At 41.5% G+C, this 138,740-nt stretch overlaps 1 protein-coding gene across 2 annotated transcripts; it reads right to left on the minus strand.

Moving 5' to 3' along the window:
- Positions 1-6,937: 6,937 nt before the first annotated feature.
- Positions 6,938-79,220, minus strand: PPM1H (protein phosphatase, Mg2+/Mn2+ dependent 1H). 2 transcript variants are annotated; one of them, XM_031553490.1, is made up of 9 exons: positions 78,834-79,220; positions 68,031-68,375; positions 60,207-60,319; positions 45,714-45,798; positions 39,187-39,305; positions 26,127-26,190; positions 24,239-24,346; positions 17,606-17,757; positions 6,938-11,871 (listed from the first exon to the last, which is right to left on the minus strand). In XM_031553490.1, the coding sequence occupies exons 1-9, from the start codon at positions 79,203-79,205 to the stop codon at positions 11,724-11,726; spliced, it is 1,506 nt and encodes a 501-aa protein (XP_031409350.1). In that variant the 5' UTR covers positions 79,206-79,220; the 3' UTR covers positions 6,938-11,723. The 2 variants fall into 2 exon arrangements, with proteins under 2 accessions (XP_031409350.1, XP_031409354.1); XM_031553494.1 differs by lacking the exon at positions 6,938-11,871 and adding an exon at positions 11,878-14,027.
- Positions 79,221-138,740: the final 59,520 nt, after the last annotated feature.

Genomic DNA, 138,740 nt, shown 5'->3' on the forward strand with positions numbered 1-138,740 from the left:
TTTTTTCCAAAGGGGAAAAATGACTGAATGATTTGTTTTTACCTAGCGCACAAAATGGAATCCCTCAGTCTGTCCCTGCTAATTCGTGTTTCAATTGTACCCAGCTGTTTAAATTGCGCTGCGCAGAGATTGCCTTGATCCCCAGGTGCTGGTACTCCATCTGTGCTGCTCCGAGAGACTATTTACAGCAGAGGTTAGGCCAGCGATTGCTGGGATGGAAAACTCATTTCTCAGCCTGGCTTTTATTTACACTCTTATTAAAGATCCTTTCACTCACGTTGGAATGGCAGCTCGTGGCTGCACTGAGCGCTTGGCGTGGAGCCAAGCAGCAGAAATTACCATGTCGATGAAAGATAGCCTGCTTCCATTTTAACCTTTCCCTGCTCTCCCCTTTCCATCTATATTTGCATGAGGGAGGATGATTATTGAAAGAGATAGGGGGACAAAGGGATGAGAGAATCCTTGTCAGCCGAGCTTTTCAAGGGGTAAACCAATGGTTTGTGACCAATTTGGAAGAATCTTTACTGCCTTATTAATTTCCTACTCCTTTCCCTTAATTGCTATTAGGGTTTATTTTCGCACGAAGCAACAGAGCTGCTCGTGCTCTGCTCCCTTCCTTCCCCCACTGCTTCCTTGTGCCTTATGAACACAACCCTGGGATAAGTCTGCAATGCTGAGGTTTCTGCTTCATCCCAGCGTAGGTCACACAGAGCCACGGCAACACCTTCCAAATGTTTTCGCTATGCATCTGCCTCTTGGAAATGCATTGCCTTCCCAGGAGAGCAGCTCATTGCACACAGTGTGTTACTGCACTGGGAGAGAGCAGAGGGAGCACGAACAGTTGGTAGGGGAGCTGCCATGCACTCATTTCTACAGACCTGGCAGCACTGAATAAATAATTTAAGTATCTGCTTTTCCAGATACTTTTATTCTCTGTGGGGAGTAACACAGGATTGGTGCAAAGCAGCAAAATCCACCTCAGTTGTTGTTGTTGAGACAACAACTGCTGTTCAAGAGAGCACAACAAGGAGAGGAACTTCAGATCACAGAGTCACAGAACTGCAGGGGCTGCAAGGGACCTCTGGAGGTCATCTGGTCCAAACCCCTGCTAAAGCAGGTCCTCTACAGTGGGTTGCACAGGAAAGCATCCAGCCGGGTTTAGAATATCTCCAGAGAAGGAGGCTCCGCAACCTTGCTGAGCAACTTGTTTTAGTGCTCTGTCACCTTCAAAATATTTTTTTCCTCATGTTTACAGAGCATTAAATACTTAAATATTTATAAGCATTTATAAGATCCCTTCTCAGTCTTCTCCAGGCTGAACAGTCCCAGGTCTCTCTGCCTTTCTTCATAAGGTAGATGCTTCACATCCCAGTCATCTTTGCAGCCCTCCACTGGACTTCTCGAGTAGTTGCCTGTCTTTCCTGAACTGAGGAGCCCAGAACTGAACACAGTACTCCAGATATGTACTCACCAGGGCAGAGTAGAAGAGGAGGATCACCTCCCTCGACCTGCTGGCCATGCTCTTTTTAATGTACCACAGGATACATCAAGCATTGCTACCAAGCTCTATTTATGAGATAGCTGGACCATGCGCTTAAATGTAGCAGTGTTGCAGGTCCTTGACTGCTAGAAAAGCAGACTCTTCTTTCTCTCTATCTTGCAGGACAGAAGGAGAGGAGTCTGTCTGTTTTCCATTTTCCTGAGGAGCAGAGAAGTGACTATATGGACAAGTGTACAGGATTTGATATTCTTGCTCCTGATCCTAGCTTTGGATATTGTGCAAATAGTAGTTTACATGAAAGAAAGAAAGGGAAGGGAAGGGAAGGGAAGGGAGGGAAGGGAAGGGAAGGGAAGGGAAGGGAAGGGAGGGAAGGGAAGGGAAGGGAGGGAAGGGAGGGAAGGGAAGGGAAGGGGGAATGGAGAAGGGAGACTCCAAACCCCACAGTAAATCATAGATTCATATCATAGAATGGTTTGGGTTGGAAGGGACCTTAAAGCTCACCCATTTCCAACCCCACTGCCATGCACAGGGCTGCCACTCACCAGCTCGGGTTGCCCAGCATTCCATCAAATCTGTCCTTGAATGCCTCCAGATATGGGGCTTATCTTTAACCTTGAAGGTTCCCATGAAATCCGTCTCCACTCAAGCCCAGGAGGCTCAGAAGCCTGCTGCTGGCTGGGTGAAGAAGCCTTATGGGACCCAGCAGTATGATGGCTGCAGGCTGGTGCATTCCTCAGGCTTGTGGAAGCTCCTCATACTTTCAATGCAGAGAATGGTGAATCCTCCAAATAACAATAGAAAACGGAATAATTCCCAGTTCCATTTATAGAACAGTTTGATTTCCATTGAGAAATGAAACACCAAGAAAAGAGGTGTGTTGCTACCACTCCATAAGCGATAAAAGGAGGAGGGTTTGTTAACAGAAGCACAAAGTTATATTTGGTTGTATTGTGGGTAACTGACAGTTAAAAGCACTGTGTTTACAGACACTGTCTTCTTTCAGTGGAACAAGCACAAACAGAGCACATTTTCCTACGTCTCAGTTGCTGTTCAATGTTCCGTGCCATCTTTTTTTCATACATAGAACATTGAATTTATAATTCCTGTAAGCATTCGTATGTTAGTACTTGTTTATCAATGCTCAGTCTGTGCCGTTTAGCTAATGTCAGGGCATCAGGTTGGTTGGGTTTTGTCCTTCCAGTTCCCAACAGAGCACCCAGAGGCCTCTCCAGTGAAGCCACCAGCAGGGAAGCTCTGCAGGAGGAGCAGCAGAGAAGCATGACTCGGAAATTTTACATAACTGTAAATCTTTTTTTTATTATTATTATTTTTTTTTAGTGAACCAGACCGTCCCTAAAAGACCGTTCTCAGAAAAATGTAACCACAGAAAGATTTACTGTCTGAGCACTGCGTTTAATATTTTTCCCATTCACAAAATACTTGTATGTCTGGACACGAGACTTAGTTTGAAGGGTGTGTTTTGCTTCTTGTCTGGCTCATTTAAACTGCTTATATACAACTGCTCGGGCAGAGAAGGGTAAGAATGAGGTTTCATCTCTTTTGTTATGAAGTCCCAGATGCACAATGACTGCTGATGGAAAGCAAGTGGTAAAAGGGAGGGTGCAAAAACTATAAGGTAAACTTTTTTTTTATTTGGGAGCAACCCAAACTCCTTCCTCAGGAAAGGCAGCACAACAAGTTCGTATGAGGAGCTTGTACTTGGAGTACCCTGTTCTCTAGCTGAGATGCAGCTGACATTTGACTGCCAAGCTCTGGGGAAAACTGAGGGATGATAAGAAATGAGACATTTGGTGCAATTAGCTGTGGTACCAACCCAGGAGCAAAAGTAAACAAGCACAACGTGAAGAAGAGAGCATCTTTCAGATCAAGGTCTAAATTGCTTGTAGATGTAGCAGTTCCCCACTCTTCGTGTATTCTTTGGCAATTTCCTACTCAATCATTGTATTGTCTGCTTCCAGATCCTGGAGATCTGCAACTGGCTTTGGCTGCCTCTTGTCTCCTCCTATCCCACCCCAGGACGTGCCGTGATCCCGTGCTGTGCTGCAGAGCAGCTGCCGCAGCCCACATCCGCTGAGGCTCTCCAGCTGCAGAGGGGCTGGGGATTAAACATTAAACTAACACACGTTTAAGAGCTCTGGATGGGCAAACTCAGTCTAAATTTTTGAAAGGAGTACAAATGACTGCAGGTGTGCCAGTTGCTTTTACTTCCGTCTGTCACTGAATATAGTACTGTGCAGGGGAATGGTGGCTGGTTAGGAACAGTTTGTGCTGCATGATGAGGCACTGTTTTGCCATTTGTCTCCAGCAGTTACTTTCATGGGAAAACTGTCTTTTCTTGTAATTTTACATCAACTCTTGCAGAGTTGCCTTACATTTGTTTCTCATTCCTAAAGAAAAAGCAGAAATTCAGGATTTTTTGCATAGTCCCTGAAAAGTTTTGGCAACAACTGCAGGAAAAAAAAAAGTGACAACTGTCAAATCCAATGCTGCATCAAATCCAGTGCTGCATCTGAGCTTGTGGGTTCACTTTTCACTCTTCCAACCAGCTCTGCGGTTACTGAGCATGGAGAACTGGGCCAAGAACCGGGCCAACAAGGTTCAAAGGTAGAATCCTCTAAAATCTCTAAAAGCCATAGAATTTTCCCCTTTCAAATAGGAGAATTCACATATTACGTGTAGGTATGAGTTCATTCTGAAGTAAGGCGCCACATTGGATAAGAGTCATGAAAACATCATCTCCTTTTCTGCTTGTTCCCCTGGCATTGCTGGCGGTGCCATGCACGTTGGTGCCCAGCAGAGCTGAGATGTGGGGAGGGCTGAGTACCAGCAGGCTGCATGGAATTACTAAGCCAACACTGAGCCCCCATAGTGTGTGTTAAACCAAAGAGGAGAAGGGCAATGAGAAAGGAGGGAAAAATACCACCTGCAGGATGATAAATGAACCAGACAGTTGCTGTGCTGGGTACAGCCTGTTGGGAAGGGCTTTGATTTGCCCCAGACAGCAAAAAAGCCTCACTGACTGGTAATTCCAGGGAGAACTTAGATTCAGGGATGATATCAAATCATTGCAGCATGCTGTAGTGCTGTCTTTGCAGAAGAGCACATAAAGGATCGCCTCCTATTGCTTAAGGCAATAAATGCTCAGGAGTAAAGGTCAAGGACATTTTGACTTTTTAGAGCCTGCGAAATTATGCACTGAAATGTCCAAGAAAAATGATGTAATTCTGATCTTACGCAGCCTAAAATTCATGAAGATTCAGAGTTCTCATTTGTCAGTGCATCTAAACAATCTATCTCAAGTTAGCTGCAGCAAAGATCTAATTATCTTTTCTATTGCAGCTTCCTCCTCTCCCTTTGTATTACATGGCAGTGCTGCAGACCATTCCTGCAGCCTCAAATTTATGATTAATTGTTCGTAAATTATTAAACGGGGCTCTCTGAATCATCTGTTCTTTATCTACCTGCAGACACGTTTTGTCTGCCTCGATCGTACAGCTTTTATTAACCTTGTCCTCAAAGCAGAATTCCTCCTCAAATCATTCTTTGTCCCTAAAAAGTTATGGCATCCTTTGTTTTGCAAAGTGGAAAGACTTCAAAAAAGAAATCCCTCGTCTTTCCTCGTAACAAGAACAGGATGTGCAGTAACTCTGGTTTACATAAGCCTTCCTGGAAAGCAGAGCGTGACTCTGGAATCAATAAAAGCTGCAGCACAATACTATAAAGAAGTGAAGTTTTTGTGAAGGTGTGTTGCTGCACAAGTGGACATTAAGAAGACATCAGGTCTCCATTTTACAGTAACTATACAAAATATAAGAAATTACTGGGATTGCTCCTTTGTATAGCTTTAGTTAACCGAGTGTGTTCATATAAGAGCATGAACATGCCATCACACTTATTGCAACAGGAATTATAGGCTGATGTCCACATCTGAAGAATTTTATCTATTATCTAAAAAAAAAAGGAAACAAACCTTACTTGACCTACAACCATAGAGGATGTGGGGCATAAGAGAAGCAAAGCAATAGCGTGATGTGGACCGTGCTCTGTTAGGGTCTCCTGACACTGCTGGCACTGACTTGGTTAACTTACACTGAGGAGACAAAGTCATGCTGAAGAGTATTTGTGCTGTAATTTTAAACTTGGTCAGTGGCCTGACTGCAGCAATACACTGTAGGGCTTATGGGAGAGTAAGGAAAACCAGAATGCAGCAAATGGTTCATCTGTGCATGCTGCTGTGCTCAGAGAACGCCAGGGGCAAACACAGCATATACGAGCAGCGTAGAACAACTGTTCTCATTGTTTTTCTGTGGAATTTGAAGTAAAATAAGAATGGGGACAACTAGTTGTGCTATGACACGACATTTGAAGACAGTAGTAAGCACCTGGCTCTACTTTTGCCAGCCCCATGGCTGGTACTGCTGGGGTGTCAGGTCCTGTACCTGCAGTACCTACACTTGCCTCTTTGGTTACTGAACCAGCCATGACAACTTCTTTCAATATAATCAATCAATTCACCTTTGGTTTTACTCTAATATAAACCGAAAGGGGAATTTGAGACAGGAGTTCCTAAGAAACTGAGGAGGAGGGAAAGCATATTGCAGCTACACTGTGAACGCAAAATTTGCACCCAATTTTTCATACCACAGAGATGATGCCCGATCACTTTGCATAGCAATTTACTGAATCAGAACACAGCAGCTGGCAGCCTGAGCAGTGAAGTCTTACAGTAGGACACAGCTCAGAATTTTCCAGAAGCTCTTCCTGACTATCCTCTAAGCTACGACACCTCATGGGGACTCACTTTGCTGAATTAATTAAGTGTGAGACTTCCCCTCAGCATCTCACTGCGAGGAAGACATCAAGGCCCTGGAGCTTGTCTAGGGAAGGGCAGTGAAGCTGAGAAGGGTCTGGTACACAAGTCTTGTGGGGAGTGGGTGAGGAAACTGGGACTGTTCAGTCTGGAAAAGAGGAGGCTCAGGGGAGATCTTATCGCTCTCTGTAATTGCCTGGTGATGAGGTGGCGGCCAGCCTCTTCTCCTGCATAACCAGTGATAGGACAAAAGGGAATGACTTAAACTTGTGCCAGGGGAGGTTCAGATTGGATATTAAGAAAAAGTTTTTCTCAGAGTGGCACAGGCTGCCCAGGGAGGTGGTGGAGTTACCGTCCAGGGAAATAATCAATAAACGTGTAGGTGTGACACTGAGGGACATGGTTAGTGGGTGTGCTGGTGGTGGGTTGGTGGTTGGACTCAATGGTCTTAGTGGTCTCTTCCAACCTTAATGATTCTATGATTCTACGATCCTTCACTGGTAAAACAGTGTTCTGCTGATCTGTATTGCTCTATTAATACACAGAGACTCAGATAGTCTTCATGACGTAGTCAGAATAATAATGGTTATAGATGTAGATGTGTATATATATAATTTAAAATTTTATTTAAAATTTTGCGCATACACTTCTTCAGCATCCTCCTCTTTTTTTTTTTCATTGCACTGAAAAGTTTCAAAAAACACAAAATATATCCCTTTACCAAACATTTTTTTGTTCTTAGGTTACAAAAAGATTAACATTTCACAGTCACAAAACGTAAGTACATTGGTCCAAAACATCTTCCTCCAGAAGCTCCACTGTTCTTCAAGACATACAGAACCTGGACAGTTTTACGGGTCTCCAAATAAGATGACTTGTCCAATGAAGGAAAAAAAAAAGTGTCAGCTATTAAAAAACAAACCAAACCAAAATAAGATACCTATGAAACAACATCACCAGCAACAGTCAAAAAAAAAAGAAAGAAAAAAAAAGAAAGAAAAGAAAAAATAATAATGAGGGTGGAGGCGGACAAGGGCATCCTCCTTCAAGTACATCACAGGTAGAAATACAGCAGCACAGTTACAGCATTGTTTGGTCTCTCTGTCTATGGCAGCCACATCACTGTATCTTCGTCTCAGACACATGGAGGAAAACTATTTACACACCAAGAATGTTGGAAGGACAATTCCATATAGTTTGCAAACTTATGTTTGATACAAGTGTTGAAATCGTTTGCACAAAATGTTTCAAAAAATAAAAGGAAGTGGAATGCTGAGGCAGGAAGGAACGCAGCGGATTTGCTTGGAGCATGTAGTGTTCTTTAAAACCTAAAAGCTCAAAGTCAAAACATCAAGTGTAGTTCTTAGTTCTTCAAAACTATCCAGGAGGCACAGCACCTACCACACCTCAGAGACCTCCCTGTTGTACTTCAACATGGAAGCAACTCCAACATGGAAATTCACTGTTGATAGCAAACTGGGACTGCTTTTCTTTAGTTGTCAGCCCTGTCGCTCTTTCAAATTCCTTACATTAAAACCAGTTTCTCTCTCCAGCATGAGGACGTTGAAGATTAGCCCTCTTAGACAACAGACTTCTGTGTTCATAAAGGAAGCATCATTGCATTAATTTAGCAAGAGACAGTTGTGTGCCTCGCTTTAGATGTGGCTGAAATTTCGAACTACTGTCCTCATCAAGTTAAGCAAAGATGACTTCAGGCTGTAGTGTGAGACAGAAAGCTGTGACACAGCTGTACTTCCCTCTGCAACAGTATTCACAGGAGAATGGCAGAAGCTGCTCATAGAATTTTAAGGACTCTTCTAGAAATTGGACTGCATCAGGCACCAGAAGGCAGTGTTAACAGTACTGCCCACTGCTCTGAACTACAAGAGCTTCCTTTCCTTGCTCTTGTCCAAGAAATGATAACCTACCTACATTCTGGCATGGCGAGCACTACCTACTAAGACAGAGGTAACCAGGACTGAAGTTCCTTACTGCTAATGCTGAAACAACATTGGTTGCTAACAGAATTTCACTAGACAAAAAGCCACAGTGCCGCCAGGATCAGGCAGTGACTAAGGTAATGTGCCTGGGATCTAAACTTTGGAGTTGGTGCTGCTCCTAACTGAAGGGCTGCATGGAGCAGTGGAGGTGCTGCATCCATCCCACGCCCAACTGAAAGGTGTGCTGTGTACTGTGGGTCACAACTCCTCTCTTTCACCAGTGATTTCTAATGCTAAGACTCCTCAAATAATGCATATTATGAAGAGAATAGGAAATGCTTTGTTATCCTTGCTTCACACATGGTATCTCCCCAGCTCATGGCTCCTGCTTCCTATTTGTATGGCGCCTTGGTGCGTGTATGTACCATGCCGTGAAGCAGAGCACAGTGCAGGTATGTAAGAAGCCCCAAATGAAAGCGGACAGAAGTGACAGCCCAGGCACCAAAGCAGTGAATCACAGACGTACCAGAGCCACTCACAGTAGGTAAGCCTGTAAACGAGTAAATACTTTGTAAACAAGCAAAACAAAAAACATCACAGCACGGTTTCAGTCACATACAGCTGAGTAGGAAGCTTTTTATTACTCTTGAAAATGTTCAGAGTTGATACTAATTGATATTAATTGTTGATGCTGCACCTCTGCCCTTTCCAGAAGGGCTCACAGCTGACACAGCGTGACCTGGGTGGGCACAGCAGTTGCTGGGAAGCAGGCTGACTGATGGCAGCACCTCAGATGAACAACAGACACTGGAGGCTGATGCACAGAGCCGTACCACTGCCCGCCAGGTTTTGCTCTGACAACTTATCAGTGAGTTTGGTCCCACCAAGTTGCTCTGCTGCCCCATCACTCTCAGGGTGCGTTTAAAAACACCTCTGAAAGAGGATATTTCCATTGCCTTGAAATTTCACTTTTATATTTTGGCAAATATTGCACTGGAAATTCATTCAACCCCATTGTACTCAGTGGTTTCATAATGACTGGTATGTTTGTTGACCCCATGATACTAAATAACGAAGACTAACAATACATGGGCACAAAAATATTTGACTCAGGATTGAAGTTGGTCACAGCAAGCATCAGCTTCATTGCTGTTCATGTGACTTCAGAGGAATTGCCATCAGTTTCCCCATTAAAGAAAGAACTACACAAATGGATTTGCAAAGAGACAACAGGAGTTACACAGAGCACAAAAAGCATGTTGACAAGTTTATTAGGCAAAACAATAATAATAATTAAAAAAAAAAAGTAAGAAAAAAAGAGCACAAAAAGATCTCTTGGTTGAACTTTGAAACATATGTGGGACCATGAGAAAAATACTATAGACTTCAAACCTGCAAATCTCTCTTCACCTAGGTGCACAAAGAAGAAGAAGGAAAGGGAGAAAAACAAAAAGGAACAAACAGATAAAGCATGGCAACACCTAATCAGATGTATGACTGATCTGGAGCTCTAGAACATAAAACACCAGTGTTCTGCACTGCTTTATCACACGCAGGCAGTGGGGAACGCATGGAACAGTTCTCAGACTGAAATCACTCAGTTGGACGCATGTCTGAGCCATTACACACTCTGTGTTGGCTCATCTCAATCTGAAACTCCTACTGGGTCTAGAAATTAGAGAAAGGGCATTTTAAATCTACTGAGAATGTTGCACATGTACTTTGGATGCAATCAAATAAAGCATCTGGGCTGCTATACCAAACAGCACTGTACTTTGTTTATATAGCACGTTATAAATTACAGAACTGGCAAGCTCTAGGCCGCTCTTGTTCAGGAGAAAGTCTGCGCATCTCCAGGAACACCAAGGACACAGTATCCTGCCCTTAGAGCTGGCAGTTTCTCCTTTAGAAAGGATAAAACATCTTTGAGGTGCCTAGTCAGTGCTCCACAGTTAGCCCAGCTCCCTGTCTTCTGGCTATCCAAGAAGTAGTTTTTATGTACAAGTCAGATTAGCAGCTCCAAAAGAATGAGGTCTGGGACAATAGAGGCTGAATCTAACCTCCCAGCTGACACATCTGCCTATAAATGAGAACCTTTGGATTTATTTAATTTTTAATTGCGGCCAGTAAAGTGAAGAGCTGTCTGCCCACAGAACAGGCAGCCAAGTCAAGCTGCGGATTTGCTCAGTTGTTACTCTCTTGGACTATTGCTTGTACTCTGACAATGTCCTTGGATTTTCTTTGTTTAAACTGACTTAGCACTGCTAAGAAAAAGCTGATGAAGCTAGCCGTAACTATCACAGTGATCATCTGATCCTCAGCCACAGTCCTCAACAACCAAGAGGATGTGAAGTTATTAACTGTCACCTTCTCATCACCAAGTCAAGCAGGCAAAGGTATGCTGAACCAAAAGGTGAAATCATTCTTAAATAGATCACCATCTGAGTATCTTAACCGGTAACCAGAACAATATCATCACTTCAAGTAGAAATCCAGCTGAAAATACACTCAGGAGCCCAAATAAATGTAGAACTTTTCCTCAGTTGAGGTTCAGTGTGTTCAGGGATCCTTCCAACAGGACAAGGCAGACAGAACCATTCAAAGAATGAAAATCTCTGATCCCAAAGGAACCAGAACCTCCAGGTAGACATCACATAATGCCAAGCTTGCTCGCTCTGTATAAGCATGGTATACACACAACAGGGAGTCTTGACAAATAATTCTTCATACCTGAACAGATCTCATAATACAGGACTGTGACCTATTTCTCCTGGACAATTTTGTAGGTGGCTGTTTTAGCTGCAGTAAACAGGCATAGTCACACAAAAAACAATTTCAGTTTTCCTACTAAAATACAGGAATATAATCTACTGAAGAAGAGACCAGAGGGAAGAAATGGGGATTCAAAGGATTACATCAGTTTGCAGTTGTCCATAGGCAAGTCATGAAAGCAACTTTTCGGAAGAAGAAAACTCTTGAATCTCATTTATATGTATAAAAGTATTTTTAAATGAGATGTGATCCAAGTCACTGCTCTGAATATTTCAGGTTAGACTTCAGGAGCCTCCTTGGCTTCTGATACTCACTTCTACTTTCACAATTGAAATGGCTCTTCCAAGCTACATGGCAAACTGAAAAAAATTAATTCTTACTTCAGGTCTTTACCTGGAGGGATGACAGAATCCACAATATGCTAGCAGCATTTTGATCTCATTCCCATTAAGCACCAAAACCTTTACTACAGGGGAGTTGTAATCTTAAGGGTTATCTGTAATCATATATAGTCTATGTGCAGAGCCCTATCTTTCAGGCAGAAAAATACCCCTCCAGCATTAGCTATAAATAGACTACATCAATTGGAGACGTCCTGGTCAGATCATCCAAAACACATCGTCTCTTACAGGCCCTTCCCCAAAAGATCCCCTTTCCATAACCACTCTCGATGCTACTTTCACGACTGCTTGTTCCCATGTATTAAAGGAATGACGTAGACAGAAATGTCGTCTCCAGAGCCCAGCCTGTCGTTGGATATTCGCCAGCCCCGGTCCTTCAGCACTCCCCGGGCTCGCATCACCAGGTCCTGCGCCGCCAGCGTGTACCTGGGGGAAGGCAGAAGACAGCTGGTACCATGCGCTAGCCTTGTGAGGAAAGCCTGCGAGATGGACGTTTGTGAGGTACAAGGACAAGTCACTCAGCATTTGAGAAACACATAAATGTTAATGATCATCTTCCCACAAAGCAATTGTCTGTCATTCCCTAACAGCTTTTATCTCAGAATCTCGAGGTATTTCATAGCAATCGAATGTCAGAAGGTGACCAGTCATTTTGGGTGCTCAACTTTACCGGTTTTCAGAAAATATTAAAACACTTCCTTTAGCAAATTAAGTTTCTAGGAGTGGTTTGAAGAATCAAGGACACAAAATAACACCACTCATTTACTGAGCTCTATATGCCTGTAGGCTGGAACACTGAAGGTGAATACAGGCCTACTCACCTTGGAGGGACACTGTAACGAAGCAAGTGATTGGAAAACAAGCAGTAAGTCCTAATTGAGTAATCCTTCCAATCCCAATGCAATATTGATCAGATATGTTCTCCCATATCCCTTTGCCTGCTGTTACTAGATCAACACATCTGTGTGCCGATTCGGAAGTTTCTGCTGAAAGAAATCTCATTATGGATGAACAACTATTCCAGTCAATTCTCAACCCAACACCTGCCTGATATGTTTCGAATTTGGCTGGGTGGAGTACAGCTTTTTCACTAATAAAAATAATCAGTTAAGAGACTCACAAGGAAAATAAAACAACAGTTCAATATTGTACCTGCCTGTATTTTATTTAAAGCTTAATTATCAGCCTCTAATAGGATGAGGGGCTCTCTATAAAGCCCTCTATAAAGCCCAGATAATCAGAAGCAAAGGCACTTCTGTAATTCACAGAAAGCAGGCAGGACAAGAAAGGTTGGCATTTCAAGACCCCCTTTTCTATGGAGGATCCTGGGACAGAAGTGATCAGTCCAGATCTGCCTGAGGCACAGGACAGAACAGTATCTGCATTGATCAGAAGCAGTGGACAGAAAAAAAGGTGTGTATTAATTGAGATCCAAGGATTGTTCCAATCCCAGAAATCCCATTCTTTTCACCAAAGAATGAGTTATTAAATGTATCTGCTACCCATTTGCTCTCCTAGGTGAAAAATACCCAGTTTATTATGTTTTACTGCTACAATTTTGGTTCCTAAGCTTAAAAGTCTCCTTTGAATCAGGAACAGAGAAATTTATTTTCTCTACTAAGGAGTTATATTCACTGTAAATAAACCAACATTTCACTGCATAGAAGGTTTGATGTTAAGTCCAAATAACATTCTACAGAGGCAATGCACTACCTGCTTCCAATGGTACAGACAAGAGTGGTAAACTTTCCAGATCCTTCTAGCTTTGACATCAGATTTACTTTTAGCGGTTGGAGAAGGGTTTAAGGGTCATTCTGCACCACTCAAGGCGCAAACTTGCACACAGACACTTGTGCACATGTGTGCACGCACTCTCTGCAGGTTCCAAGATCATCCGCATCGAAGACCTTGAGATATAACAGCAGGAGGTGACAAGAAACCAATCATACTGTCCTAATAACAACAGAAAACTTTGTTTCCTAAGGGAAAAAAACAAACATACTTGCATTCCTCATTTCCCAAATCCCCAAATCAGATGCAGGGCTAAAGAATAGAAGGACTTCACATGGTAAGCGAGAAACTGAAGCATTCATTCACAGCATGAATGCTAAAAGAATTTTGGCTAAGAACATCTTTTTCAAGGGCTTCTCTGCTACTGTCAGAACTTAATAGAAGCAAACACCCACCATCCCGGCAGAGAACTTTGCATTGCTTCTTTTCTAATTAACAAGAGCTCCCCACATCTAAAGAGTACAAAGGCATGCGTATTGCTCTTTATTGCATAATGATTTGCTGCTTAATGTTTGGATAGGGCAAGATTAAAAAAAAAGTCTAATAAACCAGAAATCTCTCGTAGGCAGACTGAAATACACAAGAAAAGCAGCACACTGAAGCAGAGGAAAAGGAACAGGTGAAAGCAGCAGCAAGGTAACACGTTCCTTTCCTAGCACAGAGCTGAATTGGAGCAATGCTGTTCAACTTGGCACTGAGATGGGGTGAGTTTCGTGTACCTGGAGATGAACAGCAGCAGCAGTCCATTATCGAGTGCTTTTATTCTCCAGCGCTGTGAACTTGGGATTCAGCTGTCAAGACAGCATTAGAGAACTGCTGAAGTAGTTTTAAAGTACCCACTTCCTCCTAATGAACAGTCTTGCTGGAATACAACTTCTGTGTTTTAAGAATATATATCTATTTTCTCCTGCTCAAGCTTTCAGTATTGATCAGTGAAAGTACTGCAGGAGAAATGGTGACAGCAGGGGCAACTTGCTACTGTTTGAGCAGCTTTTCATCCCCTCACACTCAGCAGGGGCAAAGCAGCTTCCCAGCACCCTCGTAAATCTCCACAAGGGTGAAGGAGAGTGTGAGAGGGGATGAAAAAAGATGGGAGGGAGGAGGAGAAGCACAAGACTCCCAAGGTCAGTGTATAAGCAGGTGCAGCTGAAGGAAATGGTCAACATCCACGCTCTTCTTCATCTTCATACTTCTGCAGACAGATGTATGAAAAACATCTGTCATGTAATGTGTGTCATTACTCCGTTCTCTTTGCTCAGGGTCCCCTTCATGCTCCTGTCTGAACTGAGCTAGTAAAGAAATCCAACTCAAGCTCAGCTTCTTCACTCCATCAAAGAATTGCCCAGCCCTCACAGAGAAATCGCACTCTCATCATGTCTGTTCTTATCACTCATTGCCCAGATCCCCTGGGGTTGTGTCTGCATGGCTGGCTGAAGACAGAACCAGCTTCACTCCCTCTGCACTTGGAGATGCCCAGGCACATGTTACATCTGACAGGATTCAAAGATGTTTTTCTGTGGGTAACAAACACTCATAGTTCTGACAGTAAATATCAACAGGAAAGAGTCCCAGGGGCTTTCCCAAGGGCTATAAGCTGTTATCCATCAGGCTGTAAAACGACTCCTAATTCAAATGGGAGGGATGTTGTTCCCTCAAAGAGCTGATTACATAACAGATAAGTGCTCTGCAGCCCTAAAATCTTCCTTTTTTTTTTTTCCCCCCCAAGTATGCTGCTGTCAGGGAATAAGTAGGCTACTGGGTCAGATGGATGCAGGGTCCGCTCCAACAGGTAGGTTCTTCACAACTCTGCAGAAGCCCATGGGGCAACTCTCTTCCATTTTGACAAGTTTTCTACATCCCTAGAGATTTTACATTTCCAGCTGCTCACCTCATCACAGACTCCAGATGCACCCATCACAGAACTTGACATTCTGTGGGATAACATTTCCTCTAAATGCAACACTGATAACACTGCAAACACAATTCTCCTGTCACTGACTAGTGAGAGGAATTAACACAACTCCATAGTCTGAGGTGCAATGCTATTGTATAGTCATTAGTTATACCTTATTTGGACCACTGAAGTAATTATATAAGACCTCTCACATAGTACTTTAAACCCTTTAAATATTCTTTATAACCAAATAGCAATTTCACAAAGGTAATTTTCATAAATATCACTGTAAACTATACGAGGGACTGTTCTAATTACCTTTTGCAAGCTGGCATGCAAAATGTCTTGGTGCCACTATTTGTAAGCCTCTAAATGACCTGGGACAAAGTTACTTAAAAGAACAAATTAATTTTCAATTCAGATGTCCATTCACAGATCTGTAGGTCAAACACTAATAAATGTGTTTGCTCTAACTCATAATATAGCAGGCTCAATTCTAGAGTGCGTTACACTGCTACAAACAGGACTAATCTCCCACACTTACTGGGGCCAAACTAGCACAAATAAGTCTACATCTAAGAAAATATTTTTCTTTTAGTCTCTGATTTCTTGGTATTTTACTTATAATGGATGAAAGATCATTCACCCAGCAAGCAAAAAAGATTGAAAAAATAATTCCTATTTCTACTGCAACAATAGCATTGATTATCACCAGCGCTGGGAACACCAGAAGGAACAAGACCGACCCAGTGCATTCACACTGTATTCACAATGAACAGGTAGGACCAGGCCAGATGGTAGGATGAGCCAACCTTTCCCAATTACTAGATGAGAATGGAGACAGAGTGAGGCAGAGGCTTTACATTATACCAGCTGTCTTTGCAGGAGGACAGCCAGGGGTGCAGAAAAATCTCCCTACCACCTCTGAGTGGTACCAGGGTATAACGGGAAGTTGATTGGGTGGGTCCCCTCCTACTGAACAGCCTATCTGCACAGCACAGTGCCAGGTGCCCTGGAAGTGCCCCTTGCCTGATCTCCCTCAGATGGAGGGCAGAGGAACTTTCATGCCTTGCTGAATTAGAGAAGGCCTTGGTTGTCATTAGTGCCCAATCTCCTCTTCAGGGCAAGGAGGAAGGAAGGTCAAAGTACTGCAGTTTCAGCTTCATGCTCATCACCCATTCACCTGACAACTGAGTGCTTGCAGCAAAATGTTATTTTGCATTCCACGCTTCTAAGTGTCCGGATAAGAACATACTGCTTGTGATTTGCTTCGGAGTGCCTGTCACTGTAAATCCCAAGTGGCTGCCAGGGTGTCTGTATCCACTCGTTGTCTTCCTTGTTTGCTGATGGAGAACAGAGCTGACCTCATGAAAATGCCCTCTCAGAAATATTAAAAACACAAAGCATTTTGCGACTGGTTTACCCTCAGGAGCTGCAACATCTGAACAACTGAAACTGGAACATTAATTCAAGTGAGTGAAACAATCCTACATGTTCTACACTTGCCTGCTGAAATATCCCAGTGCTTATCTCCCAAACGCCGCTTTCTATAGGCCAACTGGGGTGATCCAAGGGCTCTCTTCCCCCACTCTCAGCCCAATGAGAGGGCAGAAGACAACCAAGGCCATCCAAACCTGCGTTCTGAAAGGCTTTTCCTTTTGGAACACTTTCTAGAGAAGGATAAAGCTATTTCCCTTTCATCATTCTCATTTTAGAAGTGAAAGACTTCTGATCTCTAGCATGATGCTTTAGTTCACAGTGACAAACAGGCACAGTGAACTCAGCAGCAGACAGGCAAACCAACCCACTGCGGTACACTAGTTAGTTGTTTGGGAAGATTTTGTTTCCTTGATGGTGTACTTTAAAGAGAGAAGCTGACCAAGTAAGAGGAGGTAAACATGGGAAAATGAAAAGGATCATTTTGAAATAAACAGAATCCAGCAACTTGAAACAGAATCAAACTCTGCACCCATTTTGTCACCACAGCCATTTGGCAGCTGGCAGGCACTGAGCATCCACTACTGCACATGGTTTCAAAGGCCACAGTGTGACTTGCAATGAGTAGCACCCACACTGTGTTGTATTTATCCATACACACAGAGGGAGAGAGATGCTGCTAAGGTCCCAGCAAGAAACAACTCTTTAGTGTTAAAAGACTATCCAAGGGAGAGCTAGGTGGAATCCTGTGACTGCTGGAGACCTGTTGTCATGTTCTTCTGTGTCTTCAATCTCCTATGGTTTCTACAGAATCTACTACAGCACACAAAATGGATCTTGTGCCAAGATACCATGATCCCACAACTTTCCTCTGAAGGCAGGTATATCTGAGTTATAACAGAAAAAAACACACTTGCTATACAGACTCTCTCTGCTGTATAAAAACATGCAAGTTTGCTGAATGTTACCCATATCATATGTTACCAAAAAGCATTCTTAATTTCAGAGAAGCTGGAAAGCCAAGGGATGAACACAAACCTGTGGGGATCATCAGGGTCACAGTTTGGCAGGAAGTTAGTGACAGCTTCTGCCACTTCTTCATTTAACAGCACATCCCAGAGTCCATCTGTAGCTAGGATCAGAACATCATCCGGCCCATGCTCATACTGCAGTAGGTCATACACTCTTACCTAAAACACACAAAAAAGCGTTCATGAAGGAGGAAACTGCCAAATCTGTTTGTGAATTGTTGCTGAGCTGGCTCTGAGATAGCAGATTGGTCAAGGCGCTGAAATCCATCTCCCGCAGCCCTGCTCTCCAGCCTGCAGCTCCTCCTGGCCCAGCTCAGCCCTGAACTGACCCACTCAGAATGGGTGTAAGCGTTGCTGAGCTGGGCTGCACGGCTCTGTGCTGCCAGCACTGATCAAAGCCAGCCTGGTTCTGTATGCAGAGCTCTTCCCTCTTGCTGGCAGGGCTAGTCAAATGGAGGCTGAATAATTTATTTGATAAATTTTTGATATTTTCTAATAAAGTATTCAAAAATAATTGTTTTCATCATTTGTCCAGATCCATTTAACTCTGCCAAATAAACTGTACACATTTGGAAATGTCTACATAAGAGAAGGCATCTCATTTGCCTCTCTAGACCCAAAGCATGCACTGCACTTAGGAATTATGCCTGAGCAAGCAAACAGTTCCACGAAATGAAGAGAAACTCTTTACCTGCTCAATTATGAGTATCTTTAAAGCGGGTAGAGACCTATTCTAGATTGGCACAGAAGAGAACCCCCAAGCATATTCTCACAATACTGTTTTCTTGCAATGCCTGCTGGCTTCACCACCACAGTCAGGTCGACCATGGCTGTCAGCATGGCGTGAGGCCCAGCCTGCAGTGCCACCCACGGCCCTGTCCCTGTGAGATGGAGAAAGCTGGCAGCAAAGGCCGATGACCCAGAAACTGCTAGCTGAGCCCAAACATGAGCATATGTCATCGGGAATGTTTTAAAGTGAGCCTTTTGGTGGACATAACTGTCCTTCCAGCACATGCTGCATTCCAGTGGACACACCACTAGCCCCTGCAGATCCCAGGCAGCAGCGGGGAGCCTTCACGCAGCCACCATGGAGCACTTTAACCACCACAGCAACAACACCAGATTGAAAGCAGCGTGGCAACCTTGGTGAGGCAGACAGGAGGAAAAGATCTGCATGGACCAGCCTTCACTGACTGCAAAAAATGTGTTTGGGACAAGCGCTCGGCACAGCGAGCAGACACCGAGCTGTTCTGTTCTCCCTCCTGGTGCACTCTCTCCTCAGGAGCAGGAAATGCACATAAAATGCCTGGACCTTTTAACATAATTATGATTTTAAGGGACTGCAAGCAGCTCTGAGGAAACAATCATCTCGACCTCACTGCTAATCCTCACTTGTTCGCCTTTCACTCAAAAGCACAAGAAGGTTATTTGTAAAATGTAACCTCACTTCATTATCTAAGGTAGCGGCTGAGAAAGGACTTTGGAGAAGATTAAAGTTAAGGCAAGATACTCTCTTAATTAGAGCACATCGCCTTATTCAGATTGAGAGGGAACAGGGATCCTTATATGCAGCACAGAACTCCTTTCAGGTCTGCTACACAAAAGGCAGAAGTTGCCACTGCTCCCATCTCCCAGAGTTCCGTTCTACTGTCAGAGCCCAGAATTCCACCTGGAAAATTAGTGTGCACAGGGGGCAAGCTGGCCACCACAGTGACCAGAAGTGCACTGCACACTCTGGTCAGCTCTCCTAGGTACAGGCAAGTATTTCAGATAGCATCACAGCTAAAGCTCAGGCATCTGCTCAGCAGCAAGCATCTCATACAAACAGGCTTCTAACACTGTCACTAGAAAAAATACACCCACAATGGCTCACCCACCCAGGCAAAGCATACGTTAAGCCACAAGAGCCTTCTCCTCAGCGCTGGTGTAGCACCACTCTAGGCCAACACCAGAAGCAGATTACGTTACCAAGAGTACATATTCTCCCCAAAAATCTGAAAACAACACAAAACAAAACCTGCATACTCCACAACTACTGTTCTTACAGGTAATTTGAGTACAAGCTAGGATTTCCTAATGGTGAAAGCTTTGTGAACTGAGCACATCCAGAAAGGAGCGCCAGTGAGAAAAAGGTAAAGCAGGGTGAGCTTTAATGGAAAACAGAATGCCAAGGTGACAGAAAACAATGTGGGTCAACTTCAGGCAAGATTCCTGCCTATTGAAGGCTCAGGTTAACTTGCAGGTGCAGAAGCAAGCCAGCTTCTACTCTTCACAAAGCTTTGCCACCAACTCCCTAGGATTCTCCCAGTTCCTTTCAAACCAATCCAGCAAACATCATTCTTTAACATCTGTGGAGCAACAGGACACCCACTGAAGGCTTCCAGTATGGTCACCATACTTGTACTACCATCTGACTTGATGTGGAGCAGCTGACCTGTTAACTCATTCATTCTGGTCTTGTATTAAATGTGGAGGTTGATGGCCCTGCCTATGGTGGGGAGGTTAGAGCTTGATGATCCTTGAGGTCCCTTCCAACACAGACCATTCTATGATTCTATGATTCTATGATTTGACGTCAGCAATCAGAATATAGGAAGCAGTACCACCTTGACAGCACAAACACCCATGACATTAAGAGTTGGGTTACACTAGATGTTTCTTGACTGGTACTAACAGATATCTCTGCTGAAATTTAGCACTGGATGCACACCACCAAGGCCCGCAGTCACCCATGACACCTTTCTGAACACACATCAAGCAGTTTGCCACTTAATGCCTTTCTTCATTCTGGATATTTCTTTCCAATATTGCCCACCTACATGAAATCAGAAGCACTGAGAAAATTGCTCTAGGCAAGCAGTGAAAGAGCAGGTGGGCAGGTTTTATATTCATATCTCAAAAACAGATCTACCCACTGGACAAAACCTGCATTTGGCTCAGGTCAAGGATGGCACCAGCTCTGCAAAGGCACTAAGACCTGCTTGCCAGCTTTGTTTCTAGGAGGCGGCCAATGTGAGTCCCTGTGGTGTGCAAACTATTCCCAGTGAACTGGCACAGGAGACTGCAGCCATCTGAGGTGCTCCCAAGCTGCCTGCCAGGCAGAATCCAAACCAAACAACAGTTCGCATTCAGTTGCCTGCACTGATCAACCCAGCCTCTTCAATAAATTAAACCCCTTCTTAATTGTATTGTCCCTTTTTATGTGCAGCGCTATCCAGAGCAGCTCCACTGGCAAATGACGAGATCTTTCAATACCACCCTCCAAGTAATTTATATGTAAATAATAAAAAGCGGGTCCCAACACTACTCCCTGCAGCACTCACCAATTAATCTCCTTTTAGCTTTTTACTGCCACCCTTTGTTTCCTGCCCTATAGCCAATTTCCAGTAGACTGTGCCAACTTTCCACTTAGTCTACAGCTTCATATCTTTTTATATTAATAACCTGTGATGCAGAACAGTTTCTCAAATGTTTTCTCTTTTTTGGAAATCAAAGTGCTCAGGCAAGATCATCTACTGCATTTTTATTTGTTTAATTCTCTAGTAGACATACCCCTGAAGGACTTGAATCTACTAAAGCGTGATGTTTGCTTCCTTGAACCACCTTGACTCCCTTTGATCAAATAGTACTTCTCGAAGTCCTTGCCTTGCTCATTCCTTTAAATGCTGTAATTCCCCAAGATTTCTCCAGAAGGCAGATGTGAATCTAAAACAGTCTCCTCTGACATATTTGTGAAGTTGTCAGAAAGATTTCACTAACGCATTTGAAAAGGGAAAAATTCTCCTTGGTTACTCTCTTATCATTTGCTCTGCCAGGTGACGTTGGGTTCATTGCCAGCAAAGACCAAGTACTTTGTCAGAGCCACACTGCTTCCACTGAATAGCTGAGCTGAGCTGAGCTGTTGCTTGAAAAATTTCAGGATGAAATTCTGCTTCACAGCTGCAACAAGAAGGCCCTTGCTGAGCCTTAAAACGCAGAATTTCCTGCTGAAAGCTTTCAAATGAGCTGTTCCATTATGAAAAATAAATATTTAATTCCATGCCAGAGAGCCTCAGCCATGGCTTGCCTGCTTTGTGCTTCTCCAGTTCATTATAAAAGGCTCAATTCTCTAGAGCTCACCAACCTGCAGAAGTCCTCCATATCTAATCTCAAAACAGCTGAGCCACTGAATCCTGATTACATTTGTCAGTCTTGGCTACATGACTTCTCCTCCCATAGCCTGGCACTCTATCAAAGTGTAAATTCACACCACTCCCAAATTACTTCTCTCTCTATTTTGGATGCAGTCGCAGGGACGCTTACCTTTCCTTCAGACAAATTTTGGTCGACAGACTATACCAGAATTTTGTCACACAGCAGTAAAAAAAAAACACCTTTCCCCCAGATTTGGAAAGGACACTGTCATTACAGCACGGAAACAGAAGCCAGGCTTGGATTCTCCCCATGTCACGACTCACTGTGTGCCTTCACTTCCTGTGCTTCCCCTTTTCTAGGTCTGGAAACCAGACATTGTGCTTCCCTACCTCTAGAAAGAGGATTCAAAATCCAATGCTGCACTAAAGGCTAAATGTAACTGCTGCCCGAGGCCACTGCGCTTGCTTCCAAGTGCCAGGTTTCCCAGATGGCAGCATAAAGACTTTTCTTAGTGCTGGTTTCTGCAAACGGTGTCCACATATGAACAGAAGAAGATGGAGAAAAATGTGAGGAGATAAAGTACTGGGGGCCTCTCTGGGAAGAGAAGGAAGAGATGGCTAAGAAAAAGAGGTTCAGTGGCAAGCAAGTCAGAGCATATGTTACTTCCTAATATAATTCAAGTTGTGTGGTTAGTTCTTTCTTCTTTCCTCTTTTCCGATGTCTCTAAATCAAGGTGGCTGGTGCTCTGTCTTTACTCCTGTTGCCCTAGTAGATTTTTGCTGAATTTAGCTGAATAGGGAACACGGAAACACAAACAATTTTGCTTCCCTTTAATAATGCAGTTAAGAGATCCAGAAACATGGATAGCATAGGAACTGAATGCCATATTCCGAATTTGAACGCGTGCACACACACACACACTACACACAAATTAGAAAAGCCCATGAGAGGCATTGGTTTATATGCACAGACAAATACAACAGCAGCAATTGGCAGAGATGATACTGCTGAGATACTGCGCTGCAGCTATTACATACCCCAGAAACAGTGCGTCTCAGCATGCCAGACAGAAAAATAAATAGGTAAAATTGCATCATTTCACTGGCGCTAAACAAAACCATCGAAGTGATGAGGGCAGAGCTGCTGCCTGCCTGGCAGAGAACAGCAGCAGGTCCCAAGTGATGGACTCCACACACTTGAAGGGGGGGAGGGAAGGGACCAGACTGATAGCAAGGAAAAGTGAAGAAGGGGCTATCTCTGGATTTCCTCCTTTTATCCAGGACCAGAAACTCTCAGCATTTCTTTCTAATTTTCAAGTCTCAAAGATGTTGTAAGCAAGGTCAATTAAATCATCTTCTTCCTTCCTAACAGTGTTATGTCATTTGTGTATTTTCATTCTCTTGCATTACAGAATCACAGAATCGCAGGGGCTGGAAGGGACCTCAAGAGATCATCGAGTCTGACTCCCCTGCTAAAGCAGCTACCCTACAGTAGGTCACAATGTGCTTTATTTATTGCTGTAGCAAGCAACAAATTCAAAGTCAGGTACTGGGTATGGTTAAAACAACAGAAAGCCAGCTGTCAATGGCAATTGGGCTATGGCAGTAAAGCCTCCTCTTTTCAGGATGGCATGCTTTTGCTTAATATTTTATATAGAATATGTATCTGTTCTCAGATGTAGGAAGACAAATAAAGCCACAGAGTAAAAAGTTTGCATGTTTCTTGATGCACAAAAAAACCTGCAACCCCCTTTAGAAGCCTATATATCTTTCTCTGCAAGTTCCATGGTGATTAAAACTTGGAATTGGTTGCAAGTCAAAATGATGGAAGCATTTAAAACCGGTTCCCAAACAGGTAAGTAGCAAGTTCACTACTCCCTCATAATAAATATCACACAATCTCCTCTTCATGCTATCATCTGGAAATGCGCAGTGCCACTTCTACCATTATTTGGGCTTTGCACAAAATCAGCATAAAAGATTAAGCACAAGATGTGAAGAGGCACCCAGACGGAAGCATAAAGCACTCTTCCAACGTGCTCTTGGCATTTTCCTACCTAGCAGTTAGATTTGGTACCCTCTGCCTAAAGCAGCATGCATGCTACTGTGGAAGACATCCAATGCCCCCTTTTGGAGAAGGCAGATTTATCTCTGCTTCTGTGAAGGCATGATCCAGGCCTCAAAGGGCACATGAAAATGGGGAGAGATGGTCACACTGAATGGTGAGGATATGTGGTAGCCAACGACTAGGGAAAGAAAACATCAATGCTCTGGCTGGGATAAGGATCAACTGGAGGAAGGCAAACAGCTGGGGAATTCATAACATTCCTATTCCAAGGATGTTACTAACTTCAGGTGTCACCCCACAAACACCTTTGGGAAGTGCAGCATGTTACCTGGATGGAGCCGCAATCAGAATGGAGTCAGATTTGGGAAGAACAAATAAGCACAATAAGTACATTTGTTTCTCTTCCACAAATGAGGTCGTTGAATCTTGGCAGTTTTACCTCAGGAGATGAGGATAGGAAAGGTTTGATGTAGATATTGGAGTCGTGAACCTTCAGGTCATGGTCTCCCAGTCCTCGAGTCACGCCAATTGTTGCCATAACCCGAGCCTAGAAATAAAGAGATGGGGTCAAAAACTGTTACAAACACTGTGTCAAGATGGAAAGAGATAACATTCCTATTTGACAGTTGGACTACATGATCTTAGAGGTCTTTTCCAATTTTAATTATTTTCTGATACTCTATAAACTGTTGCAGTTAGGGATGAATTTCCCTCATTCTCCCAGGAGCTTAAGATTTAACATAGCTAATCAACTTATAAAATTCACACTCACGGTATCTCCATTTCTTATTTTGTAATTGTTCAGATTTCAGTATGCATACGTTCACCTTAGAATATGACCACCTGTGAGGTATGAAACTATGTGGAACCGATATGTGACAGTCACCTGGCTGTTCCATATCAGTCAGTGAGAGCACTCCTTCAGCAAATTATACTATTTGTACAAAGTAAGTATTGTAAAAAGAACTAGAAGCCTAATTACTCACTTAAGAAACCTGAGGCTCCCTCCTTTTGACATATTGCCACATATTCTCTCCACCAAGGAAAAATGCCAAAGGTCAGCTGCTGAATACACAGAGCACAGGAACTGCAAGACCACACAGGTGATGGTGCCAGTGACCACTGACTCTGTGGCTCACTGCTATTACTTCAGTTCTAATGCTTTTTTCCTTAAACATCTTCCTCTGAGACAACGGCTGTTTCTCAAGAAGTGCCAGGCTCTTCTTGAGTAATGCTTTTCCAGAGACAGACCAGGCATTCTGCCTCATGGGGAACCTAGCTCTCTGCTACCTGCACCTCACTTCTGTAAAATTCTGGCTTTGCCACAGCAGTTTCTGAGCAGGAATGCTCACAGCAACAGTAACAGCGCGAGACTGACTCAAAATTATTTTGTCTCACTCACCCCTGGCTCCATAAGGCAATAAGAGAGTAAATTAAAAAGATGTGAATGAAACATTTTGCAAATAATTATAAAACTAACCAAATTCAGAGATAAGCTGCAGGTCTGAACCTTCAAAACTTGGGCTAATTTTGAACAGCGTGCATTTTTGCATTGAGATAAGAACCTAAAGCAGCTATAAAGGGGAGCACTATTTAGAAACACAGTGAGCATACCAATATCGGCAAACTGACACCACTGCACCCTTGTATTGATCCAGCTGCTGCATCCAGCTAAGCTTGCTGGGATCAGCACTAATGATCTCACTGTTCTTAATCAAGGAATTGGAAACAAATTTCGTCCAAATGGAAGGGTTCGTTTTTTCCTTTCAAGAAAAATTAACAGGAATCACATCAGAAAAATTCAAAGGTGAGTTCACATACACCAGCTGAAGAAGGTGTGGTTAAGGGCTGTTATAATTCCTAAATCCTGCCCTGATCCCTTTTCTTCTTAATTAGATTTTTTACATCTCAAAGCACTGTACATTGTTATTAAATAACTCCCTGCTTTGTTTTCAGCAAACAAGAGTTATTTTGCTGTCTTCATCCAGACTAGTTATATCTTACAATCAAACCAGGATCATTTAAAGTCATTTACTGAACAGGTCTTACTGCAGCCTGGTTATTTACAATGAAACAAAACCTAAATCAAACTGAACAACAAATGACTATGCTTGCTACAGAACTGCTTTTTAATGCTGAGCTCTTTTCTTTCCTCCATCCTAGACACGAGACTGATTTATGACAGAACCAAGATATTCTCTCAAGCTGTCAAAGTGATAAAATAAAGAGATACTGAGTGGAAAACATTGGACTGCCACAGGCTAAACTGAGTGGTAAACAGCACAGAATTCCTTCTTCTTTGCCCTGAGGAAAGCGCATGTGCCCACCTTCTTGCCTTCTCCATAGATAAGGGGAAACTTCAAGTCATCTTCCTCAATGGTTTTGTATGCCCTGTGGGGGGACAAACAACATTTATAAAGCTTGCACTCAATTAGTGACCCAGCGCCCTGAAACAAACAGCTGTGATTTCTTTATTGCTTTTCTTTTTTTTTTTTTTTTTTCTTTTGAATCATTATTTTTCTAGGGACTCTGTTTTTTATCCAAGATATACCTTCCTTGTCCTCTGGAAAGATATTTTTTTTTAATGAAGATTTAGTCAATTTCTCCAAAAGAGATCACAAAGAAGTACATAGCAAAACAACCTGCTCCTCTTGCCTGCAAGGAGAAAGAGGTAGACTGGTATAGTATCCTCATCAGGTAGGATATTGTTGGCTATGGCAACAGCTATACCATAATACAGTGCCATTAAAAAATATTAGCAAACAAACTAGCCAATGACTAGGTGCACACATTTACGGAGTGATGAGCAACAACTGAGTGCATACGTGGTCACGGTGTGAAACAGCTCTCCAACAGTGTTCTCACCTTTCAAGATTGCTTAAACCAAGCAGCATTCACATGCTCAAGAGTTTTAAAAGGCTATTTAGTGCTTATTTGACCTTGACTGCAACATTCAAGGTTGCCAGAAATTTTATATTTTGCAGCACTTTTCCAATGGACATGGGAAGTAAATGTTCATGCTCTGATTCTGCTTGCCATGTGCCTGTGTACTCTGCCTTTTACAGATCCAGCTGTTGACACTGATGAGGTGAGAAGGTGAGCAATTTTGCCAGTGAGAAATAAAATAAGATAGCTGCCACTCTGACAGCCACAGAGCTCCCTATTTTTTTTGCAACACAAACAACACTGGGCCAAAGAGCTGAGCAGACTTTGTGATCAGGGTATGTCACCCCACAACTTTCCATAGGGACATGCTTCCCCTCGTGCTACGAAACTGATCCTCCCCAGATTATTCCCTGCATGTTGTTCTTCCTCTATTCTATGCCTGCCTCAATCCTTGGAGTGATACCAAAACCATCATTGAAAGCACAAGTCAGCACTCCTCAATGAAGCAGAAGGGACAGGACCACAGCAGGGTCCTGCCAGCCCCTGCTGTGTGGTTCTCAAGCTGGGCTGGCTGCTTGAGCCTCAGGGAGATACATTCAATTTAAGCAATGTGACACAAAACAGCAGGAAATTAAAAATTAAGGGTGAGGTCCTAAACTGTAATTGAACTGTCCCCTGCTTCAGTAAAGTATGGCATAGATCTGGGATCAATAGTGCTGTTTTACATAGCTATGCATATTGCAGCAAACAGGCAAGCCTCGGACTTGAAGTAGTAGTGTAGATATTTAAGGCCCACCACTGGTTTTCTAGTAATCTCAGGTTCGGTCCTTTTTGGGATTTGGGTGGTAGGGTAGAAAAAAAAACAAAAATAAACCAAAACTAAAAGAAGAAACAGCAGTGGAAGTCTCCACACCCACACTACAAGATATCACTAAAAAGAACCAGGTAGGGTTTGCAAAACACAGTGGGCACTTCATGGGAGGCTCAGTAGTCAAGAGTATCTTGGATACCTGGGCATCTCAAGTTATGCTATGGAGAAAACATTTAAATAGCACAAATCAGTACTCATAGCCAGCACAATAAAATTTTACTGACATTCAAAACTTGGAATGGCATTTTCTTGGGAAGGATGAGTCAGTCAGTCATGGACTTTGCTCCTGTTCCTTTCTTTACATCCAGCAGGCAATAAATCAGAACTATGCCTCACTCACCAACTTGGGTATCTTGGTTTGAACAAAGAGGAAAATTTTACCATAGTTCTATTCACTGCCTGGCTGCTCACGAACACATCTCACAGCTTCCAGCTGGACCTACAATGCTGGAAGCCTTGGGAAAACCTCCTTGAGGAGAAGTCTGAATCCTTCTCATTCCTTTGCATAGAAGCAGTTGTGCTCCAACACCAAGACAAACGGTGTGTCAGCTTAGTCCATACTAGTCACTGGAGTCAAATGACTAATGCAAACCACAAGCTCAGCAATTCCTGTTGGATTTTTAAGTTGCTAGACATATTTGTTGCAAATAGCAAACATGAATAATTTGACATGACTTAACTACTTGTAACCTCCCTTTTTAAAGGAATAAGAAAATTCATTCTTTACCTACAGGTAACATTATTTGCAAGATAACTAAAGATACTGAAGACTGAAGCTCCCACTCCACATCATCTTCTAAGTAGCAAAAATAGGGACTGACTTTTCATACCACTTTCTCTTCCCTCTTTGATTTGCTTTTCAGCATCTCACACCAACTGTGGTTTAGGAAGAAGGGGAAAAAGGAAAGAGAGGTGAAGGGGAAAAAATTATCATTTGAGCCAGTGTTCTTCAAAAGAATGGTCTCAATGACCGAGTCCATCAATTCTTAAGGACTCATCATAAAGACCATCTTTTACTGTGACACAATAGTGCAAGGATGTTGGCAGAGGCTATGTTGCAAAGGCTGAAGCCTACTTGTTTCATAAAGAGATTAGGAAGGGCATCTGACTGGCCTATGACCTCCTGAAACTATGATACTCAATCAGTGAAGACCCCTAGGCCAACAATGATTTGTTTTTTGGTTTCTCACAGCAAATCACCTCCTGGACTCAGAACCTAGGTGTCAAGATTCATCTCACGCACTTCTTTTTTCTGTATCGATTTTGCTATTGCCTGAAAAATTATCAACCTTTGAGAAACAATGCGTAAGGACTGTGACCGCAGCAGTGGAGCTGGCATGGATACACTGAAAAGCAATCTGAGACACTCAAGAAAAGTACCTAAGTCCTGCACTACTAGTGAATCAGAATTAATAATATATGAGCTTGTGGTTTCCTGCAAAAGAATGATGAAGGACAGCTTTTCAGCTAGAAGCTCTGCAACTGCGCAGGGAAGAAGGAAGGAAGGAAGCTATGAAGTTCCTGGTGATTTATGCCATGTGAAACCTCCTGTACTTTGTACATGTGTTTATTTCACACAAGCTACAACCCTCTGGACTATTTCACTTGACTTTATGCAGTAAAGTTGCATTTATACCTTCCTGTGCTCTTTAGAGAGTATGCTGTACATAAAGATATAATATGGCAATCAGTATATCAAACACAGACATATGGAGAACCTGAGGGGGTTGTTTGGCTTTTTTTAATACCAATGCAGCCTTGTTCAGACATCTTCATAATTCAGTCTACCTCGCTGTTTTAACAAACACAAATGCAGGGTTCCAATTCTCCACACTCCTCATCTCCCTCATCTGCATCCCAGAAGGATTCAACAGCCACCAGGGCATGAGAAGACAGGTTATGAAGACAAGGCCATGCTACTGCTTGCTGCTCTGAGTTAGCCTAATCCTGTCAGTGCTTTGCCACGTAAACCTCTACTTCTCCAAATGGAAAAACAGAGCAGTAGAGGGGGGGGGAGCAAAAAAGGCAAGCTTTTGCCCAGCTAAATCTAGCTGCATTTCTTTCAGTTAACTTCATTTCTTCTTTTCGTTTCAGAAGAATTATGAAATGGTGCTGCTGTCCAAAAAAACTGAACTAGGGCTTGACATATGTACCACCCACAAAGTTACATTTGGACTCAGGACCAACATTTTGAAAAACCAGGCCAAATCGCACCAGGAGCCAAAAGAGATGTCAGAACGAAAGAACTAGGACTGATATGATGTTACTCATATGCAAACTGGAATCTGCTCTAAATACACGAAAAAGAAAAAAAACAAACCATCAGAAGCAGCTAAATACCAAAGACAATCTATCAAATAATTTTTTGCAGTACATGCAGTCATTAGTAGTACACTAAATATTTGGTAAGTAAGAGACTATCAAAACTACATACACACTGCTGAGCTGGAGCTTGAAATGGTAGTCACCTTCCAAATACAGATTTCATGAGCCAAAATCCTAGAGAATTTCTTACATGCATTAAGCCTTCTGTTCTTAAAATTAGTCTTCTGAAAGCACACAAATTCATGAGTAGGATGAATAGAAGATGCAAATATACAAATAAAAGTTTTTGGTGATAAAAGAACACACTGCATTTTCTTTTACAGCATACTGTATAAATCTGCTGTTCATGAAAGGGTATTGTATCAGCTTCCTTGGGTACAAAAGATGGTAGCGAAAAAACAATCTATGCTGACCTAAAAGGCTATGTTCTGTGAATGACATAAGAATCCAGATTCCATGCTCACTGCGTGCTCTGCTTTTCCACAGCATTTGGCTTTAGAACACTTGCTCATTTTTCACATCTCTGCTAGTGACACCCGATATTTAGGGAGGAACAGCAAAAAGAATCACTATCAAAAGGCTTTAGCTTGAAGCACAAAGCAAAACCCACTTGTGGAAAGCACAAAGGAAAAGAACTACAGCATGAGAAATCTCTTAGTTTATATTGAATACAAGGATGAAGACTCTCCTTTGAGACATGTTTGTAGACAAAAGTGTATCTCTAGCACTGTTTCTCCACTAGCCTGCAAAAAAGCAAAGACATACCAAACAACATACCAAACACAACAAAACCTTCCAGCAAACCAAAGAACCTTCCATCTCCCTGGTCTGTGTCACCCAAGGTCAAGCCTTCTTGGCCATACCAATAGAAAAGGAGAGTTATATCCTTGAGAAACACACAATTTGATAGAAATAAGTGTTTCCCTCCTGCCCTGCCCGTCCCGCAGCCCCAACAAGGAATAAGTGGGTTGGAGCTACCTTTGGATAACAGAGCTTAAACCACCACCCCAAAATGAACTCTTTGTATTGTCTATTGAGCTACACACAAAATTTTCCAAAGGGAGAAGTGATATGTAGCACAGGTTAGGCACAGAGCACTGAAAATTATGCAATTTATGTCTCAATGAAACCATAATTTTTTAAAACATCCCTACACATGTGCTTTTGCAGAGTCAGGATCTTTAAATCCAGAGAGCACTGTCTGATACTAAGTACCCTCTAGATATGTTAGCTTTAATGTTTCAGTGTCTTTCCCCTATTACTCATCTGACATATAGTTTAATGAGGCAAAACTACAATATACAAATACAATAAAAGCACACAAACTATAGTAATGTTTGTTAAGAGAAATGATGATGGCAAGCCCAGGTGGATTAAAGAAGACAGATGCACATGCATATATGCACAAATTGTTTTTAGGGAAACATCTATTCTACACCAAGATACTCTAATAGGTTTTCTTCCAAGTAAAGAGGGAAACATACAAGTTTTAAAATACTTTTTCCTCACAAAAGGCAGAAATACCTTTTCCTAAATCTGAAACTGTACAATGTTTTAGTTCTGCAAATTCCAACTCTGTTTACACATACATAAATTACCAAAAAAAAAAAAAAAGTTTAAAATTTGTGTGTGCCTTGCACACAGATATTTTTTCCATCTTGGTCAAATCAGACTGGTACTTGAGCTCTGAACCTCCAGGATGCCTGCGCTGTGGTGTACAATCAGTCCTAACACAGAGTCTGGACTGTGTTGGATCGGACACGTACCCCAAGTACCACATACTCCTGTGGAGGTAATTCCTAAGCAAAGTGAACTCCACCATCTTGGCCAGCCCACTTTAAAGACTCAAGCATTGGCATCTTCTCTCAGGCACTTCCCTGAGTATGGCTGATTTTTTTAATCCATTTACTTCTAACAGAAAGCAATGGAGAAAAAGCTGCAGATAGGGTGGACAAGGACCTCTCCAGGTCCATAAAAGAGCACATTAGGAAAAACCATAACTGAGGATAATTTACAAGCACCTTACTCTTTTTGTGCTCAGGAGAAGAGGAGGGACAAAACAAATGTACTGCAGGCACATTTACTCACTGTTTGCAACTGGCAGAGCTTCCACCACTTGCAAGCACCTGAACCTGTGTGCAGGAACTACAGTTGCACATCAGAGGGGTTCGTGTTTTGCAACAGCTTCACTGGGTCAAGGCCTTTTTCACAGTAATTTTGCTAACTTAGGCACTTCTTAAAATTTACTTCATCTCTTCTAAAAAGACAAACAGGAAGGTTTGTCAGCAACTTACCCTGAAGATAGAGGGGTAAGGGAAGTGGGCTGCCAACACCCTATAGGCTTAATGCACTGTGATGGACAAAAGCATCATTTGTAAATTCACATTTTGCTGCACTTCTTGCTAAAAGGATGTAGTAAAGCAGATGGAAGGAAGACTGCTTGTTCACCCACAGTGCCTGTTCCACACTGGCCAGCTGGGATCCTCTGGAAAGAAAGGATCGTGCAGCAAATTCTTCTGAGAAAGATCCCTGTAGTGCAGGATGGGGTAGGCAAAAAGACAAAGCAAGCAGAGACCTCACAATCCCAGCAGCAATACTGGAAACTGGGAGCAAAGGGCCTCCTCTCAACTGAGAGCAGAGACTTAATTCCATCTGGGGCAGCGATGTAAAGGAGCAAGATTTCCTGAGGGCCCAGCAGAGGTCATATGGAATGTGTGCAGCTTAGGAAGCAACAGAAGGTGTCCAGACTAGAAAGAGGAAGTGGGGGTAAAATACTTCACCTTAACCAGGACGAAGATTTGGTTTTGGTTTTCAGACTGAAGATTACTTCAGTTTAGTTTCTGTCCGATAAAACAGATTCCACAGACTGGGAGCCTTTTGGGGTCCTTTCACATGAGGAATCTGATCTTACACCAAGGAAGAGCCCAAGTGGAGTTGTGCAGCCATGTAGGGACAGGTCTTGGTGCACTGCTTCCAGAAGATGCTTCTGTAGAACATGACTTGGACCAGCCACTTTCTTGCCAGGCTCACTTGGCCCCGGAGACACTGTTTCCAAAGAGGTTTACCCCAGACTTACTTTCCTTCTTTGTTGCAGAACAATTATATTTTGTTTTTGCTTTCTCCAGTCCCAAAGACTCTGGCTCAGCTCTTGTGGCATGTGCGCACTTGGGGAAACTGGAGTCATTCATCACTGCCAGGAGATATGCTGTACGCAGCAGGTCAGCTCCCACCTCCCGCTGCTCCTGCAGCGAGGGCTGCAAATCTTAAAAAGATGCATAACATGCACATTGCAAACAGCCATTCATCATTGAGAAGCCATGCCCCAGACACCCCGGCACAGCCCAGCAAGCTGCTCCAGCTGTGCACACTGAGCAGCACCCGGCTGCCTCGCAACCAGAGGAGCACGAGGACAACAAGCCAGGCAAGCGGCCGCGGATCGCCGCTTGTGCTGCAAAGGTGACATCCTCGCTCTCCACTCTCTAGAAAGGTTTAATGCTGCTAAGGTGGCCCATAATCATTAAATTATGAAAATGTAAGTTGCTGGGAGGAAATTAATACCAGGCATGGCTTGGGAAAAGGCTGCTTTCTTGTGAAGTAATTATGAAATTAAAATTTGATCTCTCCCTGGTGATTGCACAAAGGATACGGTTGAGGTCTCAAGCACAACAATACAGGCAGGGTTTCAGCAGAAGCAGCGCAGAAGGTTTCACTAGACAAAAAAGCTCAATTAAAAAATGGGGCAGGGAGGATGACTTTTTGTAAATTACATGAATTTGGTTAAAAGGCGTAATCAAGCAGGTTATGGCACAGGGTCTGCAGACTTCCAATTACTTTTTACAAGTTGGATTCAAGCTGTTAGGAAATGCAGCTTATCTGAATAAGACTAATAATGCTAAGCTAATTAGACCCACAGGCATTAGCCGGCAGATAAATTCAGGCAAAAAGAGGGACAGTGTCACTTTAAATACTGCCTTGGGATCGGAGGAAAAGCTAATGAGGAGTGTCAGTTGGGGCTGTTTTATTAGGTGGCTCTCCAGAGGATACAGCTCGAGGTTTCTGTAGCAGGGCTTCTGTGCTTGATTCAATAAATCAATTTATATTAAATGGGGGTGCAGCACGGGCGTCTGCTTCATAAAGCTCTCTGTGGCATTTCTCAATCTGCTTATGCACTGCTCAGCCAGGCTACCTGAGCGCGCTGTCAAAGGACGTGGAGCGGAGCAGTAACGAATAAGGCAGCAGCCACACTGGCAGTATTTGTTCAATTGGGCTTGCGCATTACCAAGCAAAACATGTACATTGGCTCTCACCGTGGTACTCTGGATCCCCAATAAGTGATTAATGAGACACTGGTTTTTGTGTGCCGGAGACTGAACCGCAGACTGCAAAGCAGGCTGTGCAATGAAAGCAAAAGGCATCCATCTCAAACAATATAAAATGGCTTGAAAAGTGAAGTTGCTTTTTCAATCAGATGCTCAGAGGCTGAAAGACATTCCCTGTTGGAAAAGAAAAGGGCGAGCACAGAATAGGCTGGTGGCTTGCCAGGAAGTGGCCAATATTGACTCTAGAATAAAATAGGTTTTGCTCAGCGCTAGCTCCTGGGCACCAGCCTCTGCCTTGGAATCAATCACAAGCATAGCGCGTCCCCAGGTCACGCACTGTGACAAAACCTCACCAGAAGCCAGTAGTGCCCTGCAGGTACTGTCAATGGGCACACTCAGGTGCAGCACACAGCCCTTTAGCTCACTGTGCTCTGGGGCTCTAGCCCCAGTGGCATGGCTGGGGCTGCACTGGGTCAAACCGCTCTGTATGGGTCCAGTACAACTGTGTGCAGACCTGGAGGGCAAAGGAAGTCAGGAACATGTCAGGACTGAAACCAGATTTTTTTGTCCAGGCTCTTTTGCTGCTGAAATTTATTGAGCCAAAAAGCTAGAGCTTTGATCTGAAAACAAGCATTCAACAAATCCTGCTTTAATGCAAACACCAGAAAGGCCACTGTTTATGTTCTGAGGAGAAGTAAGAGGTTAATTTTGAAACCACAAAGGCTGATGCCAATGGATAGTGCCTTCTGGATACCTCTGGTTAAGCACAAGGCTGTAAGGCTGCAGGAGGCTGACAGGGCACACTGGACGAAACAGCAACATATGCCTGTGTGCCGTAAGGGACACAGTAAGCCAGAACAGCACCAAGCAGGTTTGGAGATGATGTCTGAGATGCATTCAGAGCAAAGCAGAATTGTTCTCCCTCATTTACCCACATGTAAAGAAAAGCCTGCCAACCGCGTCTTAAATGCTAAATAAAAGGAGGAGATGGAAAACACTCACTGTGTGCAATCCTTAAAAGGAGCACAGTTCTCACCAGGCATGCCTCTTTCCCATTTATTTCTACCTCTTTTAGCATTGGCAGCATTTTGCCCTTGTGGCCAGAGTCCTCCCCGAAGCTTCTATTGCCAGGATGTGTCCATGTCACCAGAAGTACCCTTTCTGATTCAAGTTTAACCTCGGCAAGCCGTGGTTTGCAAACCCCAGACCAGAGATCCAGCTGTGAAAGACTGTTAGTAACACAGATGTCTGCCAGCAAATTACAGCTCGAGACAGCTTGGAGGCTTGTTCAGCAGGAGACACAGCTCTTAAGATGCTTTGCCAGCTACAGAACGCTTTCTGCAACCGCTACTCCATCATGATGTGTGGGGGGTGAGGTTGCAGGAGGAGCAGCTCGTGGCCAGCTTCAACCTAGATGGGATTCATTTTATATACATTTAATGCAGCAGATTTCTCATCCCACTGGAGAAAAGGGAGAAAAGGCAAGGAGTGAAAGAGAAATGGAGGCAGAAGAGAAATGCCGGTGTCAGGGCAGTTACAGGCAGCCTGGACTAGTGATGTAGCACACATTGCTGGATCAGTGGTTGTCCTAATGCTGCAGGGAAACTTGGCAGCTCTACTACCACTGTGGGCAGCTGAGACAAAGCCAGTGTGGAAACTTCACAGGAAAAAAAGAAAAAATGAAAAGAAAAAAAAAGGCCAAATGCATTTATGACAGATCGAAAGACAATAACTTTCTGTAATCCAAATGAGCTGGGCAAGCCAATCCATTGTTGAGAATCTGAAAGGCTCCAGTGCACAGGAGAAGAGTAAAAAAATAAATAAATAAATCATACAACTTCTAATAGAAAACACAGAAAATGTCCTGAATTTTAAAGTAAAACAGTTTATTTTCCCGAGGAAACACCAGAGCAGAGTTTTACACCCTCCCACTAAAGGAGGCAGTAAGTGTGAGGCTGTTTCTTCCTGACATCACCTGCACCTCTCTTCGGGTACATGCAAATGTCAACACACAGTGAAATCACCGACCAAAAAAAGATTCAGACAATTGATCTGCCTCTTAAGTGATAAAGGTTTGGCAACACTTTAGCAAACCAGGCTTTGGCTGGCCAAAGCACCACCATCTGACGTTTTCTAGAAAAGAAATGTATATGCTAATTTATTTTCCATGATAGATACTGTCCTTAGAAACAAATGGAGAACAGATATGTCCTTGGCTGCCATGTCCTGATGCATCAATTACTTTGAAGGATTAGAAGGGGAAGAAAACAGGAGCAAGACTCTTGAGGTGGAAAAGAATCAGTGAAATGTCAGCCACCTGAAACCATCACCTCTGAGAGGCCATCAAGGTAGAAATCTCACACCTTGTCCACAACCTCAGCCACTGAGAGTGACCCAGATTTTGGACAAATAGAAGCAGATTTCATTTCCTCAGCTTAGGAGATGACTGCATGTAATTCGATGGAAAACAAGACTTCCTTGGGAAAGCACACTGAGAAAAGAAATAAATCCTTATTTAAAATGACTCTGACTTCGACAAATGCTACAACAATAGAGCGGTTCCCTCACCATTTCATTGTCCTGAAGCAAAAAAAAAGAAAGAGGCAATATGTACTCTAGCTATGGGGTAGAGAACAGCTAAGAGATTCAGATTCTTTGATTCAGGACAAAAATGCAGCCCCCATTTTCCACTTCCAGCTAGAAGTCAAAAGGAACAGCAGGGAGAGGTAGTATCATCACAGTCTCCACATGCTTTTGCTTGGCACAAGCCACCCCTTTCTGGGAAAACACTGAGGTAAATTCAGACTTCAATTTTCAAGTCACAATTTTTGTATTTGTTCCAGAACAACTACTTACAGCTAAGCGTATTTGTGATAAACCAGTGGTAATCTTTGCACTGACCACATCAGAATCGGTAACTGGATCGATGTGTGTCCCACACTTCAGGAAATTCAGAGAAATCAGCAGGAAAATCAACTCACTTCTCCCCCCTGCCATATGCTAGAGTTAACAGAGTTCACACACCAGTACTGAAATACAATACATCAAAACAAATCTGCAATCAGTATAGACTTATCCAATATCTTCTACTTGCTATTCCACATATAAAACATGTTCCTTCCTATTTATCTTTCTTCTAAAGCCAAGCTAGTTATGCAATAACCATTCTGAATAAGGTGAAGTGCTATGCACATATTCACAAGCAAGGAACAAACTGATATGCAGACTTATCCCTTTGTTGAATTTTTAACCATTCCAACATTGTATGCATCCCAGCATCTTGCTTGTGTATTTTTACTGAAAAAAAAAAAAACAACAAAAAACCACTGTAAATAGGACTCTCACTGTGGTGTTTGAAACAGCTCTTGCTGTTTCTACTTTCAAAAAGCAGTTATTTTTCATCCTTTTCTTGGTATTTATCAACACCAAATTTGATCACTGTGATGCCCATTCATGTAAATCATTTAATCCTTCACAGTTCCTCAGAGCCCTTTTTTGTTTATTAATAGAAGAGCTGTGTCACCTGCAAATACTGCAAGTTCAGTCATTCTAACTGTATTTCCTTTCCAGACCTCTAAGCAATTGGGGAAAATCCAAACAACTCCTGTGAACCTGGGGAAACTCTCTTTATCTTTCAATCAGTTAAATAACTCTGCTCCTACCCTCCTTTTTGGAGATACTTACATACCTCTCCACAATACTTGTTGTGTGATTTGGCTTCCTCCCCTTCTCCCCCCTCCAAGTTGCATCTCACATCTTGAAAAATCTTTTGGAAGTCTACATGAAGCCATTCCTTTCTGATGCTTCAGAGATCGATGTACTTAATAAGAAAAATCTCCCTTTGCAGAAACTGAGAGTCTTTCAAATATTTTACTGTTCAGCCTCAGTTGGGCCAATGTTCTCATTTTGTTCCTATTCTTTTGCTCTTGCCTGCAGCCTTTTCAAAATGAGCAGCCACTATTTTCAGGAAAGGATTACATATTTATATTAGCAGCTGTTCAAGTTGATGGACAATTATGAGTATTCCCAGATTAATATGTTCTGTACAGTACAAAGACTCCAGATTATATTAATAAACTTAGGTTATTACTCTGCCATTACAATATCATTATATTTACGGTCTACAAAGTATGGGACAATCAGAAGCATGTGGAGCTGTAGTTGTACTTGCACGTGCAACTCTCCAAATCTACAAGAGCTCAGGCTTTTTTACCCTCTCCATCCCTTCCTTTCCTCAATGAACATTTTCTTAGGATGCTAAAACACAAACAGCAGAGAAGCAAAAGCCATTTGCATATATAAGACATTTGCCTTTATATGTCACATACACAGTACTCAGTGACAAGGAATTGGATTTTTCTGAGTGAGAGTCACTTGAAAAAAAGCCTCTTGAACTGACACAAAACAATGAAGACACTGACAGAGACAAAGAAAGAAATATTAGGTTTGTCTAATGACAAAAAAACTCATCACTCTTTCTGTCTTCATCTCATCAAGTCAATGCTGTTCATTCAAATTTTTCATTTTAGGATGAATATAACTTTTATTTGTATAGGCCCTCAAGGATTACCCAAATGAGGTGTTAGCTGCAGTGGAGCATGGGAAGCAGCTCTTTTCTTCTGCAAGCACTGCATGCAAAGGAATGGTCATCCACTGATCCAGATTCTATAAGATGTTACTTGCAAGATAGGAAAGTTGTTTATCTGTCTTTCAGGAATACTCCTGGCTTATCTACCCCTTTGAGAGTTTTCTCTGCTTTGAGTGCTCATGTGCTAAAATGATCTGTGGTCTGGGCTGTGGAGGCAGGTCAACTCATTTTAAATGTTAATTTCTAAAAGAAAAATACATCTGAAAGATAAAAATACCTTTCTTTATAATATAAAGGTGTATACCTCCACCTTTGATGCAGTTTACTCACAGATGTGTACAAAGCAGGCAAATACTGGGGAAAAGGCTGACCTCTTGCTGAGAAGGGCACATCCTTACCAGCCAGTCATGTTGAAGTCACGGTAGAGCATCCTCTTTCCAACTTCCTTGCGCTGCACCCTCCGTGGAAACTCTAAATGTGTGAACTCATTTCCCAGCAAGTGGGGCTGCATGTAAGCCTGTGGGTAAAAATCAAGCCACAGATACCACATGAAGATTATAAAACATCCTCTGTTATTACTGAGGCAGCACTACTATCCCTTCTCACTCCCTTCCCACACACTTTTTATTTTTTCTTTTCCTTTTTCCTCCTTTTCGAACAAGGACGATAACAAGCTTTACTCCAGCAAGGTGCACATACACTAGTTCCCATACTACCTGGAGTCTGGTAGTGGTCTTACGTGGAGCAGCCCTCTCTTGCTAAAAACCTTTCATTCCTTCTCACCCCTTCTCACCATCTATGATCTCTAAAGTACTCTTCACCCACTGACCTTGAAAGAGTCTGCAGGGATTCATACAGAAGAACATCTCCTTTTGCAGGCTGATGACTCAAGAGAATAGAACAGTCAAATGACAAAGCCATTCAGCAAGTAAAGACTTGGAGGGTGTACATGTGGAGAAGAGCTCAAGTTGGCTCCACCAAACCCAAGGCTTGAGTACATCACAGCATGAGAACCATGAGGCAACTTCAACTTTGTCCACTGCACGCTTTTTACACATATCACCTGACAGGTTATCCTTAGATGTACCATATTTTTCCTTTGGAAATAAACTTTACTTGTTTTTCTTTAATAAATGCATAAACAATCCTTTCCTCCCAACATAAGCCACACTGTGAATTTTTTTGAAGACGTAGACAAATTGGCTAGGGAACAAAAAGAGTTGCATTTCTTAACCTTTCTGCAGGTATCTCTTTTTCCTTATCCAGCCAGTTAAGGCAATAACGTCTGTCTTATCTTTAGCAGCAGTTGCCGTCAGGGCAGATCAAATGAGCTGGCTTTAGTTGCTGGGTTTGTCATAAATCTAGCACTCATCAAAGGTGAGCAGCAGGAAGCAGTGGAAGCCCTTATTGATCTACCTGGCAGCTATCATACAGATAGTTCATAGTAAAATATTTCCTGCATTTAAGGGCTGAACCTGATCCCACTCAATTTAATAGGAGTTGGATCGGGCTCAGTACATCACTGTGCTAACTGTCGATCAGCCTGCCCCTGCTCCCTTTGCCAGGCATCCTTTCACAGCTCAGCTGAGACAGGACTGAAGGAGATGCTCTGTGCAGCTGACAAGATTGGATTCTGCTTTCAAGAGGCAGCTTTTAAGCACACAAGTATGATCTTGACATTGTGATCTCTTCCTGAAATGGGAGCTCCATCAGATTCACTGTGCACAGTTCAGGGAATTACATTTTTCCTCCTGCAATCTACAGGCATCCAAGGTTCCCTTCTGCATCTAAAATTCTATGGCCATATAATTGGATTGCTGCTACTCAATACAGAAATGTCTGAGGAGCAGAACTGACTTCTGAGTTGCCAAGCAATGTTAGATGAGATGAGGCTTTCCATACTTCCAGAACTCAGGATTCTTTATATAAAAATACATGTAAAGTTTGCATTTATTTTTGCTCAAGCTGGAAAGAAGTTGCAACATCCCTAATGATTTCTGTATTCCACACATAGCATTTTTTTAAATCTTATTTGTTCTTCCTAGTCTATGATTTTATAAACTCAACAGTATGCTTAGAAAGTGCAATTCACTTGTGAAGATAAATAGCCTATCTTGATTAAATCATTACAAAGTACTTCTAGGTAAAGAATAGTGTTACCTATCTGAGAAAAAAGACTTACTGAAAGCAAAAACCTCTAAGACCTGAAATGAAAATGGAGATATTTAACTCTTAGATTATGAGATTATTTATTAGGCTGGATCATGGGTTCAGAAGAAATAAACTTATAGGCTTTTAGCATTTTTCCGTTTGAAAACAAGAATTTCCTTTATTGAAAAGGGAAAGCAATTGGGAGAGACTGCATTTCATAAAGATTTACTCAGATGGAAAGTCTGAGGTCACAAGTGAAATAAGATTAATAAAGCTGGCAGAGTTACCACAGGACTGCTAATGTTCAAATAAGATTTCTCTTCCGCAGCCAAGCCTCAATGCTTGATTTACAATCTAGGGATCTTAACTTGATTCTAATATTTTTGGCATCACTGGAACAGGGGGAAAAGAGCAATTTGGAAGCTTATGGTGCCGTGAGCTGAATTCTTATGTGAAGAATTTTTTTTTCTTTTTACTCTTTTTTTTTTTTTTGGTTAGGTTGGGTTTTTTTTTTTCTTTTTCTTTTTTAACAGTTTTTCTTGATGCTTCATTGTGATTCTATACAGAAAAAAGTACAGCTATGACTTTCAGTTGAGTTTGTTGAGAACTGTTCTCCATTTGGTACAAGGCAGGGTTCTTCTCCCTTTCCACCCCTACCAAACTATGCTGAACCAAAGAATAAATGAAAGGACCTCTTTGAAAATCTGCAGTTTTCTCAAGTAGCTACACAGACACTAAGAAATCCCTTGAACAGATTAAAAAAAAAAAGAAAACATAAGCACAAGCTAAGTACCAGAATTTCAGCTATGATGAGGCATCACATTTTAATTTTTCATTTGTTTAGTCACGATTTGTAAGAACCTCAGATTAGAAACATCATTCAGAGAACTTAAAATGTAATAAAAACAGTGACTATCAAACACTTTCTGTATCCTTATGAGGCATGTTCAGACAACATTGTTATTCTGTGTTACAGAATAACAGGAATATTTTCCATCATTTTTTTCTTTCAGAAGCTGCTAGTTTTTTTGGCATAAATCTGGCACGGTTTGTATCATATGTTTGGTACTCAGCCATTTTATGGTGTATTTTGTGGCTGGATGTATTACATTCAACATTAGCTGTATGAAATGGAGTCTGTTCAGGGAAATATTAGTCACATTTCTTTCAAAAGGCCATTTACTTCCTGCTGTGTTTCCCAGTGTTCAGCAAAGCAAATACGAAATTAAGATAAACCCAGACTTACGCACTAGTGCGCTCGTTAATTAGGTGGCAGGGAACATCTTGCATATCTTATTGTACCTTGCAAGTCTCTTTCCTTCACTCTATTCCCATATCTGCCGATGCCCTGTTCAGCTCCTCCACAGCTGATGTGGCAACTAGCAGTTCTGCTGCACTGCTTAGTATTTCTGTACATGTTTTTCCATGTGTCAACCATACCTTACAATAGTATTCTTACTGTATCATGTCATTTTCTCCAAGAGGATATTTTACTACCTGAGAATACCTCTCACAACAGCATGTACTGCACAATGCATCCAGTTGTCACCATACGGCCAGGTTCACATTTAAGCCAAACGGAGATAACTAAAGGAGGTGGGGGTAGAAGAAAGGAAGGAAGTAGAAGATGAATCCATCCCTGGATTGGTCCTCCCTTTGTTACAAAAAGACAGGACCTTTTTTACCTCAGCATCATGCAGTGCAACAGATGGTCAAAGCAGTGCTATGTTGAATGAATTGTTATGGAATTAAGTCACGTTTGACTTGTAACTTAGGGACCAAACTTACTTTTGGGATGTCTAGGTTCACCACCTCTTCCTGTTCCCCAATTACTCAACCCTCACCTGGACAATGAAATAAGAACAAGTTCTCTTTGAACTCACGCCTGTCCATTCTCTTTGCACAAGTGGTGCCAAACACAGAGCACCCACGTTTTCTGAGGGAATAAGCAACAAAATCCATACAATTTAATACTGCAGGTTACACTGTCATGACTGAAATTAATAGTCTCCTCAGAAGATTGAAGAAAAATTGTTTCTCAAAATATTTGCCCACACAACTGCTGCACATCCCAGAGCATTCCCAGACAATACAGGATTGAGTTTTCCTTCAGGATACACAGATACAGGAAGCCAGAGCCTTACTAGAGTAGGCACTGTATAAGATATCCTGCCAGAATGCTGAATAGAAAAGATAGAAACCAAAATTCAAAACCAAAGGAGATTTGTGAAAGCATGCTAGTGAAGGGGAAACAGTGTGAGCCCTGACCCGCTTTGGGAAGCCAAAGAGCCAATTGGATACTTGTGTAAGGCCTTCAAGACTTTAAGGATCTCTTTAAGGAGAGCCCTCTGACTGAAGGACTGCCTTTCTGTGCAACATCTTTGTAAGCTCCCTGGTGCAAAGTCTGTTTCCATCTCGCCCACACTCATGTACCCTGCCGGAAGCCTGCGGAAGGCCCTGTGGAGCTGTGTGATGTCCAGTATGACTGGTTAGTGAATTTGTTCTTTTGAACTGAGGCCTGGAGGTCACTCTTGGATACACAGCAGTAAAACTGCATTAAAATATGACCTAGGTATAGAAAGCATTTGTTTTTCCCCTAGTTTTTCAACCGTTGCTATTTGGAACACAGTTGTATCTAAGACTGGGATGGAGGACTTCATGCAATAAATTTTACATGGCCTAAACAGGTCCTTTTCCTGCAAATTTCTTTATGTATGGAAACTAAGGCCCTGAAGACGAGGATGAGTGCAGAAGACATCAGCTAACCTAAACTAACGTCCTGTGTGGCCAAGGTAATCAACAGGGTCTAAAGGCAGATAAAGGCTTCCCGACTCTGACTACACTAAAAGAATCTTCACAGGCAGCCAATACTCAGTAACCTGTCTACCATAAATTCACACCCTCCATTTGCCTTCACAACAACTTCTCAGCATAGACAGCCTTGAGCTGAAACATCACCCCTGCACTTACCAGGTGAAATATTTATATTAAAATGATTAACTGACTTTCTTTCTATCGTTCAAGAAGAACAGTTCCATATGTTTGGAACAGAGAAACTTAACTTCAGCTGCAAATAAGAAAATAAATCCAAAGCAAGTAAGTTTCACAACAAAATATATGAATAAAGCAGAAAGACAGAAGAATCAGGGGACAACCCAAGGTGATGAGTAAATTGGGATCTAATCAACAGGACAGATGCAAGAGTGGAGAGTCATATCACTTCAGAGTGTAACATTCATATCAGCCTTGTAAGGAATTTGGTTGTTTGTTGTTTTTTTTTAATGCTAAAGTAAAAATGTTACTTATGAAATGTTATACTTGAAATTATCTCTAATTTTGTTTCATGCTCTTGCTGTCTTGCATGTATTTTCTTTGAACATTATACCCATAGCCCTGGTATATTTGTTACATACTGAAATAAAATAAACAAACAAAGGTAAAGAAATTTCCAAAAGAAACAGAAGAAATGCTTTTCAGATCGGCTCCTGTTTTCAAATACAAGCCAGAAAGGACATCAAAAGACAAAAAATCCCTTGTAGGCAATGTTTTATCTCTTATTTCCTACAGAAGCACAAGACTTCCTAGATACTAAAGATACCTTTTTATTTTAAAGGCAAACAAATTATTTTAAATGTAACCGGAGTGTAAATATTTATTAGGCCTCTTTTCCATTTGGTTCTCTGAATATGAATATTCCTAAAGTAGCGTTTCCTCTGAAATTTTCAGCTTCAAGCCAGTGAACCTGACTAAAAATCAAATGTGACGGTTGTGGAAACATTTGCATTTCCTTTAAAATCCTCCACCACCACCCCTTCAACCATTGGCATTTTACTTAGTTTCAAACTACAACTCTTGAGTCAGACTAAAGAAAACAGATGCATGAAGAACAAGGAATGCCTCCAGCCTTGGCCTGTCCATCCTGCTTCAGAAAATGCAAATAGTGACACTGTCTTGTCTTATTCTTGAATTTCCAGGGGAAAAAAGCAGGAGATCAGAGGAAGCAGAAAATAAATCTTTCAGACACATTAATAATAGCCTTTTGATGAACAGCCAATGAACTCCAACCAACTGATCTGAAAATCAGCAAAAAACTCGAAAAAAACAACATGATCATTTGCATAAAAAATTATATCATGCATTTACGTTTCTTAGGCAGCTTATTGGCCAACATGACTCGATGTATAAAGCATCCTTCATCTTCCTGGGTAGTTATACTGTCACAGCTGCATGGCTGTTGCTACAGCAAATAAGCCTTTCTTCACCTACCCTACGCTGCAGCTACTAACACTCACTCAGATCACCTCTAAGATGGACATCTTTTCCCCAAGCTAGCTCAACTAGCATACTATTACAGCAAATGAATAAAACCCAACAATATTGTTCACATGTGTGCAAAGAGCACTCTTATGTACTTTATACTATCACAAAGTAAACACTGGGATGTACTGAAATACCTCTGTGGCTTGTTAACTGTGTGTCTGAGCTCTCGTTATCCAGCACCAATAAGCTGCCGAAGGTCAGCAGCTGAACAAGGTACAGAAGGCTTCTACAAATAAGGTAAGACTCCTTTCATCAGTATTTGCATTGTCAGGCTTTTCTGCACTTTTGCTGATGGCTAGAACACATATATACATGCACAATCAGTCATTGGTGTTCAGCAGGCATGTGGTCCTCTACTGAGCCACAGTAACTCAACAATGTGGGCCTGAAACTCTGACATTCCTGGGCAATGCTCATCAGCAGCAGCGCCTGATTTGGTTCTCCAGTCTCTTACCAGATACTGAAGTCTCTGGCGTTCGGTCTCTGGAGTGAATTCTGAAGACATTGGAATGACTTCACCGTTTCGGATGATTATAGCCCTGCAGGAGTAATAAAGCATTGTTAGTAGAGGGGAAAAATGTAAAAACACCCAGAAAACCAGGGGCTACTGTCAGACACTTATTCTCTTTGGAGTCATAGTAAAATAAAGCAATTTCTTTCCTACTGAAGTTATCAACAGACAGGATAACAATTCCTGCTGTGCATCCTTTAGGCTGGATAACAAAGTATATTTGTATATGCCAAATTCATTTCAGAGCACACAAAAACATCCAAGCAACAAAGGCAAGTGTTATTTCAGCTGATGTCTGCTGGGCATCCTTATTAGTGAAATGTAGACACCCAGAGGAGATGCTGCAGAATCAGCGATTGCAGAACTACTCTTTGCAGGTTTTAATCCCAGCTGGGGCTGACACTGTCTATACTACTGGCTTCAAATGACTAAAGCAAGCTCTTTCCAATTATTGATTGGTCATATGTCATGTCAGAACATTTCTTTTCCAACAGCAAATGGAAATGGCAAAGAAAATCCTGTTTAACACAAATTCAACTAGCTACCTGCCAGAGGCAGACAGGTAATGGAATGACTATAGATCAGTAGAGAGATTTCACATGCACTTCTGCAAATGGCAGAGAAGAAATGTTTTCCAACACCTGTCTGTTGCCTCTTAAACTGCTCCGTTGCCTGCAAAATATGGTCTGAGCCTTCTCTGGTGTAATTTCCCTGCATGAAACACAGTTAAGAGGGGTAAAATTTATACAGTGTTCCTACTGCATTTATTGGTCATGTATTCACTCACAAAATGATATTACTTTATTATTTGCACAGCTTTGTAAGCATAGTAATGCCTGGTGCTTTCGAACAGCTGGATGAACATCCCAGAGATCTTAATACTGATTTGGAGCTGTTTCTCAACCATCAGTTGATTAGTTCACTGTTTGGGTAATAGCAGCATACCAAACTACCTCTCCTCATGAATCTGCATAGAATTCAGCATAGATAAAGCAAGTAACTGGCACTTGAATTCCAGTTTCTACATGTTTTTTCTTATTTCCTTTCTGTGGTCTTCTATTCTCATTTACACACGAGTTTACTTCTCTTGATAATTTGATCAGTTTGCTGGTATTGCTTTTATGCCAGGCATTCTGATGGCACTACAGTGCATCCAAGAATTATGGTAGGCATACAAACATTGAAAACTTAAGCTCTAAAGTCAAAATGCAGCCCTGACACAAACCAGCTTTGCAAACTCAGTGGCACTATTTAATTGCCCAAGTGTTCAGGAGATAATATTAGACTAACACAGTCTCTGAATGATCATCTAATATCGCTAGTATGCAAATAGAAGGAGCATTACTGCAAAGGAAAGGAACTGCTCGCATTTCTGAGATTCACGTGGTAAAGAAGAAACAGGTTCAGGTCCGAGCAGCACTAGAAGAAGTGGAATTGATTTAACTGCTTAGTGTGTCAAGCTAATTTTTTAATCATCCTTTGCTTCCTATTTAATAACCATTTCATGAGAAATCTGTATTTTAAAGACCACCGAAGTCTGGGGTTCATCTTTTTCTTTGTGTACACTGACATACTTACTATATACGTTGATAGCTATCATTCTCACTTCTGTGGGTAGAATTGGGCCCTGAGGGACTAACATCATATAAAAAGCAATTCAGAGGCAAGTGGGTCAACCTTTCATGGCTCAACTTATTTTCACTAGAAATTGCAGCCACCTGGGATGAGAAGAACAACCCAGCACAAGAAAACCTTTGCGGGGGTGGGGAGAAAACAAGGCAGTGATGTTAATAGCTGATTAAACAGAGCCTCACTTTTATGTTTTTCATTAACGTTTTCAGCAGTTAGACTTGATTCAACCCAAAAGTTACATCTGTTCATAAGAGTGAAATGATTTGATCTGAGGAGTTAAACAGCTCTAGATATTAGCAACGGGAGGGATGTAGATGTACACATACAGGTCAGCGGTATGAATTCATCTCTGCTGGGCTCGTTATCCTGTTAGCAGTTTCGTTAGCTTTGCACGCCAACTGCTTAGTAGTTTTACGACAGTAAGGGATATTTCTGACTGTATGTATGACAAAAACGGACATATTTGTTGGCAGTCTCACTAGAGAAGCCAGGCATGAAAGCCCGGCCCAGGAGCTGCCGCACTCGGTGGGGTTTTTGTGATTTAAGAGGTACCATATCAATCCCTAGTTGGACTCAGAGACTGAACTGCCCTTTCAGTGACCTAGCAATGGCAGAGCTGGAACAGCGAAGCTGTCAAGCACAGTCTGAAGGCTTTTCCCATGGAGCAGTCTCCAGAGCCCTGCACCACTACTTGCTCCCACCAAGAGAGCCTGGTGCAGGGAACAGCCCAGCAGCTGCTTTCCGGCAGCCACTCTGTGCAGTTTGGCAGGACAATTCATTTTAACTTTACACTTCCTAATGGACTAACAAGCAACACCACGTTACGTGAGCGTTGTTGCTTCTGCCACGCATGAAAGATGTATGCATGTAATGAAATAGTGCTCTGAAAGCATTTAACTCCCTGCACATCGTGGAAGTACAAACGTATTATTTTATACCAGAATAAAGCCACCTTATTAAACTGTCAGAAATAGCTACATAGGAAGCCAGAGAACTTGGAGAGATGCAGTGCTCAGGGAGCATCTGACTGCCATGTTTAATGGTGACATTTTAATTTCAATCACAGTGGTGAAACACATTACAGCACAGCCACAGGGCAAGCCTGCCAAAGGAAGCTGGATGATTCATGTTGGTATGGTACAAGTATGTCAACAACCAACAAAATATTTTTTGATGACAAGGTTACTTCAGAGCCACACCAATCACTAGTTTACATCAGCAGTGAAGAAGTAATAAAAAAAGCACAAAAGTTGGTTGCTTTTTTTTTGTTTTGTTTTTTAGTTGTTGTTGTTTGTTTGTTTGTTTTTTGCAGGAGAGAAGGTCTGGAGTCATAGATCTACAGCCTTGGGTGTGCTGCCCTCCAAGCTGTGCTGCTCTGATGCCTTCTCCATGTAGCACCATATCAGGGTGAGCAAAAACCCTGTTCATAATGGCACCCATGCCCAGAAGGCTTAAGTCATGTACTTTTTGAGTCCTTCTGAAAACAAGAATTTCACTATGTCCCCTCCCCTCTTTTGAATCTAGTTACTCAGTCATCCAGTGCAGGGTCTCCACCCACACAAAATGCAGGGCTGCACTTGCATTTCACAGACACGTGCACACCTGCACAAAACAAAGTATATTCACCAGTGTGGCGCTTGTGAATATTCACAGGAAACAGGAATTCATTGAAAAATATCCCCAAAACACAGCCAAAGTAATCTAAAGCGGACAAAACAAAATCTGAATTTCTCTTTTCTGGCCACCTCACTTTGAGGATTTTCTGATTTAGCAAATTCCTGCTCTGAATAACCATATGTGGAGCAACTGATGCATTGATGTTTCAGCGTGTGAGATGGGGCTGACAGTCACAGCGCAGCCTGCAGCAGGCTACATCCGCCAAGTCACACACAAATGAAAAGAAACATGAGCTTAAAAGGCTGCATGCAAATCTGCATAAAATACTGCATCTATCTTTTAGATTGATATAACTTCACAGACCGTGGTGTACAATGAAGTGATCTTTTAAGTATTTCAGCATTCACCTAGAACAGTATTTGCTTGTTTTCTATATTAATATTTGATACTTTAAAACAATATCTAGTGCTTTAGTAAATATCCCCTCTTAAAATATGTGGTAAATGAAGCAACTAAAGGGTAAAAATCTGTCTGTGTGTTGCAGTGGTGCTCTCACACTCCAGATGTAGCAACAACACAGTGGCCTAGGGAAAATATCAATACATCAATTACTTTGCATTTTTAATATGGATAAAACAGCCACCCGTCCCTGAAGGAGTGAGGCCGCTTTTCTTCTTTTTCTCTTTCTTTTTTTTGTTAGAGAACACAATCAGCAGAGAATCGCACAGCATCCTTTCTGAGTTTCTTAAGAGAAACAAACAGAGGGAAATTCATACATTTCAGAGGAAGCTATTGTTAGTTACTCTCATTTAACCATACAGAGAAAGAAACACTTTAGTGAACAAGGTCAAAAGTGTAATTTCACTGCTGTGAAGGGTCTATTGGGATTCTGGTGCTCAAAACAAGGAGGCATCTCCTACTGTTAGGAGTATTCAGGGGACACCCTGATTCCATTACACACTTTTCCAGCCAAAAATGATTTGAAACGCAACATTAAACTGCACATTCCTACAACAGAGAATAAAAATCTGGTAAAGGTGACAAAGAGAGACCATTCGGAAAACCCTTTTTGACAGCATATATCAATTCCAAGCCACAGGGAGGATGTATCCATTTTGTCAAAAGGTGTTAAGCGTTGTGGATTTGGTACAGATGAAGCAGCAGTGTCTGGCCTGTCTGAAGAGGAATTAGAAATGTGTCAATGGAAAAGAAAGAGGGATTAAACTGACAGAAAGAATAAGGCAGGGTTTTATTACATTCAAAAGAGGAACCAAACAGTATATTTTAATTAGGTGTGTCACAAAGTAACTGAGAGGAAAAAAAAGTAAATCCTAGAAATATGGAATTGGTCTAGATGAGTACTTGTTTACTATGATAACTAAATGCATATATTTAAAGAAGCCAAGGAAGCACAGTGCTAATGCCTGGTGATTTTAAAACCACCAAAGTTCCATTTATTTACGTTTTCTTAATTGCTATGAAATGAAATAAGAAGATTCAAAATAATGTTCACCTTATCTGTAAATTAACCATGTAAATTAAGTAAATGAAGTTCCTCTGGAACTTAACCATTATGATCAACCATTATGATTACTGATGAGTTTTAATACATTCAGCCCTGGCATCTTGGTTTCACTTATTGCTAACTGGATTACTCTTCTTAATCCCATGCAGACACATTTCTCAATGTTTCTTTAGAAACCAGATGAACAAACACCTCACTGCATTGGCAATAATCACGGAACTATAGTGAAAAGCCTTTAAGTGGTTTCCTTAATTTTATGAATTAAGTCAGACTGGGGATAGTAAAACAAACCATTACGTAGTGTTTAGCTGGCATTAAAACAGGTCCCAGTGATGACATATCCATCACCATAAAAACTGGAGGTGAAAGCAGCAACCCTCAGCAACACCCATGGCAAAACACACATCTGCCTACCACCTGTAATACTCATGAGAAGACTCATAAATGTCTGGCTCCTACTTTGCATCTCAACCAAGAAAACAAGCAACAAAATGGAGAAGGCGTAGAGCCAATAAAAAGGGCCTCTGCCCTCATTTTCCATCTACTGCCACTCAAGAGTACTGCCACCCTGCTTTATTGGCATTACTCAGTATAAACATCAGGCTGTCCACAAAAAGTGCATTCAGACTGGACATTTGGAAAAATTTCCTACCATGAGGGTGGTTAAACTCTGGAACAGGCATCTTGCAGAGGTGGTCAATGTCCAATGCCTCTCAGCATGCAAAAGGCATTTGGATAAGTCCCTCACTGATATGCTTTCACTTTCAGTTAGCCCTGAAGTGGCAACACCGTTTGACTTGATGATCTTTGTAGGTGCCTTCCAATTGAACTATTCTAAGTAGTGGAGCATTTTTCATTCAGCTGAGCATAGCCAATGTTAACAGAATGCACCCCCCCCGTGACAACTCAGTCTGGTCCTGCAGGAATAACAAGGAACACTCTCAAGCTTTTGGGGAGGCCTTCTGCAGGCTGCCTTTGCCTTCCAAGCAGCCAAGCTGGCCATCTTTGGAGTACAACTCCTTGACACAGCTATGTGACAGGACAGCACTGATTTTGGGCTTTCAGAGGTAGCAGCCAAAGCATCCAAGGGCTTTTTTTCATTTCCTTGCACCAGTATTGAGCCAGTCGTGTTGCATGGCTCCTGTGGGGCTATAGGCATCTCCCCATGACTTTGCAAGGCACATAGGATGGAGTTATAAAATTTAGTTCCTGCAAGAAACCCTGAGAGTGGTCTTTCAGGAGCACACCAGCTGCTCCTGTAGCACACTCCAGGGCTTTATGACATTTCCAGTTAACCCAGTCATTCATATTTACATTTCTACTGCTTATTTAGTGATGCCTGTGGAGAAGACCTCTAAGCAAAATAAATACCCTTTAAAGCCAATATTTTAGTGGTCCAGTTTTACTAAATCATCACATTATTTTTAATAAATGATCACAAATGGACAGAGAGAAGCTATTTCTCAAAGCAAAATAACATTCATAGATCACACGGAAGTGCTTATTTCTCATTTATATTAGCTGAATCAGTCAGAATCTTCCTTACTGCCACCAAGAACAATGAAAATCTGAATTTTTTAAACAGATCTTACGTTCTATCCTGTGTATTCAACTAACTTAGTGAGCAGCACAGCAGTCAGAGGCATCCTCTGCAGCTGGCAGCCTCCTTCTGCCCCATATACTGCATCCAATAGTGAGAGGCATTAGGCCACCATCAGTGCTGTCATTAAACTGCTTCAGTTGTTTCTGTATCACTACTCGCTCCCTGGTTTTAAACTGAATACAACACTAAGCTTGCAGGTTGTTCACAGAGGAGATATCTGGAGAAGACATTGCCCAGTGATTTCTGAGCCCAGGGGCTCCACTTTGCTGTGGTGCAGCTCCATTCCCAGGAGATTCCCTGCACTACTTAAGGTTGTCCTCACATGGATTGCTTCTCTGAGCCAGCCTAAGTATGGAGTTGCTATTATTAACAGTTGCCTAATTATTAACAGTCAGCATTACTAATAGTGTTTCACTTTAGGCCTAATTACACAGGATACGTGATGGTCTTAGCTACCTATATGTGATTGTTTTTTGCCTGTGTTTTATCAGGAAAGTAACTCACTACTGAAATATCCACATGTTCGGTGCCTTTGTATCTTTACTTACACATGCTTCAACATGTAGCATTTCCTACTCCAGTACCAGTATATGAACTCAAAAGCCTATCAACTAAACTAAAACACTGTGTAAGGAATCGTATGTACTTTCCCATTGCTTTACACCTGAATACACTGGTCTTCCTAGCCAGCAGCTAGGAAGCCATTACAAGCCAGTTTGCATTGAGCAGATACTGCAGGAACACAAAAACTGTCTGCCAATGGTTCCAGCCTGCTTACTGGAGATTTGCTGCCCTCATGGGATTCATTCCATTCATTATGATTTCAGTGTATTCTTCCCTTGAAAACCACTAAGTCCAAGGTTGCAATGATGATACATCACTACATTTCTGCAACATGGCTGAACAACACGCCACCCATTATTTGGGTCATGCCAGAAAGATGAACAAAGCAGCACAGTCACATCTTTGTGACCAGCTCTGTGCCTTGGGACCATTATCTCTGGAATCAAAGTCTGTTTCTCTGCTGTCCAGGATATCGCATTCATCTCCAGGACGAGTTACTATGGCAACTAAACCTGGGCTTAGGGATGAAGGCATCACTGTGCAAGCCAGTGCTTACTGTGTCAGTAATACGGCTGGGGTATGGCTAACCACAGAAGGTCGAAGAACTGCAGATATTTTTCTCTGCTCTTCACTGATTTACCATTGAGGATGTCAGAATGATTTTAGTCCCTAAGGCATTACATCTACTTGGATTTCAGCTTTTCTGCTTTCTCAGCTCAGCACCAGAACCCTTCAATACTTAGGATTTCATGAGACCAAGGCGAGCCTGGGGTGCTCCCTTTGGTTCCCCTCCCACAGTGTGGAAGGCAGCTAGAGATGGAAGGTCACAGCCTGCTTGGCATGCCTTGGCACTGACCTGTAACACTGGAAGGAAGAAAGAGTCCACTATGCTCCCTGGTTGACTAAAAAGGCACAGATTAAAGAGTTCAAAACCGAGCTCAGTGCAGTACATTGGATCATCTGGATTCTGGTATACTTGCTTATATCACAGGCTGCCTGTATTCAAGATAACAGGCTCTTTATGTATCAGTACCAGTGGTTAAAATTATGCTTTAGCATCCTTTACTCATCTTGTCTCATATATTACGAGCTCTACAGGTAAAACATGCAACATACATGTGGGGATGTTATTACAGCAGGATTTTTTTCCTTGATTAGCACTTATGTTCACCAGTAAAAGAAAGCAACAGGGAAAATTTTACTCACAGTGGTTGCAACCAATTTTTTTCGTCTGGGTTGGTTAGTTGTCATGGTGTCTTTCTACCCCTCAAAAGGCTGAAAAACTCTATGAGAATTAAGTTTAATAGGATCCATCACTCCTAGAATCTAATAGCAATGAACTGTGGCTTTCTAATTTGCTAGGAGTATTCAAACAGCAAAATTCCTGTCCTTCCTCATTATCTGAAATGTGAAGACTTCATTGGTAGAAGATATCGTGTGGTTGAGACTGAAGACTTAACTGAACACATCACATGTTCAAACTGTTTACAATGGTTTTAACACATGCTAGATTGTCACAGACATTGCAAAAGCATACTCTCTTCCAGAAAAAACAAGAGTTTGGAGAAGAGGCAGGGCTTGCGTGTCTTCAAAAGTCTATGAACACTGACTGCCAAATTAATCACTTTTGCCAAGTCAGTGCAGGATATGAAGTGCCAGTGCTTCAGAACTCATCATTCACTAGAAATGTTAGAAAGCATGCTCTTTGAGCGCAATAACTTATTTCTGATTCACCACCTTTTCTCCACACCTTTGATAAAGTGTTTCCCAAAATGCCTCCAAAAGCTTCACTCGATACAAAATTCTGCAAGGTGATTTGAGGTAGCTGCTACTTCTGTGAATTCTGTGCTCTTAACTTCTCCCTGGAAGGAGTCCAGGCGGTAGAAGGGAAGTAGAAGTGCCTTCAGCAGGCCCTGTGTGGGAAGGCTTCCAAGGAAGAGAAGCTGGGCAAGCAAAGAAACAGGACTTGGCCGTATCTTCTGAGTCTGACTAAGACACCACGCTCTTTTGCAGCATTTTCTGCTAGGCAGCAGAATCAGACTTCTCCACCTACCAAACTGCAATTGCTGAAGAAGAATGTATGTGGGAGACTCACTTGGTCTCTCTTCACTTCACAGTCTCCTGAGCAGAGCAAGCACAGACCTGGAAAGTCTACGCATTTTTTTTGGCTTTGAGTGATGAGGAATTAATAGCCATCTGAAAAAAAAAAAGGATGTGCACATAGCTTGGCCAAAATACAGTTTGTAAGTGTCATTCTTGCCTCTGGGGAGGCATTATTTGAGGATTTAGGGCAAGAAGAATTTTCAGAAGACAGGGAAGGATCACCATGGATTGTGTGGCTGAAAGTGCCATGTGCATGGCTGATCTACAGTTCCTCTTCTCTCATCTTTAGGGGGAGACAGGAGTAAGAATGCTTCTCCAAATGCTGCAGTTTGAAGCAGCTTAGTAACTGAGTTAGTCTTTCCTCCAGAGACCACTAAGTACAAAACATAATTATTGTTGTTTATGCAGATACAGATTTAAGGAGACAAAAGAGCATAACCAGACCACTTTAAAAAAAAGGAACAAAAAACCCCAACCCAAACAAGCAAACAAAAATCCCACACAATATAGATTAGAAAATAGTTAAGAAAAATTAGAAAATTAAAGTTTCTTAAAAAATATTGTAAAACAAAGACCGAAACAAACCAACTCTATAATTGTAATACACTAGAGCATTGCTTGGTTTCCACCCATACAGTGTTTGGGCTTCTGGCTAAAATCGCCCTGTTGGACTGCTTTGAGGAAGAGGTCAGATACCACAAACCACAAAAATGAGTCAGAATCTTCAATTCTGATTTCTCAAAAATTCTATTTCAACTACAGTGCCAGTCAGCAAATATAGTGCTGTTTCCATGCCTCTCTCATTTGCTTCATAGTAGTACGTGATTTCCCAAATTTTAGTCTCTACAAAAAGAACTACTTATGAGATAAGCAGTTAACTAGCACTATGACACAGAGCAAGTATATAAGTGAAATTCAACACAGGCTGCCAATCCAGACAGAATGGAAACAGTAGACAAAGCAGAATTCAATTTTCAATGCACTATTATATTAGACTAAAAGAAATCAGTGTTGTACACAGATATGGACAATTGAACTCCAGTGACGTTGCTTAACCTGCACCCATGTGAAACTGCCACAAAAACATCCACTTAGAGAGCCCCCTATCACTTAACAATCCCAAATACTTTAGCATGAATTCTACACTTGCAAAAAGGAGTCTGTTCTGGACAGGAGGATATACCTTCAAGCAGAGGGTGAATATGCCCTGAAAACGGAAGCACATGGGGGCAAAAACAGGCATGAAAAAAATGATATACATTGAAAAAAAAAAAAAAGCTGATGAAGCAAATTAAAAAATCCAGTGACTCTCCAAGATTGTGAACCTTCCAAAACATTAGGCTCTCTTCTCTGATGCCATCTTCTGTCAATAAATCAAAAAGTCCAAGAACCCATTTGAAGATTTAGCAAGTATTTCAGGGTCTATGGCAAATCAAATCATCTTGTGATGTTCTGCATCTTAATAATGAAAAAAAACCACTGCTAACCCAAATGGCTCCAAACACAGCACAAAATGGCAGTGCCTGCAGTTGCTGAGCAGCTCCTCATCCAGACAACATGAGAGCCAGAAGAACGCTTGTGCCAAAGACAGTTAATATGATCATACCACATTAGAGTCATTGGAGTGATATTGGGTAAATGTTATGTTGCATGAGGCTATACAGTAATGGGCAGTAATCAGTAAAAACATTTTAAGTTCTTGTTTTACTACTGCTTCATCACTAGCTATAAAACAACATACTAATAAAGAACATAAAACTGGAAGAACTGAGATTAACAAGGCGTGTTATGACAATTTAGAAGTAAAAGTCACTTTAGCAATATAAAACTGAACAATACTGTTTAAAAGAACCAGCAGAGAAGATTTACCATTCCTTATTAAAAAAAATGAACCAATCAACCAACAACGAAAAGACCAAAGAAACCCCAGATATTCAGAGTGTCTACCACAGTGTAGTAACCATGGTGTATATATCAAATTGGTAGGCAAAATATAAATGCCGTGTATCAGATAGCCCACTACAGTCCCTACCTAAACAACCTTGCACAGACAATGCTAACCACTGAGAGGTGGCAAGAGAGAGGGTGACGTTTAAAAGCTTTGGTCAATATGCAGACATAAATTTGGACTCTACAAGTAGGTATATTTATGGCAGATCCCAAGAATGATTAGCAAGCCATTAGAAAATGCAATCGGCTTCCTCCAAGTTGTTTCTATCAGCCTCTGAAGACATTACCTAATTTTTAGTAGGATTCTGGTATCATGTGCAGTTAACGTATAATTATTACAGAAATGCGATTGCATCGTTAGCATAAGTTTAATTGTATCATTGACATTAGTGATGCCATAACATCAAGCTCAATAATAGTTCATAACAAAACGTACAATTAGCACAATTTTTCTCCTTTTTACACCAACCAAAAGTGTTCAGCTTGAAGAAGCCTAATAGTCCCTACAGAAGTGAGCTAGGGCTGAACCTGAAAGGATTGCTGGCTGGTAATTTAGTAATATGGTAATTAAAGTCTTTTCATGATGTAATTACACATCAACTACAAAAGGACAGCTGCTATACAACAGTGCCAGGGTACGTGGCATGAAATGATTAGATTTGAGAAGCTTTAGTGGTTAAACTGAATACCACAGGCATAAGTCTGAGGTATAGCTGGCACCACATAGCACATTATTATTCAAGTCTCACACTTGCAGCTTCCTTAGTCTCATTGTGACAGTAACAGTTTGTTGTATGTACCTTGGTCCTTTGACAGCAGTAGTTGTTCAAAACCCACCTCTGTAAGCTTCCGTTGTTTCTAATTCCAGGTAACTTCAAAGCCTAAGCCTTCTTTTGGGCAGAGGCTATACAAATAAGGATTGTGTAAACTCAAAATGTTCAATTACTGAAGCTGCAGCATGAAAACTCTCATAGATTAGTTAACTGCAGTTATTTTTTAGAAATTTATTCTAGCATGAGGGTGGAGAAGGTAGGAGACTGAGGACAGAAGAAGCATAAGTGAGTTGGTGAATTCAAGGAAACCAGAACTCCACTGAAGTACTGAGGGTTTTGGCATCTACTTCCAAAAGCAACAAACATGAGACGCATATTTGGAAAAAAAAAACAAACCCCACTCTTCTCCTAAAAACATATAAACATTTTGTTTAATAGTTCCTCTTTATATTTCTCAGTATTCTCATTTGTATCTGTACAAACAAAAAGTTGACAATGCAAGGCATGAGACAGTAAAAATGCACATATTTTTCCACTAGCACAAATAAGGAACTTCTTGGCGACGTGACTTGGCCCTTAAAATACAACAATGCACTGTGCACCCTGGAAGTAGGCAGACAAGCTCAGAGCTGCTTTTCTAGTCCTAAAATGTCATTTTAGGAATGAGAAGCAACTTGGATGGTTCACAGTAACTGTAGGCTCCCCTCTTACCCCTGTCCTGAAACATGAGAAGCAGTGAGAGAGAGACTCAGATCAACCAGACTTCTGCACTTTAAAGCTTCTCTTAAAAATATATTATTCAGCTTGGAAAATCTATAAGCAAGCCCATGTGAAAATGAAAGATTTTGGAAATTCAGAGAATTCTCTCAGTATGATTAAGGCTTCCATGAGGTCCATTTGGAAAGCGGAAAATCAAACTCGATCTGAAGTGACTCTGTTACCTATAGGGAACTGAGGAACGAGTAGAACTTTAGCCTTAGTTCAAAGATTACCCAGTCTTGCCAGTGTCTTTCTTCTTTTTCTCTTTTTCTAAAAAAAAAAAATGTTTTGGATGGGTTTAATGAATATTCAAAGCCTCAAAGCCTCTCAGTAGTTTTAACTAAGGTGGACACTGGGACTACCTCAAGATCACCACCAATAAAAGTTTATTCCTGTGAATATCCACAGGAGCTGAGGCTGCTCTCGGGAAGCAGAAAGAATATCCTGGGGGAACTGCAAGCAGCCAGTCATTTAAGACTAAAGACCTCAGCCCTCAGAAACAGGTCCTGCATGGCCAGTTTTGCACTACACAAATAAGGAACAAAGCAATTAGCTAACTCTATGGAAGAGACTCAACTTCACTACTGTACTTCAAAGCACAGTAGTAAAGGAAAACATGATTACTTCTAATCCGAAGGAAGAGAGGTAAAATGCAGCACAGTTGGTGGTTCTGAGGAGTGGACAGATGGTCGACTCAAATATGTTTCCAGGTACACTCTGCAAGGACTGATCTGCAAGGACTCATCCATTTGCCATTTGAAGGAAAAAGATTTCAATAGGTCACTTGTCAAGGGGAACTTGGTGAGTAATTTACAACACACGTAGCAAGTTCAGCAAATTAAGATCACTGACATGAAAAGCAAAGAACTTTATGCGCGATGGATTTGTCTTCCTACACATTTTAATGCAGCAAGAGACAATAAAAATATTTGGTGTAAGCTTCAAAACACTCTACTCTTCAGTGCTGTCTCTGTGAATACAGAGTGAAACATGAACTGTGTGCACACAAAACCCGAACAACGCAAACATGTAACTGTAGTGGTTTTCATCAAAAGACAACACTGTTCAGTATCTGTACAGACTTCAGTTACACAGCTACTAACTGAACCCAAATGCAGTCTGTGTCACGCAGAGAACTACTCTCTGCTGGCCTGTTTATGCAGAGAACTGCCAGAAGAAACATGCAAAGGTATGAAGTCTTGCAAGAACAGCCTCGTTCTCTCTGGCAGTGGTATGGGCAGAGAATGAGAGAGAGGGAAGGAATGCAAGTGAGAGGCTCCCAGCTTGTTCCCAGTTTTAGCTAAGTCAGAAGAAAAAGAAGGAGCTTCTCATCATGAGATTTAAAGCATCCAACTTCTAACTAAAGCAAAGTAACAATTCTTGAACTACAGCATTCAGTTCTGAGAAACAGGCAAGTACATGAGTCAGAGCAGGACACAGTAAAAATCCTAATTTCTGGATAGCCTCCCCCCCCCCCCACGCAGTATATTTACTATACTCTCAATGCTATTTTCAATTATATTAAAATCTGATAGCCAGGTGGTCTTCCAAGTCTAGACCTAGGGACAGCATTCTCGGGATCAGCAGTTCCAGATGTAGTCCCCCATCATATAATTCTACTACACCTGTTTCAAAGGCTCTTTAGTGTCTTTTCACTTCTCTGCCACTATCAACTCATTCAGAGACAGCAACAAGAAAGAAAAGATGAGTCAGTCATCTTGAGTGCATCCACCACTCAACTAGACACTGGAAGTCCATCACTACTTTTTGCATTAATTTTAGTGAGAACTGTTAAGAGCCCAGACAAAAAACAGAACCTCCTGGTGATGCTATTTGCCACTAAGGAACTTGGTAACACCAGATCTTGGGAGTTTGGGTGTGGGAGTAGAAGAGACATCACTCTCACTTACCTGCTATCACCAGCATTTGCCACGTAAAGCTTCCCCAATAAATACACCACCACAAGGGCTGTGCAGCCACCAGAAATATTATACACGGTCCTCTCTCGTTCTATTTGTAAATCCTATAAGAAAAGAAAATAAAATGTATTAAAAAAAGCACTGTAATTAATACTTTAGAAAATGAAGATTCGCCTAAAAATTACAATTTTCTTCAACTGCAAGTCCCACTAGCTTTCTTTACTATTTCAATTCTGGTTATATGCTCAGAAAGAATGGAAAGTCTTGGAGTACCAACTGCTTACGATACAAAGCTGGGGATAAAACAGGACAGGACTGTAAAACATCAGGCATCATGGAATAAAGGGCAAGGCTGAGGGATGCAAGAGATTTTGCTATGGAAAAAGCACAAAGCCAGCAAAGATAAATGTAGCTGAACAACACATACCTGGTGGTATAATTGGAGAGCACTTTACATAGACAGCAAATAATTAATGAGACCTAGCTACGACATGAATAACTACCTGATCTCCAAAGTGAAGGCTAGGATTGTGGAGCGTACACCTTTACAAACAGCAGCAAGACGCACTCATGCAACAGGGCTACTCTTCAGAAATACAGAAGGCAGTGATGCTAAACTAGTTAACAAAAAAAAACCCACTGTGAAATAGAACATCAGTAGAACACTGAAAGAATACTAGTACTAGGCATTCACAGAATTGCCAGTATGAGCCACAGTATGTAAGGCTGTATCTTGTCTCACTGATTTCATGAGGCCCTGGAAAGAATCTGTGAATGTGCACCAATTTAGAGAGGTATGTACCTACTCAATAGTTCTTCCCATGTTAAAATTCCAACTGATTCTGAGTTTAATAAGAAATACTGTATCAAATACCATATAAATATAGAAAGTCCTCCTGCTTAATAGATGTGGAGAACACAAGTCACATCTGTCACTGACAGTCAGTCAAGCCCAGCAGTATACATTATCCCAAGAAAGCTTAGAGACCATGAAAAAAAAAAGGTAAATGAGCTACTTCCCAGTACTTCATACATCTTCAACAAAACTAATTGTATGTGTATGTCAGTAAACTCACTCTGCTGCCTCTTAGCTTAGCTTCTGGTAAGAACCCAACATGTTAGAAGTCACCCTCCTCTCCTGAGTCCAGAATCCAACCTAATATCAAACTGGTCTTTCCCTGCAATACTAGATTCAAACAGGGAGTGCCATCTAACATAGCTATTGCAAGTAACTAGCAGATCTTTTCAGCTAAACTTTGCTTCTCTGTGTGCTGTACTTCATTACTTGCATTAAGTAACAAACAGCTCAAATTGTCCATGCCTTGGGGTATGGGATTTAGGGCTTTATTTCAGAGCTTTATTTATCCGAGTAAAAAAACCACAACAATGCTAACTATAACAGCTGCAATTTGCTTGGAAACCTGCAGCACCAAAGCAAGCCAGGGACTGCTCGTTGTTTCCTACACAATTCTGAAGAGGGAGGTGATCCAGGAGGGCAAGGGAGATGCTCAGCAGTGCTCAGCCACTGTCCCGAGCGAGCTGGACAGGGAGGGCTCCTATTGCTAATAATGCCTGACACAAAGAATGTGACTCCATGCAGGCCAGAGTGCAAACAGCCTGATCCTATTTGTGCCATCAACACAACAACGGGGAGGGCAGTGGGGACAGCAGAGGTGCGCAGCGCTACCCGACATGGCCATCATCTGCCGCACAGAGGAACTGCAAGCTGCTCTGCTGCAGACAGTGGGTTTTGTTGTGGCTCTTGCTACTCAATGCAAGTTGTTTTTTTTTTCTCCTTAATTTATCTCCTCTTTAATTTTTATTTTTGGTAGGTAGGCTGTGTTGAAGGCCAGGAGGAAAACACCTCAAAGCTAAAATCAGATCTTGCAGAGCCTTTGGTCACAGACATGGGCTTGTTGCAAATGCCACTTTATCTAATCTTGCCATAGAGAAGCTGATTTTCCTCCCCGTGGTTTCCATATATTTTTAAATTAAGCTGAAAAGAGCAGTTCAAAGGAAGCAGATGTTTCTAACCATCAAAATAATTTAAACTTACAAATACTACAGTGGATTTTCCAGGCACTGCCAGGAACTTTAAAATAGCAGTGGAGATGAACTCCACTGCTCGGAGTATCCTCTGAGACCTTGAAACAAAGTACAATTCCTCACCTGATTTCAGCCCTGTCACACGCACGCTTCACAAGTGCTGGAATGCCTATATTAAAATCTATTCCCTTCAATAAGAAGAACTCAGAAGCGTTTATTATGGGATGGAGAAGATGGATAATCCTTAGGGGCTCATTCTCAGAGTTTGCTTAACTTAAACTAGATCTTCGGCGCTGAAAGAGGTTTCCCATATCTCAACAAAATTTGAGGGGAGAAGATAAAACAAAATGAAATGAAGCCCACCATTACTACTAACTCATTCTGATGTAGAGATATCGGCTTTTAATGAAATATGTTTCATCAGTGCTGCTGGGAAAGGGGTGCAGCACAAAGAGATGCAGAACACCTCTGAAACCTTTAGTGGTGTAAAGAGTTCTAGATGAAGGCCAAGTACATACAAAATTCCTAATTTCCCATCTGGGGAAAGATTTCAGAGTAACCTTTTTTTCTCTTCCCCCATCTCCTTTTCTGTAGGATGCAAAACATTTCTATATAGCAACCTGCTTGTAGGGAAAGAGCTGAGCAAAATTGGGCTGAATTATACTTCTAGTACTTGAAGAGGGAATGACTATTTACATGGGTTGATAGTGATATGACAAGGGGGAACGGTTTTAAACTAAGATAGGGGAGGCCAACTGTGTTCTGGGCTGCATTAAAAAAGGGGTGGGACAGGGAGGTGATTGTCCCCCTCTACTCAGCTCTTGTGAGGCCCCTTCTGGAGTACTGTGTCCAGGCCTGGGGCCTCCAGTACAGGAAGGATGGGGAGCTCTTGGAGTGGGTCCAGAGGAGGGCCACTAAGGTGATCAGAGGGCTGGAGCACCTCTCCTATGAGGAAAGGTTGAGGGAACTGGGCTTGTTTAGCTTGGAGAAAAGAGGGCACCGGGGAGACCTCATTGCGGCCTTCCAGTGCTTGAAGGGAGAGTATAAACAGGAGAGGGAACGGCTGTTTACGAGGGTGGATAGTGATAGGACAAGGGGGAATGGTTTTAAACTGAGACAGGGGAGGTTTAGGTTGGATATTAGGAGGAAGTTTTTCACTCAGAGGGTGGTGACGCACTGGAACAGGTTGCCCAAGGAGGTTGTGGATGCCCCATCCCTGGAGGCATTCAAGGCCAGGCTGGATGTGGCTCTGGGCAGCCTGGTCTGGTGGTTGGCGACCCTGCATGTAGCAGGGGGGTTGAAACTCAATGATAATTGCGGTCCTTTTCAAACCAGGCTACTCTGTGATTCTATGATGATGATATGATCCCTCTTTCAGTCCAAAGGACAGTATGGGGCACACTCTCAGATCTTGACAGAGCTGAAAAACTTCACTCAAGTGGAAAACGAGTACAAACAGCAGGCTGGAAAATGAAGGGTGAAGAATTAGAGGACTCATTAGTAGCTGTGATAACACCTTCTTGACATCTGTAAAATGGTCTTAAAAAAAAATAGAGAGAGAAAAAAAAGGATTTCTGTATCCTCTGCATGGCTGATGTTTAATACTAAAGAGGAAAATAATCTGTGCTCTGCCCACTACTGAGGATGGGGAATGTTGCAGCAGGCAGGAGCAGGGCACCCACAAAAGTTGCCTTATGCCCACCCCCCCAGGGGGCAAGCTGAGGCTTGAACCTGAGCTTTTCTGAGCAAAAACACTCGTTTGTCATGCTAGCTTATAGCCCTTTTCTAAAAACAGAAGCCGACTACGCCATGAAGGCAGCATTGTTTGCTCATTCAGAGGCTCACAGCAGCTTGCTCATGCCACCTCGTGGAGATCTGCAGGAGCGGCTCTGCTGCCTCTGTAAGCGTGGCGTGGGCAGGCAGGGCTCCCAGCCTCGTCCTTTCTTCCAGCGTTTTCCATCAGCGTGCGTGGGGCACATCTTGGGCTGCAGGCGTGAGCCGCCAGCAGCTCTGCCCAGGCTGGCTCATACATGCAGGCTGCTGCGGGGAGGGGCGGGGGGGCAGAGGGTGAGCGAGAAGCAAGTGTGAGAGTGCAGAGAAGTGTGTGCCAGCTTCATCTGATGCTAAATTTTAAAAGTTCAGGATCTTGAAAACAGACGTAGGTAAACTGATGAAACTGCAGTATCATCGTTACAACCAGTCATCATACTGCACTAAGAACTACAATAACTATTCTTCAGCTGTATCCATCCTCAGAATAGGTCCTCTGGTAGCTGTACCTTGCTTGACAGCAAGTAGCTTTACCTCCTAAACACAGGATATCCATTAACAATTTTTTTTTAATTAAAAATCATGTTTCAGAGGGCATAAAGTCAAAATTAACTCTTTAAATTGCTTTAGTTCAGTCAAAAAGACATCATGAATGGTTGTATCACCGCTGCAAGCCCCTTTATTTCTAATGGCTATTCAGAGGAAGTTTTTTTGAAAAAGGAAAACCGTACAACGTGTTGGTCTCTCAAGATTGATGTCATTTTAGTTTGAAGCATTTTGTGAAAGTATCTGTTTAGACTTGAATCAAAAGAATCCCAAAAAAGAAGAAAAAGCTTGATATAGCAGACACCACTATCTTCCAGTAAATCACACAGCCTAGGTATGTGCCATTTTTTCCCATCCAAGATAAAGAGGATTTAGTGTAGAATAGGTGCTTCCTGTCCGAGGTCTTTAAATTAAATACTAAATTGCTCTCATGCACAAAAGGTTAAATTCAAAGAAAGGATTTAGTTTAATGCTTCTATCCAGTAATGAAGACTATTTGGAAGTATCCACTTAGCTCCTGAACCTCTACATACACATCTCAAAACTCAAGAGATGAAAATTAGAGGATTTGACTTGGAATAACCCCCAAACTTAAGCTAATTTATTTTTATTCAAGTAATTGTGGTCACTGACAATTATTGACATTAAGCATTATTATTATTTTAAACAGAACAGTGAAAACACATCACAAAAGCTTGCTAGTCCCTGTTTCAACACAGAGAATGCTCTCTAGAAGTGCTTCAAAAAGGGGAGCATCTTAATTCCTAAACTTTTTAAATTAGGCAATGACCTGTATCAGCTGCCTATGGTGTCTTAATGCACATAGCTATAAGACAAGCAATGTCCAAAAGAAAATCGCACCTGACAAAGAAGAATAATTTTTAAGAGCCATTTGATAAATAGCATTTTATTTGACAATCGAGGTTAGAACAGGGAGAGCTTAACAAGAATTCAAAAGACATTTGGGGAAGAAAGAAAAGGTACAAAAAAAAAAATCTCCTGATAAAAGGGAATAAAACCTTAAATAGATAAACCTGTCAGGTTCAACTGTTGAATCACAAAAAAAAAAAAGTAATCTTTATCTATCCAGCACTTTCACCAGGTTCAGAGGCTCCTTACAGTACTAGACGTTTCAGGAAACAACACCAAGATGTCTGCCTAGATGTCCAGGAACCTGAGCTTTCACCAAGTGCTGGGTAAAATGATACACTCCACTGGCATGAAACTCTTGAAAATTATGCAAGCTTTAACTGCACTGAACTACCTCAACAATATCCACGATGTTCCAATACAAAGCAGCAACTGACAAACAACACACTGCGGAGGAGGCCCAAAGTCTTCTTACGCAGACTGCTAGGAGCATAAGCCAGCAGGAAGTCATAGAGAGGTGGGATGAATCATTGCAGGCACAGATGAGATTCATGAGTGCTGATCTTATGAACCGCAGAACCCTTAGCAGACACTTATGCAAAAGAATATAGTCTTGTCGCTAAACCACGTACGAACACAAGACACCACCTAGAGTTTAAGGTAGATACAATTATCTAATGCTTTTCTTAAACTCACCATTTTTATTATTATTATTTTTAGACTTCCTTTTAAAGCAAAAGATAATGCCAGGAATGTACTGCATTATGATAGTCATACTAACAGTCATTTATATAGCCAAGTAAAAGTAGGAATTAAATAACTATTCTGATCTGTAGAGTATAGTCAAAGACACAGGGAGGAAAACAAGATACAGGTTGCCCAAGGAGGTTGTGGATGCCCCATCCCTGGAGGCATTCAAGGCCAGGCTGGATGTGGCTCTGGGCAGCCTGGTCTGGTGGTTGGCGACCCTGCACATAGCAGGGAGGTTGAAACTCGATGATCATTGTGGTCCTTTTCAACCCAGGCCATTCTATGACTCTATGATACTCTCCACAGTTTGGAAAAAGGGAGGACAGATTACTACAATCTATGTCTGGAATAACCTGACATCACATCTGTAATAAGTTATTCAGGGTTTCTACTATTTTCCTGTATTACAGCTTTTCCACTGCTCTAAGAAACAAGCTTTCAGGAAAATCCCCAGCCAAATACTAGGGTACAGCAGACAGGCAGTATCATCTCTTTCCTCCTTCAACAGAAGAGGGAACAAGCTAGTTCTTCCTTTCTGAAGGGGGAGTGCTAACTGACAGGAGATTTTCACACGTCCTCTTTGCTTTCAGCTAGCAGAAACTCAGCCCTGTTGCTGCAGTGCATTAATATGCTCTCAGGTCCCACACTGACTGATGCCTAAACCATGGCTGTAGATTTACTCGTGGACAACTCAATTTGTGAGTATGTTTGCCTGCACATCCTTGGGAAGAAAGGGCAATTCTGCAAGATAATTGCTATTCTGAATTCAAAGTGAAAGATCACTTTGTTATAACATCTGAAGTTCCTAATTAGATGCATGTACTAAACAAAATTCATATATATCAGAATTAGCTATGATTGAATCCTGCCTTTGTACTTCTTTTCAGACAACAAATAAAACCTCTGGGAAATGTTCATTAGTTCAAAAACCTTTTGCTCAAAAAAGAGGCTTAAAAAAAAAAAAGAGAGAAAAGGCATCTCTCAAGACCTGATCCCAGATGTACTTGCTGACAGACCAAGTCTCTGCTCTGCCTGACTAGAATTATTTTTAAGACTGATAAGGGCTGAATGGGCAAGTGCAGAGCAACTGCATCAATTATAAAAATTCAAAGAGAAAACAGCTTCCAATGGGGAAATTCGAGAATATTTTGTTTCCAGAGGACCCCGATGTTTTCCCAGATGTTCTTGCTGTACACAAATCAAGTGGGTGGCAGGAACATCCCTCATGCCCCACTCACCCGCTCCCAACCGACCTCCCTCCAGAGTTGTACACATTCCCCACAGACACTGTCTTATGAGCCACCCTAATGCTAACAAGAACTGCAAGTCAACAGATCAAGGAACCTAGGATGCTGAGATGCCTTTGCTGCTGCTTTCATAGAGCAAGGAGGCTTTCTAAGGCACACATCTGTATATGCAGATGTAACAGCCAAAGTTGAAATCTGCTATTGAGAAGCAACACTGATTTTTAATCTAGAAAAGGAAGGAAAGGGGAAGGGAAAGGACAAACACGTTTCTAAGAGTCCTTCTAGCAGAGGAAAGTGCAAATGATGTGGTCATGGCACTACCCGGGATTTAGGATACCACTCCTGTTTGAGTGCTAATGAGCCTGGCAGCAGTTTCCACAGACCAAAGAACAATTCTCTGCCTCACACAAACACAACAAATAAGCTTTTGAGGCTCTTAAACACTGTCTATGTATGGACAGAATTATTTAAGTAAGGAAAAAAAAAAAAGTGGAAAAAAAATATATTCCTTATTGTTTGTTTTGCCCAGACCATGTGACTGATGGACATATGAAATGTGGACTTCAGAACTTAAAGACATACATACCATCTCCTTGAATGCACTTTCTATAGCCCCAATAACCAGGCACTCATGTGGGATCTTCTTCTCAGTGAAGAAGCGTGTCGGGGGGGTGCTGGGTGAGCCAGGGGCCCCCACACCACCCCGCAGGGAGGCTGCCCGTGTCAGCGTCCTGCTGTTGGTGGATGTGTTGTCAGGTTCCTCTCCCAGGCAGGTGGGTGGGAGGACAGCCGTGTTCCTCAGGATGTCCACAATCTCCTGCAGCTGCTCCAGGATGTGGTGCTGCAGCAGTTTGGAGGCAACCACAGCTGCGCCTGACCCAGCATGTCCATCGAACAGGGACCAGTAGTACAGGTTGATCCCATCTGTGTCCTGGGGAGACAGGAGGAAAAGAGAAGAGACTGTCATACTGCTGCAACCACAAGTGAGGTGAAGGAGCAGCCAGTGGCTTGGCAGCAGCAGGTAAAGCACAGTTAACTCTCCTAGAGATAACCTTCCTGCTGAAATGGAGAAATACCCAGCATGTTAGTACAACCCTAGAAAAGAGATGTGTACTTGTGCCTATTTTTTTAAAACACTATAACTCAAAAACCTAACAAAAGGATCAACTTTTAGTCTTTTCCACCTTCCATTCCTTACAGGACACTCTTGACCATGCAATTCTGTGTTACTGAATTCATCTCTTAATGACTGTGTAGAGAAGTATTTGAGAGTTACATCACTGATACATGATAGACCTACCACTATGGAGAGGAAAGCTACACAAGATGGCACCTTGTACTTCTGTGACAGATCCTTTTCTCACTGGACATTAGGCCAAGGACCTACCTAGTACCAAGGTGTGGTTCCTACCTCCATGACAGGTAGGTAAGGCCCACAATGCTGACAGATAAGACAACTCAGACTTTTCGTACCTGTGCCAGCTTGGAAACCAGCACAGAAGTCCTCAAGGAAGGTAGATATAAGTGGGTCCAGCCACATTCCACCCATGCTACTTTACACATTCACTGCCTAAATATTCCCACTCTTCTGACAAGCTTCTTGTATAGTATAGTTCTAGAGTTACATACCCCCGATCAGAACAGCAAGTTTCAGTACAGCTCTCAGAATCATAGCATCTCACACAGAATCATGGAATCATGGTTCTCTACTCAGACTTCTTCAGACAGGTGTAAGTCAGCTCTGCTCTTGCTCTGATTTGAGCAGAAATCATGCTTGTGTAGTGGTGTTTGCTATCACTAAGTCAGGACCCATTAGCCCATGTCAGAAGGTAGACCAAATTCTAGGCAGAACAAGCTCAGATCTGCCTGAAAAAGCATTAAGGAGCCATACCCAAGATAAGCTTAAGTTTTCTGCAAAATTCATCACAACATCTTTAGTAAAACATTTAACATAAAATTTGTCTTTGCGTGATGACATATTTGACAGCAGGATCAGGAAATGATAATTCCAGTCTCTTTTGCCCTGTTTCTTCTTAAATCTGCACCTTCCCTCAGCTTTGCTGAAATAACTGTTCGTGGGGCTGCCCTGCAAGTCAGACAGGAGTAGAGTAATATAGACACAGAAATAGATGATTTTGCAAGGAACTGGAATCAGGCAATACTGCTGCAAGACATCAAATACTATGAAAGCATAACCTGTATCTCACAACAGTCAAATAACTTTAAAAAAAAAAAAAAAAAAGTATGTTTCTGTCTGTGGTTTAATTTAGGATAGCAGACATTATAGCAATTGCTCCACAGTTACAATACATGTATTTCTCTCATTCACCTGATAACTGCTCCCTTACATGACAGATCAGCATACAGTCCAGACATCACCTAAATCCCATCACAGTGTTTGTCCTGATTATTTAAAATTTGTGCATAGGGTTGTGAACTGCAGTTCCTTTTACTTTTTGCTGTTCCAGTTATTCCACAAAGGTGCCGTACACTGGCAGCAGGACAGAGAAAACAGATCAGAGTAGGAACACCATGAACTGCCATTTACAAATCCAAAAGAAATTATTCGTTGCTGCCCTGAGCTACAAAATCCAAAACCTAATGAAAAACATCTCTTTTGGCAACATGTATGTAGACCATCACTACAAATTCATGCTGTTCAAAGTGCAAAAGGTTCATTACTGAAAAAACACTAGTACTTAGAACTTTCTTTGAAATGCATATTCTTAAAGTCTTGATTATAAAAAATTACTTTTGTTTTAAGCTGATGCCATAAACATAGACAGCGTGTACTGAAGTCCAAACAAATTCTTAACCATTTCATTAAGAATATAGTCACCTCTACAATAGAGTTTCTTCAAATTCTATCAAGGATAGGAATTCAGCAGTCTATCTTGTGCATTCTTCATTTCATTACTGAAATGGTGAGAAATGGGAGAACTGTCCTGTGGATTACTCACCACAGTAAGTATTATATAGTGGCAGGGGAAAACAAGAACAAAAAAATACCCCCCTGTTCTGAATGCATATCCTTATCCAGCCCCACCCCACTTGCCCAGTCTGGTACATACACCAAAAACCTGCTGTGAATTTTGATCCCTGAGGGCATGATGGGCAGCTGTGCCAGCTCACTCTTGGCTCAGAACTGCTCCAAGTTCACACTACAGTTGGCTGTAAAGTTCTGCTTAAACCATTTTTAACATTAATAGGATTACTGACCAAAAAATCTCTTTGTAAAACCAGTTTGCTTTTTGTGCAAAGTGTGAAGTAGTTTGCCAACAGAAACAAGCGTCTCAAACTGAAAGTGTTTTAACTAAAAACTGAAATCATTTATTTAAAGCAGCAATACTGCCTCCTGGGAATAGATGATCAAGTTACTTCTGCTTCCATTCTCTTAGGGGTTGATTCCCTGGACAAAATACCTCCCTCATGATACAGCATGGACAGATAATGCTTCCAATCTCAAATTGAAAAAGAAATACTTTACCTTCCACCTAGAGGTAGCCCAGAGTGTATGGGAAAGATGTGGTTCTCCAGTATGTACAGGATAATTTCTAAACTGAACAAGCCTCACATTAGCTTAGTAGTAAAATAAAGGGTGAGGGATCACGAAGTTTCAAACAGCTCAGAACAATACCCTATGACAAAAAGTGAAATTGAAGCATTATCACTTGTTTCCTCTAAGACACTGGGAAGCACAGAGTAGCACAGAAAAGCTCACGTGAGCCCAACCTTCATTCTTAGTCTATCACTGACATGAACGTGACATGATCATGTAAACTCTGGAGGTTCCTGCATAGTTCACCTATCTTCTTCTCTTTTTTGGACCAGTAGCTCCAAAACAAGTTGGTCTTGCTACCAGTTAAGCTAAATTGAAACATTCACATTGCATAACTCCAAGATAGTTTCTCTAGATTGTCTGTACAATCAATAGAGGGAAAAAAAAAAAACCTAGCACTTTCACACCATCTTCACATAATTCTGAACTGGTCTTATTTCTCCCTATCAACTGCAGAAATAGCCTTGATTGCCGAGAGGTCTGTGTTATAAGCATATAGACTTACAGAAGATGAAGGAGAAGTACCACAGTACTTCTCTTATACACGCCTTTGATGTGAGATAAAATCATAGAAAGATTTCGGTTGGATGGGACCTTAAAGATCACCTACCTCCATCCTCCCAGCAGTGGACAAGGACACATTCCACTAGGTCAGGCTGCCCAGGACCCCATTTAAGCACTTGGCCTTGAGCACCTCCAGGGATGGGGCATCCACAGCTTCTTTGGGCAGCCTGTGCCAGCGCCTCACCACTCATACATTTAACTTATTTTCTTTCAGTTTGAAGTCATTATCCTGATTCCTATCACTACATTCCCTGATAAAGAGTCTCTCTCAAACTTTCCTGCAGGTCCCCATTTAGGTACTAGAAGGCCTCAATGAGGTCTCTCCAGCTTTCCTTCTCCAAGATGAATGAGCCCAGCTCCCTCAGTCTGTCTCCATGGACAGGTGCTCCAGCCCCCTGATCATTCTTGTGGCCCTCCTCTGGACCTGGTCTAACATGTCCACGTCCTTCTTATGTTGCAGATCCGAGGACTGAACACAGGACTCCAGGTGGGGCTGCATAAGGACAGAGCAGAAGGGGACTATGACCTCCCTCACCCTGATGGCCACCCCTCTTTTGATACAGACCAGAATACAGCTGGCTTTCTGGGCCACACATGAATAATCTCATGCTCTCCTCAGACACAAGGCAAAAAAAGCCTAATCAGAAGAAGCTGTAATACTCTTTACCAAGTTGTGAAAAAGACCAGTATCCACTTAAAGAATTTAAGGAATAATGTTCATCAAAATTTGAATTGGTCTGAATGCATTATACAGGGCTGCATATTCTTGAACACAAATTAAAAGTCAGAGAACCAAAGCTGTCACTATAACAAACATAACATCCCTGTTCCAGAAGTTGCTCTTCCACAGAAGAAGTGAAACATGCACAAACCAATGCAGAACTGACACTGAGGACAAAAAAATCTAAGTAATCAGTATGTATTTTACTAATATTACTTGTAAACAGCAGCAATTCAGGATGCTCTACTGCCTTAACTGCTGGGATCTACAGGCATTATTGTAACAAATGTTAGACTCCACAGACCTATATGTATTTCTGTGAAGCCTGATTAACTTTTGAACTAATCAAGAGTATAACCATAAATAAAATATTAGTTGTCTACATAAAGAAGCAGAAATAAAACTCCTTTTCCCCACCCTGAAAATAAAAACAGCTCCTTTGTTTGCAAAGATTGAATTCTCCAAACCAATTTCATAAGAACTAAATATACAGTGTAAATAAGGCAGAAACTCAGAATGAATAAAGGGCTAGCAGTTAAGTCAAAAGGCACAAAAAGATCCTTGTTTTTCTCCCATAGCTGAGATGCCCTCTGTAGCCACCACACAATTACCTATTTTGGTGTGCATATGCAGAGTTGTTCTCCCTCTGTCATGTTTGAGATGCTTGGAAGTTCTTTCCAACACAAAGATATTACCGTACTTCAAACTATGAGACACTGATTTCCACTAACTGGTTGGCATTCTTTCTTTATGAATCCCTATTCATAAATGAAAGTGGACAGAGCCCTCAATTGGGAATATGTCCAGTTAACACATCCTGATCTAGTTTAAGTTTTCTTTTGAAACAGTCAGATTCAACATTCTGAATAGCTATCAAATACATCAAGAGAAAACAGATCCTTCACTGCATTGACCTTCCAATTCATTTCCCATATGCACTAGGAAATTTAATAAGCCTCAGACTCCTCAACTGCTGACTTTGCATTCAAGAAGGCTCAAGAATCTCCTGGGTTTTGTAATTGTAAAACATAATTAAGACATGCAAAGTTTTGGGTCAAGTAATGGATGAGAAATCACAACAGAAAATGCATACGTACAAATAATTGGAGCTTGGATACAGAAAAAGCAGGGCACTGTTACTCTTAAATAACAATCAATTCCAGACAGTTTCCAGGTAAGCTAGACAGTGGTCCCACACTGTAAACCTTCAGAGCTTTTTTATTCAACTAATTCAAAACAGGCAAATGAAATACATTGCCACTCAAGATTCTGAAAAAAAAAACCAAAAAACAAACAAACAAAAAAACTCAAAAAAACCCATAATCCACTCAACTACTATTGTACAAAATATGAACTACACATAGAAAAGGTGTAAGAACAAGTACTGGATTCTAATACAGTCTGAACCGCGTGAGCAGTTGCCATCCTATCCTCAGTTAAAATCCTCCTTGTGGCACCAGCAATGTGTTCAGCTACATATAGCAGAGAATTAGCCTTCTGTTGTACAAAACAAATACCATCCCATCTTTGTGACACGAAGAAAACTGCAGAACGATTAATTATGTATCTCCAGGTACAATGACAATTAATAATGCATGACATTGCATGACATTAAGTCCTGACTGTCACTATGACAATCCCCCGCTGTATGACTGGAGTTCCACTCACTGATGGCCTTTGGTGTTCACTATCATGGTACCCCTCAGTTAGAGGGCACTTCAGCTGTATGGGCAGGCACTGCCAACACGGAGGCAGGAGGACCAAGGAGTCCCACGGGACCACCTGTCTGCAGTCCATGTGGCAATGGGACAGAGTTGTGCTGAGAGTGGGATGGGGTGTGGGCCCCGCATCACTTCTGTGAAACATCTCTCCACAGGTGCAACTGTGGTGAGGCAAAGCCTGGCTGTAGAGGTTTCACTCCAATGCATAGCTAAATGCATTACCATAAGGGAGAGAGCTCTCATTCCCCTTCCTCAAAGGAAGAAGGGGAGAAAATATGATGAAAAAGGGATTAAGGATTGAGATAAGTACAAGGAGATCACTCACCAAGTACTGTCACAGGCAAAACAGATTCAGCATAAGAGATATTAATGTAATTTATCACCAATAATAACAGTCTAGATCATTGAGAAACTGAAGCCAAACTAAAAACATCTTCCCACACCATTCACCCCCTTCTACCTACTCCCCTCAAGGCAGAGCAGGGGAATGGGGGCCTCCCCTCAAGTCAGCCCATAATCTTGTCTCTGTTGCTCCTCCATGGTCACACTGCCCCTGCTCCACATGGACTCCTCCTACAGCATGCCATCCTTCCTGAACTGATTCTGTGTGGGTTTCCCACAGGCTGCAGCTCTCCTAGCACTGCTTCAAAATGGGCCCATACCACAGGGCTGACCATTCAGGAACTGCTTCAGCTCTGTCCCCACATGCAGCAGTTCCCCTGGCTCTCCTGCCCCATTACAAGCTCCTCTTCATGTGCTGCAGCTCCAGCCCAGGGCTGCTCCTGCAGTTATCCATGGGCTGTGGCCTTCAGGCCTCATCCACTGTTGCATCATGGGCTCCTCCATGGCTGCACATGGAGATCTGTTCCACGTGGTGCCCATGGGCTGCAGGGGAGCAGCCTGCTCCACCATGAGCCTCTCTTTAGAGGGGAGAATTAGATTGGATATAAGGAAAAACTTTTTTACAACAAGGGTGGTGAGGCAGTGGAAGAGGTTGCTCAGAGATGTGGTGGATGCCCTGTACCTGGAGGCATTCAAGGTCAGATTGGATGGGGCTTTGAGCAACCTGATCTAGCAGCAAGTGACCCTATTCATTGCAAGGCAGTTGGACTAGATGGTCTTTCAAGATACTTTTCAACTCAAATGATTCTATGATTCTTCTGGGCTGCAGGGAGTTTCCACTCCATGCCTGGAGGACCTTCCACCCTCCCTCTGCACTGACCTTGATGCTTGCAGGGCTGTTCCTCCTCTTACAGTGCTCCCTCTCCTCTCTCCCCGCTGCTTCTTCACAGCAGTTTTTCCCTTTCTTAAATATGTTCTCCCAGAGCACACCTAGCATTGCTCACGGCTCAGCTCCACCCGGGGTAGGTCTTTGTTGGAGCAGCAGTAGCTGGCTCAGAACGTACATGGGACTTAGCAGAGTTGCCGGGCTCAGCTCATCTCTGTAGACACCCTACTATCAAAACCTTGCCACATAAGCTCAATACATCAGCATGGCTATGCACTGCTCCCTTGAGCTGCACTGCTAACTGCAAGGCTGCAATGATGGGAGTCAGTGTGAAATAACACTAAGCACACAATCTCAGATGCAGCGGCCATCTCAGTTTCATGCACTTCCCAAAAAACAGGGCAAAACAAAGATGGCGTAAGGCCTTCTCAAACATTCAGTGGAAAAAAGGTAAAATCTAAGGAAGATGAAGCAGGTTGAATTAAATGAAAAGACACCAAGTTTCAGATTGCATTTCCCTCCTGCACAATACTTTAAAAAACTAAGCAAAAACTGAAGAAATCTCTCTCCTCTTCAGACAAATATTCAGTAAATCACTTCCCTCATCTCTTCTTCATCCAGTATTTCTACAAAGTGCTTCTGTACTCAGAGATGATTTCATATGTTACAGTGGGATGTGATGTCCCCATGAGGCTCCTACAGGATTCATCCCCTGGCTTTTTTAATATACACTTGCTGGGATGATATTACACTATGCAGTGGAGTGTCTCAAGGCTGTATTTATAGAGGAGGCTGGACTTGATCCCCAGAGGTCCTTTCTAACCCCTATGATTCTATCTTTTTGATACAGATTTAACTCATTACATTTAGCACTGACTCAGACATTTTTTAAAAGTATTCGCTTCCAATGCTAACAATGCTATGTGAGGGAAAAGTACAATATTCAATTTCAATATTAAAATACAAAAATAAAATAAAATTAAAAAATTTGAAATAATGTGTACTATTCCCCTTCCTCCCCCTTTTCAGTATCTTCAAGCAGCAAAAGATGTACAAACTAATTGCTAGTGTAAGACTGCCCTCTAGTAGAAAACTTTCTCCAGGAATATGCTGCTTGTTTTGGGAAAATACATAACAAATTTAAATTCAGAAGCTGTGGTCCAATAACATAGTTAGAACAGGTTTTACACAGCTAAATAATGAGTGCTACAGCACCTTCAAGAGTCACATAAAAAACAGAAGTAAATTTGTTGATAAGAGGAAAAAAGCCAAGGTTACAAGTAGCATGGAAACTACTATATTATACAGATCACTTGGCTTCTCAGTTCAGACTCTCTTCTGGTCAAAGTATGTTAGAAATAGAGGAAAGTAAAGAAGATCTGAAATAAAAAAATTCCTCTTAAGAAACTTGAAAGGAAGCGGCAGGATTTTCCAAAATGGAGATAAAAGATATAGAATCAAAGTAGGAAATACACTAAAAAAGAAGAAATCAGAAAAGTCTAAGGTATTTCACACAATACAGCCTCATCTAATATCCAGTCATCCCAATGACAATTCAAATGATTAAAAAAAAACAAAAAACAGCTTACAAAAATATGCAATCAGTTTATAGACCTTATCACTATTGTACTGTAAGTGTATGGTGTCTGCTATGTTATGTAACATCAAGGCTAATTAAGACATCTTTCCGATAATGAAGTTTTATGGTCCTATATTCTTAATGCAATCTACACACACTAAGTACATAATGTTTGGAAAAGAGTACCTTCTGGAGAAGATGATTAACCGTGCAGTAAGGTGTATAGAATACAGTGTGCTTTTGCTCTCCTGGGAAGCATCTGATAGCACTCAAAACTGAAAATTAACTGGACGTGGGAAACATCATCGTGAACCTTTCAGTGTCCCATGCACACTCCCAGAATATGAAAACAGAGGCAAATTCAGTATTATTGCACTCATCTGCAGCAGGGATGCAGAGGCACCTGATCTGTTTTCCCACAGGCTAGACCTAGAACTTAAATGGGATATCAGAGCAGAGTTAGCATCCCTACACAGTACCAAAATGCGCCTACACAAGTTGGTATCTGTTTCAGGGTCCTTGCAGTGTGCTGTGTGCGTGACAGCAGTACCGTTGTTGTCAAACACACCCATCACATGGAGTAAGCATGTCGTTGCTTATCTTTATGTATTTTATATACACGTGCAAGTACTATGGACAGATACGTGCTTCATTAAAAATAATCAGTGCATACAAAAATTAAATACACTCACAGAACCAAGCACTTCTGTAAATCGACAGCAGGCAGCTGGATGGTCTAAGACAGACTTTTTTTTAAAATAGACTATTGAAACAAATTCTATTTTGCCTGGTTTGTGTGTATGCAAAACTCCTTAATCTAAACAAGTACAGGAAACAATTCTTTATCCTGGAGAGTGTAAATACATACTTGAAAAAAACTGTGACAGTCTGAATGCAATGGGGAATATAAGCACATGGGAACTGGTACAAATGATTTTAAGAAAGACTTGAAAAAAGAAAGGACAAGGCTATTTGCAAACAGGGAGTCTGAAGATGCTACAGCAATAAGGAAGTATGAAGCAGAGCAAAGGGAGCCAGAGGCGAGGAAGAACATGAGTAGTACTTAGTCCTCAGGACGTCAATGACTTCTGAAGACATCAGGTGCACTGAGCCATGGGGTTTTGGGAGACAAACTGAAGCACACCAGTAATCACAACCCAGTTTAAAAAAAACAAAACAAAACAAAACCAAAGTTAAAAAAAAAAAGTAGAAAAGAGGAAAAAACCAAACAGATGTATTTATAGACCAGTGAAGGACTAGTTAGTACCTAGGGAGAAGTGGTGTTCTCCTAACAGCAGAGAGAATGTATGGTTATTCATACTGTTCATCTTCAACAACCAAACAGGACATTTTGAGAGAGCTAAATGTCTGAATTTAATACATAGTATGAAACATTCCTGGAGCCTGAGCCCATGCTTAAAGAACAGATGAAATAGTCAAGAAACAAAATAGATGAACAGAAGATGATTCTAACATCACTCTCCCTATATAGAGATACAGTCTGTGATCACTGAATTCAGGGTGCTGGAGGACCTTAACCTACCTATATGAACCAAGTTTGTGATAAGCAATACTGCTTCAGTAAGTAGAATCCAAAGGAAGAGTCCAACACTTGATAAAATTGTGTGACTAAACAAATAGAGATGTGTTATCCTTGCAGTGACCTTCACTGGATAACTTAAACACAGCCATTAATCTCACAGTACTCGGAAGCAGTAAATTTCTCATGATTATGTTTTCAGAAATAAAAGAAAAGGAAAATGCGAGAACTCTCCTCTGAATATTTAAACAAAAATGTCTCAGATGTAAACAGCATTCTTCAATGCAAGGAATTAAAAATGAAATAGTAGAGCTAAGAAAAATGTAGCTAAGCTAAGCATTCTTTATTTAAGCAAAGGTAGTTAATAGGACATAATGGGAATGCATGAAACATTTAGAGTTCTTCTGTCATTGTCATAACATCACATCCTTTTATATTCTGTACTTTTCTACTGACAAGATTCAGAAGTCTTCTTACCGAATTGTCTTTCAGCTGGAGACCTTCTCCATTTGGGAGTGATGATCTCCGTTTTGAGTTCTTGTTTGGTGTAGAATTAGCGCCTCCAGTTTTCTTCTTGACAAAGAGGACTTCACAGCTGGCTTGATCTTCATTGTGTGTGCTCTTCCCAGCATTTATTACCCTAAGGGGCGGGTGGAGGATCAAAAAAGAAAACAAAGGACATGTCCAAGTTAGCAAAGCATAGAAGCCTTCACCAGTACCACATACGTGACTCAAGAGACATACAGAACCATAACCCAGAAGTATAACAAATGCCAACTGAATAATTATAATGCTTGACTTTTGGACAAACATGTAAACACACAGACTTACATACTTGCTTGTTTCCATACACCTACACTTAACAAGAATTCCTCACACAATTGTGTGAGTAAGAACCAATGGAATCACAAGCATGTTTACCCTTAGGCATGACACAATTTTCCCTAAAAAGAGTATTTGATGGTTACATCTGATAACATTTATACCTTCTTCTGAAACATGAGATCCTCAGTTGCTTTTCTATAGCAATGCCAGCTATGGTAAATAATGAATCTGTTGGCTAAGGGTGTGTGTTTTGTCAAGTTCTCAGTCTTGCACAAATAAAATATTGGCTCTAAATCTAAAAGTTGTTAGTGCTAAAGACACAAAAAAATGAAACTGCTGTTAGTCTGTTTAAAGGATAGACTTTGTTTTGTACTGTAAAAGGCAAGTTGCACCATAGTAACATGGAAAGATGCATTGTAGGATATCTTCAAAATCAAAACAAAAAAAACCTTAAATCTTCACACCTCTGCCCCAGTTGCAACTTAGAGAGCAGTTGATTTGCACCAACAGCTTCAGGCATGCAGAAAGAAGCACAAGAGCTCAGTTCTGCTCTGCACAGCCGAAAATATCCTAAGGCTTGCACCATGTCTGCTCACTCATCTCCATTCAATACTATGAAGCAGAAGCCACCACTATTTTAGACTCCTAAACAGAAGTCTAGTGACCCATGATACTGCTGTTACTACCACCTGTCTCAGAACTACCATGTTTGAGCACATTTCCCACTACTGCCTGAGAATCTTACCAAAACCCAACCAACTTTGCAACAGTCAGCACTGTGCTCAGCAAGGCGTGCACTTTGGGAGTCTGGGCTTCACACAGGGAGAACCTGTGCAGGCTGGGACCAGTTTTTGTAACTCACACAAGCATGTCTTTGTCCACAGATGCTGCCTAACCCTTCCTCTTCAGCGTTAGACTTGAGGCCACAAGATATCTCTTCTTAGCAGCAGTGTTTCCACCACTGGATAAGCAATTTCATATCAGGTACAAAATATCCTTCAAAACAACCACTGCCTCCTCAGAAAGCAAAACAGCCTGAAGGCATGTCATAATCCTTATGGCAAGTTCAAGACATACCTGATCTCTAATGTTTTGATTACAGTAAAATTTTACATAACAAAAAGCATTGATAGAGGCTGTTGGGAAGAAAAGAAAATAAAAACTGAAGGCAGTCCTGCAGGGGACTCAGCATCAGCCTGCCTCTTCTTGGGGAAATGTGATTCTGTGTCATTCATGCTTAAAGATAAAATATTCTTTTGATTTTTTAAGAGCAACACGACACTCCGACATGCAAATGAGTACTTCTTCCTCCAAAGAGAAAAAACATGCTCATACTTCATATGTACATCCACCACAATTAACTACTTCCATAACTTAAATTTCATTGCAGCACTGATGAACATCACACACTGCAGTCTGACAGGAGAGGGCTTTTATTTGCAGTGAACACTGGTATACATGATACCACCAGTTGTTTACAAATATTTCTCGTAAAGAAACATCAAGTGTGGTAAAATCATTTTGTGAAACACATACAGAGCACAGATTAAGGAGCATGTAGCTGCAAGGTGCCTGTGAGCAGCTTAAGCACTCGCCCTCTACAGAGCCCAGCATTTGAACACGTGTAGATCAAATACGGATGCAATAAACTTCTAGCTTGAAAATTCAACATACAATCAGAAAGAGAAATAAAAACAAATATCAAAGAATTTATATGAGCTGAACAACACTTCTTTAGTTTGAAAGGCTACCAGCACAATTAAAGTATTGCAACAGCACGGTCAGCACCGTTTGATCACATTGGGAACTAACAAATACTCAGTTCAGCTGCTTAGTCTCTATGCTGATGTTGGTAGCTGTTTTCATTTCAATCCCATGGAAAAAAAAAAAAAAAGACAAATAGAGACAAGAGCTGCTCCTTACAAAAACCACTACATTCCTTATTGCTTCCTGTTGGAGCTGCTCTGGTTTCTGAGCTTGGCAATGCTTCAGGGACTTGTAAAGCAGGAGATATTCTGATGTTCAACAGCATGTTAAGTTATGCACAATATGGTATCATTTTAGAAAGCTCCTACCAAGAAAATTTGTCAAGTTGCTGAATACATGAGAAAGGCTCTGAGAACACAGAGACCTGACAAAACAGCCTGGCAGGCAGCTGCTGTGAAACACCTGGCAGCTGAACTGTGCAACTTCTACGACACCTTCTACGACAGGCAATGGACAAAGGGAACCTGGGAAGACTGAATACCAACAAGACTGGGGATTGCTGTGTCAGTATATTGTAGCAAGAGATGGGGCTGTGAAAGACGTTCCCTCCCACAGTTCCAGTGGGAATTTTTCTCCATCAGAAAAATATACATATATTGAAAATCTTAATGAAGACTCAAACTAATCATGATGTCAAAAGAGTGCTTACAGGCACCACAAGTCATGCAGGTCTAGATACCAAACAGTTCCCTTCTGCTGATATGGGTTCTCCTTTGCCCTCACATCCCATCTCACACCTCAAGTTCTGGAAAAGGGCTGCCTAGCATGGCACCTTCTACTGAAATAGCTCTGTCATTGCTGTCTTTTGAAGTGCTTTTCTCTGTGCAGCTTCTTAAATCCCTTCTTGAGGCACTTTTTTCTACCAGCTTTCCAACACTGTCTTCACTGTTGTCTTTGCTCCTTGCTCTCTCAGACTAACTTATCAAGACAAACCCTATATCCAAATTGCTTATACAAATAACAAAGCAGAACTAACAAGATTTTTATATCTTTTAAAAAAAAAAAAGCTCTTAATTGAACCTCTGAATTTTTTTTATAGAAAACTTGCCATCCCACTTTGTCAGTAGAGAAACTGCCTGAACTTCCTAAGTTTTCCAGTTCCTTTTCATATTTATCTTTCTGTCCACTCCCCAGTACCATGTTATTTATCTCCATTAAAGTGAACAAAATTAGATAAAGCATTACCTTCTCACACTTAATAAAAGAAATACCCTGCCAAACACAAACCTCTGACCATGTGTTTGCCCTCACTTCCATTATATCATGGATGCAGATAAGAAGAAAACGTTGGAGTGAAAGGGGAGGGGAAAAAGGATAGAGGCCTATAATTCTCTACCTTTTACTCAGATTTTTACCCTTCTCTCCTCATTACATTTCCTCAAAGAACTGTTCAGTTAGACCTGAAGCATAATCTCCTTTCCTCCTCCCCCATATTATTCATTTATGAGTTACCCAATCTTTTATGAAGTGCAATCCAAATAGCATACCTAATTTGGATCAGATTAGAGAACTGGCTGCCTCTACGGTGTCAAACACGCATTACTCTATAATAAGTAGATAACCCAAAGGTTTAGCCTATTGTACAGTAGTGCAAAAATACATCCCATTTTGCAAACAGGAGCCTTGTGAAGCCTGCACACACAGTAAGGTGGTGGGATTTTATGGTTTTGTGGTTTATCCCAGCAGTAGCCCAGCACCACAGTGCTGTTTGCTCACTGCCCCTCCCCACAAAAGGGATGAGGGAGAGAACTGGAAACAAAGTAGAACTTGTAGATTGAGATAAAAACTATTTAGTAAGACAGAAAAGGAAAATGGAAACAAAAAAAATGCGGTGATAACCAATATATATGCCCATCCATAATGCAATTACTCACCACCCGCTGACTGATGCCCAGTTAACAATACAACTGCCTGTCAACCAGTGCCCCACTGTCAACACAATGTCTCACCACCTGCTGACTGCTGCCCAGTCAATGCCCGAGCAGTAGCTGCCCCCTGGCCAACTCCCCACAGCATGATGCCACGTGGTACAGAATAACCCTTCCCCTAATTTAGGCCAGCAGCCCTGGCTCTGCCCTGTCCCTTGTTGCTGGGCTATAAAGACTGTGGCTCTTCCCCTGACAGCAGGCTGGCAGGTGTGCCCTCATCACTCAAGCAGTGGTGTGCTATTAACATTGTCTCACCCGAAACCAGGACACAGAGGTACTTGTGTCAACCCTGACAGACACTTCAGTACATTACAAACTAATCTCTGGCATGTCCTCAAAGCAAATCCTCCAGATACGAGCCAGACTGTTTCACTGGCTCACAATTAGCATTCTGCCAGTATCTCACAAGACCCCAAGTGGCATCTAACTGAACAAAGATGTAGGTCACGCTGTGCTTCATTCATTCAGCAGGGCTCCAAATCCTCTTGATGATGCCACTGATCACAAAAATCCTAAATTTGTCTTAAAAGAGCAAAAACAGGCCAGTTGAGTTGAATAAGTTCAGAATAGCTTTCCATAACTGGTTCCTGACATAAAAATAACAAAACATACAACTGTCAAGTGTTCTGAAGTATTACCATTTGGTACTCTATATCAATACATCTACTTTCTGGACTATCTTTAGCTGTTTTAGTCCTATCTAAACCATACTTGTTAAGAATGCATTCAGTTGTATTTACTCTAGCAAAAGTCCTAAGCCACGCTGCAGGAGTGTTTTACCCTAGTCTGGTTGTCAAACTATAGAAAAGTAAGTAGTCCAGTTACTTTGTTTTTGTAATCTCAGAAATCTTGCAAGGTTTTTTATTTCACATCTTGACAAAAGTTACTGGAAAGGTGAAGAGTTAGCAGAAATGCTAAATGATGCATAGCTATAGCAATGCACACAAACATGTTTTTTGAAATCTAAGGGCTATTAGAACTCCAAGATCTGTTCTTGCACCAGGAAAAATGTGGGAACTGGTTGCACTTATACTCCAGAACTGCCCCTGCTCAGAAATAAAACCCACAGCTGGGGACCTGATGATTCAGCAACGTGCATTTCTCACTGATGAAGTGGCTTCTGCAGGTAGGAAGCTGAAAGCAAGAAGAGATCAAGTGGAAAGGACATAAAACCAATCTGCAAGGGTCCAACACTTCTAATAAAGCAACAGAAATTTAAGTTTTAAACAAGACACAGAAGAAATCTGTAACACATCATCCTGTCCCCCACCAGCCTCCAGCGCCTGACAAGAGCTCTAGCCTCCTTCCTCACTGCAGCTGGGGACTTACTCCACGCTGTCACCATCAGTGTGACAGCAGCTTGCATCCAGCCTAACCAATGGTACAGAAATAGCACAGATTAATTAATACCATGCTGTAAATAGCAGACAATGTTCCCCCAGTTTTGCTGTATAATTTCAACCATTGTCATTTTACCAGGATGAGGATTTTTGAAGATATTATAAAAGAACACATTTTCATAACCATTTTGCTGTCTTTTCTCTCCTCCACTCTCCACCTCCCTTTTTTCTCCCCCCTTTCTCCTCGCCTCTAGTGAATTAGCATTCGAGTGGATGCCACTGCCTTTTTCTGTGATATCTAATTTACAGTCTTAGATTCCCAGGTAGGTGGCTGTTTCTCCCCCTTCACCCACACAAGATTTATTTCTGCATTGGGAATCGACTTGAAAGAGATTTCATCCTATCTGTTTGAATTCTCCCACAGATGAAAGGAAGCTTTAGAAACAGACTAAACAATTTCATTCATTCATTACTGTAACTGCGATATCGCTCACATCAAAATCAAAATACCCACTAGTATTGTCTGCTATGGGCAGAAATTGAAGCCATTCCTGAATTGTTTCTTTGAATCCATTGGGCTGTTTAAAATCTTCATTTCCTTAAACAAGTTGGAAGTGAATGCTGAGCTGAAGAAGACGAGTCTTGCGATGCCCCCGTGAGAAAATATGGCTTCTCATGTCAATAATCATACTGGTATACAGGCCCAACTCCATTTTATGACCTAGCTAGAAGGTATCACATCTACCAAGCCAATCTGGACTAAACATAGGATTAAAATAGGCAGGACCCCACAGTGAAATATAATTTAAGATTAAAATACATTAAAGCAGTCAAAAACAATGCAAAAAAAAAAGTTTTAAAAATTTCCAAAAGCAATTTTAGTGTAAATGAGCACAAACTGGTATCACACTAGTGGCACACTATTCAGTTATACTTTCCATAAAACCCAAAGTACAACTGCAAGCATCAAGGCAGTATTAGGTCATAGTGATGGAGCAAAAACCCATGATCACTACACAAAAAGTGATGAGCAGCAGCTCTGTCAGTGATCAGGATGCAGGTAACGACATCCATAAAGCAACAGACAAAGAGACTATAGCAGATGCTGAGCCAGTCTGGTGGGATTCAAATGTGGTTAAGAGTGATCTCACCTCAGGGCTGAGCAATCTCAGCCATGGCTGGAAATATAAGTGCCTGACATTCCTTCCTCACTCCTTCTCTCCTGGCTATCGGCACTGGATAATAAGGGGCTGCCAGAGCAAAGATGAACTCAATGATGCAACAGACAAACACCATTTACTTTCCAGAAAGCACAGTGAAACTGATGGAGAATAACTAAGAATTGACCGGGGTCCTTCTAGCCCATTTCCCACTAACACGTTGCACTGTACCTTTTTATTTTCCTCCTCAGTAGGTTAATTTGGGAAAATATGTATCTGAAAGGTATATAGAAAGAAGTTACTCTCAAAGTTCTTCATAGATTTCTTATCTGAATAACATAGTCTGGTGAAGTTAGTCTACCGGTGAATATATCTGCACAAAAACCTTCAGACTTTTATGCATTACTGGATTATTTTTTTTTTCTGCTATTTAGAAGGACAAAAAAAAAATGCCATCAGCTTTGGCTACTGTGGCAAGTCAGAGCTTCAAATCGAACATGAAAACACTGAACAACAAAACACACAAAAAGGAACCTTTATATAGGAATATACATCAGCACAGTTCATCAGTCTCAGAATTGCCCTTTGGCTCCATTTTACTCATTAAGACTGACAGCTCTTGAAATAGAATCATGGAAGGGCTGAGACTGATGTGAGATGATACTGAGATCAGACGGTCCACCCCCTGCTCAAGCAGGGTCACCTAGAACAGGATGCCCAGGACCACGCCAGCTGGGTTTCAGATGTCATCACAGATGGAGTCTCTACTACCTCTCATGGAAATGTGCCACAGTCTAATCAGCCTTACAGAAAAAAATAATAAATAAATAAAAATAGTGTCTTCAGCTGTTGGCCTTGAAGGATGATAGACCAGAGTTCACTGATAAGCAACACTTGGCTTTTGGCTGCACACTGCTGAGAATCATGTATGTGGATAGTGGTTTTTAGCTATATTTTCATGAGAAACCTCTTTGGCTCAGTCTTCCAGCTCATGTGGAAATGAAGAACCCCATTCTTCCCTTTCCTTCATTCTAATGCAGGGGAATAGCAGCTACCACCAGATCTATTCCCACCAGCTGTACAAGTCCTTATGCACGTAAGATTGAGGATAAAATTGAGCACAGAATTCCCTTGTAAGGGGATATAAGAAAGAATGTTTGCGCAGAGGGTCTACTTGTCCCATCCTAGTTACAAGAAAAATAGACAACCACTGATTAAATTGATGCAGGGACAGCAGCCTGTCTCTAATCCCAACAGCAAGGGGCCTCCAGGCCTCACAAATTCGCACTTTGCCTGTAAGTTCAACACTGCTACTACTAAAACAACTGCCACTCCACAAAAAGAAAATGCAACCAAATGCACAATTTGAACTCAAAATATTTTAATTTTATTGTAACTCATATCTGAATGTTTGCCCACGGCAAGTATGCTTGGAGAAAACAAGATGCCTTTTTTTTTTTTCTGGCAACTTTATTTCCCAGAGTTTTACTTTTGAAAGCATAGTCAAAACAAACCCTTTCTTCCTAGTTAAGTGAAGTTTAATTCCTGTTATATGCAAATAAAGCTCTCCTCATATTTCTACTAAAGCAAGTTACGCATTTAAAGTAAATCTGAAAACATTGGTGTAGATGATGCTGTAGAGCACCATCTCAGCTCTTTCAGGGTTAAGAGAAATCATGATAAATGGTTTATGCAAAAACTGGCCTAAGCTTCAAAAAAATTATCTTTCCTATTTAGCATGTGTGAAAATTAATGGCAACAGTTTGGTGATGGCAGCACTAATCCCTTTTATACAGCTGTCAACTTAAATTAGCCCCAAGCTAATCTTGGCAAGTGTGACAGAAAGCATACACATTTCCAGAGATAAGTACTAACGCTTTATTCACAATAACCCTCTACTACAACAGGTATTGTGAAGTCCCTATAACCTGAAAGATGTCAATTTGCTAATTTATTCTTAAAAAGATATTATAGCAAATTATGTACGTATGCGAGCACACAAATGCAAGGCAAGAAAAAAAAGAGAACATAATGTACAGCTTCGTCACCAAGAATCCATAAGCAAAAAATGAATTCAAAGCCATTCTTACACTGGTAATTTTAAGAATAGCTTAGAGAAGACATCTTGTGCTGCTGAAGTTTTTACATCCATCATCATCAGTTTTACTCTGGAGATCATTAAGTAGCAGATCTGCAACCTTTTACATTCAGTATTAAAATTACTTTTCTAGAAGCCTTTTTTCTTTGAAGCCTTTAAAATATAAGCTAAATAGAAGACAAAAATATCAGCAACTTGAACCTAAAAAGAAGCTACAGAACAATGCCAGCTACCTTAATCTTGACAGATTTTGATCATCTATCAAAACATTCGCATAGTGTTCATTCACTCTGCTTGGGAGTAACAGACCATTCCAAAATTAGCATTTCTAACTTTAAGGTTAAAAAATTGTCAGTATTTAATGTGAAACAGGATTAGAAAATACTACAGTATTTTTATAAATTTTCTTTTAATATACTCATACAGTGTTAAAATTAGTACCAATAAAAAGAAGAATCATAGCAGAACATGCAACTACTACTCAAGAGCAACCATGCAGCAGTGAGCCATTAAGTGAATATATACTGCTTGGAGACAGGGCTGTCCATTCCAGCCCAATACACTCTTATTACCCAGAGGGGAGGTATCCAAGCTCTGCAGTTGGCATACCACCCATTACAATGGTATGCTATCACATCTCTTAGGGAAGTGCTGTGACCTGTTCCCTCTGTGCGTCAAAGGGCACAGATGTGAGTTCCGCGTGGAACCAGGGCCAAACCTCAGAGTAATGTGTTCCTCCAAACTGCCCCTGCCCTTATGGGATGGGGTAGCAGGATGAACAGATGTACCCCCAGCCAAGAGCAGAGGAGGTACAGAGAGGTTAAGGTCTTACAACAGGTACAAAGTCTATACCAGAACTAATGCATACTGTAACTTGTATGTAGCCCTTCCCATTCTTCCCAAGCCACTAGGAAATAAAAGTCTTGTCAAGATCTGTAAAAATATGTATCAGGAAATAATAAAATATTAGTGTGCCCTTGTACATTGCAACTCCGAGGAACAACTTGTTCTCAGAAATTATAATTACAGTTGCACAATGAAATACACAGCAACTGAAACTGGAACTTCAAGAGGAATTTACTAACCTTCTGACAGAACTGCAAATAAACGCTAAACAAAGGTATGAGAACTAGAAAGAAAACCCTGCAGAATGCAACAGTTAATTCCACAAGTTAGCAGGGGAGACAACTTGTTAGGCAAAGGTAGAAAGGTGCACTGTCACACACATCGCCTCTCTTGGCTTTCCTGGTGAAAGCAAACCTCCACGTGCCAGTGTGCTGCCTGCAGGTACACCCAGGCAGCAAAAATTGTGTGTTATAAAACCCAAATCAACATATTGCCACAGCAAAACTGAAGATACAACACAGAGTCAGAAAGAGCTAGCAATGAAAAAGAAATGGTGCACCACAACTTAACCGCATATATGAAACACCGATCTGGAGTTTCCTTTGGAAAAAAATCAATGTGTTTTTCACACTTTGGAGGCAAACTTTTGTCAGAACGCAGTACAGGAATTCACAGGGTGAGGGGAAACATTGCTGCTCAGACAGGTCTGCATTCAGCTTCAAGAAGTCAAGTCCAGAGCATCTTCACCTCTGCACCTGCAGTTGTAATGACTGTGCACCAAGCCAAGTATTTTTAATCCTCTTAGGCGTCTGCATGTGCCTACAGTCATCTCCATGTGATGGCTGCTACAAGCATGTTCCGCAGAAGTGAGATCTATTCAGATGTCCACGGTGCAGACAGCTAAGTCCTAGCTAATCACCCAGACTTTATTTATAAGTAAAGAGAAAGAGGACATCTGGGGGCATGATTCATCTGACCTATTTTAGTTGTTTACATTAGTGTGAAGTGTCTGTTCCTCTTTGTGGACAATAACGCAGAGCCTAAACACTCACACAGCAGGTTGTCAGCACACGGTCACATCATTCCCACCTTATGTTCCTGAGGGGAGTGAGAACTGAGATGCCAACTTCTCTGTCAGTAAGTTTCCTTGTTATTTGAAATGAATTTTCCTCAAAATTCACCTTCAGTATAGAAGTCCCATAGTATGACTAATAATGCCACCTGGTGCAGAGAACCAAGGTTAAAGAAAAAGTAAAAGAAACAGAATTAAATGCAGCAAAAAATGACTTAAAATAATGGCCAAGGACAGGTTACCAGGTGCCTCAAATTTGGTATTATAGCTCCTGACATGGATTTAGCATGATGCAGTGATTTAAATTCATCTAAAGCAGCTGGTGGGATTCTCAAACACAAAAAGAGATAATTGTCAACCTTGTTCATAGCAATTAAATCTGTATTGACTAAAATAGAATCTATTGTTCCCCCAAAACCCTGGGATTGGAGCCAGAAGGAACTTCAGAGGAGCAGACAGTTGGCAGTTTGCAAAGGGGCAGAAAAGTGTGCTACTCTCTGGCATAATTAAAAAAAAAAAAAAACAACAAAAAAAAAAACAAGAAAACAAAGATAAGTTCAGAGATTTTATAGAAAAATACTTTCCTCTAGCAAAACTAACAGGGAGACATCGGAAATTGGTACTGAAACAGATGTCAACATCGACTTATCTCAGCACGTACTCCACACAAACAGAAGCATGCCCAGTAATTTCTTCTACTCACTGAAATGAAGAAAGCTAGAGATTATTACTGCTATCTTTAGACACTTGCACAGTGCACAGATATGTTTCCTTTGGAATCATCTGAGCACATGATATTTAGGCAGACACAAAGAAGCCGGATAACCATTATTAACAGGCAACCACTGCCACTAGAGAAACAATCATTAATCAGCTCTCAATTCAAAATGATCACGAAGAAGTGGCGAAAGATTTGGAAATCACATGCCAAGGACAAAATACCTCCACAGCAGCATCAGGAGACAGCTGTCAGGCTGGGAAAAGCCACAAAGAGGTGGTGCCAGATTCTTAAAAGCAATGCACAGACTGTCACATGGCAATCCACGTGTCTCAAGACCAGTGTTTGTGTCAGCTGGGGTGGAGGGCAGGACAGAAATCTTTTTTTCAAGATAGAAAAGAAAAAAACAACAAAACACCTCTAGACCATCTGAAAACATGACTCTACTGGCCGAAAACGTCAGACAGAGGTGGATCGGAGCAAGTGGGATGCGACCAAAAGTCTTCTGCTTTCTAAGCCCATGTACACCTATCTGCTGCTCCTATACAAAAAGCAAATATAAAAGTTGTGTTGACCTTAAGGGATAAAATCGCATCTGCTAAGAACTCTGACAGACTGGTCTGACAGAAGAAATGCAAGCTTCCCATAACCATAGGCTAGAAGAGGTACTAAAGTTCCGCATGCTGTTTTGCATTCACCTCCAGGACTAGACCAGGCTAAAGAAGGTTATAAGAGTAGCTTGCTCTTAGGGCTGATGCTTTTGGTCCTGTTCTTACTTTTCCTCCATTTTATGGTTTTGACCCCCTCCCTGCACCAGCTTTGACCCTCCAACTTCATGCTAGCCCACCAATCCCTTGAAAAGAATTCTTTTTTTTTTTTTCAGATCAATTTCCTGATGGTTTCACAAGTTCTGTCAGCCCAGCAGAAGGTGAAGGACCTCATGCCCAACAAATCAAAAGCAGGAAACTCTTTACAAGCTTCACCATGCAAGCCTGCTTCCTCCTTTGCATCTGTATGGCTACACAGAGCAAGTCATTCTCCAGCCCAGGGAGCAAGGACATGGGCTGCCACCTTTATCCTTATCCAGAACTGACTGCAATCCAACCTGCCCATAAGGAGCAGCTCCTGGCTTAGCACTGCCATGCTGCTCCTGGATACCATCTGGCAAAACACCAGATTGCACAGGCCACAGTCATGCTGAGAAGACAAGAAACAATGTGCACAAATGCAGGATTAGCACTTAAGCCAGCGTTGGCTACGCCACTGTTTCCTAGCACAAACATTGCCCTGGAAGCCAGGGCTTGAAGTGAAGGAAAGTTTACTCCACACCTGTAGAATCTAATTTCTTTAAGATCTCCAGTGCTTGACAAAATGAGACACACAACCATGTCCTTACAGTTGAGAAATTCTTGGGAACCTCACAGAAACAAATTCAGTTTTTCTACATACTTTCTCTTGAAGAGAAAAATTAAATGCACTCTTATTTTGCCATATGATTCACCTGAAATATAATTCTGCAATAAAAGATGAATACAGATAGATGCTATTATGCATCACAAACACTATAAATAAAAACCATTAATCTTCAAAAGATCATTCTCCAAAGCATCAAATGTGTTGTATTATTCACTGAAAAGATTTCAACTGCACTCAGGGAAAAATAAATATAACCATTCTTCCCCAGCAACAACATTTTGCACAGTGACTGTTGTAGCGCAGAAAAGCCCACATAGCTTCTCCATTTTGTAACTGGGATGTTGTAAATGAGTGTCAGCAATGAGATGGATGGTGAGTCAGCAAGTCTCAACCTTGCATGGAGACAATAGCATCACAATGTCATGGTGACGGCAGGGTGAGAGATGCTTCTTTCAGAACATCACTTTTTTTGGACCAAAGATTTTGGCAGAGATCACTATCTGATCTTGGGCAACTCTAAGCCCTGCTTGCAATGCTGACCCAGTGCAGGCATTGTCCCTGCTGCTGCTGCTTGGTTCCTGGTGCTGTGCCCAGGCTGCCTCCTCAGGGAACCACAGCACTGAGATGCCAATACAATTTGCAATCCAAAGGGTGGTTGGGCCCTGAAACAGGCTGCCCAGGGGAGTGGTCATGGCCCCAAGTTGCCAGAGTTCAAGAAGCATTTGGACAATAATCTCAAAAATATGGTTTAATTTTTGGGTGGTCCTTTGTGGAGCTCGAGTTGGACTCAATGACCACCGCACATCCCTTACAAATTCTATGATTCTAAGATACAGCTACATTACACTGAGTCTTTTCCTTTAAGCTTGCTCCGTCTTGTGTTCCTCTACTCCTGATAGCCAACCTCAGGACGGTATTAAGCTTTCTGACAGAGTTTTTCAACCTTCTCTAGTTGTCTTTTGTCCGCCAAAGAAACTTGGTTCTCTCTTCTCATTGCTAGGAACTTTGTAACTCTGCATCTGCCTTCGTGGAAGGAAGCTAAAGATGGTATTCCCTACTTTCAACCAACACTGTCTGAAGATAGCGACAATAAAAGGGAAAGAAATAAAGAGAACATCCCAATCATATGGTTTAATAGCCAGCAGTAAGCAAACTTCACAGGAAACATAAAACCACTTTTTGTCTGATTCTCAAAATTACTCTCTAGTTTTGCAAGACTGCCTCCTAATGTAAGATATTACAGCAGCTTAAGATGTGTTACTTCTTTCCTTCAAATATCTTAACATGTTATACAATATCTTAGAGCAATATAACAACCAACAGGTCTTACATATACAGCAAACAATATGGAAGCAACTACAAAGTAAGAACAAAAAGAAAGAAACATTTTGAGCACAAGAGGAATCAGCTTAATAAAAGATATTCTTTTTATAAAATATAGCTTCTGTATAATCAGTATATTGTATTGTATCTTATACGAATCCACACAAAAATACTCCTTAAAGTAACTAATGAAGCAGACAATCTCACTTCAAACTTGCAAGTATCATGACACTAATGTTATTTTACTCTCATTTACCCATCAACCAGCTTAGAATGTCAACCTTTTCCTATTAAAGTGAGTGGAATATTCTATGATTCTATGATTTGTGTGTGCATAATACGCCATGAAGAAAAAGGAAATCATTTACTCTATAAACTCAAACAGACACAAAATATGATCATGTCACCTTCAGAAATGGGTTTCTGTAACCAGTTAAATCACCACACTCTAAGCCAAATCTTTCTATGCACACAAACACATATCTTAAGAAAAGATAAACCTATCTGGTTAGGACTGACTTTATTTACCACACAAAGATTAAGAAATCCAGTCTCTGCAGAGCTCAGTGCTGAAATCAAACACCCCACAGAAAATGTGAGCAATCAGCAAAGTAATTAGAAAGAAAGATTTATAATATAGAGGAGTTATTCTTTACTGGGAAGAAGGGGGAAAAGAGAGAAAAGAGAAAGTTTCCATTCCTCTGAAATATTGATTATATCAGTAAGTACAAAATTCATGCTAAAAAAGAAAGCATTTGTAAGATCCTGTTGTGTCATTATCCTCCTTTATTGAATTGCCTCAGTACAACTCTGCTGCCCCTGAAGTACCATTTTGCAGCAGGGAGCAGGAAGAGTAATTATGTACTTTTACTAAAATTCCAGAGAAATTTTACCCTCTCACAGTAGCCTCAGGAACAGACACCTCAGAGAAAATGCCAAAGGAGTTGCCCGCTTCCTTCTTCATATTCTTCTACTGTACGTTATGGCTGCTACAATCTCACTTAATCACATTTTATCACTTGAGCTTAGATAAACACAGCCCCCACATATCTGGCTTCTTCTCTTCTTGTGAAAGTTCTGGCTGGCATTTCTTTCCTTTTATAAAGAAAAGAGGCTTTTCTTGGAGGCTGGATGCTAAAGGGAAATTGTCTTTTTTCTATTTTTGCAAGTAGTATTTCTGTTTAAGAAGGCATGTTTTTTCAATTATGGCAAAAAAAAAAAAAAGTCTAATCCTCTTACCTCCACATGCATGAGACTTTGCAGCCTTCTGGATTTACTGCACTTTTTAGACCATAACTACCCATTGAATATAAATTGAATTTCTGTCATAAAGACATCAATGGGTGGCCATGGGACTAACATCCCATTTATCTGCACATACAAAAATTTCACTGCATACTATTTTTTGAACTCCATGACAACAGTTCTATTTTCCCCTTCCCTAATTTCTCATCTGCCTACCAGCACAAACTGAACTACATTCAAGAAAAAAGCATCTAAATGCCAAATTAAAACCATCAAACATTCCTGTTGGTAGTTGGCATTATTGTACATCAGTATTTTTTGCATTTCATTCATCAGATGACAGATCTTTGGTCCAATGTGCTGTGAAGTGTAGCAACTAATATCCTTCTAGAATCTTGCATATTCTCAATATGACCCTAACATTTAGTAGACATTTTCCTGGGGATTAAATTTAGTGTCTGATTAACATTTCAAGTAGCCTCTAAGCAAAGAATACTAGAATGATAACTAAATGTATCCATTAGACTTTTATGCTTCAAGTATATCTATCTGTCTGCTCCTCAGTAGCCTTCAACTGGGCTTTAAATATCATATTCAATACACTAAACAAGAACACTGTTATAGTTAATGCTCAGTCAAGGATACATAATCAAGGATATTTTTGAAATTCTAAGGGAAGAATGATGATTTTAACTCTATATTGATACATAAATCCACTGTTTAGACATGGGAATAATACTCTCCAAATTGTTTAACTACCTCAGACATCATTCTTTGCAAATTCTCTTCAAAATATCAAGAGGGATATCCTCTGTAACAAGGTAATATAACTTTATTAACATCACACAGAAGCAAGGAGACACAGATCATGCTCAGCTTAACTGTTTAAGAATATTTCCTGAACCACCATTTCTCTGTAGGTGTTTAACAGTTACCGGATTGTAATACAGTCAAAATAATGTTCAGTTTGGCAGCTGTTTTGCATAACATTTTTAAGTACACAGTGTAAGTTGAGCACTACTCAACCCATTCTATCTTGGATCTCAAAAGCATTGAGACTCTAAGCTTATCTACCTGAATAATTGTTTGAAAAATGAGGAGCCCATCTTTATATTCATTTTATGACATCTGCTTAATCAAAGAGAGGACTGTATGTCAATATGTGAAGAAGGAGACTTTATATCTTGCTAAGTCAAGTGAAAAGGTGGGCATGTGTCAAGAATCAACATTCTGGTTCTAAGTTAATGGCAACAAGGAACAGCTCAAAGATGCATACAGGGCTTGAGTCATCCATGTGCTGTGCTTATTACTCACCTTTCAGACAGTCTGATACTTGTAGATTTCAAAAACAAGTCAAAAACTGCACACCAGCCTGAAATGTCCTAATAGTATGTAAAAAAACCAAACAAACAACAAAAAGAAACCAAGGACCTGGCATAGGCAATTATATACACGAACAAAAGGTATACAAAATCAAAAATAAAACCCTTCCTTTGTCCTACTGTAGCTTGTCCCATCTATCTCCTAACTATGCAACTAAGATCTCCAATGTATTTCACAGTGCTTTGAGTAACATAGCTCACAGTGACAAAGGCAGGACTGATAGTCATTAGAATGCACCATTTGTTCTAAATTCAGAATTTTTTCCATCAATTTCTCTCTCACATACGTAACTACACTGCAGTTTCATTTATCGTTATCCTGGACTCCATCAGAAGAGGGCTGGACAGCAAGGACAGGGAGGTGATTGGCCCTCTCTACTCTGCCCTTGTAAGGCCCCATCTGGAGTACTGCCTCCAGGTCTGGGGCCCCCAGCACAGGAAAGTTGTGGAGCTGTTGGAGAGGGTCCAGAGGAGAGCCACAAAGATGACCAGAGGGCTGGAGCACCTCTCCTATGAAGACAGGCTGAGGGAGCTGGGCTTGTTCAGCCTGGAGAAGAGAAGACTGTGAGGACACCTCACTGCAGCCTGCCAGTATTAAAAAGGAGATTATAAAAAGGAGGTGGATCAACTTTTTACCCAGGTAGGCAGTGAGAGGACAAGGGAGAATGGTTTTAAGCTCAAGGAGGGAAGGTTCAGATTAGATGTTAGGGGAAAGATCTTCATTGAGAGAGTGGTGAGGTGCTGGAACAGGCTGCCCAGAGAGCTTGTGGATGCTCTGTCCCTGGAGATGTTTAAGACCAGGTTGGATGGGGCCCTGGGCAACCTGGTCTGGTACCAGATCTAGAGGTTGGCGGCCCTGCCTGTGGCAAGGGGGGAGCTTGATGATCCATGGGGTCCCTTCCAACCCAAGCCATTCTATGATTCATTTATATCTACTGTTGAGAAAAGTTGATGAGGTGGATACAGGTTGCAAATGCAAGATAAAAATAGCAGAATCCTAAACTGCTGTGTCCAGTTTTGGGCTCCTCGTTAAGATAGAGAACCACTGGAAAGAGTCCAGTAGGGGGCTGCAAAGATGAGTGAGGCCTGGAGCATGCCCCCCATGAGGAAAGGCTGAGAGACCTGGGGCTGTTTAGCCTGGAGGGGAGAAAGCAGAGAGCATCTTATTGATGCTTAGAAATATCTAAAGGGTGAGTGTCAAGAGGATGGGAACAGGCTCTTTTCAGTGATGCTCAGAGAAAGGACAAGGGAAAATGAGCAGAAGCTGAAAAACGGTAAGTCCCATGTAAACAAGGTAAAGAACTTCTTTACAGTGAGGGTGACAGAGCACTTAAACAAGCTGCCCAGAGAGGTTGTGGAGTCTCCTTTTATGGAGATACACAAAACCCATCTGAACACTTTCCTGTTCAATCCACTGAAGGAAACCTGCTTTAGTAGCAGGATTGGACTAGATGATCTCCAGAGGTCCCTTTCAATTCCTATAACCGTGTGAAAAAGTACAAAGGCTCACTGAAAAAATAAATAATGGCCTCAGGCTCCTACAAGAATTCACTTCACAGGTCCGACACCACAGAGGAGGTCCCCTAATGGCAGACATTGACAGGTGTTTGCACAGAACAGCAATGGTGAATCCCCAGAAGTAGCATGCACAGTGGCAAAAAAACATCTCAGTCAGCTCAAGTTCTGCAGAACGCACGTAAACCCATTTTGCTACAGTAAAATGAGCATCCAAATAGAGCTTTATAACATAAAGCCAGTGGAGTAAGGAGGGTACAGTGAGAGCTTTATAACATAAAGCCAGTAGAGTAAGGAGGGTACACTGAGGAATGCTGCTATATATAGTGCAATCTTGCAGCTAAAAACATGCATCTTTTTGTTACTTTTGAAATACATAGTATTAATCAGAAAGTAATTCATTCCTTCATATCTCTCAGATGAAAGAGAACTGCATTAACACACTTTTCTTTCAAGGTCTAAGACTAACAGACTGCCTCCTTCACCTAGAGGAAGGTCACCTAGATTGACTTATGAGAAAAATATTTCCGTATGCTGAACTCCCCTGCAGAACTATGGAAACTGCTTTCCCCTGCCTGGAGTTTCCCTAGTCTGTGGTGAGACTCTGGACTAGACTGGTGTAGTATTAAATGTAGACGTTGGTGGCCCTGCATGTGGTAGGGGGGTTGGAGATTCATGATCCTTGAGGTCCCTTCCAACCCTGGCCATTCTGTGATTCTGTGACAGACAATTCAGCCAAATACATGCATGTTGGAAATACATCTTTTTTAGGGTGTAGATCTATGTTGGCTGCTCGAAGCAAAGCCATGCTGGGAAAGGAACATGAGGGCAATTGGGATTTACTCCCTGGTGGTTAAAGTATCTGCTCAATGGCAGCCTTCAGTGCTGCATTTTGTCAGTCTCTCCAGGCTGAGCAATGACGTACACAACTAACAAGGTGATGACACTCAGCTCGTGGCAGTTTACCAAATACTGGGAAACCAGTTCCACAGGTTGGCATTAAAGAACAATTCTGTGGATGACATTCCTGAGGAGTGGGGTTAAAGTTTCAACAACCTAAAAAACAATTAAAAAGACCAAAAAGATGAGGGGACATAGAACATTCATATTTTAAATGTCAGCCCTTTTCCTACATAGTCCTCCTCCCCTCCCCCAAAAGTTTTGTTTTGTTTTCTAAATAGCTACTTATACTTCTGTAGAAAGTTTATTTTGTCTTAGGTATCACTAAAAATAATTACATGTATGAACATAATGTAAATGTCAGGTTGGACCACCAAATCATCTCCTTTTGTGGGGACAGTTTATCATCTCAGGAAGGTCCAATCCTGGGCAAAGGAACAACTCCCTGACCTCTGAAGGTCCCTCGTACCCAAACTGGAATTCATTTCTATGAGGAACTGGCATACCAACTTAGAGTAAACCTGAGAAAGCAAGCGCTTTTTTCTAGTGCATTTCCACATTTTCCACATTTCTGAAACACAAAGTGAGTTAACTGCTCCCTTCATTCCCCGTAGAAGGGAGCTCCTCCCTCTTCTGCTCCCTCAGAAGGAGGCAGGGTAATTCTGCACAATGCTGCTTTTCCAAATAGACTCCTCTGACACTTTACAGCTATTGCTTCGTTATAGTAATTAGCTCTGGTGAAGAAAGAACTACAGAAAACATGTTCAATATCCAACTATACGTATCAGGTGAACTCCTATACCACAGAAAGTAATATTAAAAGAACAAGGATTGCTCAGAAAGTAATGTCATAGAATTCCTTTGTGTAAAAATTTGTACCCGCTGACATTCATCAGTGCTTGTTGAACTTTTTTGGAGACCAACCAGTGGATCTCAGCAGTGGCAATGGTAACGATGGGTCACCTCCCCTGGTGTTGGTTTCAATGAGAGAAGCAAAAATGCATAGCCAGCAGTGGTGCCTATGTTGAAATATGTGTTTTATAGCTGAGAATTTACTCTATCAAATAGTGTTATTGTGCTCTTTGTATCTGTTGCAATTTCCATGGAAATAAATAGGATGCACTACTTTTAGAGTGATCTATGTGGTGTTTTTTTTTAAACAAAAAAACTTCCTCCCCCTCAGTGTATCATTTATTAGCAGATCAAAGATGTTCTTAACACACGCTGGCAACACACGATAAAATCAGAAAAGCACATAAGCATCTGCAACCAATATTAAATGGTGTTGCTTTTTTCGATACATGTCATATCAGTCCAGCCCGCAGAGGTTTACCAATCACAACCTGCAATCACAGTGAATGTATTGGCTGCCTTAGGCAACTGCCTGTTTTGCCTCAGCAGAAGAGATAACCCAGGTATTGAATCAGATAAACTGTAGTTTTTGGTCAATAAGAGCCTGTGTGTCAGGTTTTTATCCTCCCATCCAATCAAGAAGTAACTACACCAAAGCAAAGGCTCCGGCTCAGCTCAAGCAGCAAGTCCTTGAGAAGTTGGTCCCAAGGAGCCGACTCACTTGCCCAAATTGGCTGATGAGTGCCCTCTGGGCATCTGACATCTTTCTGCTGCTGCAAGCTCATCTCCAACTGAATAGCAAGCCGGAATGCCCAAGCCACAAACCCACATGCTATTCTGCTGGTGATTGTGGCATGCAGCACAGGCAGGCAGCTCAAGGAGGACTATCTTCATGAGCTAAATACAGCAGTTTTCTGTTGGAGCTGCTTGAAAAGGCCTTCGTCTTGCCCCCTGGGCACATGAATCTGCACTGTGGCTCAGTAAGCATGGCACTGGACCAAGTTCAAAGACCTGCTTGCATTTCCACCGCTATTATATATTGGTTGTTAGGTTTCAAGCAAGTTGCTATCGCTCTGGACAAATTTCCAACTTACACTACTTGCAAAAATGGGCAAAATCAGTATAGGTAGGCCAGAGGCACATCAGCCATGGTAACAGCCTCACCTCAGCAAAGGATTCTGAAAGCTTCCTTTTTGTCACCAAAACATTCACACTAAGATAATGTAGCAGTTTGACATTTTGTTGTCTGTGTTGCTGGACAGTTGTGTTTGCAGGTATGACAGAAAGAAGGAATCAAGGAAGAAGTGGTTTGAAACTGCTGTTTCTCCTTGAAGTTCCACCATAACGTGGTTTCAAGGAGGTGGAACTACAACTTCCATGTATTGTCTCAATAGCTTTCTCCACAGCTGCTCTCAGGACCAGAAAGCACCTCTGCTTTTCTGAAAAGCCTCAAGATAATATTAAATCAGCGTCTGATTTAAGACGGTAGGAGTGTACAGAAGTCATAAGGACAAGCCAAAGATTATACAGAATTAAAGGATGCTTCAGTTTTTGTCTTTCTGCCTTTCCTCATCCCTTCTCCTTTTTGAAGCCAAAGCCTAAGGCTCCAGTTTGTTGCACCTTCATCCTGGAGTATATCCCATTTCCTCCTTCAGAGTCCACAAAAATTAAACGTGTCAGTTCCTCAGCTACCTCTGTTCACATGCAGCTTAGAGTAGATGGCTGATAAAGGTAAATTTATGCTAAGACATTTAAGTGTAAACTAAAGCAGCTGAGGCACAGCTCTTCCTAATTTGCCAGCAGTGCTTCAGGGAGTTTCTTGAAGTAAACAGCCTTTGTCCCAGCTCTGCAGGCAGGTTTTTCAGCTTGCACTAAGCTGCCTGCTGCCATGAGCACAATGCACTTACCCAGTTAGCTTTCTGGCAGCCATGCTCTGTGTGCAGTCTCTGTATATCTTGGTATGATTTTTCCACTTGCAAAAGTTCAGAACTCCACAGCAAAGGGGCTTTTTTGGTGCAACTGCAATACCAATCAAATTCCAAGACATATTAAAAAACCCTAACACTTTGCAATACCCCTAAAAGAAAACATGTTCGAGAGACAAGATATAAAAGTGATTAGAAGACCTTCTTAGCTTCCTGCTCCTCCCTGTAAGCAGCAGCTTTTTTCAGAGGATACTTACCAATTTTTAGAGGAGGTGAATAAGGAGAGGTAGCAAGGCAAAAGACCTTTCCTTTTTGCAAACTCAGGGCTTCAAACAGTTCCTCTGTGTAAATCTGCATCTGTTTGGTCAGTTCTTTCAGCAGCAGAACCCAAGCAATAATGTTTACTTGCCAAGAAGTTCTTATTCGTGTTTAAGAAAAACACAAGTCCTGTGTGAAGACCAGGGTTGGAAGACACGTGGCTTCTCCTGTGTCAGATATGTCCTGAGTTGTTAGACGAGTAACCTCTCCCTACCCCATCAATGTTTCTACACAACATGCAGGAAATCATTACTTTTGAGACTTGTCAAACTTGTCAAACATCAATGAAAACAGCCAACAGGTTTCAAATTTAATAGGAAGACAGATACAGAGTCCTCACAGAGACCTCATTCCCATAGGAAACTTAGTAAGTAACTGATAAGAACAATGGCAAAGATTAAGAAGGTGCTGCTAAACTCAATAGGAATGGCAGGGTTGGGTGTTCTTTTTTGTTTTACTTTGTTTTTGTTTTTTAAGATAACAAATATAGAAACAGACAACTACATAACAAAGAATCAGACAAAGCTGAACTGTGACTCCAGCGCAGCATAATAGAGATGCTGTCTGAAACACCAGGTTTCAATGCTTTGCTTTTAGCTTTCTTGAACACGTAAAAAGGTTTTAATCAGAAATCCAATGTCCACAAGCAGCTGAACACAACCAGTACTACTACAACAGAGGCAGCACGAAGCAGGTTTGTCTACATGCCTGGTACTCATTTGCACACCCTGTACAACAAGTATAGAGTTTACATTTCATCCCTCCAAAGTAGAAATACTGCCTAAAAGAAACGAAATCTGAGTATCTCATTTAAGAAAGGCAGCCTGAGAGCTCCGCACTTTCCCCTCTCAACAGTATCAGTTTCAAAAAATACTCTTAACAGTGTCATCTAAGAGCCCTCCTCTTTTTAAAGCCAACTCTGCAAATAGCAGGAAGACAGCTTACTTATTCTAAATACTTGATCACCCTATCTGAAGTAGCATATTTATACATACAGGCATATTAAGTTGAATTTATTAAATTCAATAAATTTACTATACTCTTTTACATTCTACATTGTTAAAATATAATATATTATGACAAGTATAAAATGCACAATGTGCCTCCTAAGCATCTACGGTTCAGCATGGGAGATGCACCAGTTGAGATACAGCAACTGTAGTCAACAGAGCTTAAGAGAGGAGGGAAACGACTTAATCTCCCACACCACGAGGTAACAGGCAAGCACCTAGCAAATGAGGATGGAAAAATCAGGACATTCCTTGCACATTAGGCAGGGAGGGGAAAATAACTCAGAGCAGCCATTCTGACTGGGTCTAGCAAGTGCCATCCAAAAAACATGTTACTTGGAAGAAGGATATAGGAGGGATGCAGCTTTTGGGACTCTCTGGAGCATGCCTGCCCAGGTGCAAGCCCATTAGTGATCACTGCATGCCAGTCAAGATACTAAAGCAGCTAAGAATCTTATATTAAGAAAAACTTGCACCTTAGCATAAATCTATGTGTGTGTGTGTGTGTTTAAATATATGGGAGGGAGGGGTATATATATACACACACACACATATATATATATACACATACAGACATACATTTAGATGTAAAAAATATAACTTCAAAATAAAAAGTACTTTTCCTGAAAAGAATCAAATAAACATACTTAAGTCTACACTTTCACTTCGAACCAGACTGACCCTCCAGATACCCGGCACACCAGGCACCCTATCCCCAGGGATACAGACACATTTGAGGTGTTCAAGTCTTAGTTGGGTTCATGGAAAAACCGTGCTTGCTCACTGAACTGGAGGGGCCACTCAGAACTGCATGTATCGTTGCAGGGCTCTGGGTGAGGAAGGTTTGTGCGATAGCTCCAGACAGCCAACCTCCTTGATGCTCTGCAAGTTACTAAAAAACATCACTACACCTTCAGAGTTCTCAAGGAATTCTGCAAGGAACATGAAGATGGCATGAGTCATCAAAACACAAAGCAGAGTTAGGTTTTTAAATACAGCTTCATTTGAACTAACAGGATACTTCGTTGATCAGAGCCAATTGTGCTATGTTTCTGACATAGATCAGTTTTACCTTGCTTTACATTTCCACCAGTTTGCTCTCAAGGCCCAGAAATGATAGTTTAGAAAACATTAAAAAGGAGAATGGGAAAAATTTATTTGCAAGATAACATTTGGGAGTGTCACAAAAATCATTCAGGGCCCTACTAAGAAATGGAAATGCACACCATGTACATTGATGAGACGCACATGGATTTATTTTTAGTCAGATTTAAACCTGTTTAAAATTGCTGGTTGAGTGAAATGGCACAACAACCACAACAGCAGAGAAATTTGAGGGAGAATTCTCCCCCCTCTCCTCCTCCCCAAGAAAAGTTTTTACTGATGATTTGCCAGTGTACCAATGAAGTTCACCCTTTTCTTGTCTGAGGGAAGAAGCATGTACTCTGGGAAAAAAACATATTTCTTCCTCTCCATAGCAAAATATAAAAATATTTTCTAGAGGAACTAACAGCTGTTGGCATCAAATGTTCGAATTACTTTGTGCAGAATAATTGAACTTAATGTACTGTTTAATATACTAGACAAGAAAATACCTGATTTCTTCTATTCCTAGGGTCCATACCACATGTTTGGCAAAGAGCAAGCACATTAATGCTGACTAAACATGCTCACCACACATGAGCAGTCATGGATTAGTGACAGAATATTCAAATCCCAGCTGCTGAGGAGACAAGATATCTCCAAGAAGATTCCTTCACTGCGAGTAAAAAAGCTCCACTGATGTTTGTACTCAGATGTGCCGGCAGTCTCGTCACAATGATCTTGAAAGCTATTACCAAAAAGATTATAAATTCCAAAGTTAGGGCAATGTGTGTTGGATAAAAGGTTAAGATGAAGAAGAAATTAACTGTTCATCAAGATAGGAGGGTGACAGTTGGTCATTTGTCACTCCTTAAAACACAAAACAAAGCAAAAGAGAGTAGCATGGGCTTGGTTGAGACAAATTTTACTTGCAGAGGCTAGCATAATTCTGCGTTTTATTTTTTTATAAAAACAATGTTGATAACACACTGATGTTTTAGTTGTTGCTGAGAGGTGTTTACACAGAATCAAGGTCTTTCCAGCATTTCATGCTGCACTGACAGGGAGGAGCTGGGCTGCCCAAGGAGCTGAGTGAGGACAGAGCAGGATAGTTGATCCAGACTGACCAAAGGGACGTTCTACCCCTTATGGCATCACACTCAGCAATAAAAGCTGGGGTAAAGAAGGAGAAAGGGAGGATGCTGAAAGAGACGGTGTTTGTCTTCTCAGGAACCAATACATGTGATGAGCATTGCTTTCCTGGAAGTGGCTGAACACGTGCCTGCTGATGGGAAGTGGGAATGAATTCCTTGCTTTGTTCTGTTTGTGCACGTGGTTTTTGCTTTACCTAGAAAACTGTCTTTACCTCAGCCCATGAGATCTCACACTTACCTTTCTGATTTCTCCCCCAGTACCAACCATGGAGAGTGAGTGGCTGTATGGCACTGTGCTGCCTACTGGAGCTAAGCCACAAACAAGGGTCTTTGTTAAAGCAAGCCCCAGGATGAAGATAAAAGCAGCTTTTAAGATTGCTTGCAGTATATAGAGATGTGAGAAGAATCTAGACTCGCAACCATTAAAAAGTAAAATCTGACATATGAAGTTCCTAGCAGCCATAAATTCCCATGAAGGTATGCCATCAAGAAGTGAGGCAATTCTTGGCAAAGACTTGGTCTGCTGAGCCCTGCAAGCAACAGTAAGGCACATGAGAAAGGGTAGTCCATGTCACACACAAAAACAAAGTTCTTCAGAAAAAAAAGCAAAAAACACCCACAACACAAGAAACCCAAAGAAGAAAAAGGGATAAACACATCTTGAAGAACATTTTATCCCAGTTTCTCTACATTAGTAATTTTTCTTGAGACACAATAAAACCTTGAAAACCTTTTATCAAAGTAAGAGTATAATCCATATTTATTGGCCTCATTGCTGTATTGAACAGAATTACACAAATTATGTGTGCTAAAATACACAAATCCTTTGCAGGAGTAAAATTCAAACTGAAAATTTAAATGTTTACTTGTAAAGCAATATACGTTTCTTTTAAACCGCAGGTTTTGTTTGTACAAGAACAGAACTTGCTGTAGCAACCATGCTCTGGTCAAATTTGCTGTCTAAAGGAATAGGGGCCTATCAAAGAACAGTCAGAAAATTTTTTATTCAGAGCCCAGAGAAGCTGGTGCCCCATCCCTGGAGGTGTTCAAGGCCAGGTTGGATGGGGCCCTGGGCAGCCTGAGCTGTGGGTGGCAGCCCTGCCTATGGCTGGTGGAAGTGGGTTGGAAGTAGATGGTCTTTAAAGTCTCTTCCAACCGAAGCCATGCTACGATTCTATGAAAAGGCTTCAGCAGCCTGTATCTGAAAACAGTCCTGTAAAAATAAAGTGCTTCAAATCATTAAGACGCTGCATATCACAGAATATAAACTAGAACAAATTTCACTTGCCAGAAGAAAAGCATTCACTCTTTATGCTGTACTGTAATTCTGACATATTTGTGCGGTTTTAAAATGGAGTACATACATCTGGTACTGAAAAGGAAAAAGAAAGTTTCAGCATTCAAATTACTAAATTGTACCTCTAAATTCTAAAAATACTGATGAGATCACATCAAAGCAAATACCACCACCACAACCACCGTAACCCCCATAAGACAGATAAGAAAACTATTAACACTGTTAGATCAAGTCATAATGGATTCATCTGATGAGAAGCTAAAAACCACAGGACTTCTAAAGGCAACGCAAAGCCCTGCAGTCACCAAATGATCAGAGCAACATTCTCCCAGGCAAGGATTTACAGCATCAAACAATACTGAAGCACACAGATATCCTGGATGTTACCTTTCCTCATCTACAGCAAGGGAAAACAACGTAGAAACATCACTATGATCCAAACACAAGACAAACTTACTGTAAATAGAACCCTTTTCTCCTGAGAGCTCTTGGGAACTCATTTACGCTACATCCAGATTCAGAAGTGATCCACTTTAATTAACAAATGTGCCTCTACCTTCCTCCTCCCCACCCTTCCCTGGTTAAGTCAAGCAAAACAAAAACAGCCATGAGGTTGCACAAAAACATCTGACTGGTAAGACGAAGGCAGCCAGCCTTCAGCAGGTCCAACCTCAGACCCAGCCTGATGGGACCAGCAGGTGCCTGCAGAAGCTCAGCATGGTCAGATCTCTCCACAGATACTTCTTCCTGAGTTCTTAATGAAGCCCAAAATTTTAGGATTTTGGGTCACGTCATCGCTTGCCTCTCTTGCCTCTCCATTGCAAACTGTTTTAAAATAAGTGTGTTAACTTTGAAAGCCACAGGTGCACGTGGGAAAGCCAAGTCAGTGCAGAGCTAGTCCTGTCAGCAGCAGGATGGCCCTTCCCTATGGGAAGGTGGTAAAGCCACCTCTAGCCTCAGGACAACAGGAAACTCCTTCCCTTCACAGCAGCACAGAGCACATTTTATCACCAGTCTCAACAAAACTTCAACATTTCAAGAGGTACAACATAGTCCCCAAATGTGCAAGATAGATTAAACAAAAAATTGATTAAACTACACAATTTAAAGATTAGTAGTAATATTGGATGACACAGTTGAAAATAGCAGGTTTCTACTTAAAAGCAGTAAGTAAACTGTATCGATATTCAATGCTCCCAGAAAGCACAATTTACTCCTACAACATGCAGCAAAAATAACTTGACAAGCTTACAAATCCAGCAAAAGATGATGCATGAGGCTTAGACTGTTTCATTGTAAAACTGAGAGCCAGACAAGAGCAAATACAGCAAAACTGATACCACACACTCAAACCTGAAGACAAAGGAAACACATTACTTTGTTACTACGCAACAAGATCCGAAGTCTTCAGTTAAAAATGGAGGTGCAGAGAAAAATAGGGAAATGTACTTCCGATTTAATATTTTTGGGCTGACGGGGTGGACAGATGGTGTTAAAGCCCACTAAAGAGTAAAGCCAATAGCTCTACAGAAGTCATTTCAGAGGGTTTGACTATGAAGCAGGCAAAATGAATTTAAGAGATAGAAGTAAAATTTGTCTATTAATCATTTACAGGCTGAGAAAGCTGGGGCTGTTCACCCTGGAGAAGAGGAGGCTTTGAGGTGACCTGATAGCAGCCTTTCAGTATCTAATAGGGAGCTATAGGAAAGAAGAGGACAGACTCTTTAGCAGGGTCTGTGGCAACAGAACAAGGGGAAATGGTTTCAAGCTTAAAGAGGGAAGATTTAGGTTACATGTAAGGAAATAGTCTTATACAGTCAGGGGTGCTGAGGAATACTGGATCAGGTTGCCCAGAGATGTGATGGATGCCTTGTCCCTGTAGACATTCAAGGCCAGGCTGGATCAGGCCCTGGGTGGCCTGATTGAGCTGTGCATGTCTCTGTTCATTGCAGGGGAGGTGGACTAGATGACCTTTAAAGGTCTCTTCCAACTCTAAGAATTCTATGATTTGCCATAGCAGAAAAGTGAAAGAGGTATCCTCCTCCTCTTGGAGGTTACTTTACTTTTACACTGGGTTTCTGTTGTAAACAGTCAGCCAAGATCTATGTTGGACTGAGAACAGGCTGCAATGGCAAAATACAAATTTAAGCTTTTCACATCTATACCAGCAGGAAATCTCCACATCTGTGTACAGCATTTCATCAGGATGAGGAACCTGCTCTAATCACCTTTTATTTGTTAAAAAAAAAAAACAACACAGCAGGCATCACTTATTGACCACAAGTTGTCAAAATCATAGGGCAGGTTAATTTCTCTGCACCAAACAGATGAATATTATGGGGAAGAAAAAAATCAAGCAGTGCACATATTTAGCAGTCATTTAACTTCAGTAGTGATGTTTCTGCATAATAACCATATTTCATTCTAAAGAATGAAATTTCTAGTCAAAGTACAGCAGGTAAGAAGTTACCTCATATTTTGCTACAAAAAATCCTATGCTTCTCGAAGTAAATGACTCATCTCTACCAATACTCCTATGATCCAGCACTTTCCAAGGAATCATCTTTTCTTTTTAAAATCTCTTGAGAATCAACCTTTAAAAAAGGACTCATGAGGCAAGCGATGACAGAAGCATACATGCCTACTAAGGCTGAATATGCAGACAATTAAAGCAGATTTTCCAATTCTGCACGATTACTGTCCTAAGAACAAAAGAAAATGTGAGCACCAAGCTTTTCATGGGAGCTGTCTCTGGTGGCTTTCAAGAAGTTGTGAATTATTATTAGACTTAGTGGTTTCACCGGCTGTCATTTTTGCTTCGCTGTCTTTTTATACAAGTTTCATTTAAAAGATTTGAAATTAATTGATGCAAACATCTGAGAGGTTATTGAATTATGCTGCTACTATATACCTTCTGCAATAATTAGAATTTTCATCCTCTTTACAATCCAGAATTCAACACAATGCTTTCTGCCTGTTTAAATCTAGATTTGTTGAAAGCATGAGTAAAATCCTAACAATAACCAAAATTTTACACAGAAAAGTTGAGAGGTAAGAGGCTTCATCATGAGCTACAAACAAGAAAAAAGAAAAAAAGAAATCAAGCAAATACTTGACATGCTAAGCAACCATTTAAGAAATTTGGAAGGAATATCATTTCAGTACAACTGAATGTCAGCTTATGCAACATATGTTACCACTTGATTAATAGCTTAAGGATATCACCAAATATAAAGCATTCAGTAAAAAATGACACAACCTGGCAGTTCATCGTCAGTGGTCATGTCCAGGAATCATTGCCCTTGCATCTGGTTCCCTTTCCTCTCCCTGCTTTCCCCAGGGAATTTGGGATTCATAGTCCCAGCATCACTTCTGGACAGGCATCAGAGGAGTAGAAAGCAACGTGGGCTGTGCCATCAAAGCCTCACTTAATAGGACAGATGTCTTACAAAGCTGCCAGATTAAACAGCTTAATCAAAAAAAATAAAACTTTTTTTCTGAAGAAATGATAGCCTTACCAAGCTTTAAAGTGCAATTACCTCATTTCACTGCTGTTGGACCATATCTAGCATGATATAAAGCATTTTCCCATCTGTAAACAGATATCTGATGATGGAGCTATCCCAGGTTTACACAGTGTGAGGGTGAAAACCACACCTACTAAAAACTAATTATATAAGGTCATAAAACATCACAAAATGTGTTCTGCTGCAAGATCCCGCAAGACTGCTGCTGCTTAAACCTGACAAATTTTTCCCACATGAATTACTGCTTTATGATTCGCCTTAAAAATCAAAAGCCTGGAAGGCATTTAGGCTGTTAAAAATTAATGAACATAGGCCTTTCAGCTCTTACTTTACACTCAAATATCAAGAGGTCCTGTGTCAAGAATTTCATTAATTTGAGTAGAATTGATGAAAGCTGCCCACATAGCACCTCCTTGCCCATTATAAGCATACCATAATAACTGTACGAACATCCGCTCCCATTTGTACCACACAGAAATAATGCTTTCATATGTGACACAGAGAGAGAAGTGCCCAAATTTCTATGTATCTTCTTGAAGGCATGTCCTAGTTTCTGAAGAAAAGGAAAAATTCCCCTGCCCCCTCCAACACATATATACACCATGCATTTATATGTAAATGATTCTGCACTGAACTATCAGTGAGGAACTGTATGAAAGATAAGGTTCCTTGTCTTAGTCAAATAATTAAGTTAGGTGAGGTGTTTCAAGAAAAAAAATTATACGTTGTAAGCATAAATACCCAAGAGACCCATCCGTGGCTAAAAGTAGATCTGTGCGGAGACACCCAAGCAAGAAAGCAAAAATCACTGTACACACACCTCCTCCCCATGCTTACCCCAGAAGAACCCAAACAATACACACAATTCACAATCAGAAAAACATCTATGGACCATTCCCAGGAATATCCATACAACAGTTACAAAGAGCAAAATAGAAGTTTTTTTCTGGACTGTTCCCACCCATAAGGGCAGTTAGTGAAAACATGGGCCATAAACCCCTCTCAAAACAAACAGAAAAGAACAAGTACAATAAAGATTACGTAGAGCAACATTCCTTCTTTCCATCCAAGCTACGAACCTCACAGCTTCAAGGTGAGATTTTAGGACTCCTTGCATTGTATCTGTCAGAGAAGATGATGAAAGTAGCTGTGAGCTCCCCGGGCCACCTATGAGCACGTGGGCCACCGGGGCACTGCCTCCTCCAGCCCACACATGGACTTAGGCACAATGCAAGTCCAGAACTGCCATCAGGTAAAACTGGCTGAGAAACACCATTTACCAACATAACGACTGAAGTTTAACAACTTGCTTGGAACACAGTAGTATATTGTAACAGCTAGCAGCTAATATTAAATCACTTCAACAGTGGTCATCAACATTCCTGCAAAGGGCCATGCTACAAGAACTCATTCCTAGCATAAAACCAGAAACATCTTACAGACTCTCAGCTGCACAAGACCAGAAATCACCAGGCCTTTCTGCAAAGGCAAAGGCACTGGTCAGCATGAATGACTGCACCTGCATGCTGTCTGGCGTTATAGGGAAGAACAAATTATTTAAAGCTTTTTATATTTCCATTTTTTCTCCACCTCTCCTCTTTTCCAAAATGGCATTTTCTTTTGGAAGAAGTTTCATATAAATAACATGGACTTTATTAAGTTCCAGAAATTTCAACAAATGCTCTGAAGCTCTGTTCCTTCCTTCACCAGAAGGCCAGAAGCACAACCTGCCTCACAGGAGTGTTTGAAGAGCCTTGAAGTGAGAAGCTGTGGGGATACAGAGAACACTGCACCAATAAACACCCTAAAGAAGAAATGCAAAATGATCCAAGTAAAACACAAACTCAGAAATGCTGGGTTGAATTTCCAGATTTAGGTTAAAAATGCAACTCCGCTGATACCTTGCTACAGAGGTGTGTGTCCTGAATCCACCTGATTCCACCTGAATCGGTCCCATTCATTTCTCATCTCAGTTTCGTTATTTCTCAAAGAAACTCCTATCTGCCTCTCAGCACGGTATGCAGATGCACCCAGAGCCTCGGTTAATACTTCTTTCAGGCATAATAATGAACCTATAAGCAAAAGTTCATAAAGCCTCCTAGCACTCTTTCATACTGACTGCATCATGATCCCACTGCATCTCCTCTTGAATACTCTGATCCTGTCTCTGACCCCTGAAAAAGAAACAGCGAGAGTGTGTCTCCACTTCCAGTCAACATTATGTAGAGTATGTCAGTAATACCTATTATCATCTTTTCTACTCAAAGATAGATGAACTCCCAGCCTTAGGTTCCTCCACACAGTACTCAAGTCATAGAATCATAGAATTACTCAGGTTGGAAAAGATCTTAACGATCATCTCCTAATCCAAAGTTCCACATATAGGTTTCTGCAGGAGATTCCCAGCTCCTAACTATTCATTTCTGACTTCAGGTTTATGACAGGTTCTATCAATTTATTATGAAGCAAAACGATCCAATTTGGGCTATCACATGACATCTCCTGCGCCTGAACCAACGCCAGGCCCCATAGATCCAAGAATTGCACCCATAATTCCTCATTTAATACTATTTTCTTGTTTGGGGCAGTATAGCCTCTTCTTAGACCAGCTATCTGTAATCACTGGGAAAGGCAACACTTTATGTCAGTGCATTACTATAATCTCTGCAATCTACATGACAACGACCAGTGACTTAGTCCTCAGCATCAGCCATGTAAAAATGCATATATGGAACTTGCTGTTTCAAGTTTGGGCTACAAAGAGCTTATCTGCTCCTCAGCACACAGCCCAACACTCAAATTCACAGCTTTTTTATTCACCACAGAAGACGCCCAGTTACAAGACAATAGTCCAACTGGCAGAGCTAATGTACAGATGCAGGAAGACGCGTCTCTAGGGCTGGCATGATCTGAATATGTCACTGAGACTTCAAAGGGCTGAACTTCACTTCAAAGCTGGGAGCTTGCCAGTTGGCTCACACCAAACAGAGGAGATGGCCTTCACGCTTAGGATGGGTTCCATACTGGGGAAAAGCTGTCCTGAAAAACATATGAAGATTTATGACCCATGAGAAATACTGGGGGAAGAAGGGTTTTGTGGCTATTTTTCTGTGTTTTTGAAGCTGTCTCTGTTCCAAAGGCAATAGTGTCAGCCTACAAAAAAAAGATGTGCTCAGTTTCAAAGCTAAATTTGTATTACTGTACAAGCAACATAAAGCAGATAGCAATAACAAAGACCACCAGACATCAGTTAGACAAGAAAAGTGCTAACAATAAAACAAGAACCAGCAGCAAAATTCTTGTTTCTGCAGAAATGCAAGCCAGCAAGCTGAGACACAGGTGGCCCTTGTTCCAGCCTGGTTCAGCACATTACAGCAGTCATGGACTCTTTGCACAAGGCTTTCCCATTCCTCTGATAGGTGTTTCATAATGCAGTTAAACAGGTTCAAGCCAGTTAAACATATAAGTGAAGAGCTCATTCAAATTAAAAACAATACTGAGCTGCCAGTGCCAACCCACGAACTGCTACCACTGAGAGTTGTGCAGGTTGCAATAAGTCTGTACCTTTACCACATATTCCTTGATATATACCTTTTAATGCCACAATGCATAGCAACATGTATGGTAAATGACACAGGATAACTTCTGTAAAGTAAGTGACAGTTGCAACCAGAACTTCCTGCTGTTTTTTTCCTCTTAGAGAACAGTTATTTAGACTTTACAGCATTCAAGAGGGAAGAAGAGGAATGCGATCAGCAAAATCAGTAGATTGTTGGCAGGGATGTAACTTTCTAGAATTAAAGAAAAAAGGTACTTCAATTATCAGGTAAAATGTACAATACATTGCATTAAAAAATGTATTGTTAAAAAGGTCATCAGATAATTACTGAGGTTTCCTCTCACTTTTTAAAAATAGCTGCTTAAAAACTACTGATATCGTTCGTACCATCCTCCTCCCATCTTTTTTTTTTTTTATTAGGTGATCACAGGGCAACAGCTTTTTCTCTAGGAAGCTTTATGGTTATTTCATAAATCATACATGGTGAAGAACTTTCTTGAAAGTGTGGAAAAGAAAGGCCTACAGCCACATTACTACAGCCAGATCTAATGTCTGCCAGCACATAAATACCACATCATCATGCCTATCATTTCAGGAGCCCCAGATTAATATTTCCATTATCACTGTCAAACACTAATTGAGTAAGTAGATCAGTCTCAAACACCACTATTAAGCTCTCTGTAGCATAAGGAATAACAAATACACCATTTAGAGGTCCAAAGACACAGTTTAATTTAGTCACTACTATCAAGTCCCAGGCAAAAGAGATCAAACACTGCACGACCAAAGAGGATATAATCCCAACCTCCTAAACAGCACACATGCCTCTCACAGTATCACCAGCCATGACTTCATTCACTGGCAGAAGACATGCAAGCATAGAGGTTGGCCACAACCAGTGAGCGCCCAAGGCTCCCACGCAAAGGGAAAGGGAACAGTACAAAAGAAAAGAAAAAAAGGTATATTAAAGTAAATGGCTTTGTACAGAAAGGGCTATGTGAATGTGTGTTTCCAACGCCTTTAAAAATGTCAAATGCACATCTGCTTTGAAGCCAAGACCTTTCCTGCGATGCATTCAAATTCTCTACTCAAGAATTAGGTCAGAAACTCTCAATACTGAAGGTACTTTGTTTATGTGCTTATTTCCTTTACAAAAGAAGCAAGAGCTGCAACTGTTTATCACAGACAAGCATTTCAGAAAACAGGTAGGTTTCCAATTGTAACAAGATTGCCATCTGTGATTAGAACACTCAGGGTTGCCTCAAATTGCAATGGGAGCTTTAGAGAAGAAAGGCCAATTTGACTCATTTGTCTGCTTTTCTAAAGGCTGATGGACAAGTAAAATGATTTGATTCATCTAGGTCTCCTCCACTCTGTATCTACTGTTCCAGATCACACAAAGGTCTGGGCTGGAATGAATAAGAAGTAAAGAAAATTGCCCCAAAATCAAAACAGCATTAGATAGCACTATACTTGGGATTAGGAAAATTCATCCTTGATGAAGATGACAGCACTTCTTTCTTAACCAACTTATATGCCAAAACACAATATATGGCTTTACTGAGTTCTTGGTTTGGAACATAAGCATATCTGGAGGTAAGAGACATGTGAAGCAGTTGAGACACTGTTCCTGTAAGAAGGCTAAAAATGATGCTGCGCAGCAGGGGATGCACTCTCAAAGCAGGAATGGAAGACGACTCTAACAGGTCCAGTAAATTTTAAAAAAAGTTTGTTTTTTAAATCACCTCCAAACCTTTCTGGTTTCTCTGGGTTGTTATTTATAGAAGCCCAGCCTTCCTGGGCATGCTGAGCATATTACTCTGAAGCTTGACTAATTTATTTGCTTTGATCTCATCTCTCTGCCACTTACCAGCCCAGGTTCAGGGCTGGAATACAGTGGCCACACTCCTCATGAACATCTCAGCCCTGAGCCGTGCCAGGTATGCCAGCAGCACCTCCCCAGGGGACTGCGGGACGCTCTGTAGCCCTCCCTGCAAGGACTGTGCATCTATTGCAGCCAATGTTCACATGCTTTTGACCAAGGACATGATATCCTAGGACTGATGCTGAAACCCACCCATGTTACTGAGCTGCACACTATGTGATCAGCCCTGAGGAAAGGAACTTAAGCAAGAAAAAAAACCAACTTCATTAAAGCTTTTCCCTGAATTCCCCTCTTGTTGCTCATGATAAAGCTCTAATTCAGACTTTGCCAGTTGTGGGAAGAACAAGATGGGAGATACTGCTGTAGCACAAAGCCTGGTCTGTCAGCTGGCCATCACACTGATAGACAGCACACAAACTCCCTGCAAGGAGGCAAATCTCTGACAGGACCTCACTGCTTGGATTTCTGTGTAATCATTTCAAGAATGCACTATGTAGAACAGAGGTCTCAACTTTCTGAACACACATTTAATGAGTTAAATAATAATAACTGACCTGCTACTATATTTGTGTTTATCTATCCAATTATATATATTCACTACTGAAATTGTTATTTTCTTCCTGCATTCCGACGGATCATCTCATGCATCACACTTTGAAGACCACTGGTGTAGAACAAGGAACTTTAGGAAAAGCCTTGCCTTCAGAGGACTTCAAAAGATGTAAAATATTTACTGTGAAAATGAACCTTAACACTCATTTTCCAGAGACGTATCATTTTCTTCACAGTTTCTATAAAGGAACATTGCTTTTTCCAAAGATTTTCATTAGGTCTCACCAACAGGCAAATGCAGTATTTCCCAAGTCACCAAAACCAGAGAACATTTATCTCCTCGGCAGTTTTCCCCAGACAGCTGGAAAATGAGTTCCCAGGCCTTATGCCCAAGCTCACTGTCCTGCCTTTGGCTGGGATAATGCTAATTTTCTTCACAGCAGCTGTCATGGTGCTGTTTTGGATTTAAGACGAAAACAATGTTGACAACACACTGACGTTTTAGTAGTCACTGAGCAGTGCTACAGAGAGCCAAGGACGTTTTAGTTTCTCACACTGCCCTGACAGCAAGGAGCTGGGGGCTACAAGGAGCTGGTAGGGGACAGAACCAGGACAGCTGGCCCACAATGATCAAAGTGCTATCCCATACCATATGGCATCATGCTCAGCAATAAAAATGAGGAAAAAAGGAGGAAGGAGGTGGTGGCAGTGTTCGGAGTGATGGTATTTGTCTTCCCAAGAAACTATTATGCATGGGCACTGCTTCCCTGGAAGTAGCTAAACACTGGCCTGCCAATGGGAAGTGGGAATGAATTCCTTGCTTTGCTTTACTTGCATGCACAGCCTTTGCTTCGCTGAGTGAACTGCCTTTATCTCAACCCATGAGTTCTTGCACTTTTATCTTTCCAGTTGTTTCCTCCATCCCACTGAGAAGGATGAGCAAGTAGCTTTGTAGGGCTCAGCTGGGTGGGTGTTAACCCACAACACTAACTCCTAGCCACTGCTGTCTAGGAAAAAAAACACAACAAAATAGATGTGTGCAGAGACCATTTTTAAAGTGCTGTATCATATTTATACTTTTTACAATTTTTTTTCCCCTCTGGGTTTACAGATGATGATTTTGTTTTCAAATTGCATGTTATCTTCACATGGGATTTCACTAGTTACTACTGTACTACACAGTTTCTCACTGAACCATATAATTAGGTTACATTTTTAGCTGCCTACATAAATTGACCTTCAGATCTAACAACTGCATGTGCAGGCTGACATTTTGGACACACACAGTTCATCTACCTGAGTGAACACAATGATACAAACACTCCCCTCACAAACAGCAGAGCAGAGCTCAGTGATACATCTAAAACACTTCACTCTGCTATACTGAACCTCAGGCTGGCCTTATCCATACTACCTACTAGGAACAAGTACTCCCTAGGAATTACCAAATGCCACGGTCCAAAACTCAGGCAGTCCAAACAACCACAACACTGGGCCTTGAGCCCATGCCATGGCCATACTCTGCTCAGCAGCACAAAGAGCCCACAGAGCAACAGTCTTGTGCCTGTAAGGCATCATTTTGGCCTTGGCTGTGCCAGTCTGCAGGCTGCCTCCCCAACTGCATGCACCACTTACAAGTTATTTTAACAGAAACCACATCATGGCTTGTTCTTTCTCCCCCACTTTGCATCTGCTTGCTTCCTCTTCCCCTCAGCTCTTTAATGACAGCAAATCCAGTCTCCTCCTTCATCCATCCCTCCTCCAAAGAGGCAGTTACATTAGAAGACTTAAGTTTTTAAGCACTTCAATCAGATCACTTCTGTTTTTGTCTCTACAGCTCTGCACAGCACTGTTCCTTTATGCCCTTCTTTAACTGCTGCCACCACACACCTGTCAGGTGAACTTGCGTATTGCAAACTGAAGGACAATCAACCCCTCCATCCCAAAATCAAGGTGGGATAAACAGAGATGCTACCTCTCTGCAGCAAGGCCAATCTCTCCTTTAAGCTCCACAACACTTGCAAGCAACTATCAAAGGGGTAAACCAGATCATTTGTTGAGAATAACAGACTGCAATGTTCTGAAACACTTTTCCATCATTGAGCGAACCAAAGCAGTGATTAGCAAATTGACTTGCAATTACAGGCTATCAGCCCAGCTTGTGGATCACCCACACCCAGCAACTGCTTGCTACACCTGAGAGCACCTCCCATTCAGCCCACACTCACCACTGCCTCCTATAGCCATCACCCAAGCCTCTGGCATCGCTGGCCAAAGTAAGGCCTCCCCAGAGCCATTCCATTTTACTCACTTCATCTGTATTTACATGGCTTTCTCTTCTCTTTATTACTTTTACGCATATTACTAGTGATTATTAACTATTTGTGTTTCTTCTTTCCAGATTAGGAAAAATACAGCCAATTTTTATCAGGAAACATTTTTCCCCTTACCTGCACATGGTTTCCCACCACCCCAGTCAGAACTCTTACTCCAGTAGGTCAACACAAAATACCACATTAGCCAGGAATGCAGTGGAAAGGAAAATTGGACTGCGTGAAGTACAGACACACACATACACATACCTTAACCAAAGGGCTGCGAGCCCCTGTATGGCCCCCAAGCTGTCCTCAACCATGAGCAGCCACAAGGATGCATCTGTCATCTGAGACTTCACAAATGCCTCAAAGCAGAAATTCCCTAATGTCATCCTTTCCAAGCCTGTTGTGGCTCTCCCAATATCTCATATCTACAGAACTTGCCCTGGTAGCAACTCAGCAATTCCCAAGTATCTGATGATTGACATTGCCACACCCTACCCACAGAACTTTTTGAATGCTATATCAATTGATCTTACCACAATAATTTTCCAAAAAGCAGACATATATTGATGCCAAAGGGACTCTTTTTACCACTTTCACTGAAACAAAAGAGATTCGAGGACAAAACAAAAACGGTAGGCTTTCAGTTTGTTAAAGAGAACCATGAATGTTGCAACATGGCACATTATATTCAGACACCAAATGGCATGCTGTGCTACATGGCTCTAACATAGCATGTACAGCAAACTGATTTCAAGTCCATGCTACAAGGTACATCTTCCCAGTAATAAGAGAGATCCCTAAAGAAAAAGAGAAGCGTCACATGAGCCAGGCCAGTGACACAGGACAGAGAACCATTTACAGAACAATTAACATTACATTCCTGTATATCTTTGAGAAATTAAGCTTTGATCCCATACATCATTTTCCAATTTCATCATTAATCTCTCACTTTATAAAGGCATCCCATTAGGAAAAAAATAAAAAACACTAAAGACTAAAGAACAGTGATTAAGATAGTTGCTACTGTATGTGCTGAACATTTTTAAAAATTTAATCTGCACTGATTTTTCAGGTAACGCAGACAAAATATTTATGTCCAAATTTTCCATTCTTGTGAAAGTCATTATTGCCACGGATCAAGGTGATAAACACAGCTCCATATCTAGAGAATTATTTTCTTCTGTTTGAAAGCAGGCTATTGATATATGCATAGGAAAGGTTCATTATTTCAGACCAACACTCTACCAGACTCACACGTATTTCCAATCATTCACTTTCTCAAACACCTTAATCCAAAGGGAAGCCATTTCAACAGACACAGAATTAAACCCTAAGGTAACAACTCATATGAACAATCAATATTTCACCTGGATTCAAAGCCAACATAGCTCGGTAGCTTATGATAAAAGAAGGCTCGTGTCATTGTACAGAAGATTCAGGATAGGACTTTCATGTGGAAGTTAAGAATAGCAAGACAATGTAGAAAAGCACATCAACAGCTTTCCCTTAGATCCTATATCAACTCAATTTCAGTGGTGTAAGTGAATTTTTAAAAGATAACTTCAGACTTATAGCTTTTCTGAAATTTAGAGATTCCATAAATGACAGATTCTGCTGCAGGAGATCAGATTTAACCTCATGCCCCAGATCTTGACTTCAGAAGAAGTAAAGCAACATAAAACTTTCAAATGTATTCTACTCTGTTACATCAGATGATGGCTGTTATAGTCTTTGCTAAGTCTTTATATTAAGGCTAGCACGAACAGTACTTACTTTCCCTGCATATTGTGTTGCTTATACCTATTTTTAAAATCTGAAGGTGCTGGGCACTGCATGGGACATTTGCTTCTGATGCTGATTGTAACAACAGGTTTCAAAAACATCTGCATGTTCCACATGAAGTACTACAATTGGAAATCAAAAACAGAAAACATCAAAAAAAAAGAAGTTTAGGTTTGTAGTTAGATGATGCCTGAGGTCAGAAATATGTGCTCCAAACAACGCTTCGGAGCATAAAGTACTTCAACAGAAGAGATTATAAGCAGTTATCACTAGCTGTCCTACAATTTTTATTGCTAATAACTTCATTTCTAAATTTTTGAGCAGAAAGAAAAGGGAAATCACAATCTCTGCATTTCCTTAATACCATAAAACAAACTGGGACACAAAATAGGTGTTTCTCTTTTCTCCTCATCTTTAGCAGATAAAATATCTTTTCACTTGGATCCACTGAAGTCCTGTAATCAATATTTTTTAATGCATGGTCTAGCAAGTTATAAAAAGAATTCCATTAAGAGCAGATTACGCTTCAATATAGTGCTAAAAACGCTTATTTCTGATATGTTTTATTTCTGCTCTGTGATACAAACCAGCCTGTACTTTAACACATCAATACTTAGTAACAAGAGGCACTGGTGCTTCCTTGAAGGTCAGCAAGCAGCTTCGCTGTCTCCTCTGCATTTCAAAAGACTGAAATGAAAATGCAGAAGTTCCCCTATTGCTAACACCAAGATACAGTAACTCTTAACAAGAAACCAAATATTCACATAGTTCTAAATGGCAGAATATTAAAACCTCCTGTTATAACTTTTTTTACTTCCTTCAGACAGATCCTACAGTGTAGGAAACTGTCAGCAAGAGGCCAGCTGAGCTGGCTGCAGAAGTGCCAGAAGCCTTCACTTTTAGGAGGCTGATCTTCTGTTCTCTTAAGAAACAATACTTGATCTTAAGGTTACTTCTATCTCCTTGTGCACATCCTACCTTGCAGAGGCAGAGTCCACCTGTGTTGTATGTGACTCCCAGTTAAGCCTGTGCCGACTCATCAGCCAATGTGCCCATCCAGACCAATAGTCAGGCCTGGCTAAGGAGAATGGATAAATTAATTTACTGCTACAACTTAACACCAGAACAGGAAAATCTGATTTGGATCTTTCCTAGCAGCCACACATTCTCAAGCAACTTGTCAGTATTCAAACCAGAGATTGGCTTCTTGGACAAGACTAGCTGAAATTATCTTCAGCAAGTCTTCAAGACGAGGATTATGTGTGGGAGAAAAAGGTAATCAAGCATGATTCTGTCCTTCAAATCAGCAGGGCTTCATCTAGCCCATACAGTCTTAAAACAAAACAACTCAGCAGGACTTTAAAACAGATTTTCAAATAAGCAAAGGATCCTACACTTGGATCTTCCCACTCCACTTATTTCCAGCTCCTGTTATCTATAGTAAGATAATGGGAAGAAAGACTGGTGATGAAAATCTTAGTCCTTACAATGACAGAAAAAAGGTGAGACCAAGCAGCAGGGGAGTTAAAACTATCAGTCCTGCCTGTAGCCAGCTGCCCTCAAGGGCTCTTCCCTCCTCTGCTCCCAGCACATGGGATCTCCAGCTCTCTTAATGCATCACATCTTGATGGAAACCTAGCCTAAAATATGTGCATAAATGTATCTGTATGAATATGTATGTGTGTATCTATATGTATCTACCCTTACTTATATGTTTGGAAAGGGTGACAGACATTGTCTACTAGCCAGACATTGTTTCTCATAAGGGATCATTGCTTTCTTTACACAAGATGCTAAACAGACTTCCCTTTTTGTTGCTCATGTTACTAAATGACATGTACAAATTAAGCTAAAATAAGGAACAAGAAATTCTATTAATACAATCACCTCACAATTAAGTATTTATGTGGATACCACAGAAAGCTGGTGGATATTTTATAACCCCTCGGGGCTGAATAAAAAGGAAATCAAAGGGAGAAGGAAATAAGGTGATGCAAAAGCTTGCCTTTAATTAATCAGAATTAATGATAATACAAGTGAGTGTTCTTCTAGCAGTCAAAGCAGGACTGGAGTAAACGTGAAAATGTAGTAAACAACCCAGTAAAAATATAAATGCTCCAAGTACAGACACTCTCGCTAAAATGTTTTTGAAACCATAAACTACCAGAAATACACTTTTGAAGAACGCTTTCAGGCGAGTATTTTTCAGGCCAATTTTAAGAAACAGTCTTCAAGAACCACATTTAAATCTCAGCCTTAGCTTCAGACTGTGGGCTGCCGCTCCACTGAAGTGGAACAGCCGCCACTTTGCAAGTGGTAAAACTGCAAGGATCACTGCCACCGCATCACTCCACAACTGCTTCTCCAGGGCTTGTGCAGACACCTGGTGCCATGGGGCATGGCAACTCAGCTCCGTCACCAGGTGCAAGGACAACCTTGCATTTCAATTCCATACGCATATACACATAGCATTTGGAGCTTCAGCCTCTGCTCAACTAATTGGCTACCTGCTTAATTATAACCCCAGCAGAGATAGTACTTTCAAATGAGTGAAAGTGCAAACCATCTCCATAGCTACTAATATAATCAGAGTAGCATAAACAACACTGACTAGCTAGCTATGTGTAGAAGACCCACTTTGGCCAAATGCTATAACTGGAATAGCCAGTAGCTATGAAAATAGTTTCATCTATTAAAACAGGTACTCTAAATACATATATTTACAAAAGGTTTTGAACCTAGAAGAGAGAAGTTCATTGCCCAGTCAGATCTCTAATCTACCACAGATCTTTATATAGGATTGAAATATCTCAAGATCAACATCAGTAAGTTACGTTTGCAGAAACACTGGTTTCTGGGGAGTATTCAGTCCTCGGGTTAGGATGAAGACAGGAGCTTTATCAGCTTCCCCAATAAAGCCTCGAATTACCTACCACCCCCCAGAAGAGTTGTGCTTCATACAAATTAATTGTTTTAGCTTCCAGGCCTCAGCTCTTTTTCCGTTTTTCCTTGCTAGATCAAAAGAGTCCCTTAATAATGCATTTTTCCCATAAATATTTTCATAACCCTAATCAGATCATTTCTCGCTCCTCTTTTGCCCAGTAAGATAGTAGAAGACTGTATAATCTATAAGGTACTTCCTCCATCTTTTGAATAACTTCATCTGTCCACTTCTTCAATCTGCAGTTTTCTCAAAATCCTTTAAGGAATGCTAACACCAGAACACCACCCACTACCCCACCAGCATGATACACTGAGGCAAAAATCTTGTCTACCCTATACTTCTGGGGCACATTGTGAACACAAAGAGATACGGAAGGGCTGCCCATAGAATGAGAGGTGTCTTTTCATAGACTTTTGAAATCCATAAGAAAGGCCCAAATTAATAAAATCTCAAAACCCTCAGCGCTGCCTTCTTACGCTGAGCAGCAATTCATCTCTGAAACTTTCTGCACTGTTTTCTTCTCTGCTCCCTCTGCCCTGGGAAGGCAGCAGCTGGATATCACTCTGTCCTGCCGAACTGCCCATTGAGGAGAGCTGAGGAGTGGAACCAATGGAAGCGATTCGTTCTGTCCCAAAAACACAGGTATGTTCCTGTAGCTTTCATAATGGCTACCTCTGATTTTGTGAAGGCGGTTTAAAAATGGTCTGCGTATTCAGAACACAGTATTCAGCAATAAGCACAGTGCCTGTACTCTGCAATCTGGATATTTTAAAAAGTGAAAGAAACCCTTTCCTTAGTATTTTAATAGACTTTTCTTGCTAACTGCAGTCTCTGCAGATTTATAGATCAATCTGGCCAGTGACAGCACTGCTGTACAACAATAATTACAACAGCAGGAAACACTCAATAATACAAAAATAACTCACTGTCATTGAAGATATGTATATTGCACACAAAGATGGAGACATTTCTTTTCGCCTCTCTTCACATACCCGACAGAAAAACAAGAAACCTTCACCCCAAACAAAGGCAATGCATTACGAGACAGAAACTCAGCACAGAACCCCAGCTCAGGCACCTTCAGCATGCCCTGTGGGAGCACCCATCAGCCTGGTCTGGGCATTCAGTCCCTGGAGAAAAGGCACTTCTGAAAAGCAGACACTTTGTCTCTAGGGACAAAAGAAAGACAAGGGCCAAAATGTAACAAAGCAGCAGCAATGCTCTTGCATCAGGAAAAGCAATGTTCTCTCTGCACTGTGGAATTGTTATATGTATTTCTAAAGCATTTGGTATGTTGCAACCTTCATATAAGATTATCACATAACCACTCAATTATCACAAGCACTTAAGGGAATTATCTAGTTTATACATCATTTTTAATTACTCAGTATAAAAAAGCCCAGATTTGAGCTAAGTAATAACAGTTCAACAAAAGCTCCTAAGAAGGAAGACACAGCAATCACTTAATCTCTGTCAAAACTTTCTCATCTGCAAGAACAGCACAGAAATAAAAACACACAATAAGGAGCTTTAGCAGAGACTCAAAACCAAGGAGGTCCCAGAAGATGATACAGTATGTGCTTGCAGCAGGAAAATTGTAATGCATCTCTATTTAGAATATGCATGTGCGTCTGTTTGCTCTAGATGCATGTATAATCAGCCTTACTATAAATTAGAAAACATGAAGGATTAAACATCAATTGCTTGTCCTCCTACACTTCCCATCTCTCTGCCAGGTCCTGAGAAAAAACAGAAGGCACGGTGGCAGTGGTTGGAAACAGACTCTGAAATCAGAATAAGAGAGGAAAATAGGCATTTTCCTTCTGTAGCAGAAAGAGAATGTCTAAGAACCATTTATGTTTCATTCCCAACAAATATCACCATATTCCGGAGCTACGGAATTCTTATGACTTTAACAAGAATCTGAAAATGCAGCATAAATAAGAACCGCTAGAATTCAGAGTTATAATTAACATGACGATGGATGCTCCATATTATGCAAAGAGTTGTTTCAATACTACAGAAGCATCTCATATTGTAACTATTTCTGGGAGACTAGGAGAATTTTACACAAGCATAACCTTTTGCTAACTACACCATCTGGGAGCGCACAGGCAGCACTTCATTCCATTGGCTTTTTTCCAGGAGACTTACAGTAAGTCTGTGGTATGCTTCTCTTTTAACAATCAATTAGAGGTTTATTTTATTTTTGATTGTGGCTTAATATAGCCCACTATCAAAATAATATTAAGGCAGATCACATCTCCAGACAGCAATAGCATTTTTTATAAGACCAACTGACGGAGTTGAAACTTTTATCAGTATTTCCACTCTGGTGTGCGCGTATTTCTTGAGAAATGAACAAATGCAGAAAACCTCAAACTAAATATAGATAAAGATTAAAAATCAGCAGGAAACAGCTTGCTGGTAGAACACAAGAGTCAACAGTGTCAATAGCTTGTGAGATAATGACAGAAAGGACTACTAAAAAAGAAGGGAGAAAACCAGGAGAGAGGTATAATTACAAGCCACGCCACTAATCTATTTTGCTTATCAAGAGATATCCCTACCATTACTTATGCAAGTGTATCTCTACCATTATCTATTACACATGGAGTTGCAGGAGAACTGCAAGAAGTTTGATTTCTCAGGTTCTTATTCGTAAAGCTTTTTTTATTTTGTTTTCTTCTTTCTGTTGTTTGGAAAAACAAACAGATCATGGTTTGTTTGGAAAAACAAACAGACTCTAGAAATATACTAAAGATGGCTTCTCACTGAAAAGAGTGTTCCAGTTCTTTGCCAGCTGTCTACAGGAAAGTATCTGGGTGTCAACAGCTCTTCAGAGTCACCCACACAATTCCCATGATGGCTCCTACTGCTCTAGATACAGTCTACTGTATTCAGAACATAGCAGGCTTCAGGGATTCCTACAGCTCTGTCCTCCAAACACTTAATGTGAACATCTGTTACTCTGACACAGTTTGGTTTCACGTTTATTGTTTTTGTCCATTGGAAGTCTGTGCTTTGTGAAGGCTTCGATAAGGCTGATGGCTGTTCCAAGGGCTCAAGGAGCTATGGCAGAAAAGGAACATGGGTTAGGGGTAATGGAAACAGTTCTTCAAAGTTTGCTTTTCTGATTCTGGCTGAAAAATACTCACTGATCTACCATGGTTAATGAAGTGGGGCTCTCTCTGGGAACACGAGTTGGACATAACCATCTTACCATGTGTTTGATTGCCTACTGGCTTTGTGGAAGAAGTTTTCTTGGTCTGCAGGTCGGACAACAGAAGCTTGGCAAGGTCAAAGGAATCAGTGTGATAAGTCCCCTAACACTTCACTTTGCAATTCAAATGGACAACACAGTCATGCTGGACATCTTAGACAGGAAGTTGACAAAGAATAACAACAATAATAATACTAAATAACATAAGAGATCTTCCAACATAATTCTGCTCTTTTATGCTCTGTTCTGCCACATTCAAAAATGTGAAAGGTCATGAAGAAATGTAATTCCCAAAGTACACCTGCCACATCAGGTGATCAGTCCAGCTGGGAAACAGAGCACTCTGGCTTTTCTATTTAAACAGTATTTAAAGAGTGGCAGCACTTGTAGATAAGGATATAATTAGAAGTTTTCTGTTTGCTGAAAACAAACAGTGGGGAATTTCAAGTGAGCAATTTGATGGGAAGAAACAAAGGAAAGTAACAGGCGAAAGAAAACAAAACAGTCTCCAAGACCTGTTGGATGCATTCTGAATGGGGAAAGCTTTTTATTTACAAGAAAGACTGCGAGATTGTCTTTAAGAACCTGACTAAAATAGCCTGAAGACAATATAATAATTTAATCCTCAAAACATCACTTAAGAGGTCACAGCCAACACATACTGATCAGATCTATCCTCTAAGCTGTGGAACACATTTCCCAATTGCTACCAACACGTAAGGTAGACGCTCACACACGCAGTCTACATTTGTTATGAAGCAATACCAATAACAGCCCTGGACTGCAATGAGTTGCCAGTTTTTTATTTTCAGATTTCTAAATCAAATTTCTATTGGTGGATACATTTCATTCTTCAATAAGAAACACAAAGAAAGTGATAGACAGAAGTCAGCTTTGTAGTCACATCACCCTTCTGTGCAGGAAGGAAATCAGTAGACATCCTACAAGATGCATGGAGAGACTAGGAGAAGCCAATGCTTTTTGCAGTGCATCTCTCTTCTCCTCAACTGAAGAGCATAGATCCAGCTTCTCACTCTACAAGTTACCTGTTACCACCAGCCCCTTTGTCCACACAAAACTCGACAGCACTACTGCAAAACAAAAGCTTTTGCAACTTTCCATCCACTACTGCTTCAGGGCAGTAGGTGAATAGACAGGAAAAAGAGAGGGCCTTTCTTACAAGCATATCAAGTCCTGGAAGAAGAGTAATCACTGCTTACACAGCAATGTCAGTGTTAGGCATTTCTTATATCTCAGGTATTTGTTCAGATTTCACACAGTTTCAGCTAAAGCAAGATGAAACTCTTTCGCTCCCAAGTTTGCAATCACAATTCCTCCCATGTCCCCAAAGATTTACTTTCTACAAAGCTCAGCTCACACAGCTTCCCAGGTTTATTTGCAATTTAATTTATAACCGACTTTGCTGAAGAATATTGTGTGAGCAATTACCTGTACATAAAATGTGTTTCACTATTTCAGATGTAGGAGAGTAGTAGCTCGTGAAGACATTCTAGCAGCAGCGTTTCCAAACAAGCTTAGTGCACGCCTGCTGTATGAAAACCCCACCGTCTTTTTCCACTTCCTGAAATAACACTGCCCCCATCCCTGCCTACACAAGCATCCTTTTAGTTCCAGGTAAGAAGAGCTCTCCTGCAAAACACGCTGTTGCTCCACATGTGACTTACTCCCCTCGCTCTCTGCATGATAGACTGCTGCCATGCCAGGTGCTCTGTGCTGCAAGTGTCTCTGCCTGGAGAGCAAATCCTGCCTGCTCCATGCTGCTTGCCAGCATAACTGTTTCTCTGGAGATAGTTTGGTTCCTCCAGGCCTTGTTAAAACACTCGCATGGGAAACAATTTTCAAACTCTAGTTTCATTTTAAAAGTCAAGCCAATCTTGCTGTTCCTCCAGACAGAGCTATTTGCTGAGTGCTTCTGACTCACCCATTTGCTGCTCATGCACCTTTGTGCTACCAGTCTTGTAACCTGCCTGTAACAATGCTCAACTGTTTATTGGAGCAGCGTGTTTATTTTTGCCAAGTCCTTTCCCTGAGGCACTCCGACAAGGTTGGGGAGGGCAGTGTTGAAGTGCACAGCTCTGCCATGCTGCCGGAGGCCTGGGGGTCTCAACAGCACATCCAGACAGAGAACTGGAAAAGGACAGCTGTTTCCATATATATAGTTTCTCTGCTTTTTTGTTTCAGGAATGCTAGCTAAAACATTATACAAAAACAAAAAGATGAAGAATCAGATGTTAGAGAGCTTGGAAAAAGCTCTTATTTCAGGATTCCATAAAATAACCACATCTATCCTCAAAGAAAAAGTTACTTTCTGAGGTACCATGGACTACTAAAACATAATGATTTCCAAGCCCAACCTTACAAAAGGACTTCAGTTTAAGAAAGAATTTCCTCCCATTGCAGAAAATCTGTATGCTGCTTTTCAGTACAGTTTGTGCTGCTTTTTTCAATTTCTTTTGCAGTCTCCATGGAAGAGCCTTCTCCCACACATTGAACTGACTGTCATTCCTAACAGAAACACACCAGGGAGAGTTTTCATGGCAGCTCAGCTTATGTCCCCCAGTGGCACCCTGCTTTCAACTGCAGACTTGCAATTCCCAGTGGAAGTTTGAGGTTAATGAAGGAATGAACCCAGCCGTATCAGAGCAATTTCTGGCAATTAATGTGTTAATAGAGTCATCTGCCAAGCAGCAGAGAGTCAAAGGTTATATCTTCCTTAATATAAAGGAAAAAAAGCCCCTGGGTTTTCATGACACCTACCTCTAACATGAGTTTCACTGACCGATCCAAGACCTCTGGGCATCATGAAACAAAAGGCTCCAACCTACTAAAGTGGCCTTTCAACACTGTATGTCCTCACACAATGACTTCTACCCATATACTCCAACTTGGAGAGAAGCATCATCTTTTATTACTGCTTATGGCCTGTAATAAATGTTTCTATTCTTGTCAAAACTTCCCCCAATACAAAAATACTTCAGGTTGCCTTCAAAGTACTCTCTCCAGCTTTCATAGGCTTGATTTCTGTTTTCGTTCCCCAATTCCTCTGAATTTACTAATTGTTTTTCCATAGTCATTATTTCTCCTTTTTAGCTTTCCCCATAATTAAGTGTGAACACTATTCTAAACTGTGTTTTAAACGCAACCCACTGCACCCCGCTTCCTTTGCATTCTAACATTTTCTTTGGCTTTTGGACTATACCCTGAACAACTATTTTGGGTAGTTCTTTTAAAGGATGCTAGAGAGGCTATAGTAGTTTCAAACCACATACCTACATAACAGCTGTTCACATCATCCTAACCAACCACCCCTATCTTTCTCCATGATTAAATCCATCTAGTTAACTCACCTAGTCTTTCCAATTTCTTCAGGGAATCCAATGAAGTTTCAAGAAGGAAGAACAAAACCATTCCCTTCAACTAATTGATAGTTCTCTTTTTGTTTATTTTTTTTTAAGGTCTACATGTACACATGACAGCCCCAGGAGATTTGCTAGCAGTAGAGGAAACTGTGAGGGAACGCATACATAGAACTTCAGGTCTGTAAGCAACTGTGAACAAGGCAGCATGCCTTATGCTGTAATTAAACTATATCATAATTTTTACTTGTAAAGAAGGCAGTCTGGTACAACCTCTCCAAATATCATGGTACAACCTCTCCAAATATCAACTTGATTACTTGTAGCAGGTGATTGGATGTGCATTACAGCATTTTGTTGCTTAAATATAGTATAAATTCTCCTGCATCTCCTACCTTCTCCAAGCCACACTTACTTTCAATTTGTCCAGCCAATGAACAAGATGTGAACAGAGCATTTTTCTGCCTGTTCCCACAGCTACCTCATACCTCATCTGTCATGTCCCCTGGAAACAAGGACAAGCCCCAGTAATGGCAGTGCTGGGAGCCCCTGCTCCCAAAAGCCACCAGCTGACAGCACCCAACCTTCAAATGATGTAGCCTTGGAAGACCTTGATCTTAGGCTGCACTTTGCACTTCACACAGAAAAAAAGATGATATTTGCCCTCAGAGCAGCTCATTGTTTGTGCTGGGGCCGACAATACACATGCCAAGGTATTTTCCATTCTTTTCATGAAGAGCCCCATCTCTCCCTCTCCAGCAGTATTTCTAACACCTCATTCCAACCTCTCAACAGAGGTTAGCATACTCGCTCCCTTAATGCTAAAAGGAAAAACACATGCCCCAGTGGGAAAAAATTCCCCAGGCCATTCATTCGCTTCAACACAGTTTGAACAGCAGTTTTATTACCTGACAGTCCTGTCCCTTGTCTGCATTAAATAAACCAGAAGACCAATTCTGGCAGCAGCAGTAACATATTAGCAAATAACAGGATCCTAATGTAAACCTAGGGGCCTACAAAGCTCTAAAGAGCAATTTGTAGTTTACCTGTAAGTTGTTTCTTCCCATATTTATACATGCATATAGGTATCTGAAAGGATTATGCTCATTTTGTGTTTCCACTTACATCCTCTTAGTTTCAGATTTCTAAACAAAGACTAGAATTTAAGTGCTGACTATGAGAGTTCATTCCTGTCTTGCTGCTAAGTTTTTTCCCCCCAAGACAACCAGCTGAGTAGCAAAATCTCAGCCCCTCCACAGAAACCTTATAGATGCTCCACAGAACTAGCTGGTGATGTAGGCATCAGGCATTTCTCTCAAACCAACCAAGAATGGGATTACAGTTAATCACATTAGCCTACAACTTTTTTTTTTTTTTTCCTGTAAAAGCAGGATTACAGCCTGATAGGGAACTTCCCACATTCCTGCACGCCAGCTGCATTCTTCCCGACTTCATTTGATTAACAGCTAATAGAATTACAATCCACAGACCTGGGGTTTTACTGGATTATGCAGGAGGAGTTGCAGAAGGCGCTTGCTCGACTGTAATTCCCAGCTTTGCACTAATGGAGTGGGACAGAAAGACCTTAAAATGACATTGAGAAGTACACTGGGGGAGCCCCAGCCTAAAGAAGTGGCCATCTATATTTTCTTGTCAGAAAACATCACCCTAGAGCACGAGCTTGATTTAAATTTTCGTCTTCAAAAGATACATGAAAATGGTTGAAAATCTTGGGGTTTTTTGAGAGAAGGGTGGAAAGATGAAGGAAAAGTTTGATTTATATTCTGCAAAATGGAAATTGCTCACTTCAGACCAATAACTCACAACGTTATGATGTATGCAATGATTTAAGCAACAGTATTCATTGGAGTTAGCTTTATTATCTCTATTTTTCACTCCTGAACACCTACCCAAACACCTGAATCAAAAGGCGTACTCCATTCCCAGCAACACCACACATGCAGCACAAGCTTACTCTAAGGCTTTTAGAACTTCTGAGGGGAAAACACTTCAAGTTTGAACTAAGATCCAGTGTGTAAGCCCTTGGAAAGAAAAAGAAAAAAAAAGAACATTTCCTCTTTCAGTCAAGACACCTACAAATAAGTGCAGAAAGAGAAACAAGAACTAGTTTGAACCGAGTTTTAGAGTCAACCTCAGCAGCAAATTTTAGTATTCACTCCTGAAACAAACACCATTAAAACAAACTTGGAAGAAAAGGTACTTTTTCTAAAATGCTGTTCTAAAAAACCACATAAGCAGTAATCTAAGGAACCCAGTCTTAATGCACAAGCTTCTGCAAAGCATCACGTACTGCTGAACAAATAAACAAAAAACTAAGATCAAAGAGTCAGAATGCCAAGACACTTGTACTGAAACAGAGCCAGGGGGATTAATGGGTTGACAGGGGCACTAAACCCCCTGCACAGCCACCAAAGCCAACAGAGGTGCAGGGAAGTGGACTTTTGAGCACGTCCGTGCTGCTCAACGAGCCCAACGCATGTGGGATGTGACAGGTTGAACACGACGGATCTCACTCAAAATGGATCAGGAACTGCAACTGTTGGGCAGAACTTTGCTCCCTGGGGACTACAGTCATCTCAGGAGTGCTCTTCCCAACTTGATAGTACAGGAAGGCTTGCTTACCACTCTCAGACTTCCAGACTTGTTTTTTCCTCCATATGACCCATCAAAAAAGAAAGAAGCCCACAGCCAAGGATAAACAACTTCACTCAATTAAGGGAAATAGGGGGGTGGGATAAGAAAATAAAATAAAAATCAGTGGTATTTTAAAGATCTTCACTAAAAATGAGTCTTCCAAAATCCAACAGAAAGCCTCCAACTCAAAGAAGCAATGTCTGTAGTGCTACACTTCTAAATATTACACCTACACAACAAGACAAAAGTTTAGGCCCAATCACATGGTGATCTGCTGCAGCTGAAGATATTAAGATCACAGAGGAACTGAGGGGTAATTTCTTCTTTTTTTTTCCTTAGACTACCCCATGGAACAGAGCACTGTCCAAGCCAAGAGCTGAAGAGCTTTTCTCTGTCCCAATTCCAATACAAGGCTCCAACAGAGACAAGACCAATAGTTGTTTGGTAGATATTTTACAACATTACAGCAATGCACTGTGAATCATCTGCTTCCAAGGAGGCCTCTACCATATACCTAAAGACAAACAATACTTAACCTCAATGAATCAGTGTTGGCCAAGAAGATTAAAAAAAGATCTGCTTGGCTGGAACTGGATTTCTTTCACCTCTCTGCAGGGAACTCGGAGAGTAGAAATTATCATAACGGGCCATAAAGGACACAGAACAAACTGGGAAATTTGAAAGGGCTCACAGCAGGAGCAAATGAGAAGTGAGATATTGCCTGTTGGTGCCTTTGAGTAAAGGGGTAGTGACACAAGCAGGACAATACAAAGGCCACCTAGCTGTGGGACCTGTGGTTTAACAGAAGAATTAAACTGAAATGACTTTGGAAGAAGAGCTGTGACTACAACAGGATTCCAAGAGAACCCTGGAGACCTCTTACGGTAGTCCAAGTACACTTTGCTGCAGCAGTCCTGAAGCAACAGCATGCAGAGTGTCGGAGTATGGTCTGCAAACCACCACAGACTGAACACACAAAGGGTTGTGAAAACACACAGATGCTGTCCCCCTCCCCAAATCCACTGTTCATGGCATAAAACAAGCATTTCTTGGTATCAGGGTGTTATCACAATGAAAAGCCACGATGAAGGACCCATTAAATCCCTGCCTTTTCTGGTGAAGCTCTGGGAAGAGTATCACCACAGTCATCAAGTCTGTGGCCACACAGCATTTGTGCATTGCAAATGCAACCTTTGGTATTAAACAAAAGAAAGAGAAGGGAATGAAATGAACACAATGATCAAATATGGATCTCAAATGACAAGAACGGCCACGTTGTGCGAGTTGGGTTTGGGCTGGAAGGGTAGAACAGATTTGTAGGCTGAGCACTTGAAACCATGACCTCTTGTACTCCACCTAATGAAGCAGCAGGAAATCCACAGGGGTTATTGCCATCTATTCCAGGCAGCCATCCCGAGCACAAACTCCACTTAGTCAATGCAACTGGCCAAGTGGGAACCGAGTCTTACAAGTCACTTTCCTCCTCCTGCTTCATTTTTAGCTTAATTAAGAAACAAAAAGCAAAATTTGCATGTAGCTGGAGTTGCCCAGGAAGACTTCCTGGATTTTAGAGCACCGAGTTCAAGAGAGAGTCTTACTAGGGATGTAGCACAAAGCAGAATTGACTGACCAGTACTTAGAATCACAAAACATATTCCTTCCTCATATACTTCACAGGACTTGTCACAGGGATAACTGTGCTTTGTAGCTCTGCTTCTTTTCAAGGTCAATACAAGCATGTTTCATCTGATCACACTGGTGCACTGGAAGAGGCCCACCCTCAGGGGCAAAGCCCTGTCACATTTCTTTATGGCATGCACCTTCCTGAGCAATGCAGCTGTATCCCAGGCAAAGGAGCCAAGACGGAGCGTCCACCGAATGCTGATGGTGCCCCCTCCATATTTGGGAACTGGGACCAAGTGAGCTCCTCAGACAGCACTCCTCCTCAGCCACAGTCCAATGGCACAAGGCAGCACAGAGGATGGATTTCCTACTTGCCTCTTTGAGAATCATGTGCATGCAATTCAGACAACATTAGAAACACCAGAGCACATGATTTACCCTTTCTCCCCCCCTCTCCCCATTAGTTCTAAGAAATCAGAGACCACATAGGAAAAGCCAAGCACACAAAGGCAGGAAAAATTGTGTCGTCCAAGCACACAGCTTTGAACTCAGGACATATTTTCCACATGCATATCACACCCTCTTACCAAAGCTCATCCTCACTGCCTCAGTTTCTTTATCTGAAGAAGCAGAACATTTGCACATGTACATTTTTCTCAAAGGTTATTCTGAAATTATTATTTGCAACGCACTCTGCAAATTAGAGGTATTACATAAATATTAAATGTCATGGTATAAGCTCTTACACAGGGAAAGGGATTTCTGAAGCTCTTACAACTACATGAGGTTCCTGTAGGCTGTTTTTTATGGGTCCAGGTTTAAATAAGTTTGGCAATGTATATTAAAGTTAAGATCACATTATGCATAAAAGAATAATTCATTCGCAGGAAGAGCATTCAGCCTACTTTAGGTACACAAATGGGATTTGAATTTTTAGCTCATCCATCAGGTCCTGCCCAGCCGTGTGTTCTGAACTACAGAAAGAATAAAGGAACATAATTTTATCCAGATGTGGAAAAGAGCAAACAATTTTTAAAAGTTTAAAGGAAAGTAATTCATTATTTTTGTGTATTTAACCTGAAGAAAAAAGACAAACAGAACAAGACAAAAAAGGCATTCCTCTTTCTGGGCATGTTATGCCTCTGATATCTGTACCAAACAGAGCACAGACAAAAACCTGTTTACATGCAGGGATGAGTCATGCTCCCAGCTGATGGATCCAAAACAGGCTCCCAGAAAGGAGAACCTAACCTGCAATTCACAGGAGCCAACCGCAGAGCTTTTGCCTGCTAGCAGCAGGCGATGGGATCGGGATAAGAGATGAAGAGCAGTGAGACCTGTGCTGACCACCAGCACTGACATACTGTCCAATTCAGGACAAGCAATTCCTCTGCTTTGGTTCATCCCACCTCCCAGCCGTGAGAAGCTTTTACCTACCTTGAACTTCAGATGGAAAGTTATCACTTTGTTACCCTAGCCCTGACAATGAACAACTTTTAGCTTGATTGTGACAACATAAAATTTAGGACGGCCAAAAAACCCCCCAAACAATTTCAGTAAAAAGCATTCACACAGTCCCTCACATACACTCATTGCCTATAAACCAAGTAACACAGCACGAGAAATCATGATGCAACATCACCAGCCTTACAAAACAACCGGTACTTTGAGTGGAAAAAAATCCGTAAGCTTCCCTTCTCCCTTCTTCATTTTCAACTTAAGGTATTGCTATAACAATGCACCTTAGTTACAATGCTGCAGAAGGACGCAGCTGTAATATCTCACCTACGACTCTGTACCCATTATGGGTCAGCATACAGTAAATGTAATTGCTGCTGCATGCCTGCAGAGCAGGGAAACCACAGCGTCGCAAGACTTCTGAAATGTAACATTATGGAAAAAAGAGCCTGGACTTTGTGGCTCATCAAGCAAAAGGCGCTGCTGGGGTAACAAATTGATTGTATAAAGCCAAGACACACACACACACCACAAAAGCCTACTTTCTGCTTACCTATTATAACTCGGAGCTGTGCAAATATCTAGAGCATAATTCAGAAATTTAAGAAGAAAAGCTAAACAAGTCTTTGCATAAGAAGGCACAGATAACATGACTGAGCCTCCTTCCAAGTTTCACTTAATCCTGTGTTTAAAGTGCACTTAATAGTGTCCTTTGATAGCCTCCAAATGGACCTTAGGAAGGTAAGAATAGGGAACAGAGAGGATAGCACGTGATACAGAAAAAAGCAAGTTAGAGTCCATCAAAGGACTCTCATTATTTAGAACAGCAATTGCAGCACTGTGTTCTGGACAACCACATATGAACATTCACATTCAAAACAGATAAAAAAAATATGGCTCAAGTTTTGCTTTCCTTACACAAAATGTCACTTGTAAGTTTCTCCGTAACTTCACCAGAACAAGGCAGACCATTTCTTTGTCAATTGCTAATTTTGGATCAATCATTTTACATGCCATATGTAATCAGGCAGGAGGGGAAGGCTTTGCTCCACCGCATTTGTGCTCTGCTTTCAAGGTAGGAACAAGACAGACAGAGAGATGAAAAGCAGTGATACGGGCAGAACACAGACATGGGTGAATGCTATCTAAGCCACCTAATGCTACACGCTCCATCCCTACTGCTGCCTCTACACTTTCAGAGTTCAGCACTGAGGCTGATAGCAGCTTAGCAGAAGCTCTGCAAGGTTGTAATACTAAGAATCAGCACAGAAAGCAGCTACAGAAGTATTCCTCATGGCAGCAGGGCAATCCAAGCAGCAGCTCAGCAAGCAGCTCATGGTGCAGCCCCACAACCCTGGAGCACAGCTGCCTGCAGAGGGCAGGGGGCAAGGAGCAAACACAGTGTCAGACAGGATTCTCCCCCTCCTCAACTGAAATAAATCACTTCTCAGCAAGTAGCAAGCCTCAGCCTCCTTACTCCCCCGGATTAAAGGCAGACTTAAAGGAATGTTTACTAACAGACTGCTCTCTCCCTCAGCCATTCCTAATACATATCAGCCAACCGGCTAACCACATTCTGCAGAGTTATGCTAGGGATGCCCTTGATTGAAGAAGTATTTCTAAGCAAAAGAATACCTGTAAAGATAATCAAAAAGCTTGCTAGATGTAGGGTACAACGTTCATTTTGTTTCCACTCAGTTTGCTGACCACTAGAAAAGTGTCTGTGGCATAAGAGCATCTTTCTTTGAAACATCTACCAGCAGCCTTTTGCCACTCTGTAGAACGGGATGAACTGGGCTTCAGTGTCTCAGGTCTTCCACGCAATAACAGGAGGCAGGACAGATGTTCCAACAGACAGCTTTCAGTCTGCTCACTAAGCAAAGCCAAATCCCTGTGGGATTCCTACTGAAATTTCAGGAAGTGGTGATGTTTTATCCCAGCACCAAGTATGCTTTTGAAGATTTCATTTGCCTGCTACATGCTTTGCATAACGATTATACCACTAAAAGAGGGAAAGCTAATAATAAAAATTAAATGCTAATTTACATTTCGCTGCATAATACCACAAAGATAACTTATTTTTAAAATTACTTACTTAAAATACGACATGGATGAGCAATATTGCAAAAATATCTATTACAAAGAAGTTCAGTACGAGCAAAGCAAGAAAACGGGGAGGAGGAGAAGGAGCAGGGTTTGCTCCGGTGGGACAGGGCTGGTGAATAAGCATGTGCCACAGATGCTAAGGAGGAGAAGTAAACAACAAGATGAGCTTTTCTACAAAAGATGGGAAGGAGCCTGTCCTTAGGAACCAAAAGTACAAAAAAAAGTCCCTGAAAGAATGACCTACTTTGTGGACTCAGACAGCTTTAGTCGCAGCACAGGAACCAGTTCTCTCCCTGAAGCACCTTCTGATCAGTTCTCTGGACAGAGCCTCCTCCCAAAGGCAGCAGGACAAGCACCAGTGCTGGGCATGGAGCATAAATCCTCCACCTCCAACCCTGCTGTGTGCATGGCCCACCACAGCTGGCAAACACAAAACAAATGCAGAACATACTCTCTCCAGGATGAAATCCCCATCTTTTAAGCCTACAACAAACCTCTCCTTAACTTCAAGGTGTCAGGAACTCACTGCTCAGAACACCTGCTGCAACACAACAAACCACTGCCCCAGGCCCTTGCCACAAGCCACCGGTGAGGATACCAACCCTTAGTTCTCCCGCAAGTGCTCATTTGCATTGCACTAAGAGGCAAACTGCTCTGCTAGTTTCCTTAATATAGATGCAAACACAATGCTAAGTGATGGTATACAAGTACTTCCTCCCCCACATTCTGCTAGCAAACAAACTTAAGAATATGTAAAAGAATAATTTGACCTTCCTGCTACTTTACCTTTTCTTTTCTCTAGTTAATTCAAAGGCATTCCAAAAGGAAAACAGATACTTAGAAAATATACCTCCAAGTAACTCCTGCAATTATTTTCAGACAGCCTAGGAACAGCTCAATAGGAGGGGAGAAAAAAAAAAATGTCAGATTTGGCAAAACCCAATTTTGCCCCAATCTCCTTCTTATTCTTTGCATATTACGTCTGTGGCACTGCTTTGCCTTTGGCTGACAATGTAATTTTGGCAGTACTGCTTTCTTCTTCACTCCAGCACAACGAGCATTTTGACATCTTCTGGTTGCAACCAAAGCCCATGTTGGGGAGCAGACAGGTGTGACTGGGAACAGCCTGACAGCACTTTTGATAGCAAAGAAGTCAATGCTGAAGTCAGTTACTGCAATCAGGGCTGTACAGGAGAGGATGAGGCAAGAAAAGGGAAACAACCAGGTGATAAAGGCAAAGGCTGATCTCTTTTCACATGGATAGCAATTGGAACGGAGGGCAGTAACTTAGTTACGCCTCCCAATTCACTCAGTTGCTCAGAGCTCAGCAGAACACCTGTATGAGAAAAGTCCTGGCACCCTCATGGACTGCCCAGGCTGCAGGCAGTGGAACTGCACACACCTGGGCCCTCAGCCTACAGCCACAGCCACCCACCAAGAGTCACTGCTCCACACACAAGCTAAGAATAGCAGCACTTATTGCTTTGGTAAAGAACTGCTTTTGAGGGACTATTACAGTAGCAGAACAATTAGAGCTTACTTTTAAACATTTAAACTTAGAGCTCCTAGGGAATGTGCTCAGTAACATATTCAGTTCTAATGATCTGAGAAGAACAATCAGATTTGAACTCCTATAAGTCTCCCCTCTTATTTGAGTGTCCCCAGTGATGCAGCAACTCATACGAACCTTTTAAATAAGGCTAGCAATCACTCACTCATCAGCACCTCACTGCAGTTTTTGCAGTAGCTTTGTTAAGAACATGCCCGAAGAGACGGTGCCCACACAAACCAGCTTGAACGAGCTCAGTCAGTGGAACTTTGGTAGATGCCAGCTGGAGTGACACGGAGGGCCAGGAACGGTCAAGACTTGGAGACAGCAGCAGAGAAGCCGCATCCTCAGACCTGCTCCCAGCATCGGGGGAGGTGGAGGAGGGGGGTGTCAGGTGCAAGGACGTGTGCTGCCCTGCAGCTGCTCTGCTGCCAGGGGGTGAGGAGCCGCGGCCAAACGCTGCCCTAAGCCCGAGGCCGTTCGTGCTCAGGACTGCTACCTGGTCTCGACCAACGCGGCCGAGGCTGCGGGAAGGTGCCCCCAGCCCGCCCGCGCTCACGGGCAGAGGGAAGCAGTTACGCACGCACCGAGCCGAGCTTCGCCACCAACGGATTTCTGTCCCCGAGCCACGAACGAGCGCAGCCGCTCC

The sequence above is a fragment of the Meleagris gallopavo genome, chromosome 1 (assembly GCF_000146605.3).
Source record: "Meleagris gallopavo isolate NT-WF06-2002-E0010 breed Aviagen turkey brand Nicholas breeding stock chromosome 1, Turkey_5.1, whole genome shotgun sequence".
Taxonomy (NCBI): Eukaryota; Metazoa; Chordata; class Aves; order Galliformes; family Phasianidae; genus Meleagris; species Meleagris gallopavo.

Bases quoted from the DNA above. Each gene is read 5' to 3' on its own strand.
- PPM1H (XM_031553490.1), bottom strand. From the start codon at position 79,205: ATGGAAACAAGCAAGTATGTAAGTCTGTGTGTTTACATGTTTGTCCAA. The intron at 26,191-39,186 runs GTAAGGATGTGC...GTCCCCCCACAG, and splicing joins GACTTCAACATGACTGGCTG to GGCATACAAAACCATTGAGG. The intron at 17,758-24,238 runs GTAAAACTGCCA...TGTGTGTTTTAG, and splicing joins TCCTATCCTCATCTCCTGAG to GTAAGAGTGTATGACCTACT.